Source organism: Carassius gibelio, chromosome A5 (genome assembly GCF_023724105.1).
Source record: "Carassius gibelio isolate Cgi1373 ecotype wild population from Czech Republic chromosome A5, carGib1.2-hapl.c, whole genome shotgun sequence".
Taxonomy (NCBI): Eukaryota; Metazoa; Chordata; class Actinopteri; order Cypriniformes; family Cyprinidae; genus Carassius; species Carassius gibelio.
In genome coordinates, this window is record NC_068375.1 from 24690288 (window position 1) to 24834466 (window position 144179).

Consider the following 144179-nt stretch of genomic DNA (forward strand, 5'->3'; position numbering starts at 1 on the left):
TGTTCTTGTGAATACATTTTATGGAATTTGAAGTTTTTGAAATGAGGTCTGCTTTTTAATAATTTTCCAAGGCTAGGTTTTTTGTAAGGGTTTAATAAATATTTAAATAAAAGATTTATGATTGCGTTGTTTTATCAAATTATTGGTATATTTTATGTACATGTACACACAAACCAGTAAGCAAGTTCTACCTTACACTGTTCCCTCCATCAGAGAAAAAAAAAATCCCATTAGGTCTCTGGATGTGGCCTGAGCAGGGTATGTCCATATGTAGGCTAGGGTCCAAGATTTATCTTCTAGACCATATGTAAGCAGCCAAATCACAGAGCAATAGAAATTTGTGTCCGTGTAAATGCTCAGTTCAGTTGGTGACAGTTACTGCTTCAAGCCAGTCCAGCCATCTTGTTGAGCAGTATATTCTGGTCCTGAGTGTTCATGGGCTCATAGCTGGATAACTCCAGAGAAAAGGTGGCATTCCCAGAAGTCAAAGTGCGCAGAACGGTTGAGTAGCCCTTGAGGCAAAACAAAAAACATACAATTGGTAATGTGTACATAGTTCCCTTGTTATATTGGAATCATGTGGTGAGAGACTTAAATTTTGACCGTATTATACATGGAGATCATATAATTATCAATGTTACTTGACACAGTAGAATTGTGCTAGTACCTGACACCTTGTGTGTCATTGTAATATTTTTATTGAAAGACTCACCATCATCTCAGCCAAAGGTACTGTACCCAGCAAAACCTTGTTTTCCTGTCGACTTTGGATGTCGCATACAGTACCGCGTCGCTGGGCTACATCTGCTAGCACAGGACTCAGATACTCTTCCCCTACAGTCACTTCTAGAGCCATTACTGGCTCCAAAACCTGCCCCCCAGCCAGCTTCAGAGCCTGAGACAGAAAGACATGGACTCAGATGGGGTAATATACGAGAAAGTGACTGTGAGAAGAGACGCAGGATAGTGTTGGAGTACCTTGAGCATGCAGCGGGACACGCAGGCTGAAACCATGGCTGCAGAAGTGCCTGGCTCCAAACTCACACGCTGGATAACGGTCTTAACTCCCTGTACAGGAAAACCCAGAACAGGACCTGGAAAGGAAGTTGGATTACCAAGGGCATATGGCTGACAAGGACGTCAGATTTGCAGACTCAAATACTGTAGCAGGATGAAATGGATTTAGGCATAAAAGCTCTAAAGCATATGTTTCTGTCACCTTGGAGGTAGGCGCTCTGAACTCCGTTTTCCACAGCTTCTTTGAGAACAGCAGAGAGTGGAGTATTTTCTTCCTCCTCAAAAGCCACGTCACAGGAAGTGCTAGACTCCATCAGAGCATGGACAGCAAGCTCCACAGTGACCACATGCCTCTTGTCTCCCAGAGTACGATCTAACGTGTCTGAAATGATCATACATTCATACTGCTATTTCCTAATACTTGACTACTCAAAATAAATATTGTATTATTTGATATTATAATCCATTTTAGCATTCTTTGTAGAACTATAGGAATGTTGTTTTTGTACAACTTTATTTTATACAAAAATGAAAACATATACCGGTAATCCTACTAACCCCCACCTTTTGAAACTTCACTAAAACAGGGCATGTGACTGATCATATAAGTTGTTTTCATTTTCATTTTATTGTTGAAAGGACAAAGTATACAGTAACCATAAGTCACACTGGACCATAAAACAGTAAAGCAGACAATCAAAACAGATGTCGGGTCATTAAATAAAATAAATAATAATGTTTTTTTTGTAATATGATTTTAACATGAAACATGTTCATTAAACATGAGGGTAGAGTTTGCACTCGCCTCACCTGTGGCAGTCGCTGACTGGAGGATGGTTTCTCTGTAGGCCACCTGCAAGGGTCCCAGGTGAGTTTCGATGTTGTACTCTCTCTTTATACGGTCATGGATGATCTCAATGTGTAGCTCTCCCATGCCACACAGTATCGTCTATGCACATACAAGTGAACGAATACATTGTAGAGCAGGAGTATGATAAACAATTAACATTTTTTTTTCTATCTTTTTCTAATTGCTGCTATGGCACTACTAGGTTACTAGGGTGTTTTGGCCAATTGCTTACTCCCAAAAAACGCTCCCAAATCGATGATAATTTGGTTACTATACAGTAGTCAACATTTGAAGTGGATCAAAAAAGTTCATCAAAGTTGTTCTAAGACGAGCGGGTTTTGATTTTAGGTTTGGATCCACTTCAAATGGTGACTACTGTACATATTCTGGCTTGGGTGCTTAATCTCCTCAACACAATATTCAAGGTATTTGATGTGCGTAGAACAAATGGTGCAGGATGGGTTGTGTGTAACAATGTAATATTTTGTTTAAGACACTTTTTCAAAGCACTAAGCTTAAGCATAAACAAGTAAATACGTGCATGCCTTTGGAAGCACTATTAAACTGAATGTGAACTGCAACGTGTAATAGACAAACCACTCCTTATGATGAAACACTGCGTAAATGACTCCTTTACCTGTCCAGAATCAGGGTCAGTTCTGACTTTCAGACTGGGGTCTTCTCTCTGCAAGCAGTTGAGCGCATGCTCCAGATCTGTTTGACAAATCACACTGAGATTTCAATCACTTTGGAAAATTAATTGCTGAAGACCTATTTACAATGTTCTTACCTGCTAGTTTAGCCAGAGTAGGAGGTTCAATAGAGCAGAAAAACACAGGCTCAGGGACCTCTACCCCTGCAAGAGCCAGACTGCTACTCTCCCTGTGCGAGCTACTCTTGTTCTCCGCTTCGTTCTGAGCCCGCCGCACTGCAGCTGCCGCAGAGGCTTTGGAGGAGACAATGGTGTCGCCTGTCACAGTCTGACTCGAAACACACAAAATGATAGAACACACTTTTTTTCCAGGGTTTATAATGCAGATTTTCTCAGGCTATATAATGCATGAGTTCTATGAGCTGCCAAGAAAGTTGGGTTTACCTGTTTAAGTCCTACTGTGAGCGCAATGTTTCCTGCAGACAAAGAAGGGATTTCTATGTGCTGATCGGCAAAAGGCAAGAGAAGTCGACTCATTCTTTCTCTGGAGTGACAAAAACACAATAGATTGTTTTTGAACGGAACGCTTAAAATAAACTTAATCTGAAATGACATCATTTTAAAATAAATCTTGGGTCATAATGGAAATTCAAGTCAAGAAATTCAAGAATCTGTTGTCAAAACACCACAGTGATTGTCTTTCTTTCCTTTTTTATTAGGTTTTTTTTTTTTTTAAAGGAAATTTTTTCAATTTGCAATGGCATTAGGTCTTTGTAACTGATAACTGCATATAAGTTATACATCAAAAAGTGCAGATTTTCACTGAACCTACGTTCCGTTCCGGTTTATGTTGTACACTGCCGACTGAGCCTTCATGCTTCCTGAATAGATCCTAACAAACACGAGTGGACCCCTCTGTTTGTCATGGACCACTTTGAATGCCAACGCACACAGATCATCCTTATACCAGCGGCTGGACAGACAGGAACACATATACATTTAATCATAACCTGATGATTCTCCTTTAGCAAAATGAGTTGATGAGAGGGCTGAGGCATGGTGTACTCACACCAGGTCATGGTTCCTCTCATTGGGGGCAGGAAGGTAAGCAGTGATGGCGTCCAGCAGAGGTTGAACCCCTTTATTTTTCAGAGAGCTTCCACACAACACAGGCACCCCCTTACGAGCTAATGTCACTCTTCTCACTGCCTCCTGCAACTGGATATTAGATTTCAATTCTGTTTATTCAATAGCCAAATGTATTTGAATCAACAGAGAAAGAAACCTGGAGCACTTACTTTCCCTGCAGGTACTGCATCAAAGTTTTCACTGTACTGTCCCAGCAGCAGCTCCGCAAAATCATCATCTAGATCTGCTACCTGTCCAATTCATACAAAAAAAGATCATATATATATATATATATATATATATATGTTTTCCATACAATTAAAGCCAGTGGAGTCCACACATTTTTCAGAATATCTTTTGTGTTTCACAGAGAAAGTAAATCATACATAAAAGAGAGAAATGATGAATGAAGAGCCTACTGCACTTGAGATGTGGCAAATAACAATCAATGCATTAGTATTTATTCTATGGTTAAAAAATAAAAGAAAAAGAAAAACATCACCTGTTCTATCAAAGTGGCCCTGGCCTCACTGACAGCCTGGAGCACATCTGGCTCATCTGCGGGCTGAAGGGCGCTGGTCTCAAAAGTACAACCATCATGTGTAATTGAGCTCCCCTGCCACGTCATTTTCTGTCTAGTGATCAAGTCCACCAGTCCGGTAAAGCTCTTCCCTGAGCCAATTGGGATCTAAAAATGAAACCAAGTATTCAGAATGGATCTTTTCATTGATAACAGTAGTTGGTTACTATGTTTAAAAGGTTACCTGAAGGAGAACAGGGTTGGCCTTTAGTTTAGTCTTTATGCTGTCTATAGAGTAACTCAGGCTAGAAATGAGAGTGAGATGAAACCTTCATTCAGATCAATAACACATGCACATTTTTGTGTTAATGGATTCTCTAGAGATTCTGAGAAATGAGCTTCAAATGTTTGTGTGTATAACCTGGCTGCAGGCTTGTCCATCTTGTTTAAGAAACACACACATGGGATTTGATGTTTCTGTGCCTGCCGCCACACAGTCATGGTTTGAGCCTGAAATTCACGTCAAAAACACAATAAAAAACTCTATAAAACATACATTATATATATATATATATATATATATATATATATATATATATATATATATATATATTCTTTACAAAAATATTGTGGCTTTACATTACACAAATATTGTGGTATTCTCATTCAAATAAATTAATAATTTGTATACATTAATATAATTCATAATTTACTTATGATTTATCATGTTCACAAATAATCAGTCAAACCTCTACTCCAGCAGAAGCATCAAACACAGCAACTGCTCCATCCAACACTCGTAAAGCTCTCTCAACCTCCAGAGTAAAATCAACATGTCCTGAGAAATGAAAGATAGTTAATTATCATTGTATATAAATAAATAGAAGTTTGAAAGTAAGTAACTGTCTTTATTCTTTTATTTTATTGGTGAGCATTCAAAATTTCTTTACAATTTTTTTTTTCACTGTGTTGTCCCTTGCCCTGCATTGAATACAACACTGTAGGGACACATTTGTACCTGGTGTGTCTATGAGGTTAATCCTGTGATCCTTCCAGTCAAAGGTAACAGCAGCTGACTGAATGGTGATTCCTCTCTCCCTCTCCTGAGCCATGTAATCAGTTACAGTGTCACCATCATCCACATCTAAACAAGACCAATCACACAGACACTTATACCACAGAAAACAAATAGAGCGAGAGAGAGACACACACATACATTTCTCTTTATTTAAGTTTTATAAGTTTTTCATCTTATATTTAATATTAGATAGTTACTTTATGATATTATAGTATAATTTAATATAATACTACTATTTAATACTTATATTATTAATATATCATAATTATATATTATTATTTCAGCTTCATTTTTGATCTACTTATTTTCTAAATGTCCCCTCACCTCCGAGAGCACGTGTGTAGCCAGAGTAGTACAGCATTCTCTCAGTCGTAGTGGTCTTCCCTGCATCTATATGTGCCATGATGCCTATGTTACGAATTCTGGCCAAGAACAAAATATAAACATTCTGCGTTAACAGACCATTAATCTTATATGCTCAAGAGGAAATTGTAAAAATGCACTCAAAAATACCATAGTTTAACTGATCTAGCCACGGTTACAAATCACCCATGGCTTTCTTGCAATTAATTTCTTGCAAGTGTCTTACCAGGAACACCACACCTAAACTGTGGCATGTAGCATGCAAAAACAATACTAGTTTTAAATGGGCCGTCATATCTTACTTTGAGACGTCAGGACTGATCATTGCTTTAAGTGATTTCACCTCATCTAAAAAAAAAAAAAAAGTTGTGAACAGTAAGACACAAATGTAAAACTACACACTATATAACCTTGCAACTATCCACTACTGTCCTTTACCTCGATAAATGCTGTAATTTCTATTTCCCATCAGTCTGCATCTGCATGTCTGTGAACATCTGCTCATCAGGTGTCTGATGCTCTGAAAGGAATGATGCCATGCTGAGTGAGTTCCGTTCTATCATTTACATTACATTTAGTCATTTAGCAGAAGCTTTTAGCCAAAGCGACTTACAACTGAAGTTATACAGTTCTATCATATACAGCTAATTCTGTAAAACACTAACACACGTGTATGAGATGTCTTTAAAATGGTTTCAGAAAACAGTAGTGGCTTTAAACAAGGCTTTAATAAAGTAACCATGGCAATTTGGTGGAAATTACTGTTATCACGGTAAATTGCAGTCAATGACAAATGCCTGTACAACTGATGCATTTAAGATAGACAGTCCACAGCACAAACTTACCCCTCCTAGGATGGGGAACGTTATATTTAAATGCATTTTTGAGTTTGATTACAGAGTTAACGCTTCAGCTGTACAGCACGACACATGACTGCTATGCTTGATCCATGTCACGTTGAGATCAGACTTGACATTTATTTCCTCGTAACGCTTGGACGAAGGGGTCGAATCTCAATGACGACATGATCAAGTAAAAGACATCTAAAGCAAACACGTATAGTTTTCTGTTCCCACTGACAGCATGTTAAACACGGTTAGTAGGTAGTTGTCAAAAGCTGTTCAGAATCATGCCAGTGACATTGTTGTGCACCTGTAAATAGGTCCGCTAGAAACATGAATGAGCGGTAAGGTGTTCCGGGGCGAACTCGCCGAAAAAAAAAATAAATAACAGATTTGATGATGATGATGATGAGGATGATGATGATGATGATGATGATGATGATAATAATAATAATAATAATAATAATAATAATAATAATAATAATAATAATAATAATAGCATATGGTCACTACAGCACTGTATGATATTTTAAATAAATAAATAAATAACTTGTCACTTGTCGACGACATAAAGGCCTGGACGGCTCTGAACTTTTTACATTTTAATGATAAAAAAACAGAAGTGATGGTTTTTGGAGGCACCACTGGGACCCCGCCTGTAGGCCTGGGTTCCTTAGCGCCCTATATTAAACCTAGTATCACAAACCTAGGAGTTAAAGTGGACCCTGAGCTTAAATTTGACAGTCAGATCAAAGCTGTTGTCAAATCAAACGTCTTTCATTTAAGGCAGCTGGCCAAAATAAAGCCAATTCTGTCAAGACAACATTTTGAAACTGTAATCCACACCTTTGTAACTACATGGCTGGACTACTGTAATTCACTATATGTGGGGGTTAGTGGGTCCTCCATCATCTGTCTCCAGATGATACAAAATGCAGCCGCATGTCTTTTAACGGGCACACGTAAACATGAGCACATTTCACCTATTTTAGCTTCATTACACTGGCTGCCTTTTCAATTTAGGATCCATGTGAAAATTCTGTTATTTGCTTTTAAATCACTAAATGGTCTTGCTCCGCCATTCCTCTCTGAGCTTCTACACTCTTGTAAACCCATCCGCTCTCTCAGATCAGATGATCAGCTGCTCCTGACTGTGCCTAAAACTAAGCATAAGCTCAGAGGGGACCGTGCCTTTGCTGTGTCTGCCCCTAAACTATGGAATGAACGGCCTTTGCATGTTAAGCAGGCCTCTTCTTTAACTGTTTTTAAAACCCATCTTTTCTCTTTGGCTTTTGACACCTAGTAAGATGTCAACTTTATTTACTTGATTCAATTAGTTACTTTGAATGCTTTTATTGTGTGGTTATAAATGGTACATATGTTTATTTAATTTAATTTAATTTAATCTTTTTTTTTCTGTACAGCACTTTGGTCAACTTTGGTTGTTGCTTAATAAATAAAGTTGGTATGGTATGGTATAGTATGGTATGGTATATGACAAATGGAGCTCCACTGATTGATTGAGAAAGTAGAGGGATTTGTTCGAGAAATGACATGCTGTGCTATATCTTTTCTCTCCAGTAGGGGGAAACACAGTCCATCATGAGACACTCACACACATTTTTGCAACTGAGTAATCTAATTTAGCTTTATTTGTTATTTATTTCTGAAAAAAAGGTAGATTGCAAAGGTCAGTGTAACAAGAAAGGTACATTTTCTTTGAGTGTCATGTTAATACATGTCCCTCAGGCAGAACGGGGAAGAGAGACAGACTAAAAGAGCAGCAGATTACAGTCGACAGACACAGGGCGACATATAAACCTATTGTTTAACTGTGTGGAGGAGGTAACAATTACCTTTTTTAAACATTGTTTCACATTTATAGATACGCTGTATAAAGAACTGAATTGTGTGTGAAAACAAGGCCACTTTTATCTGTAATGGAGAAGTCTAATGAGGAAGTGAACTGTGCCACTGTGTTTACGCTTGTGAAAAGGTCCTCTGTACTATCATTATCCTGGAAAAAAAACCAGAATAACTTCTGTTTTTCAGAAATGTTAACAAAGACAGTTAAGTGAAGTGGTTTACAAAGCCTTTTTTTAAGCAAAAAGGTGAATATATGTTTTTGCATATATTTTGTTATCTATAATTGAAGAGGTTTTCATTCCTGTCTTGCGAGCTTACACTGAAAAACCCCACACAGCATAAAACAGGGTGGCACAAACTAACCCTAGAGGTGATATCTTTTTGTGACCACTATCATAACCCACAATCAAAGCATGTTTTTGAACAAATGGTTGACTTCACACATGCTAGTTTCACAGAATATGATCATGAGTTATTTATGTCCAAGTGTGGGTTATCATGGCTTCCGTCATTTCATACATCTATGTGGTTTCCATTATGACTGCTTGTACATTATTGGCTACACATCAAGAAGGCTCCTTACATACTCAAGAGACAACTGAAACTATATTGTGTTTACAGAATCATTTTTTGAGCTGGATTAGATTATTACTATGATGTTTCACATAGGAAATCCAAGTAAACACACATTTACTTAGCTTAGTTTACTTCTAGACTTCTAAAGGTTTTATTTATTAATAGACTACACTACCATAAACAAAATTTGAGATTAGTAAGAATTTATTTAAATGTATTTGTACAGTGATGTACTAAAAGATTATTACAAATTTCAATAGTTTTATATTTTAATATATTTTAAAATGCAAATTTTTCCTGTTATGCAAAGCTGGATTGTCAGCATCATTATTCCTGTCTTGAGTGTCAAATGATCTTTCACAAATCATTCTAATAATATGCTGATTTGGCGTTCAAGAACCATTTCTTATCAATGTTGAAAACAGATGTGCTGCTTAATATTTTTGTGAAAACCATCATATATTCCTTTCATGATTATGTTATGAATAGAGTTCAAAATAACAGTATTTACTGAAATAGAAATCATTTAACATCATAAATGTCTGTCACTTTTGATTAATGTGTCCTTGCCAAATGGAAGTAATTTTTTTTCGTTAAAATACATAAATCTCACTGACCCCACACTTCCTAACACACACAAACCCTTACCTCAAATGAAAACTCACTTTTTTAGTATCATTAAAGTTTGTAAGAGTAAACCCACTTTAAAGGTCTCACACAAATTCAGACATACCTGTATGTCCCTAAACTAAGGTTTTGTCACACATTTCTGGGGGACAATTATATCCAAGTACACACACACAAGAAAAAAGATCCACTAATAGTTCAGGTGTAACAGTAGGGTATTTACTTTCTTTGGTGTTTGCCAAAAAAAAAAAAAAAAAAAGATATTACAAAAGGTTTACAAATGCCTCTGCTAATTAATATACGGAAAAAAAGTAACTAAAAAAAATAGCTCATTAAAAATATGTTTCTAATAAATAGCAATACAGTGCAGACCTCAATTCACACTTTGCTGATTTGAAAAAGAAAATAAAAGCAGGTCTATGAAGATAAACTTGAAGAGAGGCACAGAAATAAAACCCACAAAAACATGACATATGACAGAAACAAATAGAAGTTGCTTTATTTGAAGTTGAAGTCGGGAAGCCACACCTGCTACTGCTGACATGGCAAAATGTAGTTTTCCTTACATAGCACATCTTATAGAGAGGAAACCTGATGAAGCCAGTGGAAAATTAAATAGGAGGACAAAAGCACTACTGGAATACTGGAATATTTGCATCAGAGCTGCACAACGCGGAAGTCTGCTTGGGTTAACACTGACAACATTTCCAAGGACTCCATCACACAACGACATTCTTGGAATGTCTCAAAATGCTACTCAACAGAATATAAATTCCAAGCACACATACAAAAATCAGTTTCAAAGATGCTTCACCCAATCTTCACTCAACCTCTGTTACATCAAACTGCGTGAGGCACTTGGAAAGAGGGGGTTCAAACTAATATGCTGAGGTTTATTTAGTAGTGACTAAATAAATCCTGCTGTGGATCTAAAAATCTTACCTACAACATCATACCCGATTTAAGCAGGAGAATTTATAAAAGCATATCTGCACAATGTGCACTTAACAGTGTGCTTATACAGTACAGTAATGTTACAGATTATTACAGTCACGTGGACACATAGAAACTGGTTAAAAAAAGAGACTGAAGACTGTGGAAAGTAAAGAGGGATAGACAGAATGAGCAAAAAGTTTAAGGAATGAACGGTAGTCCCTTTTTGCCTTCTCCCTCACTCAAATCGCAGTTTTCTCAACTCCCTACGCCTTCCTGTACAGAAATGTTAGAAAGGAAATCCTGCATTTAAAAGCAGAACAAGCTAAATGAAAAGCTTTTTCATGGCTGAGCACTGAATGAATCCTAAAAGAGGCTCACGCACATCTACAATGTCACACTTTAGGACACGCTGTTAGCAAAAGCTAACAAAAGCTAAAAGAAGAACGCATCAAGCGAATATGACTTAACTGGCAAACATGAACATCTTAAAATAAAATAAAAAATTGAATCACACATTATGGGGAAGACGAAAAATCTTGATTCTCAATCTGAATTCTTAAAATCTGCCTTGCTAGACTACACACTAAACTTCACCTACAAGATTTGTGCTTGTAAACACTATTCAAAAACACCTTTTTCATATAAATATATACATTTGTTTACTTATAAAAAGCCACTTTGCACTTCGCCTTCTTCACAGCAAATATATATAGACATCGCTCACTTTTTTCCTCTCTTATTTTGTCTATGAACTAAGATTTTCCCTGGACCTTGGCAAAAAGATTCTAGGTAAGGCTATAGAAACCTAGCCCCTAATGTTAAATGGGCAGGATTTGCGATGAAGGGATGGCAATCAAATCCATCTCCACTGGTCTATGGCAGGCTGGTGATGTCACGCTTGGGTGGGGGTCCATCGGGTTTACAGCTGGTCTCGTTAGCTTTGTCTTCAAACATCATAACCCTGTATGACAGAAGAGAGAAAACTCATTAAGTCATTATCTAAAATAGCAAATCTAAAATATCTGGGGTCAGATATATGTATTATACGCACACTTTTCATAATGAATTTAAAAGAGAAACTTAACTCCTCTTGCCACTTAAAATGTATTCATTTTTTTAATCATTTTAAATTTTATTATAAAGCACTTTGAGTTACAGTGGTGTACAAATGTGCTGCATAAATGTGACTCAAATTGACACCTAAGACTGGTTTGGTGGTCCAGAAAGTTGAAAAATAAGCTTTCCATTGATGTATGATAGGACAAAAATCACCTTTAAAAGTTGTCCAAATTCATTTTTCATATATTTACAATAGGAAATTTACAAAATATCTTAATGGAACATGATCTTTACTTCTTATTCTAATGACTTTTGACATAAAAACAAAAATAATCCTCCAATTTTGAATTCTGAAAAAACAAACAAAACAAAAAAACACATGAAAATACTAGAAACATGAACTAGAACAAATACTAAACTTTAAATCATGTTAGCTTTGCAAATATTTTTTATAAATGAGCTTAATCTCCCTACTACTACAAGGGAATTTATTCAAATTAATTGTAATTTAGATAAAATATTTATATTGTAATTATGTTATATATAATATAATATGATCAAAGGTCAACATTTTATTATGCACATTAGACACATTAGTCCTATGCATCAAAGGATAAGGCTTCTATGTCCAAATAAAAGATATTTAAGAAATTGAACAGAGTTAAAAACGCTGGCTACAAGCAATCCTAGCTTCCCACCGAGTACACTGGTACAGAGAGCTAGAGAGAAGTGCACTGTAAAAGACGAGTAAAAAAGAGATTGGAAGTTTGGGAGTTATGAGAAAAAACTGAAAAAAAAAACTAACTAAATAACTGTATTTGATCAAGAATTTATGAATTAAACATTAGCAAGCTTGACAGATATGTGGATCACTCATCAGAAAGAAGCTGAAGGTTATCAAGACAGCGATGGACGAGTGCAGAATGTTTTTCAAACATGTTTGTTTGTAGCATGTGGATACTCCGTACTGATTGGATGAATTCACATTTTTTAACCATTTACTGTACAGGTAGTAAAGCTCAGGATGGCAGAAAGTTGTCAACACTGTCCTGTCCTGTGATAATTCAACTTAAAAACGGAAGTTACAGCATATTCTTTCTGTTTCTGAAGGAAGTACAATCCTCAGCTTCGCCACAGTAGAGAGACGCTGCACAGACAAGTCAGTCATTTAATATAGACTTGGGTTAATTGGAGTGTTCCAATAAACTACGATAAAACTATTCTTCTAGTATTGTGCATTTATTTTTCATTTAATATCGATTCTGAACAGAACTTTGTGACATTTCAAAACAATAAATACTTTAGCCACAAATTTCATCATGAAGCAAAGGCGGAGCGTAGTTTCTGATCAGTTGAGCGAAGAGCGGGAAATACTCTTGAAACGTGGTTATGACTAGTTTGGTTTACCAAGGCAAAGAAGCAGACAACTTTAGCATGTAACTCAAACGCTAGTTATGCACAAGAATCATACCACAAATTGTGCAATTACTTTTCAAAATGGCCAGACAAACCAAAACCTCCATGACTCCTCCAATGGCTGTTCAACTTCTGTAGTGTCAAACCTGAGCACTCGGTGTGTAAGAGACTTCAGAAACTCAAAAGCCTTGTGAAAAATAGCTCAAGGGAGTTTCAACGAATCATGAAACTTGTGTTTGTCACAAACAACCCAATTCTCTTTTCCAAACTACAGCCATGTTTGTCACTAAAAAGGAAAAGAAAACAGGAAGTTGAAGATTTTGTGTATCACTTCCATCAAGAGTAGGGAGGTGTTTAGCGGTCACCATTCCTACTTGGATGTCCTCCATCCTTTTTTTTTTTTTCATCGACAGCCACAATTAGGGGAAAGCTGTATCTCCTTCCCCACCCAAGAAAATGTGTGGAGTTATGTCATTGTATATACAAGTGTGTATATACAAAACGGTCATTAAAAATCTTAATATGGCACAGTTTGCTTATTTTAAAAGTTTTAAAAGCTTTATTCAACAGTGAAAAGCCGGGTTTTTTAAATTAAATTACAAAGAAATAATGTACAATAAATAAAGTTTTAGGTAGTATAATTTTTTTGTAAAATATTACTTTGTCAATTTTTTCCCCCCGATTTCATTTGATAATTGCAATATTAACAATTGACAGCCCCAGATTCATATTATCAGTCACTCAAGGCTGTTTATTTAATGACTTGGCTATCGATTTAGTATTGATACTGAGGTACCAGAGGCTTGTACTGTACTAAAGCCAAATTTCTGGTATTGATCCAACCCCTTTTGTGTCTCATGGTGATGACATCACCGGTCACAGTGGATCCCTCTCCCACTGAGAGATAATGGCACAGATATGCTGATCCTGCACTGGATGTGCTGACAAGATTAAACACACGCCAACATATCTAAAAATAGCCCGACTGTGTCAAAGCACTCGCCAGCAGGAAACAGCCAGACAATTCTGCATAATACCATTTGCCAATATTAAAACACGGTAGAGAGAGAGAGAGAGAGAGAGAGCACATGCATGACATCACAGAAACATGTCTATTGACGTTTTATTTTTCTCTATATTGTATTACTATATTATTTATTATTTGTCGATTCTCTTTATTATTTGTTTTTTTATAACCATAATGATATGTCTGCACTATGTTGGTACTTTCTGTTCTGGAAGCTCCTGACACCAAGACGAATTCATAGCTAATAAATCTCTTTCTGATTCTGAAACACATACATAAACACACGCACACACACACACACTTACAGTTTAAGAACAGCTGAACGCTTGCCAAGCATCATTTTCACAAAGTCCCTGTAGTTGATGGTGTCGCTGACACCTCCTGTGACCTCGGAAATCATCTTCTTCATCTCCAGGTGAGTCTTTGGCACACCCAACTTCTCCATCATTCGCTTCAAGCCCATCATGTCTGAAAAAGAAACGCACACATACAGCCGTCACACAAACAAAAAACACTGAACTACTGCAAACAGACTCTTACAACTTGACCAGCAGATCCCTAATACAGACGGGATGGCTAACTAGCTGTTTACCAATGAACTAGTCAATTGATAAAGGTCAGTGTGTAGCCTGTATATTTGTTGAATATCTGGCATTAACCTTGTTGAAGGGCTGCATAGTACAAACACAGTCTGATGTCACCGGATGTAGGTTTGTGTTTTTAAGTAGTAAAAAAAAAAAATTCTAAATAACGCTTACTTTTTGTGTGAGAGTCCATGAGTACATGACACCCCACCCCCCACCACCCCGTCATAATGCTCACAGAAATGCATTTAAACTTGCATTGTGCTAACATCCTGAAGATAACACCCGTGCATGTTGTCAGGGCTGATATAACACCAAGCATACCACCATAGATAGAGTAGAGTTACACAAAGCTGTCAGTGTTCATCTCCCCACATCATTTGCATTGGTGGAATGATTTTTTCCTTACGGTGTATTATATTTTTGAGTCCCACTTTATTACAGCACACCTCTCTTTCATAAAATATGCTTGCTATCACAAACTACACATTTGTACAAGCATCCCATGAATCGCTCTCTAAAGTGCCCTTATTTCGGTGGCACACACTCCAGCTGTTTGGATACAAATCAAGAATAAGGGCCTATGCCACTTTCCTTTCATATTATGTGTGCAGCCCTTCCATTTGCATAAAAAGACATATTATACATTTCTGAATTAACTAAAATTTGAAGACAAGTACAGCTTGTCTAATTTGAACTCTTGAGTTGATTCACCCTGAGATTGGAAACTGTAAGTTTTCAGTTTACAGTTGTTTTAATGAACTAAGAGACATGAACCAAGAGAAAACATTACCGTCTACAGCTGCGAGAGGGCGCTCTATGCTGCTCAGTTCTCCTGTAGTCTACACTGAAAACATAGAGCGCCATCTCGCGGCTGAAGATGGTAATGTTTTCTCTTGGTTCTAAATACATGCGACTTATAGTCCAGTGCAACTTATATATTTTTTTTTCCTCGTCATGACGTATTTTTGGACTGATGCGACTTATACTCAGGTGCGACTTATAGTCCGAAAAATACGGTATATCTCACACTACCCTTCCATCCAACATCCTTCCATTCAACAGGCTACAGTGATCAGCTTTATTTTTCAAGGTGCGATGCCAAGAATGTGCGTGTAATCAATGCATCCAACCACACTGGAAATACTTGTTATGTTATCAAGTGAACGCCATTTAAAAATGGTACCATTCTAATAAATATGGCAAAATAAATAAATCAGAAATGCATCATGATGCAATCATTTTTTTTATATTTGTATTTGAAATAAGGCAAAAATATCAGCAATAAAAGCAATTTTTGCAGCTTAAGTGAATGAATGAGGTATTTAAACATTGCTTATGCTTTAAAAAGGGGGAGGAGACCGAACGAAACTGTGGGTTTATCGAAGAAAACCTGCTCCCGACCAGGTTAGGTTCACATTACTATGATAACTTACCAAGAGGTTTAGTTTGTCTTTTATTGGAACTGAAAACACTGAGTTTCCCTTTTCTGGGGTTAACAATCTCTGAGTTTAAAACAAAATCTATTTTCTGGAATACACTCCCATTCTACAATGCCAGCTTTATTATAGTTTTCTTTCCCCACAGCAATTTGAATATTTTAGGGCAACAAACTTAAAGATATGAACCCCTCAAAAAAAAAAAAAAAAAAAAAGTAAAAATGTATTTTTCTTTTTATTTACAATTGTTTTAATCTCTGGCTCTGGTCATGAGTCACTCCTACTCTTTCTACAGCACATGATGGTGACCTTTAAGTTGGTTACAGTCGAGTTCTTATGTTTCCCATCTGTCATGTGTGCTATCACCTACACAGTGAGCATGACAAAAGAGCCCTTCCACACGAACACTCACAAAGTCTTAAATACACATGCAAACATACACACTTACCGATATCCCCCTGATCGTTCAGGTCAAACTCAGCATATTTATCTGTGGATTGTAAAAACAGGTGATATTTAATATTCAGACAAGAACAATTCAAACACACACACAACATCAGTTGCAGCATCTAGAGGTCAGGCATGTGACAGCTGCGGTTCAGAAGGAAACAACAGAGAGAAAAACCCAGCATTTCCGAAATGAAGCTTATTTCACAAAGGATGGCTGGCTCATTCTGTAAATGATGACCTCTAGTCCCAGATATGAATCCTTGTCCTATTTGATTTTGCTGAATTATTCTACTACTTCCTCTCTCTCAATTTGTCTTGTTTCATTCTCACAATGAGGCTTCTGTCAGAGCGGACACACTGACAGTGTAACGGAGTCACCGTGAGAGGAGGCTGATGGGAAGGAGAGGGTTACAATGGCCCCTATGAACACAAACGCAGCCTGTTCACCCCTGAGCTCAATGAGTGCGTGTGAAACAGAGCTGGCAAGAGAGGTCATCTGTTGAAATGCACTGACACTTGCCTAAATGTAACTCAGAAATTTCACTGACTGAATCACTCTCTCTCTCAAAATGACTGTTTTGGATGGTGATCCCTCTTATTCCTAACACCATTCTTTTTCTCCTAACTCCCTCATTTCATTTCTGTTTTTAGGGCAGCGGTGTACACACAATAACATTAGTGGGCCAAACCCTGCAGCAAGTGCTCCGACTGTATGTGTGTGTGAGCATGAGCCTTCATTTCAACCATGTCAAGAGAAATCTCAAAGGTTTGGTGTTCCTCCTGTCCCCTGTTGTGAGGATGGGTTTGGGACGAACTCAGATGCAGACAGGATGTACTGAACACAAGATTTATTATACAAAAAGGGGAAAAACAAAACCCACGAGGGGGAAAACAAGGGCTAGGGTGAACACTAAAAGAATTCTACAAAACACAATAAACAAGGTAAACAAAGACTCTGAACACTAAATACTAACAAACACTCACTGCAAGACAAAGACTTCTTCGAGGGGTTTCTAGGACAAGGTATCTCAGGAGAATGACATGTAGGAACACATAAGTAGAACAATGAACCGACCAAAGACAGAGCACACTAGGAGATCTAAATAGGGGAACAATTAAGACACGACAGGTGGCACAGATACGGCAATCACAACAAGACTAGGATAACAAGGGGGGCGGGGCAAGGGAATGAGACAACACAAGCACATGGCCCAAAGACAAGGCCATGTGCTTGTACACAAAACACGGGTCTGTCATGATCCTGCCTCAAGACTAGAGAAAAGTCGGGACATGAAGGCAGAATCATGACAGAACCCCTCCCTTAAGGAGCGGCTTCCAGACGCTCCCCAAGGGAACATCAAACGCGGGACAAGACTGACTGGGACAGAGACAAAAACCAACAAGACATGACAAATAATAACAAAGGCAAACATGAATAGACAATGACGGGGTTAGGGTGACAAATCAAAAAAAACAAACAGGGAAGGGGAGGGGGCGGGACCACAAAGTTCATGGGGGACAGAAAAAGACTTTACAGCTATTACAATGGGCATCTCCTTGCGAGATGAGACCGATTGTAGTAAAGCCTTGGCTGCAGAGTCGGCCGCGGCTCTCTCCTCCGCCCTCGTGACTGCTGACTTAGTGACAGTTCTCATCCTTGCCGGCCCGGGCACGCCAGCGCTCACCGCTGCTGGCTCGGGCACAGTCACCGCTGCTGGCTCGGGCACGCTCTCCGCTGCTGGCTCGGGCACGCTCTCCGCTGCTGGCTCGGGCACGCTCTCCGCTGCTGGCTCGGGCACGCTCTCCGCTGCTGGCTCGGGCACGCCAGCGCTCACCGCTGCTGGCACGGGCACGCAAGCGCTCACCGCTGCTGGCTCGGGCACGCTCACCGCTGCTGGCTCGGGCACGCTCACCGCTGCTGGCTCGGGCACGCCAGCTCTCTCCGCTGCTGGCTCGGGCACGCCAGCTCTCTCCGCTGCTGGCTCGGGCACGCCAGCTCTCTCCGCTGCTGGCTCGGGCACGCCAGCTCTCTCCGCTGCTGGCTCGGGCACGCCAGCTCTCTCCGCTGCTGGCTCGGGCACGCCAGCTCTCTCCGCTGCTGGCTCGGGCACGCCAGCTCTCTCCGCTGCTGGCTCGGGCACGCCAGCTCTCTCCGCTGCTGGCACGGGAGGAGACAGGGTCACAGGACCGGCAGGCCCCTTCTTCCTCCTCTTCCTCCTCGGGCGCGGTGCAGAGGCTACAGCTGGGTCAGAGGCGGGTTGGGGGAGTTTGGTCTCGGGCAGGGCAGCCTCGGACGCCGAAGACTCTGAAGCTGACTCCCATGAAAGACGTCTCCCTCGCTTGTTGGGGAGACTTAAGGTAGTGGGAGGTACCTCAGGATCTTGGGAGGGACGTAACTGATCCCCCAGGGTTGCCACGGCCAGGACACGACCCTCCGGGATCGCCGGCAGCTGGGTAGGTGGGGACCTCTGGGGGGTACCCTGCGGCGCCTCCTGGGAGAACTTCTCCCACAGCCGGGCATAATTGTAGAGAACCCACTCGTTCTCAGGCGAGTATGGCAGGGCAACCCTTTTCTTCTCGGCGGAGGACGACATCCAACACTGTTGGCGGAACTCCAATTGGGATTGAGGAGTGGGGGACATCCTGTCTGCTGAGTTCCTATCTGGTCGGTTCATTCTGTTGTGAGGATGGGTTTGGGACGAACTCAGATGCAGACAGGATGTACTGAACACAAGATTTATTATACAAAAAGGGGAAAAACAAAACCCACGAGGGGGAAAACAAGGGCTAGGGTGAACACTAAAAGAATTCTACAAAACACAATAAACAAGGTAAACAAAGACTCTGAACACTAAATACTAACAAACACTCACTGCAAGACAAAGACTTCTTCGAGGGGTTTCTAGGACAAGGTATCTCAGGAGAATGACATGTAGGAACACATAAGTAGAACAATGAACCGACCAAAGACAGAGCACACTAGGAGATCTAAATAGGGGAACAATTAAGACACGACAGGTGGCACAGATACGGCAATCACAACAAGACTAGGATAACAAGGGGGGCGGGGCAAGGGAATGAGACAACACAAGCACATGGCCCAAAGACAAGGCCATGTGCTTGTACACAAAACACGGGTCTGTCATGATCCTGCCTCAAGACTAGAGAAAAGTCGGGACATGAAGGCAGAATCATGACATCCCCTTGTCCTTTTGACTTCTATCCTTTCCATCTTTCCATTTTCTCACTCTGTTTAACAAGAAACCACTGAAACATTCAGAGACACTTAACCCCTTTAACCTGATCACTGCCTCTTGATACTGACTCACAAACCCAAACATGCACACTTGAAGACGGCTGGTAGTAAATAATTCAGAGTTCAAGGAGGCCCTTGGGTCTAAATGTCAACATAAAACAAGTCTTGCAATCCATAAAAAAATAAAATAAAAATCATATATAAAAATATCTGACATATTTCTGACTGAAACAGGATATTCAAAGATGGAAAAAAGTAGAGCTGACTAGATTTGATTGTGATAATTGGGATTTACATGTCGAAAACGAGACAGAGATACTGCTGAGATGTTAAGAGATGTTATGGCCGATAACCGATAAAATAGCTTATAATAAAACTTCACACTATTTTGTCTAAGTGCATTAACCCATTCAAACCTAAGATCAGTTATTTTAAAATGCTACAAGTGAATGTAGGCATAACAACATAATAAACATAAGAAAATTTATATTAATTTTGAGATTTGTTAAGATTGCATGTAACTGTTTTTAAAGAAAATAATGAGCATCAGTCCAAATGTAAAAAAACTAAAATTATAGAGATTTTCACTGACATCGTCAATATATATGTTATACATTTTGATAAAAAGACTACAAAGAAAAACATTTTAACTTGAAACAACACCAATCAATTGTGCACAGTAAAACCAAGAATGTGTTAAAGTAACGGAACATTCACACAGGGCGTGTGAATTTCTCGATTTTAAGTGCCAATGGAGGTGTCAGCCAATCAGATCGCCTTATGCAAATACACTAGCTCAGGCACTAGCCAATTGCGGTCCAGTGTAATTGGCTGTTGTCACTATGACAATCCAAGCTTCAGACACGCCCTCCGTCCAGCATAGAGCGTAAATATTGACTTTAAACTCCATGGCTCATCTTTTGAGAAACATTAACATTGGAAAGAGAGGGAAGATGACTTCCAGATTCAGGTGGTTGAAGTTTGCATGTGGGCTTTCAGAGAGAAAAGCAAAAAACCACACTTAAGCTTTGACCAAAAGGCTCAGAGGACTGTTTGTTTACATTCCAGTTGTCCTTTCCCACACACACACACACAAACCGTTATTTCCCTCTCCCACAAGAAGCACATGTCCAAAACCATAACAACGAGGGGGCAAGACCAGCACATTCCTGCATGACCATATGGAGAAAGCAAGTCCATCGCACATGCACAAACACCCACTCAAGCTCTCTTAGCATTCATGCCACAAACATGTGCACATATATTTCAACTATCCTTTGGCTTGCAACTCTTACTTTTAAAAGAATCCAGCTTCTCTTGCAAATCCTCTTCATCCCGGTACTTCTGATCTTCCATAAACTCCTGCAAACAAAAGAGAGAAACAGAGAGTTAGCATGATCTCTGGAACAGACTGGGTGGATGAATGATTATCCTCTCTGTTCGGCTGTGCATGGCAGACGCCCAGAAGAGGGTGAGCAAGCATGTGTCAAATATCAATTCTCCACCATGAAGTTTAATTCTCTAGAACAGTTTTGATGCCAAGGACACCCAAATATCCACTTTCTTAAACACAAAGACTATATATTGTCATGCACATTAAGAGTCATGTTTTTGAAAATTTCCCCACTTTTTTTAAATTTGGTAACATGAATGTTGAACTGACCAACAGAAATCTTCTTGGCTTGAAAGTGATTTATGTGTGAGCAGTGTACTCTATTGGCAACAGATGTTTTTTGCCCAATACATTTTGCTAATGTGACCGCACCTTTAGTGCCAGTCAGAGGATAAGCATGCTTCATAGATGCAGGCTGCTCTCTAGTCTAGCCAGCAATAACAAAAAATTAACAAATAAAAAAACAAAGTCCTCCTGTTATCAAAAAAAAAAAAAAAAAAAACCCTGAAAAAAAAACACGACAAAAAAAAAAACACGACAAACAACACAGGCCGGTTAACTCTAACATCCTGGTTGATGATCTGACAAGATTCTTCAGAAGACCCATAAAGCTAAGATTCACATGTGTGATAGACTTCACTATCAGCGATACCATCGAGTGTGTGTGCGTATCAGGGAGATCACACATTGTGTGGGTGTGTTTGGAAGTGGATTTTAATTACGGTTGGTGAGAGATACTGCGGACTAAGTGAAGGAATATGCTGCAAAAGCAAACAGCATGTGTGTGTGTGTGTGTGTGTGTATCTATAGGTGCCCAAGAAGCATAAAGAAACCTTGAACAGTTAATTATGACTCATGACGTCTTCTTGTCTCTGCCTCTTTCGCACTAACCCAAACATACTAGAGGGAGTAAAAATAAGCTAGATTAGCAAGATGTGGTCAAGTCATGATACGGTTTTATAATTAGAATATGAAAACTGCACTGTGAGGATCAGCCCTCTTGAGTCATGCTGAGAGATGAAGAGCACGAGTACCGCCTCCTACCTCAGGCAAGTCATGACTACACATCAACATTCCTTCACACCAGAACTCGAAACTGGGAGTCAAAATCATTACTCTGAATATATTTTACCATGTTATGTAAAATGTGTTATGCTCTTGAACATTTTATTGACCCTTTTCCTGAGAATCACCTCTACACTGTGCATATAAGTGCTGCAGATGACACTACTGGGCCGGTGTTCATGTGACCACATCAAGCTGTCCCTCCTACCAGCCACGGTCTACATGAGAGGGGGAACAGCAGCTCAAATGCCACTGCTGCCACACTTCAATCTCCGTCCCACATAATGGGTCCATTCATGTTGGATCACAGACACCTGTTTCCCGTCTGAGGGCACAGAGACAGCCGGCCGCGGGGGGGGACACACTGCCTCTTATCACATCAAAGAGGGCTGATCTTAAATATTAGCTTTAAAATAACACTGCTCATGAAAATAAACCTCTTGGGATTTTCATAAAAGGTCCGGGTTTGTTTAAAACGCCCAAGATGAGGTCACCTCGCTTACTTAAATATTAAGCATGTCATTTTTTAAAATACTTTGTTTAATATGATTATTGTATCCAGTATGCTGAACGCCTTAATCCTGTAAACATGCTGTTGCAGTACCGAAATGATTGTTTGAGAATCTTGGCCCCGCGAAACACACACTGGACAGTTAGTTTCAATAAACTGATAAAAAAAATATATATATATATTTTTTTTTACAATTATTTCACGCCATAATGTAATGACTTCGTTAGCGATGATGTAATGATATCTAGTCTATGGTTCCGGGCAGAGATGAAAATAAACATTAAAATTTAATCAAAGTCAGTAATCATAACTTCAGTCAGTTAAAACATCATTAGGGCTGTCACTTTTTATTCGATATTCGAATATACATTCAAACATGACGTGAAATATCCGTAATCAAACTATAAGGAAAAATATCAGTTTTTTAAAATACCACGTGTAGCACATTTTTTACCATCTATGATTAGACCGTTTGTTTTTATTTTATTCTTTGCCATCTTATCCAGTAGAGGGCACTCTAGACGTATTGTAGCGTAGGCCCATGACCAAATCAAGCGAATAATAGCTAGTATCCAGGCACGTCTGTGCGCTCCGAACATGTGTTCTCCACCGCGGGGAACAATGTACATAAAAAGAGAGCCGCACTTAATCCAGATCAAGTTGATAGACTGGTGTTTCTTGCAAACAATATTAAGAAATGAATTAGGCTTGGCTATATGCCTTACTCCTCCTGCTGTTTAAGTTGTCACGTTATTGTTTGTGCCTGTTCTGAATCGTTTTTTTTTTTTTTTTTTTTTTTGCTTTTTTTCATTTAGCCTAATGTTGCGGGATATGCATATGCACCCAAAAACAGTACCAGGCAGTATTGTGCATACGAGGATTTAAGTCTTGAAGATATAAGTAAATAAGTAAGACATCCACGCAGAAACCATAATTCACTTACTATACATAACCCATTGCGATTTATTTGTTATTATATAAACATTCATTTCGCAAGATCGCCCCTCATTCAAGTCCTCGGTTTACCTGCGCTCATATCATTAGCCCAGAATTTGTATAAAAATAATAATAAAACCAACCGGGTCGGTTCAGTCATGCGATGTCAGTCATAGCATTCATGTACTGTTTGGTGTCTTCATGCTGAATCACGCATGCGCAGTATCATCAGATAATCGGTTCTCATATCGGACTTGTCTGAAAGAAACAGCTCTCGGTTCAGTGTACTGGTGATCCGAAAACCGATGAAACCGGTTCTTGACTCGAGAACTGCTCTAACAGGTGTAGTGTAATCTAGCCCGCTTTCACCCTGCCAGATTACGCACCCCCTGGTATTGGTAGGTTTAGGAGTAGGTGTGGGGGAGGGGTTAGGATTAGGGTTGGGGTTGAAATTAGGCAACCAGGTATCGACTTCAATGAAGGGGTGCATAATAAAAGAATTCGACCCAACCCTGGTATGCTGCATGCACGGTCAGTATATCATCAGATAATACTTGTGTGCATCACTTCTATTTCCTACAAACTAAATATGCGAGTGTGTCATCGTTAGTTAGAATTACAGAACAGACAATTCATGAATCATTCCTCATTCCTATTAATCCAACATCCCTGACAAACCCATTTAGCCTATAACCTAACAGAATCTTCAACTGAACAAAGTACACCGATTATATACATTCATCTTAGTTTAGGAGATAAAATATTTATCACACTTTCTGACGTTTAACAAAGTACTCGGATAACATGCTTTTCGTCTTCTTTTAAGAAAAAAAAAAAAAAAAAAAACACGCACGCGCAATATCATCAGCTCATCGGTTCTCAAATCGGACGTGTCCGAAAGAAACGGTTCTCGGTTGAGTGTATGGGTGTTCCGAAAACCGATGTGGGCGTGTAACGTCCGGCTCGCTGCACACATGCTGCTCTGCTCCCGTTCATCTTCAGTTCTCTCTTCACAGCAGTTCAGTCCGTGTACTGTTCGAGTAAAATAATTACTCCGGGATATTGGTTTATTTCGACTCATGTGACAAATTAATCAGTGATTAATTTAAATCATTTGTGGATTAGTGTTTACTGGTGATGCGAACCGTTTCAAACGATTCAGTCCGATTTGATGAACTGGTTCAACCGGTTCACTAAGAAGAACCGGTTAAATCGAACCGAGCATCACTAATTTTTAGTTTCGTGCAGCATTAAATTAAAATGAGGAGAAAATCCCGCCGGCCTTGGCAGCTCAGTAGGTTTTGAGACACAGCCCTGCTCTGGATTGTGAAATGATCCGCGGCTTAATGTGGTCGAACTGTCTAACTAAATTAGGTCATGCTGCTGTAAAGTCGAGCTTAACAATTCCGCAGCTGCCCAAAATAACATTTAACAGCCAAGAGACCACAGAGAACAAGAGAAGTAAATGAAAACCTTACATGTCGAGACAAAGCGCTTGGGAACATCCTAAGGGTGAAATGGAGGCGGTTCAATGCCAACGAAATAATCTCGCCTCCCTAATGAGACAATAATAATCCGTCAGCGTGAGTTTATTTACCTTATTGATTTCATCCAACTTCTCCCTCTGCTGTTCTTTGAGTAACCCGAAGGCTTTCCCGCCTGAAAAATGAGACATAGGGACCTTAACGTTACACACCCGTCTGGATGTTTTATAAGCCTGTTTGGTTCACTTGTAGGCATGAGATAAGGACAAGCACATAGAACAAAAACAGGCTTTGTGCGTAACGTTATAACGAATAACAAAGCATCCAATCGATTCACTCAAAATAGACCGGCGGCAAATGATTTAAATTACCTTGTAAATTTTGGTTGGAAGGCATGCTGGGACGGTCGAGGGGTGTCGATGAAGGTAAAGAACGAAAGACACTGGTGTTGTGTTGGCGCTCGCTTGCGTTTTAATGTGGGGGAGAGAATCACACGCTTCTTATAGGCGCAGGTCTCCCTGTGATGCGCTCTCTGCTCGCCAGATATGCAGCGCCACCGAGCGGTGAAGAGAGGCAATGCAGGCTCAAATGACAGCGGGGAAGCTCCGTTGTTCTGCGAACCAGTGTTCTTTCATTGTGCATATAAAAAACATATAAACCTATTTGTAAATGTATTACCCATATATACACACACATAAAACGCCTTCCGCGTTCCAGCCGTGCTCAGCTCCACTATGTATAGTAACTGTTATAGCACTTTTCATTTAGTCAGTTTTGCACGTTGTATTGCAGAGCTGGGTTTTTTTTTACTTTCACTCCTGTCTTATCGTTCTCATCGTTTCATTTGTAACTTAGAAACCTAACTTCCTGTAATTACTACTGAATGCCTCATTCAGTTCTGCATATTTCATATTGTCTTTCACAGTGCAATTGTGCAGCTGTGACTGTACTTTTTAAACCTTTCCACTCTTACTAGAATACATATTTATATACATTTTTCTACTTTTCTTTTATCTCGTCGTTCAACACATTTCGTTTTCATGTCTCAGCTTATATCTGATTTTATGTCTACTTTGGATCTGCAAGTTAGAAAATAAAAATTTCTTGCAAATACTGTTGCATATTGTTGTGCAGATGATAAAGTCTTACTTGATGTGTGTGGGTTTCATTAGAGAGACAGAGGTTTTAATATTGTTGCTTCCAATGATTTGCCTTTGATTCTACAGGATAGTTGTTTTAATAGCGGTTCTCAACAGCCTTTTATATTTTGTGTTAAAAACTTTTTATATTCTTTATAGTGTCAATGATCTATCAACATTACACATAGGCTATAGCTTTTTAATTATTTTATTTTAATTTTTTAAAACTATTAGTGACTATAATTTATACAGATATGACAATTTATGAATGCAGTTTTGTGTATGTGATGCAATATGGATGTGTGTTATAGAAGTGTTCAATTTGATTGTCTGTTGACAATTGGTTTGAAATTAAAGTTACGGAAGGTGTCTCTAGTCTTGGGTTCAATGGGGTTACTATACTAGCTCAGTCAGTGGCTCAGATAACAGATCAAAAGCTCAGTTTTCACATGAAGCAGCTAATACAATAAGCCACGATACATCAAAAATGAAAGCAAGCAAACAATGGGCCATGCAGACATGTTGATAATATATTCAAAATAATGGAAAATTGCAACTATTCATAGCCAATTCCTTTTGTGAGTATAATTTTTGAACAGATGGATAATAAGCACAAAATAAATATTTAATATGCCATGTTAAATAAACAATATGTTGCATGTCAACAGGCTTACACTGATGATCATAATGCATGATCATACTCTTGAAAACAGTATGACACACGGTATATTTGGTTTTGATTTACTGACTTTTAAACATTTTCAGTTTTCAAACATTGGGTACAACAAACCAGATTAATTTGAGTACATGGCACCCCCAAGTGGCAAAAATAGACCATATCTTGTAAGGAACTCCAGTTACACAAGGTTAATGGATGGTAAAATTGCATTATTACATTGCAAGTGAACTTCATAATGCCAGTCTGATTACAATTACATCAACCTGATGATTTAAATTCAAAGTGCTACAGTTTATAAATGCCACCACCTTTTTTTTAATAGAGAACCGACATTTTAATGTGTCATTTATGCTTATAGGGTTGGGAACCGAGAACCGGTTCTTATTCAGTGTATTCAGAAGCTGCTAATACAATAAGACATGATACATCAGAACCGGTTCCGTTTCTGTTTTTTTTTTTTTTTTTTTTTTAAAGAACCGTAACTGTGAGCAATTTCTAAGTATCGGTTCCGAAAACTGTTCTGGAGCGACACGTGACCCAACGCTGTGGGCAGCCTCGCGCCGGTGTTCTGATGATCCAGCGTTTCCCGTAGAGGATGTCACAAACCACTCATTGCATCACACCGTCTCCTGACTGCATTATCATTTGTAAAATAGGGGCTTTATCGAGTGTGTGTATACATGGGTATAAGTATAACAGTTTATATTTTATTCATTTAGGGAAATATACAAGTGTCTCCCTCAAGGGACTATTTGGCCAAGCAGCTTATTCCTTCTTGAAAAGCAAAATGTTACTGATAGTGTAAAAAACTTAAACTTTGAAACACATTATGATTGATGGACTAGTATTACTCAACATTACTCACTACCTTCCAGCAACACTACATTCAATAAAGGTAAAATAGTAAAAAACATAATAATAGTTCATTTAAATGGAGATGGAATTGTAACCTGAACATTTGTATACTGTAATATATGTTGAATTTTGACATTGCCAACCTTTAAATTAAGTTGACAGTAAGTGATAAACAGCATTGAGCAGATGTGTATTGTGCATTTTTTAATATTTGTTTAATGATTTTAATGGAACTGGAATCAGAACTGGAACCATTAGGCAGAACCGGAACCGGAAAATGTCTAACGATTCTCAAACATTTATAAGAATTGCTTTTGTAACAAGCAGGTGAAAGAGGAATTGAGAGGGAGAGGGAGAGGGGGATTTCAGAGCTTTGTTCCTTCCATTGTTTCAGATTCAGTTTCAGAGGTGGTTCACTTCTTTGAGCTACCTCAATGTCTCTCCAAAAGACTTGACGACTGATAAACTTTTTCCTCCCACCGGCTCAGTGCCCTTTTTATGGGCATGTTTTAGGGAAGTTCTGGGCGATGTCTTTCAGACTGTCTCTTTCTTCTCGTATCTCCTGCAGGCTCTGTTCAAGATTTTGCAGCTGTTTCTCTTGATCATGAGCCTCTGAATGTTTCTGGTGAAAGATGGACTCTCCACAGCAGTATGATTTTGAGATTATTGTTTAAAGGAATACTTTTGTCCTATCTTTTAAAACACACACACACACACACACAAAAAAAATATATATATATATAAAAAAAAAAGCAAAAAAAAAAGCAAAAAAAAAAAAACATCTATTCTTCAAACTGCTCTTCCTATGTAGGGTAAGTAAAGTAAACCACATTGAAAACTAAATAATACAAAGCAATAAAAAAATAAATAAAATAAAATAAAATCATGAATTTACCCAGTTGTTTAAGCAGCAGAGATAGCATGTAAATGACTCCAGCTGACTCTTGGCAGTCTCCATGCTGTCTATCACACTCTTTGAGGAAACCTGTTTGTCCTGAGGGGAAATCAAGCAAATCAGCATAATGGCTCAAACCCCCTTAACAGAACGACAGTACTGAGTGTCCTCTGCAGAAGTTTTGTGTTTTTATCATAATAATGACACTGAGGTCCTTTCCAACTGGCCAAACATTGCCAATCCCACTATCCATTTAATGCCAAATTGTTTACCTCCTCTGCCTCCATGGTTTCCTGTTTCTGTGCAGCTTGGGTTTCCAGCTCAGTCAAGTGCTTCAGGGTGGTGTCCACAGCTGAACACAACTGTCCAGATGCATGTTTTGTCCGTTTCCCTTGCGTGAGGGACACTTTGGCATCCTTTCATGAATAAGAGCATAACAGGTATTTCAGTTCCCCTCAGTTCTTGCTCCTGTCCAGGCTCCTCGAGGCAATGCAGTGTTTATACACATCTTGGGGTTTTGGGATTTGATTGGAGAAAATTGCCTTTCAAAGTTCTGTTATACACAACATCTGTGGTTATGATAACCACAAACATGTTACAGAAAAATATTTTGATTCAATGACTGTGAGAAAAGTACTTCTTGTTTGAATCATTCGGACAGAGAAGCTTCAGCTAAAAAGGACTGAAGAATAGAAGAGCGTAGGCTTACTTTAGCCGCTGCATCTGCAGACTCCTCGGCTTGTTCAGCTGTGCTGCTCGCAGCCGTAGCATTCTCCACTGCAGGCTTGATCATTCTCTCTGTCTGCTTAATTATTATTATTATTTTTTTTACATCCACTGGGGTCTTTTCTTTCAGCATCTTCTCTCTCTTCCAATATTCTTTGCTGTATGTGGGTAGTTTAGGCCAGTCCTGCTCCATGTCTACAGCAGAGAACATCTTTACAGTGTAGAGTACATTATCACAACATTTTCACATTTTATGTCCTACCATTCAAAAGTTTGATTAAATTTTTTTACAGATGGTTTTGATCAAATTTTTTATAGGTGCTTTCTGTTTAAATATATTTTAAAAATGTATTTTTTTACCTGTGATGGCAAAGTTGAACTTTTTTTTTATTATTATTTTTTTTTATAAATGCTTAATTTTAACCTCATTTATCTTAATTGGCAGTATGGTCTTTAACATTATACAGCTTAAAAAATAAAGTTTTACTGCTCAGCTATGTCATCATTTGAAAAGTGATTCTATGTACAATGAAAATGTAAAAGAAGTGTAAAGTAGAAAGGGTTACCTTCCAGATCCTTCTGCAGAGACAGGATCTCCGCCTCAACCTCTTTCCCTGTCACCACAGAGGAGACGGCTGACATCTTAAATCCCTCAGCCACAGCCGTCAACTTCAGATAAAAAGACAAAAGATGCATCTCATTACACTGTCTTTTGGCAGGAAATCGTCCCATTTGAATTGGCTTTGAGTTGAGAACACATCCCTGTTGTTTTTTCTCTCATGCTGTAACATTTCCCACCAGAGCGACTGGCAGGAGGTGCTAAAATTCACAGGATGAAAGAAATGCCAGACCTCTAATTAGTAGGACTTTTTAATATATATATTTCTATATGCATTTGTGTCTGACAGTGGTCAGGCTTTACCTGCTTGAGCTCTTGAACAGTTTTCAGGTGTTTTTCAGCACTGTCCTCGTAGGGCTGTATGTCCTCTATGGTCTTATTAATCAAATGAATGATGGACTGGACAGAAATGTCCAATGTCCTCGCTCTGATATAGAGAATGTAGTTCAGAATATATTCTTTCAATGACCTCCAGACTCAGAGCATGCTATTTATTTATTTATTTATGTAAAAAAAAATGGTCTTGCATATTCAGGGCAGAGGATAAAGTGTCAACAAGCTCTTGACACTCATTTTCACCCTTTTCCTAGTCTGAATCTTCTCTGCTGACTGTTAAGTTGCAGTTCAATGCTGTTGCAATCCTACGCAGCTGTAGCTGTAAAGTCTGGGCAGAAGTTTCCAGCTGTGAGAACTGCTTAATGAAGGCTTCACGAGCCTCTGCATCTAAGGAGGAACATTAGGATTGCATCAGTAGTGAGTTTCCAACAAAATGACTGTCACTGGCAAAAGCAACGAAGCTGAAAGGAGGCACAATTTGTTTTACATTTTCTTAGCATACAATACCCTTCAAAGGTTTCTAGAAATAAGACTTTCTTGCTCACCAAGGCCAGAGAAATGCTGTGAAATATCACTACAAAGCTGAATTTTTTTGCAATTCTGTCACATGATACTTCAGAAATCATTCTAATATGCTGGTAGGAAATCGGTTTCAATAAAATGTTTGATTTTAAAATGTCGGACGTGTATTTTTCCTAGAACACTTTCAAGTGAAAACTGGAGATTTGGAGTAACTTTTTTAAAATCAGTTTCCATACCGCACACACTGCATGTTAACATAACAACAATATGCAAACAACATAATTTTATCTTATAAAACTGCCTTGCATGTATTAGACATAGTAAACGTACTTTACTTCTTGCATATATCAGATTACATGTGCCAGTATACTGAATATTTAATATTATATACTAAAGCATTATTTATTGTACTTTTAAATATATTGTAAAAATGTATATGATTGCATAATATTAGATAGTCATCCCTGTGAAAAATCACAGCACTCAATTACAGCAGTAGACGTAGATTTGATTATTAAAATTATCCATCACCTTCTTAGCGTGAATCCCACTGAGCTGGAATACACTACACAATTCTTGCCCCGATTTTCTGTCGATTTACAGTCTGGAGAAGTTGACGCAAGTCTTCATTTGTCAAGCATATCCTAGCAACAATGTACATGTTTATGGGTGAATTTGTTGTGATCAGAACAACTTTGAAGTCTGCTAGTGTATGATTCTCAGTTGTTTAGTGTATGATAAGATGATAAGATCTGTTTTTAAAAGTTGTGTAGTCTATTCCAGCCCTTAGTGAGTGGGTGAGATAACAGTTAATTATGAACCTTTTAATTTGCTGAGCAATCAGTACATCAAAAGTTACATTTTCATGCCTCGTCATTCTCTCTCTCTCTCTCTCTCTCTCACTCATGCACTGAGGAAGGCCCACCTGGTCTCTGATGAGACTGTAGCATACAGGACACTCCTCACACTGGTGGGTCAGGCGGTTCTGGTAATTCAGTTCACACTTGCCACACTTATATCCAACAATCCCATGGTGGCAAGAACATGTCCCATTGTCATGGCACTGCATCAAGGCCAAGCCCATGGGGACACAATTACATGCTATAGGTGGGAGATTGACAAAGAGTAACAATGACCCTCCAACATTTGAAAGACACAGTGGTCAAAATTCTGTATGAAATGTTCAAATATGTATTAAAATGTATACATAAAATCAAAAAACATTATAGTTGTTGAAGGTTTTTTTAGCTGAATTCACAGTAAAATACATTGTTTAGCAGAGTAACATTGACAGCTGACTACTTATTAAATAGTAAATTCAATTTTTTTAAATTTTTAAATTAAAGTTAGTTTTAAATTAGTTAATAATTAGTTAACAATAATTATAATAAAAAGTTGAATAAGATAAATAAATCTAAAATAAGTCAAATTTAGACAATAAACAATTTAAAATGATGTACATCAATTGGAGTTTCAGGGAAAATCTGACTTCTGTTCAGTGTCTGATTCTGATGATTGATCTCTGCAGCCATTAGAGGAGAAACCAAAAGAACCCCATTCGACAAGTGTCACATGACAGGCCCTCTACACCTGTTTGACACATGCTCTGTCCTGTGATTAACTGACATGCTGAAGAAGAGGAGGCAATGGGATTGCAGTTGCATAGAATAGAAGAAGAGAGTACATAATTCATGCAGTTTAGTTTATAGGCTGATAGACTGACAGACATATTGACAGATAGATTGCAAAAATTACATCTCACAGCCCAAGCCTGGCTGCAGGTTGCAGTAACCAGTTTCACACTGTCCACAATCTCTCTCTGTTACACGACTCAAAAACACATTTTCTTGTATTCGGGAGGCAGTCATTCAGTGGCCCTGATGTCTCAGCCACGTTACAGGCACAAGCTGAGAAACAGAAATCATTAACTTCACAATCTAAATACACCCAGAATGTTAGGCCAACATTTTTTTTTTTTTTTTAGTTTCCTGACTAACAAAGAATTTCACACACACACACGCACGCACACACACACACACACACACACACGCACGCACACACACACACACACACACACACACACACACACACACACACACACACACACACAAACAAACTTCTCACCCACATGAAGATAAATGATGTATAGCTCATGCTATACTATATAATGTTTTTTTTGATGTCTTCATTCTAATGAGGCATGCAACAAAGCAAGATCTTGAACACGGATAAAGTGTTACTGAGCATCTCAAAAACAATTTAATCTAAGTTTTGAAGTCTCAAAACACCAATGACTTTCCATTGACTTCTATTGTTTTTCTCTTCTGAGCTAATGATATTATCTGTCACTTACTCATTTGCATTTCCATTTTTATACTGCAGCATTTTTAATAAGCCATTTTCTTTTGGCTGGTTTCCACAGTGTAGGTGATTTACAACTTTACTGCCCTTATGGGGATAAAGTAGGCGAAAGGGGAATACACACCATTTCCCCTCTGAAATCAACAATCAGATGTGTTCGTTTTGAGTCACATTCATGTTTTAAATGATACTCACGTTTGCACTTTCGCTCTGGGTTGAGTTCATTGGCCAAAGCGTTGCCGTAGTAACCTGATCTGCATTTTTCACAGTGGTCCCCAGTCATATGTCCCAGGCATTTCAGACAGCGGCCAGTCATGTGATCGCAAACACCCACTGCATTTGGGTGCACGTTCCCATTACACTCGCACCTCACACACGGTTGCACTTTGCCTCCCCAGCCCAGAGAGTTGCCATAGTAACCGTCTTCACATAATTCACACCGTATACCTGGGAGTCCATTAAAATCGATTAACACAATGTACTTTCTATTTATCAACACTATTTGTGTTTGTGCTTTGGATACAGGCATCTACTAAATGTACAATTATTTACAGTGAGCACATAATGTATTTTAACTAATAATGTATTTGCATATTACTGCTGAACTGATCATTTGTGTGTCACAATATGTAAATTGCACATAAACTGACTGCGACTAACCCCTGTGACCTGCCGGACAGTTGGTACAAACCACGTCCCCCGTGTCAAGCACCTGTGCACAGGTGGTGCGATCTGGACAAGGACAAGGTATGCCAGTCAGTGCATTGCCATAGTAACCATCTTCACAAAGGTCACAGTAACGGCCTGTAGTGACGTCTCTGCAGTCACACACACACACACACACACACAGCAAATTAAACTTGCCCATGAACAAAAATATTACCCTTTTTTATTTAAAGTGCATATATAGTGACAAGATGTGATTCTAAGACAATCACCAGACTCATTGAGCCTTACACACAAAGACAATGAACCTCGGTATTACAGCACCATGAATACAATAGAGTTTCTAGAAAGAAAAAATAGAGTTTCTAAAAAAGCAAACAAACTCTAATGGCTTCCTGGTTCAGTGCAGAAACACCAGGGTGTGAGCCATCACACATCAACTCATCAGTTCAGACAAGCAGCTCAATGCTGCAAGCATCAGCACAAAAACACACGCTACAATATGCCATCGGGCAAAAGGCTGGGCTCTGTTTGGATTCTGCCCACATGCCCTGACAGTTTCTTTTTACAGAATTTAAAAACAAGTAGAGATATACTTCAAAATACATAACGAGGAAGAATGCACATTTCATAAATAACAAAATAAATCAACAAAAATGCTTATACATACTGATAGACTATAATATCATATATATATATATATATATATATATATATATATATATATATATATATATATATATATATATATATATATATATATATATATATATATATAATATTGTAGTCTATACAGAATACAACATATGCACACAATATATATATATATATATATATATATATATATATATATATATATATAGACAGGCGCAGCCCTCACCTGTGATTAAAGTGAAAAAGTGCACTACCCATTTGAAACAGCAGATGGCAATAAACTATTATATTTAACGTGTCAGTGAGATAGAGAGAGAGAGAGAGAGAGAGAGAGAGAGAGAGAGAGAGAGAGAGAGAGAGAGAGAATGTGATGTGAGAGGTGTGTAACAAGGCAGCTTGACTGTAATTGCTCTAAAACCCTTGCCTCTAAAAAGCTATCAGACTGTTCAAACACATCTGTCTTCAAAAGGTCATCAGTTATTTCTGAGTTATTTCATGAGTTATTTCTGTGGTAAAAACTGAATTCAATGGTCATTTAATCTCTTTACGGATAAGAAGTTCTCTTTACCGATAATAAGTTGCCTTGTACCTTACATGTGCAATGACAATAAAGTTTAATCTAATCTAATCTAATCTAATCTAATCTAATCTAATCTAAAAAGAACATACACACTCCAGATATATGCCTTTCTGTCTCTCAGATAAAGCTTCTATAAGGGGGCAAAACATTCTCGGAATAAATTATTGGAATAAATTCCTGATGTTTGACTTATATAAAATGTAAGTAAATTAATGGTTAAAAGAACCTGATTCTTAAACTGTGTGAAATTTGTAGAGCGCATAAGATAAATAGTAAAGCAGCCTCACGAAGAACAAGTACTCAGAAATATCAAAGAAAATAATACCATAAATAACACACGCTCTACTAACCTCTAAATTACATTTCAGTAAAACCCCTAAAACTACTGAATTATATATTAGTCTTAGTGCTGAAGTTCCCCATTGAGAGTTCAGAGACAAATCACCAGCGTGACAACAACAGAAAGAAATCAATAATAAAGCTGGAGTGTTAAAGAAATTCTGTTCTTAAAAATTTCTTATGTTCTTATGGAAAAGATGCCTTCAGAAACTAAAACTAATAAACCGACTCCAGAGGGTTTGGAAAAAAAGCAAACAAGACACTATGTAGTACAACTTGTGTGGAAATCTTAGAGCTCTGTGTGATGGCTAATTCACACCTATCAATCAAATCACGTCCTTAAATGGATAGTTGAAAATTAACCCATGATTTACTCACCCTCAGGCCATTGACATTCCTCTTTCAGTCGAACACAATCACAGTTATATTTTAAATAGTCCTGGCTCTTCCAGTCTGTATAATGGCAGTGAATGGTGCCCCTGTTTGTGAAGCCTAAAAAACTGCATCTATCCATTATAAAACTACTAGACATGGCTCTGGGGTGTTCATAAAGGCCTTCTGAAGTGAAACAATGTGGTAGTGTAAGAAAAATATAGATTTTTAAAAATGTATAAACTGATATCTCCACCTTCCGGTCATTCAAGTGAGCGTGTTCACGACAAGGCGATTGAGCGCATGACGCAGGACTAGAGAAGAAAGCAAAACAAAACTGTCATGATCTAGTACAAAACAAAGATGCCCAGACAAAGATTGCCCAGCTAACTGGAGTATACCGACCAGGAACTGTGACAGTGCCGTAGTTGTAGTACTACTGATGTACTTCATGTGGTTTCCCTGTGATGTAAACAAAACTTGGTCCTCGCAACACTACACTCTTCTCCCTGGAGCTTATGTTGCACCTTCCACTAACACCTATGTCATACGCTCGAACGCCTTGTCATGAATGTGCCCGCTCCGAGTGAACAGAGCCATCTGAAGCAGTTTTATGATGGATAGATGCAGTTTTTAGGCCTCAACCATTCAGTACCACAATTCACTGGACAATTTTAAATATAATTGTCATAGTGTTCGTCTGAAAGAGGAATGACATGTACACCTAGGATGGCCTGAGGGTGAGTAAAGTACTAAAGGGTGAGTACTGGGCTAATTTTCATTTTTGGGTGAACTACCCCTTTTACAGCAGGAGACTTCAGACTCCTGCTGTCCCTCAAATGCACTAAATGCTACTGAGAGAATTTGCAAGGTTAACACTAATAGATTTAATAAGGCTTTACTGAGAGAGATAGTTGAGTGCCTCAGAGAAGAGAGAGAGAGAACGTATTGGATAGGGGTAGGAATCCGCTGATATGGGGATTATATAGGGAGGATAAAGATTACAGCTAATTATTTATATTATTTTAGTTCTGAAACGATTCATTGTATATATTAATTGTATTGTACAGTGTGTATTGTATTGTGTATTGTATTGTGTCATAACAGATGATAAGGTAAATGGAAAGCATACTTTCACAAATATAACAGAATAATTTTAATGTGTTCAATTTCTGAATAAAGCATATAAATATGGTATATATTCAGTCCTCACATCTATCCAGGAAGACATGCTGTCAAATAAGTACTATCTCTAGCTCCGAAGGCTCGGAAGATTTCAAAGATTTTGACCGCCATTAATAGATCCAAATCAGAGACAGAGAATTAGAGAGAAAGAAAGCAAGAGACCAAGACGAACAGACAGATGGACAGAGAGAGATCAATAACAGGGAACGAGTGTGATAACTTCAAATGAAAAGCACCTTAGTTCATAAAGAAGTCTGGAGTCTTCAGAGAAAAGACTGCAGGGGTGTCTGGGTTTTTGTGTTTTATTGTCTGATTTTATAAGCAGTTGGATTCGACCGTGTTCCTCTTCCTCTGTTTATTTGTTCTGCTGAATTAGTTTTAGGAGGCATTTTATTTTCAGTCTTTGGGAGGTCTGGGAACACAAGTGTGTACGCGCAGACATATGCGCCTGTGTGTTGGTCTGACCTGGAGGAAACAAAATTAACTTGAAAAGTCTTACTAAAGGAACCACCGCCCCATATATCACTTCACCAAGACAAACCTGAACTCTCACAAAGATCAATACCACTATCTTACACAACAAAACAGAGGACTCACAGCAACACAACATAATGCACAGCAAAAAGGTTTTACTCTGCTATACCTTAAACTTCAAACTATTTAGTTCTTTTCATGGCGATGGAAGACTTTGAATAGTGTACAGACCCTTATGAAACAAAAATATATTGCAGTATTTTGAAAAATATCATGTAATATATTAGGCATATATTCTTATATATATTTATTTTTTCCAATATATTGCAATATATTGAAAGCAGCAATCATTTGTATATTTTGCAATATATAATATCATATATGTATCATCAATATATTATTCAATGTATTCAAATATATAATATATTTGAAAATAAAAAGGGAAAATAATATATTACAATATATCACAATATATTTTAAGAAATATATTGGTAAATATATTTTCTTTTTGTAAAGGGAAGCCACATGGACCACAATTATGATTTTTTTTGGTGCTTTTTTGCAATTTGAAAGCTTTAATCTCCATTTATTGTAACTGCATGAAACATATTTATCGTTTTATGGAAGAAAGCACATAAGGTTGAGAAATGACAGTCTTCATTTTTGAGAGAACAAAATGTAAGGTTTTCAAACACTAAAGTCAAGATCATCTAGTGAGACTGTGAAGATTACAAGATTAGTTTTTTTTTTTTTCATAACCCATTTCATTTCACTTCACTGCCCCAGTAATGTTGCAATCCAAAGGCAACAGGTGACATGGAAAATCTGGACCAGATTCATTTAAATAATAACTGGGGGGTTGAAGATTATGGGTGACATTTCTGTCAGGATTGCAACAGGTGATGAGATGTGTGCAATACAGCTGAAATGATTAATCACAGGACGTTGGCATCAAGGTATAAAGAGACAGGCAGAATGGGAAGGTGAGAGAGGTTACATTTAATTCTGTTTGAGTGTAAAAGAAATGCTGGCTACCATCTGTCTGTCTGCCTCTGCGGATGTTAAAGTTGCCCTTATGATAATTTGGGACAGATGTGGCCGTTATTGACTGCCAGATGCCACACATACACACAAACAAGCACTTGCCTGTGTTCAGATCAAAAGCCGCTGGCGTGGAAGTTGCGTTCATTTGCATTCTGAAACAAAAGCCTCCTTTTCCCCTCAAACTGCTTCATGGCTTACAGTGACATCAGATCAACATTCTCTCACAGAGTCTGTTTAAAGACTAATCAATCAAGAATAATCAAGTTTATTTTACATGCTGTCCTACTAATGTTCACAAAAGAGGCTGTGTTAATTTTATATTTAAATCAGAATCCTAAATATTCACAGAATCATCTGTGCTATGCAAAACAGGATGATATCCACGGTCAGAGGCCTGCTGGGATTATCATATCAATGTCTTTATTTGAAATCTCGCATCTCTTCAGGCGAGTTTATTCCCAGTGCCTGACATTTGTACCTTTCCTCTTTCTGAATTATTCACTGCTTTGGAGCGGCTAAATGTCAGCACCTCCACACGGGCCCTTCCTGACTCTTTGAGAGGGGTGAAAGAATGAGAGTGAAATAAAGACGTCCCTCTCTTTCCAAAAACAGAGGCATGAAAAGGACCCATCCCTGCAGCTGTCCTTTGGGAAAAGGGCGCTCTTGACCCCCGGTATCTGCCAGACTACATCCGTCATAAGGTGTTTGAACTCGTTCGAATATTCATTACAGTTTGGTCTACATTTAAAGAGCTAATTAGACTGTAGCATTTTCGTTTATGAGGCTCCAGATGGTTAGCTGAATACTTTTTAATGTTGCAGTGGAATCAGATAGAACAAATCTTTGGAATCAATTACAGCACATTTATTTAAGTCTGTATGCATGTTTATTTTTGATTTGTTTTACTGTCTGCTGTTACGTCTAGCACAGCATTTCTGAGTATAGACAATTGCTCAATAGTCTGGGGTCAAACTTTAGAATTTCTTCATCAAATATTTAATTATTAATTATTATTATTATTGTTTTAATCAGCTAATTTAACCTCTAATTATATTCAAAAATTACAGTTTTAAAAAGGAATAAATAGCAGTCTAGAAGTAAAATACATTTTTTTTTCACTCACTGATGCCCTGATACTCACTTGGAAACATTTCTAAAAGAGAAACTAAGGGGATTGAAAACTATGAGTCTTTTCATTCAATCTTTGACCTAAAGATATGTGCTCACGACTTTGAAAAATAGACTGCCGATCTTCTATGACAAATACAGTTTTCTCTCCTCCTTTCATTATCTTTTTTCACCTCCTTTATAAGGTCGGCTTCTCTGTAGGAACAATGATCACAGTAGGAACAGAGAGAAAAATTTAGAATAGAACATACAGAAAAACAGCCTTTTAAATGTATGACTCACCCTTATAAAACCCATTTGAACAGAGGACCTCATGCAACCTGAGGATCTGAGAAGTCTGATCTGACCATTCAGTTCTCTTTTGGCAAGCTTGTGCTTTTTTCTTCATTATTTGCTGGCTTTAAATATCCAAATATTCTGGCAAACATACTAAGCATATAAATGTTATTTTTATGTGCTGTTATGTAATATAAAGTAATTCAAGTTCAAGTTCAAGTTGAGCTTTATTGTCATTCCGCTTCATGTATGGACACATGTTGTGCCTCATAGGACCACGGTCCTACAGTATAGATATACAGACATACAACAATGAAGTAAAACGGTATAAACCTATACACAACTAACCTACTGACAGATTTTGACTATAATTATACTATATATAAATGTTTACCTCTACATAGGCTAAAAAAATAAAGACTATACGAATGCTTCACATAATACTATACCTATAAACATTTAACCTACTGACAGATTTTGACTATAAATATAGAATATAGAAATGTTTACCTATACATAAACTAAAAGATACAAACTATACAAATGTTACACACAAACACAGTGCATATACACATGTAACCTACTGACAGATTTTGAATATGAATATACTATATATAAATGTTTACCTATACGTAGACTGAAAAAGAAAAAGATATAGACTATATACGAATGCTTCACACAGTACTGTACATGTGCAAAGAGAAACACTGTAAGTCAAGCAGCTGGCTGGGGAAAAGGGTAAGATGATTTGTAGTGCATGGGCATGTAAACACACATTACTTTTGTGGGATTATGTACATACAACAATGTGTATGAAAAGTGTATATTGCACATAGAGGAGAACTGCACACACACACACACAAAATGTTTCAGGCAGTTTTTCTGTGATGTGGAAAGGTTGGGGGGTGGAGGTGAGATGGTCCATGTTTCAGGAGGTAGGGGGTTTGTGTGGGGTTTCACAGCCTGGGGGAATAAGCTGTTGAGCAGTCTGGAGGAGCAGGAGGGTTATTGGAGTTTCTCCCGAAGTCCATCACAACCTCCTTTGTCTTCTCCAAATTGAGGGAGAGGATGTTAGTGCCACACCATTCAGCCAGTTGTGCCACTTCCTCTCTGTAGTGCGTCAGATTTCTGTTGCTGTTGAAACCTACCACCATTGTGTCATCCTTAAACTTGATGATGTGGTTGGAGCCGAACTTGGCAGTGCAGTCATGGGTCAGCAGCGTGAAGAGCACCGGGCTGAGCACACAACCTTGTGGGGCAACTGCCTGGCTCAGAGAGATGTTGAAGATATCTGTTAGGACATCTGTCAGCTGTTCAGCACAGTTCTCAGCACACATCCAGGTATTTCATCAGGACCCATAGCCTTACATGGGTTAATCCTAGATAGGGTCTTCCTTACAACGGCTAGAGAGAAACAAAGCACCTGGTCGTTTGGAGGTATGGGCAGTTTCTGTTCAGATGTGTCATTCTGCATGTAAAACCATGAATAAAAGTGGTTGAGTGCATCCGGGAGGTATGTGTCGTCAACACAGGCCTGTGGCAGGGGCTTGTAGTCAGTGATGGTCTGAATGATTTGCCACAGGCCTGTGTGTCTCTGCTGTCTGTGAAGTGATTGTTGATTTTCTGAGCATATGACCGTTTTGCATTTCTGATGCCACAGGACAGCTTGGCTCTTGCTGTTTTGAGGGCTGCTTTATCTCTTGATCTGAATGTTTTTCTCCAGCTCACGAACCTCTGTTGTCATCCACGGCTTTTGGTTTGCACATGTGGTAATGGTCTTGTTGACTTTCACATCATCAACGCACATTTTGATATAAACACTCACAGTTTCAGTGTAATCCTGCAAACCTGTGAGGTTGTTGTAGGTGGCTGCCTCTTTAAACATATTCCAGTCTGTGCACTGAAAGCTGTCCTGTAATGTTGAGGTAGCATCATCTGGCCAAAGTGATCCGAGATGTGATCCGAGTACCCGAGGTGGCGGTGGGGTAAGTACACTCAAAAAAATGTACTTTCACCTTTGCTAATTTTACTTAATCCATTCATGTTATGATTACTTAAAAAAATTATTTAACAATGTGAACTTGATTTAATCTAGTTCATTCAACAAAAAAGTGTGTATTGTCAGCTTTACTTAAAAATTATTTGTTCAGCCAACATAACATTTTTGCGTAAAGGTAACATATTAGTGAAACCAACACAGACTTGCATCTCATTGGCTGAGTATTTCTGCAGTGTATTATGGGTAATTGTTATTCTGTCACCCTCTTGGAGAAGTGTAGCACCATTAGATAGGTAGATGAGTAATACAATTTATAGTAATTAAGTTGTTGTAATAAGTTTTAGAACAAAACAAACAAAGAAACATAAGGTTTGAAATGTTGCTTTGTAGTTTAAATATATTTGTGATATGCTTGATAAGCTGTAATTATAGAAAGGTCAGAATGAAGAGTAATCAGCTGCTCATGATCCTAATGCAAGGGGGTGGCATTCCCAAAATGGCATTATTCAAATTTTATGTCATCATTATTTAACATTTTCAGGTACAATTAACTCATTTGTTGTTTGTTGACTCTATTAAGGTTTGTTAAGTTTACTTAAACTTATTTTGTAAAATGAACTTAATTATTAAAAACATTGTCCAAAACATTGCAAATTAGTTGGGCTGACACTATTAAATTAAGCTTTGCCCAACCATAGTAAATAAGTTGAATCAACCTTAATAAATTTAGTTGACCCAACGTAGGTACATTAAATTGGAGTAACAGAGTTGCATAATGCTGAAATAAAGCAAATTAATCATGTGGAAATCCTTTCCATGATTTTTTTATGTTCATTCAAAGAGTTATTTTTTTGAGCGTATAGCCTGTAAGTTTTTTGTTGTTGTGTAGACAAAATCCAGTGTGTTAGCCCTTAGCCTAGCTTGTGTGCCTTCACACTTGCCGTGTTTCTGTCCCCTCTCACACCGCTGGTGTCGCCGTTTTGTGCAGGTAGCGTCAGTAGACGAGGCCACGATCTTGGGGTTCTTCTTCAGTAGCAGACAGAAGACTCTTAGCTTAATTCATTGCTTTTGCTATATTTACTGATCCAAATCGAATGGACATTTGCTTTGCAAAGGGTGCGGAGAGAAAGAAAGTGAGATGAAGTGAAAATGAAAAAAAAAAAAAACCCACAATGGACCAGGGTGAGATATGAATGCTCTCACACTCTCTGTGGCTGTTGCAGTTAATGTAAATACATTTATATGAAAACCTCCATTGTTAGCAGTCCACTATGTCTGCTGCTCTCTTATTTTTTCCCCATTCTTCCAAGACAAATACAAGCCCTCTCAGCCTAATTTTATGAATGGGATCCCTTAAATTCACACTCAGGAAAAGTACTCAAGAAAGAGACCATGGAAAACACACACACACACACAAAATATATGTGCATCCGAAGGACATATGCTTGACTTCATTAGCCCTCCAGCACAACACTGTGCCACCGTCCCATTTTTTCGCTGCAAATATTAACATTTCCAATCTGTTGAATTGCTCGCGGGAAAATAGAGATGACACAAAAGGGCAGACTTGAAATAAATCACAATTACGAAGCACCACTGGATCCAGCCCGGAGAGGCGGTCTCATCTCTGCCCAAACAAACAACGCCTGTGCTGAGTGACAAGACTAATAACCAATTAACAACCAATTACAACCGTATTACGTTACTGTGAGGTACACCCTCTCGTTTGAAAAACAATAAATCAAAGGGGCGTGGCCTGTCAATGCAGAAATTCTCCTGAAGCAGAAATGAGACTGAATTAATGCTCAAAGGACTAACAAAACATTATTAGGCTTACGAATATGAAACAAGATTAAAACACACTTTGGTTTTTGGTGCAGAGAAAAATGAAGAGTGACGTTATGCATATGGTAATGATAAGTGTGCTGGTTTTCAGCAGGGATCTTGCGGGCCTAGTTCTATTAACGAACCTGGAAAATGTTTAAGCAGCTAAATGGCAATGAACAGTGCCCAAAATATGCTTTGAAGTTAAACAGGTTCATAAATAAATAAAAGGAACGGACTCTTCCTTTTCTCCTGGGAGGAGTGGAGATTTCCTGTGCATTCATTCGTTCGATCTTTCGCCCCCCCTTAAGCTCCTTTTGCTTTGATTCCCTCTTTCCTCATTCCTTCCATTCCCTCCCTTTTTCTCACATACATGTGAATCTCTTGCTCTCGTCTGTCCTTTGGCCCATCCCGAGTGGTAGATAAAGTCATGTCTGACATTCATTTGTAATGTTAAAGACTTGTACCAAACTAATCACACATTGCACTCATAATAAGAATGGCGGAGGTTTAATTTGACGCATATTAAAAGAGTGAAATTACTCATCAGTGTAAAAGAGAGAGAGTCAAAGCAGGTGAGAAAGAGAAAGATGGCAGCTCAAATCCATGCCAGGAGTCATCGCTGAAAGGAGACGCACACAAACAAACTCTCTTTGTTGTGCAATCGACATTACAATTAATTAGCTGGTGGCTGCATGGCTCGCAGGTCTAATAGATGAGAGAGGTTTGTGAGTGAACTCTATCTAGCCTGTACAGAAAGACAGCCTGGCATTCTAGCTGCTAATGGGGTCACGGAAAGAACAAGAGGAGAAATGAGAAAGTGAGAGAGGAACAAGGGGAGCAGTACAGAAAATGACAGGAACAAGAAGAGGGTTGTGAGAGGAACATTTGAGTGAGCTGGAGTATTCGAAAGCCTACAGTCAGAGATTGTAAAGGCAGACCACTTGCAGATAAATGGAGAAATTGCAGCAGCCAGTATGGTGGCTGTAGGAATAGAAGTTCTGGGCTTTTTGATCTAGAAGAAATAGGAACTTTACTTGTAGGAAGTACTACTACACCACTGTTTAAAAGTTTGGAAACAATAAAGACATTGGTTGAAGGAAATTCATCATTCTGTTCACCAATGTAGCACTTAATGAGTTCAAATTCATTCAATAACCTTCTACAGTTTAAAATGAATGTAATTTATTGATTGATTTATTCATTATTTCTATGATTGTATTTGCTAGTTTTAGGTATCTAAAATAAAATATTAATTAATTAAATCAGTTTTTTGTATTGTTTCAATGATGCATTAAATCGATCAAAAGTGAATAGAAATACATTTATATTTCAATTAAATGCTGATGTATATAAACTATGATTGCAATGCCCAATTTTCAGCAGCCATTACTCCAGTCTACTAAAAAAAAAACAAAAAAAAAACCTTGTGCTATTATCCTTAAGAAATGAATCTAATGTGCTGATTTGTATTCAAGAGACTTTTCTCATTATTAGCACAGTTGAAAATGCTTGTGTTGCTTAATGAACTGTGGAAATGAACTGTGCAGTACGAAGTCTTCTTTCAGTTGTCGAAGTAGTGAATATACTTGAATTTCATACAAGTCACTGTACAATGTTACTTTTGACATTTTGATTTCATAAATGGAAAACACAAACACAGTTTTCTAGCCATTTGATTGTTCTTTTGAGAGATGAAGGCTATTCTGAACACAAGAACAAAAGAACAAAGCAAACAGGATCTAACCAGCACAGGGGAGAGAAGTGCACAGTCCAGATTCACAACAAAACGAGGAGTACATAAGAGTGCGTAGTCTGAGAAAGAGACCCCTCACTGATGCTTAGCTGGAAGCTCCATCGAACAGCACACGCTAAACACCAGCTTTGTCTGCAGCAGTCAAGGGATGATGCTGAGATGCTGCTGGCCTTTAGAAAGAGCTCAAAGAAAAAGCCACATCTGACACTTGCATGATAAATTATAAAAAAAAATCCACAGATGAATAGAATCACAAGTGAATAAGTGTCATTTTCTCTAAAAAATATCTACAATATATTAGTGTTTCCAGACTTTTGAAGATTAGTGTATCTATACGTAAAATATCAGGTTAAAGGTGAAAACATGAAACATGACTATGGTGGGGAAACATTATATGTTGTATCATTGGATGACACCCTGCATGAATGTTGTGTACAGGCAAACACACTCCCAACCTGTCTCAGCATGGCAGGTCCCATGTTAATTGCAGTTGCAAGGTACACAAGGGGAGAAGGGTCCACCATTAGGGGTTTCCCTGGTGAATCCAGGAGCACAGCGTTCACAGAATTGCCCAGTGAATCATGTGGGACAAATACACTCCTCCAACCATCAAGCATGTGGGGCCATATTGTAGTTTTCCTGGACTGCAGATTCAAGGCTTACCCTGGAGACTTTAGAGGTGTCTGTAAAAAAAAAAAAAAAAAAAAAAAATTAGACATTAGATATTAGAATAATTTGAGTTAGAATGTTAGAATAATTTCTGAAGGATCATGCGACACTGAAGACTGGAGTAATGACTGCTGAAAATAAATTAAATTTTCACATATATTACAAGAGGAATCAGTTATTTTGAACTGTAATACTAGTCTAGTTTACGATATTATATATTTTTTTGGTATTGTTGAGTCCTTTTTTTTAAGGCAAAGAGGGATTCTTTGTAAAGAGCATTCCACCATGAATCTACACTGAGTGTGAAATCACTGTGTCCCGTCCACTTGTAATTGCCCTCACGGTGTAGCTTAGCTAGCCTGCCTGCTCTCTCTCCCCTTTGCTTACACACAGACAGACACCAGGACCACTGGGTGCAAGCAGATAGAATCTTTGATCACCATATTAATAAATGAACAAGGAATGAATTGATCAATGAGGGCTGAGTGGTGAGAGGTGGAACATGGTGAAGGTGAGTGGGTCTTTGTTTCTCTCAGGGCTCCACACCGCCTCATAAATAGTGATAGAGGGAGACTGTACACAAATCATATTTCCCTCTCACCTCATCTCTCTCTTTCTCCAGGGTCTATATGTCCTATCTTCTCAGCTTCCCAACTTTCACACCAGGACATGGCCAGGAGATTCATGTTTATGTGTGCTTTTGAAACATTTGTGTGTGTGTGTGTCATATACAGACAAGCTGATTATCATGTGTACATGGTAGCAGAAGGAGAGAGCACTTCAAACACATGCACGGATTGCAGCACAGCAGCTTCCAAGAATCAACAAGAGGACCTGTCAATGCAGGATATGCTAGAGAAATGACTATGTCCCTTAGTAAGGTGTAATTTACTTCCTTTGATGAATAAAGCGGACAAGAGTGAGTGTGTGAGAGAGAAGATAATTATATTCACAGTAATGCTCCCCCTGTAGAATCACACTGTTTGTCTCAAACTCTTTGCTGCATGTATGTGTAAGTGCTCCTCGGCAGGGATGTACAGAGTTTAGTCTCATAGTCATTTTTTTTTTCTTTTCTACAGCTCCTTACTATCTCGAATTAAGATATACAACAAATGCAAATGTAAAAAGCATCCATGAAAAGAAAAATCTTCAGGTTAGCAGAAAACTCTAAGAAAAATTGGCATATGCTGACAAGACGTACATAATGTTGCAGATGTCAGGACGGAAACCAAATGGTTTTCTCACGTTGTTCACACATTTATAATTATACAAACAATATTTGATAATAAGTCACGCGATCTCACTGGGCAAGTGTTTCAGTCATCCATGGAAACTGGAACACCTTCTAATGAAAACACAAAAGAAAACTTATTTTAAGAAACTCACACAAACTTTTCCCTATAACATAACCCTGTTTCCACTTGACGTTAAGATGCCTTTTTTTTTTTTTTATGGTCAGGGCTAAAAACATGAAAATAGTGTCGTAATAAATAGTACATACCCTGCAGTTGTACTTTTGGTATACTAAACTGGTATACTTAAAGTCTAAATTGGGACAACTAAGTTTTCTCACATATAATGCAGTTTAATTGTGAGGAAGTAGTGCTGAAGTCCAACTAAAGATTCACTTAAGTACATCTGATTGTGCTAAACTTACAAGTACACTTTAGGTACGCTTTAAATATATTGCATTTAAATACCAATATCATACAATCCTCATCAACAGAGACATTAACACACATTTAAGGCTTAATCAAGAAATGTGAAATACATTTAAATTTTATAATTTTTTTTTTTTTTTTTTACTGGTAGCTACATAATGTTCACTCATTTTCCAAAATTAAAAGCAAAAGTAAGATTACTGTTTTTAATGTTAAAAAAGAGAATCTGTTAAAGGGAAAAATATGGTGATATATGTTTAAAAAAATAAATAAAAATACTACTAACTGATGGCTGACTACAGTACAGTACATACAGCCAAGTTTGAGATGCATGTCCTTTTGCCATATTAAATCAGTTTCTATAGTCTTTAATAATGCATATCTGTGTCATTTCAGTCTTTTCCTTACACAATTGCAGAACACACATAGATATATAAACAATGACTTACAGTTCTGGCCGCCTTAATTGCTGATATGTAGTGCAGTTGGACTGTAAAGCATTCGGAGAAACTCAAATGGGGCAATAGATGGATTTAAGCTCTTCTATGTTAACCTGGAAACCAGAAAGCAGAGATAATAGTTAGAAACATGTGACTGTGTCTGCTATAATAAATGCTGTAGTGTTTTTCTAAAAAAAAACAGCACTCCTCAGAGTTCATTAAGGCACACTAGGTTTAGACATTTCCAGTCGACGGAATAAGGAAAAACTTTCAGTATGCATGAGTCACGAAATATATTAATTTTCTTGTCACTCTGGTAGGAAAGTGCCTGTCAAAACAACAAATGCAAATGTAAGAAGTTTCTATAAACAGACAAGCTTCAGGTTAGCAGAAACACTGCCAGTTTATTTGTTTATTTATTTGTTTATTTATTTGGGTCCCCATTAGCTTCCACAATGTGGTTGCTAGTCTTCCTGGGGCCCATAATGTGCTGAAACGTATGTACAATTAAAAATACACAAATATAATATACATATAACTTACATATAACATAACCACATGTATACATTTATCCACATATACACATTCACACACATACAACATTTGAAAATGTCAGTACCTATATAAGTCACAAATTAACTGGTGTAATGCTATTAATAATAATCTGTTTTAGAGTCTTCTTAAAATTACATATGTTGGATATATACCTTGTTCCAGTGACCACAAGCTGAAGGATAACATCATATTGCATACACATAGATCATGAGTGAAACCACAGTTGTTTTCTGATGTTTATTAATGTCATTCACACATTCATAATCACAAAAAATAAATACTTGATAGTTGAAAATAAGCCACATGATCTCAGTGGGCAAATGTTTCAGTCTGCCATAGAAACCGAAATACCTTCCAATGAAAACACACACACAAAAAAATAGATTTTAAGCAAATCACAACATTTTCCCCTATAACATAGCTTTTTTTCCAATTGGTATTAAAGGTAGAAATCACCCCAAAATTTAAATTCTGTCATCACTTACTCACCCTCATATCGTTCCAAATCCATAAGACATTCGTTCATCTTTGGAACACAAATTAAGATATTTTTGATGAAATCCGAGAGCTTTCTGAACCTGCATACACTGTTAGAAAAAGAGGTACAATACAGGTCCATTTTTGTTCCCTAAGGTACAAACTTTGCATATGTACCCTTAAAAGTACAAAAATGTATCTTTAAGGTACAATTGTGCACCTTTAAGGTACAATTATGCACCATCCATTGTACATTGTGAGCTTTTCGAGGTGTAAGGTACATATTTGTCCCTTACATATTTGTACCTTAATGTTTAAATATAAAATGGCAGGAATTAGTGGATGCTTAAAATGTCATCACTCAATATAGAAACACAAGTTAACCTATACTATCAAACTCAATAATTGTCAAACTAAATTAACTGTAAAGTTTTGAGATATGGGCAAAACAAATCAGAATGTTTTTTTTTTTTGTGAAGTGTCCCTTTGAATCATTTTTAATCATGTTAATGAGGATTATGTAATCATTTATATTCAAAAACAGTATTGAAGAATTTGATTTTCAAACCCTCTACCCTATTTATATTAGAATAAAACAGACAAATAATTGTTAACGATTTAAGTTGTGTTCTATTGAAAGGATCTAGCTGGATCTCTGGCTAACCAGAGTTTGACTCGGCGGAAGCATAAATATTGCAGCGCGGAAGGATACATGAGTGAATCGACAGTGATCCATCCAACCGTCAGTCTCTGTCAGTGTCGATCAGAGGTGGGAGGATGGCGCTTCGACATTTATCCACGGAGGATTTAATCACGGAGCTATTTAATTTTGGGATAGAGGTCACTGAAGAGGAGAGAAATAAATTCAAAGGTAAAGTATTTGAATTTTTAATCAGTGTTTGTGGTGTTAATTCAAAGTTGGAAGTTAACTTTTACTGTTAATGTTAGCGCTAGCCAAGTTCATACTCTGTCAACATTAGCTAGCTAGACTCACATTGACGATTTCCATTATTAACGTTAACTAGTTAACGTTAGTTAAAACATCATTATTATAAGTAGCAGTACTATCTTGGCTACAGTTTACCATCGAGCTAACGTTAACTTTTCGGCGGCAAAAACGATTCTCATCCAACTCTGCCGCCGAAAAGTAAACGGTAATGTGAAATATTAATGAAATATTAAAATATTTCAGAACAAAAGACTAATGGACGACAAATACTTTTTTTTTTTTTTTCCCATCATTATAGCTTAGCTATAAAACTACTGCGTCAGAGTTGGATGAGAAGCGTTTTTGCCGCCGAAAAGTCTTGTTCTGACTTATGTGAGCTAACGTTAGCTGGACTGCGTCAGAGGAGAACGATAAAAAAAAATATAAACTTTTTGCCGCCCAACAGTTTCTGGAATATTTTAATGCTAAAGCAAAGCCATTTGGACAGAATGTGACTATCGATAGCCAGTGAGGGTTGTGAAAGTATGATTTAGTCGTTATTTTGTTGTCAAACGGTCTTAGAACATCTTCGTAAAACCATGTAACGTTAACGTTACGTTAACGCTAACTGTGCGTTCACACCGCCGGCGTCGAGAGCGTCAAAAATCGCTCTTGCCGCTCTGTTCACGACGCTGCAGAGAAATTTGTGAGCGTTCAGACGCTCTGACGTAGATAGAATGCTTATTTTGTATTTAAAGCGGCCGCAAAGCAAACAAGCTTGTTGATCTCGTTCAGACTAACCACAAGGAGAGTAACGTTATAAGTTAACATCATTAACTATTGTTGTGGACGAAATATTAGGATCCTTTACTTAAAATGAACAATCTCAGACACCTTGGTCTACGTATCATTTTTAATTTATTTATTTTTTGTCCCTGTACGCAAACAGGGACACATAATAGATTAATACAAACGCGAAACAGCAATAATCAACCTGTCCTTTATTCTGCTTGGGAACTAATGTGGTCGGAGCTGCGTTCTCTGGAATCCTCTCAAGCGGTGGACTTCTACGTTCCGATTGGTTGCTGCCCAACCGCGTCATAGCTCATTACCATGAAGTTGCCTTGATTTCAACTCTCCTCGCCGCTGCTCGACGCCGGCTTATGTTGTGTTCACACCAAACGCGAATAGAGCGTCAAATTCGCGTCTACCGCGTCTAGTTTGCCGCTTGACCATTTTGAGATCATTCGCGCGTGGAATTAACTTCACAACAGACGCGAATTCGCGTCATGGGGGGGCTTCTGCCAGCTGAGTTCACGCAGCATTTTCAACCGCCATTTTTAGTCGGATAATTTTCAAAATATTACTGTTACTGTGTCATGAAATGTAGTTTTAAAAGTATTTCAGGCGAGAATGTAGTTGTTTTAAACTCAAATATGCAGTTTATTTATAATGACAGCGTCTATTTAAAAAAATGTGTTTCGCCGATCTCGGAGATGAGCTCCATGCGACCAGCGGGAGCTGCGTCATCATGAATCCGCCGAGAGCAACGCGCGTAAACGCGCCTTTGCATTGACTTAACATTGAAATCATTCGCGCCAGACGCTCTATTCGCGTTTGGTGTGAACACAGCATTACATTGAAAATGAATGACTTCCGGCCGCTTTGACGCTCTCGACGCCGGCGGTGTGAACGCACAGTAACTGTCCTCCATTCTTTCAATACATTCCCCGCTGTCCTAAAAAAAAAAATAAGATAGGCCTAACTTTACATTATATTAATATTCAGGGCTGTGTGTGTGTGTGTGTGTGTGTGTGTGTGAGTGTGAGAGAGAGAGAGAGAGAGAGAGTGAGAGAGACGTATTTCTAGCGTCTCTAATGAGGTAGCCATGCCTAAATACTTTCAATGTGTTTTATATGGATATTACAGCTTCTCAAAGTCTGAACCAAACGGCAAGCCCATAAGTTACCTCTGTATATGAGAAAAAAACTGGATCAAAACTATTTTTTCCCCATTGACTTACACTAACGTTACAGTCTGACATAATGTGGCTTTTTAAATTTTTGTATGTTGTTACCACAGTGGTGGTTAACATTGCTGTTTTTCTTTTCTCTATTGTCTAGATAATGAAGTTGACGGAGAAGCAGTGGACTATGGATTGACAGAGAGGATGATTTCATGCCTCTTTGAAGGATCGTTTAAGAAGCAAGCCAAATTCAACCGATTTGTTCAGCAGTGGAAAGAAACCGTGACACTAACCCTCGAGCCTGTCCCGGTACATTCAGAGAAGGCTACAGCGGAATCAAGGTACTGGTAACAGTAATGTTATGTCATCATTATATAGTTAGGCCTGAGTACCGTATTTTTCGGACTATAAGTCGCACCGGTAGAACCATGGAAAATAACTCTATAATCTCATAGCAATATAATATAGCTGGTTACCACTGAAGAAGTTTTTTATCTGGATCTGAATTCACCTGGCTCTGGTAGTTTATCTAGTGTAACATTATGCATAATGTTACACTGTCTGTGTAGTCTGAATGCAGGGGTAGAAAGTAACTAAGTACATTTACTGCAGTACTGTACCTCAGACTAAATGTTGAGGTACTTTACTTGAGTCTTTTCTTTTCATGCCACTTTCTACTTTTACTCCACTACATTCATCTGTTCCAGCTTTAGTTACTAGTTGCTTTAGTTACTCCACTACTTTATTACTAGTTACTCCGCTACATTCATCTGTTACAGCTTTAGTTACTAGTTACATGTAGTTTATAAAATCTGATGTTTGATTCTAAAGTAAACTAGCCGACAATACAAGGGCTACAAGTCCAACTGGGATGATGAGATCATTAAACACAACACAACTGGTTGGATCCTTTATTCTTTCTTCAATGGTTTAATACTTTAACTACATTTTCCTGATGATACTTGCACACTTTTACTGAAGTAACATCTACTCTGTAATAGGTAACAGGACTTTAACTTGTATTGTTACAGTGTGGTTCATTTGCCAAAATTTTAAGACTATTGTTTTATTTTATCATAGTCATGCCATCCCATCATCAGCCTTCCCAGCAGTTTTCATCATTCCAAAATTTCCCAGAGATGTTCAGACAAAGTTGGACCAAAAACCGCCATGTAAAATTGAGAGATCCGATCACAACAAAATCATAAGAACATTGTATGAAACCATGGCCCTGATCAAAATGTAAGTTTTGCAACCCAACTGGATCACGGCATTTGAGTTATTAATACTATGTCTGATGTTACATTCCTCACCTTCTTTTGCATCGCTGTTACAGGTTTCCGACCAATGATGACTATGTGAAAGTGTGTAAGGCCCTGATTTTGAAATACCCTTTCTTAAAAGACAAAGAAGGCAATGGTTATGTGAGTTGACAGAATATTAATTGCCAACCTTTATTTATTATACCTAGAGTACTAATCCAGTCAAGATATTAACTATATCTCTGCATTTTGATGCGCACATTGTTTTCCACCATGTATTTTCATGCTTGTGCTTTCAGTTTTCTGCAAGTGGTTTGTATGCTTATTTAATTGTTCTATTTTATATTCTTTTACATAGCATACCTGGCACATGTCTCTCAAACGTAAGTTCAAATATGAGCGGGTGCCACTGGTAGATGATGAAGAGGTGAGAAGAATGAAACAGAAATTTGGTCATCACACAAAGCCTTTACAACTGGAAGAAAACACAAGCAAACGAGCCAAGGCATCAAAGGTCAGAGCATCTTCTTTGGTTTGCTGTGTATCTATGTGTACATGTTTTACACACAAGCAGTGTGGCCCAATGGTTAGCCCCTTAACCCAGAAGGGAATAGAATAGTCCCCCCGTAAAGTGCTTTAAGTAGCTATGTTAAAGTGCTATATAAAATGTAATAAATTATTATTAAGGGCTCATTTTTCATAAACCTTAAAAAGGGGAAAAGCAACTGTCAAATAAGCAAATGTTTGTCATCCCTCTCTGTCGTAGAAGGTGGATATTATTGGGGAGGATGATACCTCAGTAGCGAGCCATGTGAAAGTCCTGCAGGACCAGTACCGGAAGACACAGCCAGATGCCCGAATTGTGGAGGAACGGATGATGAGGACATTTGCTTGGAGAAGGCGAGAGATTGCCAATGGGATGACTGTCAAAGAAGCCATTAACAAATATCCATTCCTTAAGAGTCCATGCGGGGTTTGTCTACATTTATTTCCTTACATTTGTGTTGGGAGTTCATAGTAAATTACTAAAGGCTGTCTTTTTTAAATTTTAAAATCCTATGACAATGTTGTGACATGTTTCCATGTTGCAGCTATTTCAGGAAATGGGCCGGCTTCATGATGAAATGAATATCTGCCGAAGGTTCGAAGATGGCTTTAAGGTTCTAGTACCCAAAGTGCTTAGTTTGACTCAAAGGAAATCTCCCCTTGCAGATCTGGCTTTGGAGGAAAGAGAGGCTGCCCTCACCGAAGATGTCCCTGGTAAGTGACTGACTGATCAGCCATGGTCACCCCTAGTGTTGTGGAGCCATTTAAGCTTAATATCTTTTCTATTTGTCTTCAGACAAGATAAGGTTTAACTAACCAAAATACAATGTACATTCACGTAATACACTTTTTTTTTTTCTTTTTTTTTTTCTTTTTTACTTAATTTTCAGGGATTGATTTCAGAGCTGCAATCCTGCTGTTGCCGATCCTGTTCAGGGAGAAAAATGACATTCTCTTCATACTTGGGGAGGTGTGTAATTTATATATATATATATATATTTTTTTTTTTTTTTACATCCCACAGAGACTGGGAGAATTATATGCATCCCTTGGATGTCTTACAAAGTTTCTAGCTATCAATGCTGGGCCTTGGTGTGGACATAGGGGGCCACATAGTTCAAACCTCACTGCAGCAGTGTGAGAGAGCTGTGCACTACAACAAAAATATGGTGTTTTTTGAAAATTCAACCATGTAAACCTATTCTGGTACAAATATAAACACAAACATAACCTTAAAATGCAGTTATGAATCTGAAAAGGAGCATAATATGGGAGCTTTAAGGTCTTTACTTACCGTAGATGTTTTTTTTAGTGTATGCATATATATATATATATATATATATATATATATATATATATATATACACACACACACACACACACATACATACATACAACTGTTCATATATATATATATATATATATATATATATATATATATATGAACTGTTGTTGTGTGTTTTCTTTTTTTTTTTTTTTTTTTTTTTTATTAATGTTTGTGGTAGATTTAAGGTAACTACTTTATGATTATACCTTAATAATGATAAGGTAACTACTTTATGATCTTGCAGGATCAGCCACCATCGCCATATCCTACTGTACAACTCGAAGCTGTCACTGACTGGAGGAGTGTGCTGACTCAAAAGGTCCCTGCAGTGGTCAAACTGGATGGGCAGTCAGTCTGCAGGGCGCTTGGTTTGGAGGAAGGTGTTATTGCTGCTTTTTGTGCTTACTTCATCTACAACGTGGTATATCCATCTCACCTGAAGAACACCCTGATTTTCATTCAGCGATATGTTCTAAAAATGTCTGAGGTTGATGATAAGCCTCTACCTGTTAGTGTGACCAGGGTAATCAACATTTTAGCTTGATCAACAACCACAATGCCTACACCATTCAGCTGTCCTAAATGCTCTCGAAGAGCCTTCACATTGATGAAGTTAATCCAGCATATCGGACTTGTTCATGCACATGAGCCACATTTTACCATAACGTGTGGCCTTAACAACTGTCAATCAACATTTTCTAAATATGAGTCCTTCCGACGACATATTTACAGGAAGCATAAAGACATTTATTTAAGACATTCCAGACGAGCCACTGCTCATGATATCCAGGAAACAGTAGTGGGCGAGGAGGAGCAGGGGCCCAGTGATTCTGTCAATCCTCCTGAACCTCCTGAGATGAATGAACTGTTAGTGCAGTTTAGAGAGAATCTTTTTGGCTTTATTCTGAAATCGAGGGAAAAAAACCACCTTCCTCAGACTGTTCAACAAGAAATACTGGATGACGTAAATTTTTTGTTTGACTTCTTTAAAGCAAACTATGATGCATTTCTAAAATATCATCTTGAAAAAAATGGCTTCAATGTGGAATCTTGTCCTGAACTTTATGAAGTTCTACAGTCTTCTGACTTTTTTTCAGAGGCATCAAAACTTGTTAGGTCTCCGCATATGTTGAAAAACTACTGCAAATCCAACCTTGAAATGACTGAACCTGTAGACTATGCACTGAGAGACCCAAGTGGTCGTAAAGTTGGAAGCTACTCTTATGTACCCATTTGTGATGTACTTCAGAAATACTGCTCTCATGAAGATGTTTGGGATTCTATGCAGAGAGAGCGAAACTGTGAAAGAGATGAACATGTTCTAACTGATTATAGAGATGGATTTTATTTCAGGAATCACAAGGTATTTGCAGATAATCCAGATGCTCTAAGGTTACACCTATATGAGGATGAATTCGAGGTGTGTAATCCGCTGGGTTCTAAACGCAACAAGCACAAACTTTGTGCATTCTACTACACTGTTGGAAACGTAGGTTCAAAGAACTGCTCACAGTTAAAACATATCCATCTTGCTTTGCTTGTCCGTTACGTTCATGTAAAAAAGTTTGGTTTAGATGTAATTTTGAAGCCATTACTTGATGACCTTAAGAAACTGTCATCAGAGGGACTTAATATCAGTGTTAATGGCATGGAGAAGCATGTTTTTGGAGCTGTAGCTGCAATATTGGGAGACAATCTGTCATCTCACATGATAGGTGGATTTGCCATGTCTTTTGGTGCTGGTCGAATCTGCAGATACTGCATGGCTACTCACTCTGAGATGAAAAAGAACTTCAGTGAATCTGATTTTGTTTTAAGAAATGTTGATGTACACAGATACCATTTAGAATGTGTAAAACAAAATCCAGAAAACAAAGGAATGTATGGAGTTCGTGGTGGATGTATATTTGACCAGTTAGATTACTTTGACGTCACAACATCTCTTCCTCCCGATGTCATGCATGATTTCTTGGAGGGTGTAGCACCGTTGGTATTGAGGCTTGTTGTATGTAAAGCTCATCAAGAAAAACATATAACCATACAAGAACTAAATGATGAACTAAGAAAGATGTCCATTGGACAAAATGATAAGACAAATAAGCCTGTGGCTTTCTCAGAAAATATTTTACATGGATCCAGTGTTGTTGGATCTGCTTCACAGAAGTGGTGTTTATTCCGCCTACTTCCTTTCTTGATGGCACACAGGGTACCTGAAGGCTGCAGTTACTGGCAGATCTATTTATTGTGTCGTGAAATTGCCGACATTGTAATGGCACCAGTTGTAAAAAAAGAGTCCCTTCTTCTTCTTGACCAATTAGTTTCTGAGTTTTTGTGTGGCATGGAAAAAGAGTTTGGAAATGTGATAACTCCAAAATGTCATTACTTGATCCATTATTCTCGTCTAATGTTGTCCTACGGTCCTTTACGGTCTTTGTGGTGCATGAGATTTGAAGGGAAACATCAGTATTTCAAAAAGGTAGCTAGTTCCTCAAGGAACTTTATCAATGTTACATCAACTTTAAGCAGCCGCCATCAGTTTAGACAGTGTTGGGAATTTTCCTCAACTAATATGTTTGGGGAGTATGAGAGGGTTATGGGACGCAGTGTTAACACACTGTTACAGTCTCTTCCTTCAGCTCTTAGGCATTCCATAACTGTTAGTGAGCATTACAAACATGTCAATTTTCAGGACATTACACTCAACCGAGTAACAGAGGTTGTGATTAACAGTGTTAAATACTGTGTGGGAGATGTCTTTGTTGTGGGTCATTTGCACTGTGAAAAAATACCTTTGTTTTTTCAAGTCAAATATGTTCTAAACATACACACAGATTGGGCGTTATGTGGAAAACTATTAATTCCTCTTTCTTTCTGTCATCACTATTACGCCTACTTGGTGAAATATGAACAGGACTGGACTGTCCTTGACCCTTTTGAGGTGATGGATTTTCATGCTTTGGATACATACTGTGTCGATGATAAACTGTTTGTTAGAATGCGGCATTTATGTTAAGCTGTGTTGGGAGGGTTGTAGAGCGTTGTGGATGAGCTCAACGCTTGTGTTTTTTAAATCCAGAACACATCAAGTGTCGTGTAGTTTATCCGTTAAGTGACTTTACTTTGGTGTGGTGTGCTAAAGTGTTTTGCTTGGTCTTTTATAATATTGCTGTTCTTATTAGTGATGTTCATGAAATTGAAAGAAGCAAAATATAAATGGGTCCATTGTATTTATTCCCTGCTACGCATCTATTCACTGATATTGCTGTTCATTTTGTTTTTGAAGTGGCAGTAAGTTTTCAGTTGGTCAGTGAAATGCTTCTTAAAAAATGTAATTCATTATTTTTAATGTTTTTTATATCAGACATGACATCCTAAACGTTGTGGCATTTTATTTTGGGATGTTACATTGTATGGTTGTGAGATGAATTATTATTGAATCTGTGAATTAAACTGTTTTCCATTTTAAGGACTAAAATAAATGTCTAAAATTCAGTTAGTTGTTGTTTGCCTTTATTTTCTTTCACTCCTTAAGGAATAAAAAGGAACTTTTTTGCCACCTAAAGGTACAAAATGGCTTTGTCACTGGGGTGGTACCTTAATGGGACAAAATTGTACCTTTTTCCAGAGGTACTTTATTGTACCTTTGTCTAAGGTACATTATCGATCCTCAAAGGTACAGTTTTGGCCCTTAGAAGGTACAAACAAGTAAGGTACAAATTTGCTCCTCTGACTCGAGGTACAATAATGTACCTTTGAGGGTACCACCCCAGTGACAAGCTTTTGTTCCTTAAAGGTACCGTTTTGTACTTTTTTTTCTGAGAGTGTAGACAGCAATGGACTGTCATTCAAAGCCCAGAAATGACATTGTTAAAATAGTGCATGTGACATCAGTGGTTCAACCGTAACATTATGAAGCTAAGAGAATGTAGAACGTCCATCTCTCTCAGTACATCGTCTCAATGTTCTGGTTCAAATAAATAAAGCTGGCAAAAAAAAGTCATTCTCTCTATTGAAATATTCAGGCATGTTTACGAAGACTGTACAGCATGCATCTTCTGCTTGCAAACAAGGTGCTGCACATCTGGGTTCTTTGTCAGAACACAGACTCCTGCATTGGCGGCACCACACACGTCGTGGTACTCCCCAGAACTGACTGACATGGAAAAAAAAAAATTGTTGAATTCATTGATATTTTTGGTTTCTTTGTGCACAAAAAGTATTCTCATAGCTTCATACAATTACAGTTTGAACCACGGATGACACATGGACTATTTAACAATGTCCTTACTAACTTTCTGGGCCATAAAATGTTTCAGTTACATTGCTGTATATGCAGGGTCAGAAAAGCTCCTGGATTTCATCAAAAAAATCTTAATTTGTGTTCTGAAGATGAACGAAGGTCTTAGAACAACATGAGGGAGATTTATTAATGACATAGTTTTCATTTTTAGGTGGACTATCTCTTTAAGATGCTTTTTTAAAGTTGTCAGTGCTAAAGACAGTTGAAAATGGTATAGTAATTGCTGCAATAACCAGCTTTTAGCAATACTGCAAGAGGAAATGATAACTCTAGCACTTCTATGAGAACAGCTACAATATATTTTTAAACAGAAAGTTCAATCCTTTGATAAATCTGGCATCTCTTCACCCATCAGAGGTTGTGCATTCATGTTGAAATCCAATGAACATCCTCATTAGTAACATGAACAACAGTATTCTTTTTAACATGATGTGAACCTGTCTGCAAATGTTCCTAAAGAGCCATATGTTCTGATTTACCACCAGATCTTAGAATCAGTGTTTTCTGGCAAGCCATTGTATGTTTTGGTTGTCCTCTGATTTGTGTAAAAGTGTTAAATGCATTTTGATTTGTACAATTACATTTACATGTATTTAAATGTATTTAATTTAAATTTACAAATATTAATTTATTACAAATAAGGAATACAACAAAGTCATTCATCCTAAAGAGCCAGTAAAATAAGAAATGTCAATACAAACTTTTGCTTGTTCAGAGTACCAACTAGAACAAGGATGAAAGTAAGAAATAGTATAGAGAAGAATTGCTGTAGAGAAGTAAAATTTTTCTTTTTTTTTGCCGTTTTATTTTTGCTCAGAAAGATTTTCAAAAGGACTAAGATTTGTGTTTTGTGACAAAACTGATGAGGGGAAGTACCCACATCTACTCTTGGATAAAGGATTCCAGACAGCCATGAAAACATAAAATCACAAAACAAACTTATGTGGGAAGATTGTTTGGCTTAATTATTCACACACAAAGTGATAAGATCATTGTTAACAGCACACAATGAGGCATAATTAGAGGCAAATCAAATAAGCACAGTGTCTTTTCCCTTTCCATTACATTGCTTTAAAACGCCTACTTAAAATATTGGCTAAATTTGATGTAGTACACTACTGTTTCTATATCTGCAACATCTTTATATGGAGTATAGATGAGGCAAAAATGACATATCTCACTTTTATCATACAATCAGTTTAGTTCATGAGCAAAGGCATAGTAGTGATCTCATTAAATTGTTTCTGCCCATTTGCATAAGCACTGTGCAATTTAAAATAAATACATATTAGAAAAATCTAGCCAGACTACCAAGTAGTTTTAGTTTAAAATGTTCAATCCAAATCTGAATTTTGAACTCCTTTTAACCCATGAGTCCTGTTTGATAACACTTAAAAAAAAAATAAAAAAAATAAAAAAAAAAAAATAAATATCCGATTCTCACTACTAACTGGTTGCATATTGGCATATATATTACTAGCATATTGGCTGTCTATTAGTACTTGTTAATCACATATTAATATCTTATTTTGCACGCCCATGTTCTAGATCCTTTAACCCAAGCCCAAACCTAGACTTAACAACTAAGTTACAAACTATTAATAAGCAGCAAATTTGTGGTTGATTGAGAGAAAACTCTTAGTTAATAGTGAATATGTTACACACCTTAGATACACACACACCTTAGAGTAAAAGTGTTGATGGGCAACTTCTCTAAAGAGGAATAAGTCTTCTGCATTAACCAATATTCCAGAACTCTTCAGGCAAGAGCTTCTCCAGTTCAGCCGTAAATGACATGCTAATGGTCCGTCCGTAACTTAGCGACCTTGTCCCCAGATATCTATCTGCAATATAAAGATAAAACATTTCACAATTACCATACATATTCCAATTTGCATGACCATGGTGTGATTAAGCAAACGTGTGTAATATCTATCTGACAGCAACAGCTGGGCTGTGAACTGAGTTAAGTGGATTTCTCAAGGGCAGCGCAGAATTTTCTGGAACACAAACTCACAACCTGCAGATTACCAGCACATTGCACCAGCCACTGAGCCGCAACGACCTGATTACCAAAGATAAACACCGGTACAATGAAGAGTATGTGACCGTGAAAGATAACAACAGTAAAAATATAATAGAAAACCAAAATGTTCAGTTCAAATATGTTCAATGTTTAGAAACTCTCTGATCTAATTGTGTTTGTACATCCCTATATACAGGAGTATGGTGGCTGAGAAAACTCAACACACTGCAAATGAAAAAAAAAAAAAAAAAGAAATATGCATGCCAATAGAAAAAAACACCTACAAATTAAGAAAATATCTTCATCAATTTGACACCACGAGCAGGAAATGCTCACAACACAAACAAATAAAGAAATGCGCTGCAAATACTCACAATAAAAACAAATAAAGAAACACACTTCAAAAACATAAACGGGCTGCAAATACTCACAATACAAACAAATACAGTTGCGTGTATTTGCAGCGTGTTTTTGTATTTGGTTGTGTTGCCAGCATTTGCAGCGTGTTTTTGTATTTGGTTGTGTTGCCAGCATTTGCAGCGTGTTTTTGTATTTGGTTGTGTTGCCAGCATTTGCAGCGTGTTTTTGTATTTGGTTGTGTTGCGAGTATTTGCGGCGTGTTTTTGTATTTGGTTGTGTTGCGAGTATTTGCAGCACATGTGGTTTCAAACTGATGATGATGTTTTCTTAATTTGCTGATGCTTTTTCTATTTGCATGTGTTTGGTGAGTTGAGCTCTCTCGGCAACCGTACAAGAGTGTAAGAGGACGACCATAATATCTACTGTATATCTGTATCTATCTATATGTGTGTGTGTGCGTGTGTGTGTATGCGTGTGAGAGAGAGAGAGAGGGAGAGAGAGAGAGAGAGAGAGAGAGAGAGAGAGAATTTTTATTAACCAAATGTTAGACATAAATTACTAAACTTTTGTGACTCATAAAGTCATCTCCATTGAATAAATCTGTAATACAGAAAGGCCAGAGTGGATGCTAAGTAGCTGACACATTTTAAATATCATCAGCAGTCAAGCCTGCCATTAGTTTTACTATAAATTTTTGTAACAGTAGTATTTACGATACCAGAAGAGAATGCAGTACCATGTGGTATTGAATCTCATTTCTAAATTCAAAAGCACAGGTCTGGTGTTCTTGTAGTCTATTTATGTATAGATACTGTGCAGTGCCTTTATCTATTTTCTGAGGCTACTTTTTATGTTTGTGCAAACAGTGGCTTTATGAAGAAAATGCAAATGCCTCTTTTAATGCATTCCACATTAATTTGCATGATGCAATAATTCCTTAATTTGTTTTTGAGTATTGCAAAAGTTATCCTGTTCTATTATGCATGAACAGTTGCACTGAAATGGGTCACTCAAGTATGGATTATTGTCTCCAGTTGAGATGCCTACAGTGACCTGACACTGAAAACAAGGCACATCAAATGTAAAAGTGATACAGCAAACAGCACTTGAATGTGTGTCACTATTGTTAAAATAAAGAAATAAAAGGTGTACAGCAATTCAAAACAAAGCTATTGAGTCCAACACATAATAACTGATATATAATATTTAAATAAGTTAAAATAAAACTGCAATTATGAGACGGAATTCTGAGATATAAAGTCAAAATTATGATATAGGAAAAATTCCCTATAGAATGAAAATCGATTATTAAAACCTACCACAACAATCTTGTTTTATCTTATTTGAACTCTTTAAGTTCTCGTACTGCACACCCTTTAAAATAATGCTTACACCCATCCCAAGGTGTGTGTGAGTTAGTTTAATTATTTGTTTTTGATGGGGCGTCTCCAAACAGCTGGTGCCCCGGGTTCTCGCAGGACCATAATTCCTCCTTGGGACCACTGCATATGTAGGCGGTTGGTCTTTACTCCTCACAGAAGTTAATACTTGCTTCAGATGAAGAATATTTTCCAGAGATGAGTTACACATCTCAGGACATAAAGCGAAATAATAGATGTGAAAAATGTGATAGAATAGTATGGAGAGGGTGAGCTAAGGGAAAAACAGACTGTAAAACTTTTGCCCAGACACTAGAATAGCCAGTGGTTACAGTAAAATAGCTTTATTGTATTGGGACTTTGAGAAAATGCCTATACTGCTGGTGGTGATTAGACACTCTTCTTAGAAATAGTGGTTGTGCTGTGATGGAGGTTCAGTGATGTCAGCACTTCCCTGGGGTCTCTGGATACTGCATCTCACATTCATTAGTTACCCATCTATGTGTAAAGTAACAGAATATAATAAAAGGTTCCAATGTTTCAATCAGTACACACATTCAAACCATTTACTTGTCTAATTGTGATTTTGTAGTTTACTGTCGCAAGTCAACACACAAATCGGCAACATTATTGTCCTTCCTGTTATCTGAAGCATTGGCCACTCTGCGGGATCAAATCTCTCATTGGACCATTATGTGGCACCCCCTAGGTGTATCCCGTTCCCATCATCTCTTCACCATCGAACTGAACCTGAAATACATGCACGGCGCCGCATGCTTCACCTGAAACAAAGAGCTGCAAAACATTCTAAGCCCCGACAACCTGAAAGCTTGTTAGATACTTAGCGGGAGTGTTTTTTCTCCTCCGCCCCCCTGCTGTTCCACATGCAGAGACAAGAATGAGTCAACTTCAACAAAAGGAGGCTAAAATCTTCTGTACCTGTTGGATTCTTGTTGTTTTTAGATCTGAAAACACGCTGAAACCTTCCCCTTGAGAGCAAATTCACAAACTCCGGCACCCGTAGAGATGCTGAGGCAAATTTTTACTTGGGAAAAGAAAAATATCCAAAGAGGGTGTTTTTCTTCCAAAACACAAGACAGATTCTTTGGAGACCTTTAACAATCTGTATTTGGTGGAACAACTGAAGCTATAAATGATAAAATACAGTCAGTGGTTTAAAACCATACAGTATCCCTCGTAGCTTTCAGTGCTACCTGTTTAACTCCCATCTTTTAAAGATCAGATTTGATTAAATGGAGGTGTTAACTCTCTCTCAGACAAACAAATTAATCATCAACACAACGACAAAGCCTGTTGACATTTAGTGAGCCGCCATCAAACTTAACAATCAATCCGACTTTAACTTTCCCCTGACTCAATTAAACCCACTGAGCCTCAATTAAATTTCCTCAGCTTCTCACAAAAAGTCGGATTGAGCATTGATGGATTGAGCATCTGGTTCGTTTTTATAGGGAGAGGCCTGCTGAAATGCATTTTCTTTATCTTGCTGGGGTTTGGGGTTTGTACTTTTAAGCCGGGGATACAACAAGCCGGCGATTGGAGGTTGGCCATTGTCGGGCCGACGGCAAGCGAAGGTTGGGCTAGTTTGTTTGGTGTGTTCCACTCGTTGGCTCTGGTCGGGCTCACATCGGCGGTATGTTGAAAACAAGCATGTGAATGAAGGCGGTACAGACAGAAGGCTGTTTAAATGTTACGTGATCTTTCCCAATCATTCTAATACGTGAATGTTTTCATAGCAACACGAGCGGCTTAAAATGATTAAGTTGAAGTTATCAACATTACTGATATTCATAATGGTAAGCAAGTGCTGCTTTGTTTACATTTCTTATCTCCGCTTTCGTTGCCGCTAGTTCTTTGAAGTCGGCTTGGTGTGTCCGGGCCTTTAAGGGCAGACTGTGAAATCAATTCTAAAGCAATGGAAACTAAACATGTTTTGTTTAGCATTCAGTGTTCAAACAATTGCAATTAAACTCAAGGTAGACAGCATAGTCAATTTTAGGTAAAAGAAAGCAAGGCTGTGAGTTTAGTAAATTAAACACTGACTTATGGATAGAAAATATAATAAAAGATATAAACATGAAAATTGTATCTTCATTTACTCACCCTCATTTGGTTTCAGAATTAATGTATGCCATTGTTTTTCTTCCATGGAACACAAAGGAAATATTTTGAAAAATGTTGGTAGCCAGTTGGTAAGTTTTGACTTGCATAAAACTTTTTTTTAGTGGACTATCTCTTTAAGAACATAGGTCAAATCTAATTATTTAAACTTAATGCTACAAAAATTATGCTACAAAATAAACAATTTTAATTAAATATTTATTAATTAATATATATTTATACTGTATAATTAAACAAATAATCAAAATATATGCAACACAAAAAGGGAGAAATTCTATGTCAAACTATTCGCATTATTAATTATATTAATATTTATACATTTTATATCTTTAATCCACAACATGCTGGAAAGACATATTTTCAATGCCTTATTACCTGCACGATTGACACCAATCAGCATCACAGCAAATACAGTTTGCACTACAACAAATACACAGCAAACTGCACTTCTATCTCTCACAGCCTCATTTTTTGTTTGAATCACATTACATATGGAATTTACCCTGATTTAGCGATTGTGATTTAGAGGAAAATTCTGTCCTCTTAATCACAGTAAAAAAAAAATTCAGAAAATGGAATTCAATGGTCACCAAAACTGTTAATAACATTCTTTAAAATATCTTCATTTTTTTGCAGAAGAAAGTACTGTAAGTCACACAGGTTTTGAACAACATAAGAGTGAATAAATGCTGACACAATTTTTATTTTTAAGTGGTCTATCACTATGGATGAAACACACTGAAGATCCTCCAGCTGTTTCACAGAAGAGAGTCAGATCAGACAGTTAGGGTGGACATGATTATAAAGCAGGTGTTTATTCAGTATTTACCTCATTGCAACCACAGTGAGGTGTGCTTGCACCTTTTCCTGGTGTCATCCCATGCCACCCTCTGTACGAAAAGACCAACATTTTTTATGTTCACGCACAGATGAACATTTTTTTTTTGCTGCAGTTATATTTCTATTGATATTTATGTGTTTTACAATCAGCACAGCTGTACATACAAGAGGAGAAGTTGGGTTGGATATTACAATTAAACCTGGCTTTAAATATCAATCTCAGTGATTAAAGGATTGAGCAAAATTGGTGTCTCAGTTGATCACATTTGATACGTCTCACCAGTGAGTCCTGATTGCCGGAGAGGTTTATTCCAGGCATATGGTTGGCTGTCAGGGTGCACTGGCCAAGTTGTTCACAGACACAATGTGGTACCTGGATGCATCTCTCTGAGGATGGCAGACATTTAGATCTCTCTCCAACACCCATCCCTGTCTAACTCTAATCTCACAGCGACCTCCGTTTCTCTCCATCTGTGTTTGTGACTCTGAGACAGCTTGCGACCAGCTTTTGGGAGGTGTGTATGTCTGTTTAAGTAAGCTTGTGTGTGTGTGTGACATGTTGTTTTCTTCTCAAAGCTATGATAAAGGTTCCACTGTGTCTCCTCTCACCATGGAGCAGATGTACCTCTGGAGAGATCACACGACACACACACACACACACACACACACACACACAGTCTGGCTCAGTCACCCAGCTAAACTCTTGGCTTGGCTGCTTGGCTTTGGTATCTTGTCTCAACCCTCTGTTGACATGGCAGCCTCAGCAGTGTCAAAAGCCCAAAGCTGTGCCCAACTAGATGAGCTATTCAAGTGAAGAAACATTGGTCACACTTTATTTTAAGGTCCAATTCTCGCTATCAACAAACCATTAACTATAAAATCCTAATTTGCTGCTTCTTAATAGTTAGTAAGGTAGTTGTTTAGTTAGTAGTAGGGATGTTGACTATGTTCATGTAGAATAAATGCTTTATAAGTACTAATAAACAGACAATATGTTAATAATAGGCATGCTAATAAGCAACTAGTTAATAGTGAGAATCGGTCGCTATACTAAAGTGTTAGTGAAACATTTGCACACAGATAAACACAGTATCTATTAAACTCCTTCCAATACTCAAGACAGACTTAATCAGGAAAACAATCTTCCTTCACATAGAAATCTCCTCTCTGCTGAGACCAGTGGTGTGTAAAAAGCATTAAAGATCCAAATAAAGGGCACGCTGCAAATAAGAGAGTGACGTTCATTAAAAGGATAATCTAAAAAGTCCTTGGGTGTTAAGCGAATGCACATGAATGAGGAGATGCGAGCGGGTGGGAAAACCGAGGGAGGGTAGGAGAGCAAATGAGATCTTGGTGCATTTTAGCCGAGTGGCCAGAACGGCACAAACAAGCTCTGCACTGCAGCGATAAGAGAAACGGCACCAACAGCTGCAAAGAGCTGCAAAGAGCTGCAAAAGGGCAATGCTACATCTCTGTGGCCAGTCAATGGTGGGAAAACAAAGATAAATGAGACTAAACACACGCATTAGGACCTTGTGGATACATCAGAAATCTTACTACGCAATTTATGCAGCATAAAAAAGCCACATTCTTGTATTTTAAGAGTATTCGGTCTAGTAACATTGTGTTGGTGTGTATTTGTCTACGTGTCACACATAATTCATCAAAAAACAATGTGAGACATGAAGACAAGACAAGATTTCTCCCAGAGTGAGCAGCCAAGTTGGTCAGGCTAAGTGTCTCCCCGTGGCAGTAAATCACTGTGTAGACAAGAGTAAATCCCCTCAGCCTGTCCACTGCACTCAGGGGACCTGGGCTAAAACTAGCCTCTGGACTAGCCTGTACAGCTGGTTTATCTTCAAAGACTGCTCTGTAAAATACTATTTATGGCCAAGCATGCTAATTCCAGCCTATTGTTTGTTTGCATTAAAAAAGAAAGCTTTGAATAAATTGCACTACCACACACAGTCAAACTGTAAGACAGGGTGGGTTCAGCTTAGTAGAGTTGCTCAGAAAAGAACAGACTTATTGTAAATCAATTGTACAGGTTAAACTTGTAGATATTTTCCTTGTTGTAAGTTATATGTAAGTGCCAGCATATAATGACTAAACAATCATGACAGAGACTGTAAATCTGGCAACCAGTCTAGAAGAGTTTCAAAGCTGGCCAACTCCTACAGTACCAACACATGTTCTGAGAGGAAGTGCATGTTTTTTGTCCTACCAGGTGCTTTGTAGAAGCCATTCTCCTCTCTGTAGGGCAACAGATAGACTTCTCCTTCCTTCCAGATGAGGGACTGCTCGTGCCCTCCCGAGGCATCTGGATCTGAAAAGAGTACACACAACAAAGGCCGAGGTCACTGGTGAAAGTGCTTCCACTGAGAAGCCTTTTACTATTTAATACAAAAATGTTCTTCACAAATTGAATGATCAGCATAACAAATTTCAGAATGTGTTTGTATTTGGTTTCATTTGGTTAGTATTGTGCTTCAATGGAAGCAAGAACTGACCATCCATGCAAAGAGTCACATGATCAGTGTCACAAATCCGATCATTCAGTTAGAAAGATCTGAAAAATGTGCAAAATCTGAAATAATTGTCATTAATTTGGCACCACACATTTTTCTCTTATTTAAAATGGTCAAAATCCCAAAACTTAAAATTAGATTTATGTATTTTATTTTTTATGTGTTCTCAGTTCTTTTGCACCCCACTGTATATCTCATCTATTACTGGATTCAGGAATTGTGAACATTGATATTCAAAATGTAAAACATTCCAAAGCAGTATAAATGTTTGATAAATGACCTTCTAGGAAGTCTGAAGTAATATTACTTGCCAAGTACTGATTGGAGGACGAACAGGCGAGGGAGTGTGCAAAGCAAAAGCATTTTTTACAACCATCTGGATTTTCCAGCAGGAGGTTGAAAGATCCTGGTCTACACCTATAATACAAATAAAGACATATTGTACACTGGTAAAGTGCCCAGGTTTCCTCACATTTATCAAAAGACTTTATATAAAGATCTGACTCAAACGATAAAAAAATACAGATTTCTGCATTATTTGCACTTATTGGATTGACTGATTTGTGTCACAGATCTGCTCTGAGCTAAATACAATGATACAAATGTCTCTTGTTCTTATTGTGCACATGCCAATGAAATGCATCCCAAAGTTTGCAAATGAGAAAAACAAGAGGTGAGATGTGAATTAAAGACACTCAGAGATGGTATGTGAGGGTGAGAAGCAGGAGTTCACCTGTTGCAGGACTGACCCTCCACATTAGTCTTGCAATGGCAGCGTCCGTCTTAAGAACACACTCCTACACTGCCCCTGGCGTCACACTCACACACCCTGTTTAAACACACACATGCACAGATGAGAGAGCCATAACTGATGTGCCTGTAGTGTGCAGTTTTTTTTTTTCTCACTATGATCTGCTACATGGCCTGAAACCACGGTTTTACCTAACCTGCCAATACCCATAATTCTCTGACAAGTAACCTCCCTCGACTCTCTCTCTTTTCAAATGACTCCTCAAACTATAAGCTGGAAGCCTGGAGATCGGATCTTAAGGAGGATATTCTGATGCAGGACTGGGTGGAAGCATGCAAGGAAGCTCAATCCCACACAATGAACACACATCTGAAACTGCTACAATACAAGTGGGAGGGATGTAATGATTCACTCAACTCACAATGCGACATGATTTACGATACTGATTTCACAATACACTTTTCTCAGTTTTTTTTTAAGGCAGATTTAAGACAATTTATAAATGAAAATAAAAAAGTCCTGCTATTATTGCTTGGACAAAATGCAGAAAATCTATTTTCTAAAGACAGTCAGTGCCCCTCAGAGACATTCATATACTGTAAACTTGCGATTCACTCAATTGTCATATATTTGTAATGATTTTCAACCAGCTCATTACATCCCTTATAAGTGGTTGATACGGATTTTTATAACTCAATTTGTATTGCATACATACAATGAAAATGCCCCTAAAATTTAGATTAGATTAGATTCAACTTTTTATTGTCATTATGCAGAGTACAAGTACAGAGCATGTACAGAATATAAATAGGAATGCAATGTAGGATTATATGTACATTATGAACAGCAGCAACGTAAGAACAGTGGTAATAAATACAGTTGGTGCAACGTATTCTATGCAAAATAACAGTAGTGCAATGATTTTTTATAGAAATAGTTTACTGTGCTTTGTACAGTGACAACTTTAGACAGTTTAGAGTGTAATAGCTTGAACAATGTGCAGTCTTTGCAAAATATGAGTACTGCAAATAGAGTAGTGGTTAAATTGAATTAGTTTCACAGTATGTTACAAAGATAAGTGTGAAATATATTGGCCTTATTCTGCTCTGCATGAATTAAAGTTGTCCAATATACAAGTATTGGGATACTCTGGCTTTCATTACCTGCATCTGTCAGGGCTGAGAGAATGGAAACCGGACTTGCAAATGTTACACCTCACGCCAGACACACCTGACCAGCACATACACACTCCCTCTGCATCACACTGCAAACTCATAGAGCCTGGAGCGAGAAAGAGAGTGACAGACAGGTTTTGACAGATTTTCATAGCCTTTGGGTTTTATTAACAAGTACATAGATTCAGGTGCATTAAAGAATCATTTCCTCATCTAAAAATTCAGCCAATAAAGGTTAATAAATACTAAGTTTAGCATATCTTATACACACATTTTGCCACCCGAAGCAAAATCAGATATTTCAGATACAAGACAAACATGATTAGTGTGTAATTAAACAGCAACAAATCATTTTAAAAGTTCATGACTTTTCCCCTAATGTTTTGGAAATTTAAATCCATTAATGTTACAATATCCAAATGCAAATTCATTTTTAACATTACACCAATAGGCAGCATGAATAAACTTTTTTGTTTATTTATCACCCGGTGTCTTACGCTTTGTTAATATTAGCTATAAGAAAAAGAAAATCCTGTCTGAATTTATGTGCATGAGACTTTTCTTCTCTGTAGTTACTTCAGAGCTGCATATCTGTGTGAATATATGTCCATTTGCATGAACGTATGAGATTCAAGACAGAATTCAAGACAGTTTGTGTGTGTGTGTGTGTGTGAATGTGTTTTTGTGACATATCAGGACACAACTCTGTATAATGACATGGGTATGACACAGGTATTACAAGGAGAGGGTGACTTATGAGGACATAACCCATGTCCCCGTTTTTCAAAATGTTTATAAATCATACAGAATGAGTTTTTTTTTTTTTTTTTTTGAGAAAATAAAAATGCACAATGTTTCCTGTGAGGGTTAGGGTTAGGTTTAGGGTGATAGACTATACCGTTTGTACAGTATAAAAACCATTACGCCTATGGGATGTCCCCATTTTTCACAAAAACAAACATGTGTGTGTGTGTAACTCACCCATTGCATTACAGCTGCAGTTTTGGCAGGGCTGCTCTGGTAATGATCTAAAGAAGTTCTCTCTGCATCTCTCACAGTGAGGGGCCAGCTGTGTTTTCCCTGCAGCCAACACAGCGCCCCCCACTTCATGTGCTGCGGTACTGCTCTGCATCAAACACACATTCATCAACAAGACCACTGCAGTTACACCCTGAGAAACAAGAGAAAGAATTGGAGGAATGTACATGGTTGAAAAAACAAAACAAAAACAAAAAAACCAAGAAGAACAACAGATTGAACTGATTAGAAATAGCAGTGGAGATTCATTTAAAGCTTTCGGTCAAATGCACACCAGCATGTTCAGTTTCAAAAGGTTTTAGATCACACACACTACCTAATAAGCTCCCCTGCCACAGGCTCCTTCTTCTCAACATATCATCTAACCAGAACACACAAAGTCAGCCTTTTATTCACCTGATACCTAGGGGGACATTATTCGTTTGATTACAGCTCCATCAGTCTATTGACTCTGCAATAACCATCACATTATCACTCTCTAATGGGATATCGTTTCTTGAGCTGCCATTGAAGAAAGTAATGCATACTATTAAAATAAAGGAAACGTGCTAAAGACAGTGAAAAATGCTTATTTAAATTCATTTAAATACATTCATAATGAGGATAGACAACTATAAGCAGCTTTTACAATGATTTTTCTAAACCATAAACTATTCCACAATATCTTAATTCAGCAAGGATGCACTAAATTAATCAAAAGTGACAGTAAAGACTGTTACATTGTAATGACAAATTTCTTGTTCAAATAAAAAAAAAAAAATCCTTAAAAAAATGTATAATGGGTTCCTCAAAAAGTGTTAAATAAGCAGCACAACTGTTTTCAACTGTGATAATATGTATTTCTTGCGGAGCAAATAAGCATATTAAAATGATCATGTGACACTGAAGACTGGAGTAATGGCTGCTCAAAATTCAGCTTTGCCATCAGATGAGATACATTACATTTTAAAACATTAAAATATAAAATAGTTGTTTTATAACCATTTTTACATAAAAAGACTGCACTAACTGCAAAAATTTGAACGAATGTAGATAACGTGATTGAAGCTTGGCATCATTCAGCAAATAAAGGCTAGGCCTACATGTTAATCAGATTACAATGGCCTTGGCGTTGAGCACATGCTTCAAAAGACAGTGATGACGTAATAAAAATGTCAAACTGTACATGGACAGACAGGCAAAGACTAACTCAACCACACAAAAGCCTGCTGGAACTTTATTATAACTATGGATGTAAAAGTACTTATTAATTCAACCAGTGGTATGAATGTGGGGTAACGTTCAGGAAATTCGTAAAAAAAAAAAAAAAAAAAAAACCTGAAATCATTATTTTTGCAATGCTGTTCGGTGCTACTTGTGACAGAGAGAAGAAAAAAAAACAACAACAATGTATTATTGTAAAACTGTTGTGTTTAAAGTGATTAAAGCAGACTGGGAACAAACCTCGAAACAATTGTCTGGTTTCTCATAGTTGCAACATGTTTTAGTAAATATGCACATTTAAGAGGTGTTTGGGTGTAATGAATAAAAATTTCGAGGTCGCCTTAACCATTCTTCTAAATTTTAGTCATGCAAAGAAGAGTACTGCAATTTAATAAAACATTTCCATTTTTATATATAAAGAAAGCTGTGGCAACAAACTGTATGAGAACATTCTTGAGAAGGAAAACAAACATTTGAAAGCCATATTTTCATCTTTTCTCTCACACTTTCAGATTGGAGGTTAAAAAAGTCAGATATTAAATCTGTTTGAAGTATTTACAAGAGAGGCATATGATGGAAGCTTTCAAAGTCTGCCATGCAATGATAAACTTGACAGAGTCTGGGACGAAAAACTTTGTGAAGCAACCATGCAAAGAATGCATCGGTGGTGGTTTCCACCTCCTCACCAACAGATACCAGAAACTTGTTTATTCATTAAATCCACTTTGATGAGAAGGGACAACAATTACCAACAGAAACCCATCTGTTGACCACTGAAACAGAGTTAATTAAAGGAACGTAGAGCTTAGTGGAATACAGAATGAAAATAATTAACATGGCTTTTTTCGCCTTATGGGTTTGTCAGAATAGCCAATTACAGCATCCCCCTAAAGTATAAACCAGAGACGCATGACAGCACACACGCACACACGCACACACGTACACAACACATTACACGAGTGAAACTTTCTTAGTTATTGTGCTGAAAGGCTAAATGATGTGTTGTTTAACTGAATTAATGACTGCTGTGAGCATCTTTATGTAAGATTGTGCTGTAAATACAGTGCAACTAAGCTAATCTTTTCAAGATATTGCCATTATATTTACAGCAAATGCTGATGATACCATTAAAATACAATGCAAACTTTTTTGATCTCACAAACTTCTTTGGTTGCACAAAATTGATCTACAGTACATTTTAGATAGAGAACTTACCACATTTTAATTATGTGTGTTCATTAAATCAGTTCAGTTACACTGAGTAAACGAAGAAATTTCAATCACAGCCAATGCACAAGAGGCAACAAATGAACTATTTAAACAACGTCAATTCAAAGTTAATCTGAGAAAGGAAAACTGCAGTTTCCAACAAAATGTCATGTTTAATCAAGTTTAAAGCATTAAATATATAAAATGCAGAAATGAAGAATCCAATAGAAGCTCAATTCACTGTTCAGTTCATTTCCATTCCTCAGATACTTCAAAAACAATGCACAGATGAGCCCTCAGCGAAAGCTTCAGTTTCCTCTGATTTGAATTAACATATGTTACTTCAAAACAAAGAAAATATTTTTAACTAGTAAAATGAAAAAAAAAAAAAAAAAACATTGTTAAACTGATCATATAATGTAACATTTACTTGGGGCCTAATTAATTTCTTTCCATCTGTTTTTATTGATTATAGATTATAATCTCAATGGGTTGTGGCGTTAATAAATGAATGATCAAGATGTATATTTTCCTTTTAAAATGATTAATGAAGAGCATTTTACATCTTACACACACACACACACACACACACACACACATACACACACACACAGCACACACACACATATGTATATACATATATACATACAGTCCAGACAAGTTTGGACATACCTTCTCATTCAAAGAGTTTTCTTTATTTTCATGACTATGAAAATTGTAGAGTCATTCTGAAGGCATCAAAACTATGAAGACAAAATAAATGTTTTGCTATGCATATACTTTTATTCTCCTATAGTATTATTTCGGATTATTGTTGTTTATTTATTGCCATTGCCTTCATCAAATCTGAGATTTTCAGGTTCAGGGTAAATCTACTTAGACAACAAAGCAGGCCATACTCGCTCACACACTGGTTGGCTGAATCCGTGGTGGCCCGTGCCCATGGCCGGTCCTGGTAGAAGGTGGCACAGTTTTGACAGTTGACCCCTGCAGTGTTGTGTTCACAAGTACAGACCAAGCGTCCCTCCTAATTGGTGATGCAGTCACTGGCATGGCCATTACACTTGCACCTGAAAAACAGTTGAGAGAATGTTAGCATATTTTTAAGGCTCATTGTTTTCTGTGGACACTCATAAAAATGTTGTTTGGCATTTGTCATTTGGCTAAAAAAATAAAAATAAAAATAGAATATATATACACACACAAAGCAAATTCTGATATGCTATAGGGACCTTAAAAGAAAATATGATTTTCAGTGTTGATCAACACTGCCAGATGTAATAAGTAGAAACGCATTCTGACCACAGTGTAGATTTTCATTTATTACTGCTGTATATTTGGCAAGAAATTAGCTTAGCAAGTGTTGTGTATTTTCACCAACTTACCCTGATAACTATTAACATAGTTACAATAACGGTTTATTATAAGACCAAATAATCAGAGAAAACGTAAAAGAATGCACTTTGCCATTGAAGAAAAAAAAAAAACATAAATCAGACATGCACAATCTCAAAAACAGACATAAACGATATGCAGATTATGACAAACACTGTCTTTTCCACATCCTGTTTTGACCATAAATACACTGATGATGTAGAATGTAGATCACATGGCTTGCAAAGCTCTCTCTCTCTCCTTCTCTCTCCCTCTCTCTCTCTTTCTAAAGTCTAGTTTCCCTCAATATTTAGAGCTCTTTCTCTTTCTAAATGTCCTATCTTTTGCAATTTTACGTCATTTGCTCCCTTTCCCATATCTCTTTGTCAGTTTACATCTGTCAAAAAAAATTGGTAACAGATGAAACCTGATACCTGCCCCCAACAGAAAAATCAGATATGGCATAAAAATATGAATGAAGTACTTTGGGATATTTGAAGAACTCATCTTCCAAAATTGTTCAGTCTGTCCATTTTTTTTTTTACAAATGCAGATTGCAATTTTGTATAATGATATCTGATAAATTGTGAAACCAACTGTTATAATGTAGATATATAATGGTCTATGAAATTTTCGATGCATGCTTGTGGTGTTCGGCCAGTCACAATGCACTGGGTTGACTGGCCAATCAGAGCAGACTGTGCTTGTTGGAAGGAGGGAAACGACAAGAAAACGACTTGTTTGAGAGAGGCGGGGCATAGAGAAACTACAATAATGTACAGTATTTGAAAAATAATGTGTTTTTTAAACATTAAAGCATGTCCACTTATTCTGATACATAAAATAATGATTTTTAAAATAACATCATGACCCCTTTAAGTGATGCAGAGTAAATAAAAAAAATCAGCTCTCCTGTGATGTGTCCTTTTTAGGGAATGTTTGAAAATTTTAATTTTTAAATGAAAAAACAAAAAGCAAAAACAAAGCCAAAACATATAATGCATTATTTAATTATTATATCATTAATAACTTAATTTGCAGTTAACTAGTTAAGTATTTAAATAATTTACTACACTAAGCTTTTGATGTCTGGGCTTATTTATTTATCCCTTTTTTTTTTTTTGACAAAAGACTTTGTGACTTCCTGCACTAGCAATACTTCATAGTCATTAAATCCAAAAGCAAGACCTAAAAAAAAAAAACAAAAAAAAAAAAAAAACAAGGAGGTTGAAATGGCAACTGGGCTAATTGGTGATCCTCTGCTGCCATCTACTGGATATAATGGTAACTTCATGTCATTTTCATTCTAAGTCTTAGGGCCCTATATTGACGATCTAAAGGCAATGTGTAAAGCGCACAGTGCATGTGCACTCGGGCGTGTCACTTTTGCTATTTTAATGACAGAAAAACAGTCCGTGTGCTGGGGGTGCATTTTGGGAATGGGTTGTCCCTATTCTCTTAATAAGCAATGGGCTTAATGTTCAAGAAACCATTCAGAGTGTCATCTCACATTCCTTTTAAGAGCGAGATGTGCTCTCGCCATGTCGGATCACTATTTAGATGTCAAGCCAAGTCAAGTCACCTTTATTTATATAGCGCTTTAAACAATATATACTGCGTCAAGGCAACTGAACAACATTAATTAGGAAAACAGTGTGTCAATAATGAAAAATGACAGTTAAAGGTAGTTCATCATTGAATTCAGTGATGTCATCTCAGTTCAGTTTAAATAGTGTCTGTGCAATCATTTGCAATCAAGTCAACGATATCGCTGTAAATGGCGGAAATTGCTGGCGGAAAAGCTGAACGTTTTTGAAAAACCCCGTAGGCCTAGGAAACGGTCATGTCTCATATCAGGAGGAGTCTGAGGACATATGATTTTCGACTGTCAGAAGTCTCACTGTGTATGTCCAGCCTAATGAAACAGAAGTAATTGTGCTGCGATTATGAAAGATGTTTGAGTATCTTCTCAGTGAACTATGGTATTGTTTAGTAAATGCTTTTCCATCTGAAAGCCTGTGAAAATACCACATTTATTAACATGTTTTTACTCCAAACGCACTTCATAACGTCAGTCAAGTGTTTGAAGTGATGATGTGGTTTCTTACACAGAGTAAGGCTTTCCCTATTTTTACCATGTAGCTGTGCAACAGCGTGTCTGGTCAAGTGTGTTTTGGTTTGATTATGCATCTGTGTGTTAGTGTGAAAGCAATAGAGTTTGGTCCACCTTATCAGTGGCTGGCCTGTTGACCCTTGTTCTGTCCGTGTTAATGGGTTTTGAGCCCAGTGTGACGGCCTGGCGCATGGAGGTGAGAGCACATATCTTTCATTCTGGGGGACCTAGATAAAAGAAGGAGCAGCGCTGGCCAGAACGTCCCAGGAAGCACATCCAAGCCTCCTCTTGGAGGGATGTTAAGTCCATTCCTATTCAGAGTAGCTGAGTAAACAAAAGATAAAAACAACCCCCCACCCTCTGCCCCATCCGCATCTCTGTCTTTTCTCTGCCCCATACACAGCTCTACACAGTTTTTTATTCCTAGTTTCCCTTTTCAACTCTCTCTCTCTCTCTTTCTTTTCTGCCTCTCTTGTTTTTGTTTTCACAATACTTGTGCATCAAAAAAAATATGCAATTTGGGGGAAAAACAAATGTGTCATGAATGACAAACAATAACAGTTCCAGTACTACAGAATGAGAGGGAACTAGAGAGAAAGATACAAGCTGTGTTCTACAACCTAAAGAGCTGCCTCTGTAGACAGTATTTTAAGGCATTGTAGTCACACTGCCGATATGAAATCTGTGCCAAAAAATAGGCAATGCAGTTACGCTGCCTTCTAATATATCTTCATTTAGCTGAATTATTGAAGGCACTGCATTTATCCATCACAGTGGTAGGATATACTTAATGCACAACAACAAAATCCAAGATGGTATACAAGTTTAAGTGAGTGAAGTGAGTGATATAAAACTATAATAATAAATAACAATAAATTAATTTTTAAATATATATATTGTCACTTATAAATACATATATTTATAATGTATACATTTTCATCAAAAACATGATTAAAATTAAAGTATTAAAATAATAGAGAACTGACTATTTACAGTATATATACCAAATTGTGTGTACTATGTATATGTCTGCTTATTAAAATATTGCATCATTCCTGTCACATTGCCTGTAGCTACTGAAATCAACTATATACCATGTCATATATATATATATGTTTGTGTGTGTGTGTGTGTGTGTGTGTTAGTGTTATCAACTTTTGCATAAGTACTAGATGTGTTGGGGAAGTAACACGTAACATTTTAATTATATTTTGCTAAAATGAACTAAATTACTCGAAATTACTAACAAGACTCAAAAGTCTGAGTCGGTAAAATGATCTGAACTTCCCATCACTAGTAGAAACAACACACAAACCATAGAGATGCATAGCTTGCTTTACCACTTTATTTGCCTCAGTCAGGATTGTGTTAGCAACTGTTCTGTCATCTCACCACATTTGTGCCATGATTAATTATATTGCCACTGCACAGCTCAGCTGTTTTGCATTAAAAGAGCTCAGAAAGGGTTAGGCTACTACTCTGATACAAATAATCCAGTACTCTATCGTAGTGACATTCAAAGTGAATGCAGATCTTATTGAAACAAAAACAGACAAACAAACAACAAAAAAAATTGGCTGCCATTTTTTTTTCTTGATTGTGAACAGTTGAACTATGCCTAATTGTCTTGATCAAGTTGCTCTTTGTGATATTATTTACATGGCAGGATGGAAGTAATCTTTAAAAGGCTAATTATTAGAACGTTAATTCGTGCAAATGGAAGCAAGAACTTAATTAGTCGTCTTTTGCTTCTACCGGTTTGGCTAATGAGTTCATCAAAACTACTGACTAAGTACAAAATGTTTAAGTGAAAACTGAAAAAAATGCCCCTTGGTTCTCAATCTTCTGTCTGTTTTAATTTCTTTGAGGAGTTTAGAGTAATCACACTTTCTACTTTTTGTACAGCTTTTCTGTGAATTATTCACCCCCCCCCCCAAGCCATTTGCCCCTCAATTGCATTTCCTGTTTTCGCATCATTAGTTTTTCATCCTTCTGCCATCTTCCTTTCCTCCCCTCTTACATGGGTCACAGCCAGGAGGACATTTATGATTAGAATGCATCAGGAAGAGGCTTGTCCCTCATTTTAAACTGAATAACTTTTTTATGTGGATTGCTGAAGTTAACTTTGTGTTTCTCGCTTTATCTTTCATTCTCATTCAAACCTAGTGTTCCAAATTAACACCCAGATCTCCAGCCTTAACCAAGTGAGACAGAGACAGAAACAGAGAGAGAGAGAGAGAGAGAGAGAGTGAACACCAATTTAATGGATGACTGAATTCATAGGAAACTTTTCATCTTAAACATGGATTTTGTTGGTGGGGGAAACCTATACATACATATATATATATATATATAGGGGCTCCTTTTGCTTTAATTTCTGCCTCAATTTTGGTGGGTTTTTGTTAAATGTGAGCCAAAATCATCACGATTAAAAGAACCTAAGACTGCAACTTTTTCCATGGCATTCTAATTTATTGAGATGCACCCCAGAATTAACTAATTACTTTACAGGAAATCATCAAGTATCAGGTTAAAATGTGAGTGTTTTTATTCCAGACAATTTGTTTAGTAATGATGAAAGCATAAAGCATTAGAATGCATACACTGTTTTAACGGATCAACATCTGGCTCCTCCCCCATAGAGACGTAATTCCACTTTAGTACAAAAATAAACAATTGAATTAGTGACTAGAGCAATGAACTAAACAGAGCTGTGAAAGTAATCCAATACAGATAAAATAATTAGATGCTAATCTGATAATTAGGTGGCCAAAGCTAATTAAAGCCCACCATGGAGCAGGGCTTGATTTCTTTTAAAGATGTTAGATAATGAATATTCGTTCATACAATTAATATTTTATCAAAAACAGTTTTAAAATAAATAAATATTTTAGTAAAAACTTTGACGCATATATATATATATATATATATATATATATATATATATATGTGTGTGTGTGTGTGTGTGTGTGTGTGTGTGTGTGTGTGTGTGCGTGTGTGTGTGTGTGTGTGTGTTAAGGAATATTTGCTAAAAAAAGGGCCATTTATCAGATTATCCAAAATTTAAAAAATTAAAAAACAATAATGTTGGCTTTTGGGTGTTTGTTTAAAGTTAAGGCTGTCATGTCCTTTCTTTGTATTTTCATATCTGGCTTCCTGCTGTCAAGTGTTTCCCTGACCCTGTCATGTGTTCTTGCCATGTGCACCCTTAGTCAGATATTGTCTTACTATTGGGAGATGAGAGGGTCTGCATTACTTACTATTGCATTACTTACTATTGGAGAAAGTGTAACAGTAAACTTGTGCCTTAATAACCAATCACATTATAGCCTTGATGTCATTTAATTTTAGACAGAATTGTGCAACACTCAATAGCAGTTTATGGATACAATAGAAATGAATGAGAAGTGGCGTAAACTGAAAAAAAAATAATAAAATAAAATAAATAAATTGTCACTGGCTTCTCTTACAATAGAACATTCTTTTTATTTATTTTTGGTGTAAACTAATAGTTAAATCCAAAAAAGTATTGCTTAGTGTAAAACATGTCGATTAATTAAATGATAAGCTGTTTCTTCTAAAAAGCTGTTTATTCAGCATAGTGAAGCCTGTCTTACTCTCCGTTACTTAAAAATAAAAATAAATACACCTCTGGTCTCCTTTCCCATACTGGTAAACCAGAAGCATTAGCATTACCCATTAAGCTATTCTGTTAACGACTGCAGTTTGCCTTCTAGCTTTGCCTTATTCAATGTGTCATGTTTTGATTGTTTTTTTGTTTTGTTTTGGTCATGTGTCTTGTATCTTATTTGTTGGATTGTGTCATGTGACCCGTTTTGTTTGACATATAGCTCTCCTGTTGCCATTGTCTCTAGTCTAGTTCGTGTAACCCTCTGTTGGTGAGTTCATGTCAAGTCGAGTCAAGTCGAGTCGAGCCGAGCAAAGTCAAGCTATGTCTTTGTTTATAGTGTATCTGCTCATTCTTGGATTTTAATAAACTGCACTTGGTTTCTCACTTGCCTCCAGTGTAAAATTATGTTTGAACTGAACACTGTTTTAAACTTAAAGATTTTCTACAACCTTCATAAAAAGTTTTTTTTTTTTTTTTTGTAGACAAAATTGTATTGAGCAAATGGCAGTTGATTTGAGTGCTATTCTTTTCCTCTTTGTGCTTTTTCCTTTCCTTTTCACTCTCTCAAAATCTCAGAATGGAAATACAACCCAGGGAGCCTCTCATCTCTGTCATCTGATTTGAAGTTCAAGCTTCCTTCTTTTTCTCCCCTTTTTCTTTTAAGAGGTGTCTGTTAAATTCTTTCTGCAGAATGCACTTTAGGAGACACACTGGGATTAAATGCTAATATTAAAGGCAGGATGCTTTCTGCTGGCGTTAAAGCTAATGTAATATGGATGGTTTTGCAGAGAAGACAGGCAGGGTTAACCACGTGTCAGACTTTGCTTCATTTTGGAGTGAGTGAGTAAGTTTAGTGCTTTACTCATGAAAATAACTTAAGAACATTTAGATTTGCATCCTGTGCTGTCAAACAATTCAACAATTTAGACATCATCTCAGTCACACAGACAGAGCCAATTCGGAGAGAAATAACACTCACAGGAATTATTTAAACAAAACTGCAATTCACAACCACTTATTGAACCGTGGATGCCAATGGTTCTATATTAAAATGAGAATTGTGGCATCCCTTTTTTGGCCTATATACATATATAGCTACTCTTGCGTTCTTCTGCACTGCTCCAGTTTACTCTTGAATCTTGGCATTGCAGTCTGTCTGTTGTCAGCTCTTGTATGATAAAATGCTTGAGATGTACATTTTAGATACACGTGTCTGCTAAATAGCTAAATGTAAATGTAAAACAGTCACTAAAGCACAACTGTATCACATCAAGAATTTATGGGATATACAAAGAAATACTGAATGTCAGTTTGTTAAAATCAAACAACAAGTTCACTGCTTAATAACTACATTGCCACAATGTAGCCATTTTCCAAATAAGTAATAATATTAACCTACAATATTATGCAAGTGATGTCTGATAAATATAGTGAATTAAGTAATTGTGATGCATAAATCAAACTACATGCATATCAGTGATTGTATATTTAAAATTAACAATGGACATTTTCCTTGGGCTGAGGAGGTGAGCTGAAGGGCCTTTAAAATGGTATCTGTCTAGTCTGGCAAGTTGCCATAATGTAGAAACATGCTCCACAAGTCACATTAACAAAGGTCATCTTCATAACATCCACATAATTCAGCTCATCTCCATGAAAATTTGGGCTGCTTCAGCTGAAGAAAAAACTAAGAGTTGTATATGGCCAGTCAAATGAATCATTTCCCCTCTTCACATTTTAATTTAATAATATGTGACCCTGTCTGTGAAATCCAGGCTAAAGTCTCAAAATCTAATTATGAGATAACAAGCATCAAAGTTTGATTTCAACCATTAATTTCACTTTGAGTTAAATCTTTGCCATGGCCTTTCTCAGTCAATATTATAGATATACAGGTTATATTTTCACAGAATGCTCTACAATTTTATAAATGATGATTTTATCTAGAAAACAGTAAATCACACAAACACACACACACGCACGCACACACACACACACACACGCACGCACACACACACACACACACACACACACACACACACACACACACACACACACAAATAATAATTTAGCTGGGTTTTCACAGGCAGGGTCACATATGTCAGTATGAGAAATAAGAGGCAGGGAGAGCTGTGTGTGTGTGTGTGTGTGGTAATGAAAGGGTTTGACTTCATTGATCTCACTTTCATTCAGATTAGAAGTGAATGTGCACTCATTTTCTCGTTAAAATAAGGAGGCATGCAATGATGGAGAAATATTAACAATGAGGGAATGAGAAAAAAGGATAAGAGTGCTCCAAGTGGATACAGACAAAAATAAAAAAAAAAATAAGTTTTTGTTCCATCATCAAGATTTGTCACTACTTCCATGTAATCTGGCTTGCGAATTGATCAGGAGTTGTTTATAATCAGCATGTTGATGAACGCCTCACTGAGCTCAAATCTATGGGCAACTGGGCCATTAAGGAAAGCTTAGCTATTAAAAAACTGACAGAGGTTTTGAAAGCTGAAAACAATCAATCATCAAAAAAGTGACGGAGAGGGGAAATGGGAAGCGTGCTGTGCAATCATTCTTGTTAACGATCACAAAAATGCAGAACTGCACTGCCGCAAAACCTTCAGACGAGTTATGAAAGCTTGGGTAGTTACAGAAAATAATAGCTAAATCTGAATCCAGAGAGATACAGCAGAAAATATTTACAATACTTCCTGCTCAGATGCTTTCCAACAAATGACAGTGTACAGATGAATTACATTTTTCACATCACCTTAATAAATCTATCTGCTAAAATGAGTTTTGATTTATCATTGTGTGTGAAGGACAGAGTAAGTATATATATATTATACATATTTGGGGGTGTGAGTTTATGTATCTCTGAGGGGAACTGATTGTCTTTAGAAAAGTTTTAATTGATATGCTGCTTTGTTTACAGTGGTAACCAAGGAAATGCTGCATGCTGTTCCAGAAGTGCCACCTGCTGTCGGAGAGTGAAATTGCCTCTCATTAAGCCCCATCTTCTGTTTCTGTTTTGTGCAGATGTTATGTAGTATGCATACACACACACACACACACACACACACACACACACGTATGCATACACACACACACACACACACATATATATATATATGTTTGATATCTATATTTAGAAACAGGAACTCCAGAAGCAAGGAATTAACAATGGCACTCAGCTGAGGAACTTTTCCTTTTCCAACCAGACTGCTAATATTTTAAAAACAGAGAAAGTGAGATCTTTCCTCAGTATAAACAACAGAAAACGTAGCAAGTTTTTGGATTTTAGCAGTACCTTTCATGTATTCATGGGGAATAATTTATTCCCCCAGATGCATTGGATCACATCAGTCAGACTGGGGCTGCTATAAATAAAACTGTACTGTACTGTAAAAGAAACCCAGTGGCAGTGGGAAGTTCAGAGGTCCAGACTTAAAAAAAGAGGGTAAAGAAAATGAAAGACACTTGGCTTACCCTGTTTCACAGAGTGGGTAAATCACTACTTCCACTCTTTAATTGCAGAGTAAAAGAATTAGTGATTGAAGTAAAGAGTGCAAAGGGAAATAAATGGAGGCAGCAGTGTGTGTGTGTGTGTGTGTGTGTGTGTGTGTGTGTGTTAGTGTAGGGCAAAACCTTGACTTAATATCTCAAATTAGATCATGCCATGATACTATGAAGTATTTGTAATTCATCAGTCATGATTTTTATGTATGAAAAGCTACAATTTATATTACAAAGAACTTAACTGCAACTCAAACCTCAACTTCAAAAAGTGTGGTCAATTCGACTCAAATTTCAACCGAAGAATTGAAAAGGGAAATGATTCTTCAAATCTGTGTTTTGCACAACCCTAGAATGCAATGTGAAAATTTTTTAAAATCAAGTTTAGAGGCCTGTTCAGACCAAAAACAAAAAACTATAACCATAAAGTTTTAAAAATAGCTCTAATAACTATAAGAGAACAGCCCACACCACAACTCTAATAGTAACAGCACAGAGCAAATATTTTACTTGTTTGTTTGTTTGTTTTTTTCAGCTGGTGAATCAAAAAAAAAAACAAACAAAAAAAAAAACTTTGTATTAGGGAAAACATATTCATTATTAAAGAGTAGATCTTGTGGTTATACCATGGCTACATGAGATAAAACTATGATGTTCTCAATGAACTATAACTACAAAAGTTATATTTAGCATGTGAACAAGTGTTATGTTGGCTATTAGTTATTATAGGAATAAATAAAATAAATCAGTTTGAAAGTCAGCACTTGATTTATATGGTCATCATTTCTACCCTTGAATCATTTGTCACTGTTTTCCAGTATTATTGACTCTATATATGTAATACATTTTATTATTTGTTATTATTATTATTATTATTATGCATATTTATTTCCTACAGTACATACTGTTTCAGTGTTGGATCTGTATTACATGTCCTATTTTAATTAAACCAGATATTTAACATTTCTCATAAGTGATTATTTTAAGCTCTCATTTATTTCCACATCAATCAAAGGAAATTTATTAAAATAACCAGGCTGGCAACAGGGTGACATTTGGGTAATTGGAGAATCTTAGTTCTTCTCCTGTCTGCAGACAATCGTTTCCACCTGCAGGGAGCCCATTATGAGGAGCAACACAGATGCATGTGTGAGAAATAGATTCTGAGCTATTAGTCATTTTAAATAGGTCGAACAAAAACAAGCCTCACAGGCTTAATGTTGCAGCTAGAATTAAATTTTAAGTTTTGACCCTGGCTTTCAGGACTGCCACTGAATCAGCACGTCCCTACCCTAATTCACTCCTAGACATATATATTCCCTCCCACCAGCTCAGGTAATGGAAGGAACAACAAGGCAAAAGTCACTCTCCAAACCTTTACCCTGCTCCTGTCTGGTAGAATGAGCAGCCAACTAAGTAATTATGCATAATTAATTTATATTATAATAGTAAGTACATGTAAAGTGTAACAAGGCACATTCAAATAAAGTGTTACCGAAGCATCTCTTCTGCAAGCACTTTACCACCCCAAATGCTTAAACCAATGTGCATATAGACACACATGCAAAATAAATAAATAAATAAATAAATAAATTATAAATAAATAAAAAACCTTCTAGCTTGCGTCATAATCGAGTTGTCTAATAAACCTGACATTGTATATTAAAAATATTACTGGCTCTTTGATTAATTGACTTGGATTAAAAAAACAAACAAAAAAAAAAAAACAAACAAACAAAAAAACGGATGGATAAAAGTGTCTGCTAATACATAAATTTAAATGGCCAGCTCCATAGGGGAAAACACACTGTGTATGTGTATACACATATGCTGATTACTAGATTGCTCTCAGCTCAGCAGCTTGACTACTTCAACTCTAGCACTCTCTTCCAGTTCCATCTCTGTTTTGTGGGGCCACTGGAATCCCCGTACACACTCCTTTTAAAAACCCAATCTATCTCCCATCTGTGTGATAGGGAGATTCTATTTCACACACCAGACCACAAGCCCCAATCACAACAAGCCAAACTGTTATCTCTGCTCTTAAATAAAATGACATCCCTTATTTTTTGTTGTCCCCTCTCTTGTCCTCCTTTAGTGGCTCTTGCTTTTCTAAACAGATGGGATAGCTGTTTTTCTTTGAAACAGTGAGAGAAAAGAGGATGATGAAAATGTTGAAAGTGAAAAAGCTTTTACTTAAAATGGGCCTGTTCAAAACTCCACAACAAACCTCAGTAGGTCCAAATATATATATATATATATATATATATATATATATATATATATATATATATATATATATATATATATATATTACACACATATACTAATATGTGATCATTATGGGACAAATGATTCAAGTGATTCAAACTTTGCTGCATCATGCCAAAATGCACAAATCACAATCAGAAATCAGAAGCAAAAAAAAAACCTTATCCTTTTCAATCATTTTCTTTCTTGCACTTTTGTAACATCTTCGTTTTTAATCTTATATTAATCATGCAATTTAATTGTTTACACAAGATATTTTTTTAGAAAGCTGCATTCTAAAAACACCTTATGGGACACATTAACTCAGTATAAAACCCTTTTGTTAGCTAGAACATTTTCTTTTCCTTCTATCAATTTTCTTGTTACAGAAATAGACATGGAGGTGGTGAGCTCCCATTTCTGAGTGCTCTTCTTGCAAATACTAATATCCTGCCAAACCTGGTTTGATTAGAATTTCTCTCTCTCTCTCGCTCTCTCTCTCTCTCTCGGACACATTAAAACTTGTAAAATCTTGTAAACATTTTAGCATTTCTTCAACATAATACATTTTTTAAATGATTGTCAAATGGCTTTTATGTACAATATCTTGACTGAGTGAAAAACAATATTTATTTTGCAGAAATGTGTATTGATATATTGTATCTAATAGTTGAAAGAGCTCTGGCAGTTGCCTGTCACCTGTAATTTTCTGAACTTCATCTGGCGGCTATGACTGCATCACTGTGTAGAAAAAGCTGCCTAGAAACCTTTGGGAAATTTTGCAGGCTGTATTTAGTAGCACGGCATGCTGTGTAAACTCATGTTTAGCCATGAGATTCTGCTATGAAAGTTAGAAAGTTAGAGTTAGTAAGCTTCACAATGAAGGATGTTTCCCTTAAAGCTTTCCTCTGGAACAACAAAGCACAGCCATCTACATATCCAAAGGCAATGGAAAGGAGCTGCTAACTAAAACAGCAAGTTACTGTCAACAAGCCATAAAGATAAATATTTTGCACACATACACACTGTAAATGCCTCGGGTTTACAGTAGAAATTGTTCATGTTTATATTTGGCAAGCTAAAAGATGTATCCAGATGGGTTGAATATAAACCATAGTATTGGATTAAAAGACAGCCAAACTCTCATAAAATGACACGATATACCTGTAACACAAGACTCTGGTCCAAGTTGTAGGTGCTGGATCACCCCTCCAATACTTACCTGGCAGAGGAGACACCATGATCAAGAAGGCGGTTTACCCAGGGCGAGGATTGTCCATTGCACTCCGATCATGCTGACCCTTGCGAATTTATGGTAGTGGGGGATTGCGTTCGAGCTCTGGGGAGGTCGTGGCCTAGTGGTTAGAGAGTTTGACTCCTAACCCTAGGGTTGTGGGTTCAAATCTCAGGCTGGCAATACCATGACTGAGGTGCCCTTGAACAATGCACCGAACCCCCAACTGTTCCCTGGGCACCGCAGCATAAATGGCTGCCCACTACTCCGGGTGTGTTCACGTTTAGTGTGTGTTCACTGCTGTGTGTGTGCACTTTGGATGGGTTAAATGCAGAGCATGAATTCTGAGTATGGATCACCATACTTGGCTGAATGTCACATCACTTTGTCACTCAATGTGGTGAAGGCCACATTTCCACCAGTTAGTGGTGAGATTTCACTAAATTAACCCATGCAGAGTGTTGTCCTTTCATTCTTAGCCCTTTTTGTCCCTCCTGTACATCTTGCAATAGGAAGTGCTGTTGGTACGGTTGCCATGGTCTATTCTCCTCGGTACGCTTGTAGATGGCGAAGCTCTCTGGTCGGCTGGTATAAAACTTCAAATGGATATATGTGATCTCAAAGGCCTTTTGCTTTGGTAAAACAAAAATAACATTAATGTTACATTACAGATTTTATGGACAGGTCCCACAAAATTCAGTACCTCTGTTATTAATGTAGTCTAATAATTAAAGTCCGGGTCATTAAGGATTTACATATACATCCCTTCATTTTTATCATATCAGTGTTGATGAGCCAAATTGAGAGTGAGCAGGTGGAAGATTAAACCAAAACAAAATTAAGGACGAATAAGAGGATAAGGCCACTATATCCAATTTGGAGCAGAAAGTAGTTTTCTTAAAGGGTTAGTTCATCCAAAAATGAAAATTATGTCATTAATAACTCACCCTTATGCTGTTCCAAACATGTAAGACCTCCTTTTATCTTCGGAACACAGTTTAAGATATTTTAGATTTAGTCCGAGAGCTCTCAGTCCCTCCATTAAAGCTGTGTGTACGGTATACTGTCCATATCCAGAAAGGTAAGAAAAACATCATCAAAGTAGTCCATGTGACATCAGAGGGTCCGTTTGAATTTTTTGAAGCATCGAAAATACATTTTGGTCCAAAAATGGCAAAAACGACGACTTTATTCAACATTGTCTTCTCTTTCGTGTCTGTTGTGAGAGAGAGTTCAAATCAAAGCAGTCTGGATATCCGGTTCGCGGACGAATCATTCAGTTCACCAAATCTAAATGAATCGTTTTAAACGATTCGCATCTCTAATACACATTAATCCACAAATGACTTAAGCTGTTCACTTTTTTAACGTGGCTGACACTCCCTTTGAGTTCAAACAAACCAATATCCGGAGTAATGCATGCACCCAAACAGTACACTGACTGAACTGTTGTGAAGAGAGAACTGAAGATGAACACCGAGCCGAGCCAGATAACGAACAATAGACTGACTCGTTCACGAGTGAAGAACCGGTTGCATTGGTTTTCGGATCACCAGTAGTTCTTTCGGACAGTTCGATTCAATAAACCGGTTGAAGAAAACGGTTCACCGGTTCTTTTGCGCTCGACGTAATGGCGTCATTTGTGATGATTGCCCTCTATTCAAGCCTTTGGTTTCCCCGCGCTCATAACACTAGCACAGAATCAGTTTAGAATCAATCACCAAAAGAATCAGTTCTGTTCAGACGCTCTGTGTGTCGGTCTGCTTCACGCTGAATCACACATGCGCAGTATCATCAGCTCCTCGGTTCACGAATCGGACGCATCTGACCCTCTGATGTCACATGGACTACTTTGATGATGTTTTTCTTACCTTTCTGGACGTGGACAGCATACCGTACACACAGCTTCAATGGAGGGACTGAGAGCTCTCTGACTAAATCTAAAATATCTTAAACTGTGTTCCGAAGATAAAAGGAGGTCTTACATGTTTGGAACAGCATAAGGGTGAGTTATTAATGACATAATTTTCATTTTTGGATGAACTAACCCTTTAAGTGTCTGTCTAGAACTCGTGGAGTTTGTGCCTTGAGAAAATGGCATACTTGGTGGTACTTTGTCAGTTTAATTGCTGCTTGGATATAATTGTCCAAATGAACTGAAGAGAGCCTGAGAAGTCTTTAACCCTGGGCTGCTCCAGAGGGAGTTCTCCAGCAACCAGTGCATGCAAAAGATATAACTGCCACAAATAAAACACATTTATTTTGTTTAAATCCATTAATATTTAGTCAACAAAAAATCTACTGTTGTTCTGATGTATTTTGCAAATTTGCTACCATTCCTTAAAAACCAATATGCTTACCACTAGTGTTGCTGCAAGAAAATCACTGGGTCGTTATCAACTAATAAAGCCCACAGCTGGAAACTGACTGCATAAGCAATAATAACACGACTACGATGTACAGACAAACAGCGAGAGTGCCTGTGTGATATTGCTTTTACACAATTGAATAAACAAAAAGTTAGTATTAACTTATTTTTCAGATACAATATTAGCAGTCACTTTGTTTAGTTTTGCCCTGCCAGCCAAAACAAACCAAAACACAGTAGTGGCATTTGAATTAGTGTTTTTGAATGAATCGGTTGAGTTAATGTTGTTTATTGAAAATGAGTCACTGAATCATTCAGTATGGCTCACTATTAAAAACAATTAAGTTTTTGCTGTCGTACGAGTTCGCATGCGATTTTTTTCAATCGTGTGGAAATCGCGTATTCTCGTATGGTCGCGGCTCGTATCATTTGCGATGAATTACGAGCCGAGCAGAGTGGCCTACGAGCACTTCCTGACCTCCCGATCATTTTTAAACATGTCTAAAAAGTTCGTGAGCTATCGGTTTGAATTCGTGCCATTTGTGCGGTTGAACGAGCCGATTTGTTGATTTATCTGAAGTTGACCAATCACGAACTAGGAAAACCACAGAAGAAGAAATACGAAGATGGCAGCTGAAGTCTGTCAGGAACAGCGAGCGCTGTATGATGTTTCTAGCAACGTATTCCAATGCCTTTTTAGTTCTCTCTCGCTCTCTCTCTCACACACGCATGTGTAGTTTACAGGGACTCTCCATAAACGTAACGGTATTCTACACTGTATATCCCAATACACTACCTCTATCCATCATGAAAAATGCATGTTTAAAATTTCTATTAAACACCGTATAGTATTTTTTAAAGCCATTTGGTTTACAAGGGCACAGTAATTGTCCTCACAAACCATGTTTACATTTTAATACCCATTTCAGATATTTATAAACCATATACAAGAACACACACACAGGGTAACCAAATGTCCCGGTTTCCTATTGCTGAAAAATAACGTGTACGTGTAGGAAATAGTCACGGCTCGTATCAATATTTTATTTGCAGTTATGAGAGAGGGAGAGCAGTTATATTAGGCGCGTTCCACTTGAAGCACTGCTGCTTCAAGTCGAACGCGTCTATCAACTTTGTGCAATTGCTTCTGGAATTCGCAGGTTGTAAAATCGTGTCGTATATCATCTCGTCCGTACGATTCTCAGATAAACTCACTCGTGCCTTTTGCGTGGACATACGATCTTCCGACCATCCGAATTTGCACCGTGTACACCTGCCTTTAGCATGACTCAATAGCCCCTGCTGGAAGATGCCTGTAACTACAACATACTGCGCGTACACACACACACACACACACGCAATTTTTTTTTACATTTATACATATTTTAATTATAGTATTTTTAGTACACTGTAAAGAAATCTTTTGAATATAGTTTTGACCCCAGATTTGTTAACCAGAAATTCTCATTTGTTTTGATTTTGTGTGTTGAGTGGAGTGGGGTGAGGCCAAGAGCCGTAGGAACGGAGCGAGGCCGGTGGAGTAATTGAAGATGAGTGACACCTGTGCCACACACCGGTCTCTAGTCCCACGGAGGAGCTCCAGAAGGATAAAGGGAGGAGTAAGGACAGTGAAGGACGAGAGAGGACCAGGCCTGGGTTTTATTTTGTGTTTTGGTTTTGTTTGTGTGCGACATTCATCCGTGAGGGGCTGTCGTGCCTGTTTTTTTGTTTATTTTATTATTAAAGTTTTATTTGAATGTTCGCCTGTTCCCGCCTCCTTCTTCCCGACTTACAAACTTTGTTACATTATGTAATGAATGATGCAACATCATCCTGCACATAAGACATTAGTGAACATGCTATGGACTGGCAGTTAATGTGCTCTAAAGTGGAAAACCTTCACAACTTTTTAAAATCACAGCCTCTTCTGCAGAACAAAAAAACTTTTAGGGTATCCTGTGACAGCCAAGAAAGTACCAGTGAGATGGGAAATGGATAACTTTCTCCAATTATTATAGATCTCATTGCACAGAACAACCAACGACAATAAAAACTGTGGAGGCACTTTTTTTTTTCACACAACAGTCAATTCATATTTACAGATGCAAATAACCTGAAGTTTCCTATGTAAACAAATATTTGAAGCAATTCCCGGCACTTGACTCCTTCCTTCAGCAAACAAACTGACAGACTTATAGTGTTTGTGTTAAATAACAATGCAACTATTAATTTCAGTCAAGTGTAATGTGAATGTGTGCACTCATTAAGTCATGGTAATCTCAAGCAACATCATAATCATTTGTTTAACGGACACAGTATGCAGTAAAGAGAATAAAATTATTGATTTTCCTTCATGGGAACCTTTTATTACTTTTCACACCACACGGAAATCGTTCATTACAGAGGAACATGAGGAATAAATGCAACACACTCATGACATTGCTTTTCATCGACAGGATTGTGATTGGACAGTAATTCAGTTTCGCTGCGGCACAATTTCCACTCTGTTTAGACTGCAATGCAAAAGACAGCATAATTCAGGAAAATGCAATGATGTGTCTCATATTTAACTTGCCAAGTGTAAAGTGTCACTCTTGCAGTGAAGCTGGAAAAGTGGATTATATTTCAAGGTGTGAATGTTTTTCATTCAAACATGAATTTCTGCATTTTGTTGATTCAGATAAAATTACCATATATTTTAATGAAGAGACAAGTGGCTGTAAAATGAATAATGACAGTTTTGTTTTTCATTGTGGCACAATATAAGGCAGGTTGAAATTTATATTCAGGTTGCAATAAATACCAATGAGATGCATTGAGTTTTACATTGTTTCTCTGTAATGATTGTTTGTCATGAATTCAGAAATTCTCTCTCATATGTTTGCATGTCTACATTTAAAGCTGTACAGGTGAACTGTCATTTAACCAGCTTTGTCTTCAAGTATGCAGGGTGCAATAGTAGTTTTATATACTGCCACCGGGCAGCTCCTCAGAGCCAGATCTGCTGTAAAAACAGCCCATCGGTATTTTATCAAGATGAATGAGCACACTTCACTCTGAGGAACAACATTCAGGGGAGAGATACGTGCAGGGGTAGGGGACCAGACATTCATTCATCATTTGTTACACAAAATCTCTCTTATTACAAAGTGTTTTTTTTTTTTTTTTTTTTTTTGTAAGTGAACCAAAACCTCTTTTTCTTTATCCTTTGTCTTTTCACCCTCCTTCATCTCTGTCTAATTAACTGATAGTTGATGAAGTCAGGGAATAGTCATTATGCAAGCTTTCATTAGGATGTTCCGCTCTTTCATTGCTTTGTGCTGGGATAACACTGCAGTTTTCACATTTTCACTCAGCTGCACCTCAGTGGCTTTAATTAGTGCATATAAAGTGCTTCAGATTTTCTGCATTTTGATTTATCAATTTCATGTATTTGTTTACTTTATTATCAGAGATACTGCATGGACTGGGTAAAGTTAGATGATTTGAGTGTGTTCTGTACTGATGTGTCAATATTAAAATCAATCAATCAATCAATCAAATCAATCAATCAATCAATCAAATCAAATAAAGTGCTGTATGAAATTTTCTAATAAATGAATAAATTGTAGTATAAAACAAAATTCCAACACAAATACAAACAATTAAAAAAAGGTTTTGTATAAGTGGGTCGAGAAAGCTTCCCTCGTTGTACAACTGTGCATATATATTTTTTTTCTATTTAAAATGGATTAGAAAACATCCTAACCACCCCTTCCTTTCTAAATTCATAATTAATGTATAAAGCTCCTAAAATATGCTTTATTTGCATAAACACACAATGCATGCAGGCCCACATGCAAAGTTGCCTATAAATATAAAATACAACCCCTATAGTTGAAAAAGGACATGCAACGATCTACAGTAGGACAAGTGACAATGACAAGACTAATATTTTTCAAAAATGTATTGATATTATTAAGAGGAAATGAGCCATGAGCACATCAACATGGTGCTCAGTCAGTCACCAGCACAGACACAATGAGAACAAGTACCAACGTTTGTGATTTATGGATGATTTTTGTCAGCCAATTTAAGAATTACAAAGGGGGAAACAGAAAAGGAGCTAATCTAGATGAAATACAGGCAGAGAGACAGAGGGAATATGTGTGCTCATGTGTGAAACTGCAGTAGGTGGCTTTAATTGCACAATGGATTGTCACACTATACAAGGATAGGCTCAAACAAGGCCAAGGAAGTTTCTGGAAAATGAGATTGAAAAGAGCGCAAAGAGACATTTGACATGAGAGAAGAAGAGATGATGAGAGTAAGACAGAAGAAGACAATTAGATGATGGAAGAGGGAAAAGTGGGTGGATGCATAGAAGGTAGGCTAATGTTACATAAAACATGACAGTGATGGAGGAATGGGGGTGGTGGAGAGAACCAGATACAGAAAAGATGAATCCACTCCATCAAGCTGTGCATCTAGACTTAGATGAAAAGATTCCATACAGAACCCTAATGAATCTTGATTGTGCGGTGACTGAAAACACATTGAGAATATGAATATAGAGCACTTGCAATACACCGCTTGGAGCATCCTGCTTCACTCCATTAAAATCCATTCTGCACCTCTATTTAAAATCAAAGATGGTTTCATTCTCACCTGTGTTTTGATTACAGTTTGAGCACATTTCATAGATTAAATGTACTGTGGCCTTCGGTCAGAGAACAAACTCAAATGATGACCGGCTCACAAATGGATGCATTTACACACAGAATAGCCCATATATTGCATTTGTGATAATTATCTATACATTTAGCAAATGATAGATGAATACTAAAACTCAACAGGGAAGTGACAAGGAGAGTACAACATATATAGAAATACAGATAGATTATACAGCTGTCAAGATAAGATATCTGAAAAGATAAAAGAGAGAGAAAGAAAGAAACAGAAATAGGAGCACAGAAAGAGTAAGAGAGAAAGAGAAATGGAGTAAGAGAAACAAAGGCAGCAAAAAAACTTGTGGAAAGACAGAGGGAGCAGAACAGATTGCCGTCAGTGATAAGCATCTGCAAAGGTCAAATTGAGAATGCTATGGGAAATAAATGACATGGCTGCTTCACCATTAGACCCAGAATAAAGAGTAGTGGCACCAATAAAACAGTAGCGGCTTTTTACTTCACCTGACTCTCTTATCTTTAGACTGCCCCAGAAAGGGCTGTTTTGGATTTGTAGGTCTTCTGTTTCTCTACAGAAGACCAATGATTTCATTATTTTAAAATGCATGGATACTATGGAGTCATTCAAATGAAAAAACATAAGAGTGACTTGCTAATTTGTTTTCAAAACTATCTATTCATTCCAGGGAGGAAACATATTTTGTGCCGCATGCAAAACAAATTCCAGTACCTTGAATATGCCATTGTACTTTATTGCAGGTCATCTGTATATACTTAGTATTGAGCTGACCTATCACTTAATACAGATCTCCAGAGGTCTGAGAATTCCCTTTTGATGAATCGTAGTAAGCTGATGATTAGGGAGTTTTAGTGAAACCATTTTTATCACTGATTTTGATTTTGCCACTTGTGATATGCACAGGTTCAAATCCAGTGCTTCACCTTGCATTTTGTATAGTCTATGTTGTAAACCGAAACAGAACTTTTCACATAAGTAAATGTCAAATACACTTCATATAATGAGTGAATATTTGGCTGAATATGTTTTATGCAGAGGTTCATGGTTTCCCTAGTAACATCAAAGTCCTTTACTTCTCGCTGCCCTCCCAGACCAATTAAAAATTGAGGCGTTTTAACTGACTTTTGCCTCGAGACTCCAGTCACCATAAATCATCTAAAAGATTATTCATTTAGTAAATTAATGAACTTGTCCTGAAGTACCCATATACACAATGAATCGTTAAGATAGATGTTCACACACATGCACACAATTAACAATCTCACTAATTTCTGTTTTTCCAAAGAGGTAGGATCTCACAGCTGGGTTTTCAGTTCACAGTGTTTTAAAAAAAAAGGAACGCTGACTCAGAGCTCAGTGTCTGCTCTCAATAGGAAGATGTTCATGTCTCTTTCAAAGACAAACACTGAAAAAGAAATGGCATATATGCGTACATTAATCTGTCTATCTCATCCCTTTCCCAAGGTCGCTATAGTCAGCTGGATCAGATGGTGGACTTAAACTCATGAATGACCACAACACACAATGAATCCTTGTAACAGACCCTCAGCAAAGTCAGCAGTGACTAGATCACATTAAATGTATCATGTCCAAACCACCTAGAACCAGTTTTTAACAAGAAGGACAACCATTACCAACCACAACCATGTACTTATAGCCATTGATAAACCAGTCGTCATCCAGGTCTATAATGATATATAATATAGGCTAATATTAAATATCTTGGTAACACTTTAGAATAAGGTTCCATTAGTTAATGTATTTATTAACATGAACAAACAATGAATAATACATTTATTACTGTATTTATTCATCTTCGTTAATGTTAGTTAATGAAAATACAGTTATTCTTTGTTAGTTCATGGTAATTCACAGTGCATTAACTAATGTTAACAAGCACAACTTTTGATTTAAATAATGCATTAGTAAATGTTGAAATTAACATGAACTAAGACTTATAAATGCTGTAGAAGGATTGATCTTGCTTAGTTCATGTTAACGAAAGTAGTTAACTAACATTAACTAATGGAACCTTATTCTAAAGTGTTACCAATATATTATATACATTATATCAAAACAAGTAAGTAAAATGCAATACTAATAAAATAGTATTGCATTCAGGCTGTGTGTGTGTGTGTGTGTGTGTGTGAGAGTGTGTGCGTGTGTGTGTGTGTGTGTGTGTGTGTGTGTGTGTGTGTGTGTGTGTGTAACCTTTACAAGATCCAAAAGCTCATTATTGGTCATCTTGACCAGACTGTCTCTGTGGGGTGCAAACCAAACGAAGTGGAGTGAGAGGTGGAGACCAAAATCCCCCTTATTTCTCTCTTTTCTTGTCATCTGTCTTCTCTAAAGGCCTGTTTTTTCAAACAAAGTAAAAGAACCAGCAGGAAGCCACAGCATCATCCCTGTACCCCACAGATGAAAGAGAGAGAAAACGTAAAAAATAGAGCGAGGTAGAAATGGGGAGAATGATGGACACTATATATACACAGTGAATGAACATTGTGAGAGGTTAAAAGACACCTGAATTTGACTGATCTGACTTTTGTAAATTACAAACATGCACATCTCCCGTGGAATTCAGTCTAGCTGTCATCCTTAATTTTGAAACTGATTTTTCACATGCCTCAAGAGATCTCGAAGATGCACAGTACATGCTAATGACTATTTTAAATATTCAAATCGCCATGGCAACATGCATTTTTATGCTTTGGTGGTCTTGTCTGTCACCTCCCCTCAGAGTAAGTCCAATACTCGACTAATTGTATGAGGATGCCAGAAAAAAAAGTAAATTTTTGCAGCATGCATTATAAACAACATTTATTCTCCAAGTCTAAACTAATTTATTGAAAGTGAAACTAATTATGTGTGGGAAATGTCTTAAGAAATAAACATGCTCTCTCTCTCTCATGTGGCACAAATCAAAATATGTGTTTTGCGATTTTGAGGTGGCTTTACTGATTCCTGGATGCAACAATGAACAAGCTGTAAGCTGTGATGTCCATTTCACAATGATGTTATGAATTTTTTTTTAATTTTTTTGATGCATGTCAATTTGTGGTTTGAATCAGACTCACTCAGTAAGTCAGTCAGTTAGATCTTATGCAACTGACTTCCTCACTGAAGTGCAGATCATTTCTTGGTTATATCGAATTCTGATAAGGCTGACATTTTGGAACAATAACATTCTGGAACACAATATTTTACTTTTTTATTATTATTTATATATTTGTTTGTTATTCTGAGAGTGACATTTAGGCTATGTGTCACAAATAATAAGAAACTATATAATGGCAGCTTGAAACAGGAGGCGTTTCTCAATGTCAAGGATATTTCCTTGGCAGGACTGATCCTTCCAAGTTACTTCCTTCAGAGGCTAGGCGAGACTCCTCTTTAGCATTCGGAGAACAGGCTAGCAAGTGCATGTAATTGCGTCATTAAATCAGTGAAAAGGTACGTTTGAATAACGCTGTGAATGGTATCGTTAAATTCCTTTGGACAACTTAACTAGTTCTTTATAAAAGAAATGCAGATGACGCAACCAAATTAACAATTGTAAAATGACAGGTCTGGTTCAGTTAACCATTTGTATTTGTATAATTTACAATATCAATATGGTAGTAATTTGTACTGGCATTTAAACGTTAAACTTTACTTATATTTACTACATTTATAACAAATGTTTGGTAACGTAAACAAAAACCGTTTGCGCTCCGACTCCGCTCACGTTCGACATTTTTAAATTTTTTAACAAGGATACACATATGCATCCTTTCCTGTGTGTGGCATATTTTTTGAACGAAGGACTTGGTTGAAATTCCGAGGATCCTCGACATTGGAACAGTCCTTCGACGGATGTCGATGACGTAGCTTCCTCGAAATACTGGCTTCCAAGGATCCTTCCTTGACATTGAGAAACACACCTAGGAACTAAATTGCTTCTAGGCCTTTATATATTAGAAGCCAATGGTCCCTAGTAATATTCACCTAGTCTTGAGTACTGCCCTTCTTATCTTCTGGATTTGTTAATTTCCTCTTTTGTGTTATTAGGCACTTTATTATAAGTTTCTTTGGTAAGTAAGTGTCTGCTTTGAGCATAAATGTAAATTAGGTCTGCTGCAATAATTACTCATTTTACTAACGTCATACCTCCGTCTTGACTTATATAACGGTCATACAATTAAAAAACAACAATTTCTGAGTGAATATTACATACCCTGCTGCTAAAAACAGCTTTTATCTGGCTCTCTGTGCTACTGCCATGTTCTTCCTGGTAAATTAATAACAGTGCTGTAATGACTGTACCATATCCACAGCGATGGGAATTCCATAGAAATAGGGACAGCTTGCTGCCACACATTACTGCATTGCAATTAAATGAATAATTAATAGCACTGCATTGTGTTAACCCCAGAATTAATTTGTAGATGTTCAAGCAGTAAAAAAATCAATGTCATCAGCACAAAGTGATGAGTTAGAGAAAGCATAAGTGACTTTGAAAAGTGGTGTGGTAAGGTGGATTACTAAATTATTCTTGTTCATGTGGTGCCTTTTGAGCTCTTCAAATAACAGTGCTATGTTTTTCATTTTTTCTACAAAGGGGTGAACCAGACTTTCAAAATAAGTTCTGTTACTTGAAGGCCAGGTGATAAACACTCTGGCAACATAACATGATTGAAATAAAGAATTAAAGTCAGCAGTACATATCTGAGCAAGTAAAGTTTACAAGGCTGTCAATTAAGAGTTAATTTGATTGAATGATCGATTTTATGTATGTTTTGATATTCGTGTTTTACAAATTTTAGTAGATCTGCATTTCCAATTTCACATTTAGGAAACTGTGCTTGTCAATTAAAACAATATTTTACAATATTTTAAAAGCAATATTTTAATAAAAAAGGTTACTGTACATTAATATAAACCTATAACATTTAAAAATATTGTAATAAATAAAAAAGAGATAAATGCACATAGCAAAAATGGCAACAATAATATAACTATATCTTCACTTAATCACTCACACCGTGATAAAAGAAAATTAATTAATAGGATTTAAATATTTAAAAACTTGTAGTTTAATATTTTATTCCAAACTGCCACACTATGTCTTTCTTAAAATACAAAAAAAAAAAAAAAAAAAAAAAAAGAAAAAAAAAAAATAATAATCATGGCTTTTTGTCATTCTGGTGTTCAACTTCTGTCTTTGTTCACCACTGCTTTTAAGTTTCAATATTTCAGTTGTTATTTTAAAAATGTTTTGGAACACTATTATTTATTCTCAGTCGGTCTCGTTTTCTTCCTTTTTCTCTTTTTGTTTGCAACTATGTGTGTGTTCTTTCAAAAAGAAAAAAAGTGGTCTTTCACAACAGACATAACTTACGCCGCCTCCTTGTTTTACCCCAGGACAATCATTGTGTTATTTGTTTGCTCACAGTGTGTGTGGTTGCATTTGTATTTATCTCTCTTCAGACTTGTGTAATCCTTGTTTTAACTTGGTGTCTTCCTCTTCAGGAGCTGTCAGAATTCATTCTCCTCACTTCTCTCCATCAACACTTCTCTCGCTCTCACTTTCTCTCTCTCTGTCTCCCTGAGGCAAGAAGCCTTGGGCAATTGTGAATTTATTTATCAGTTTGCTCCTTTGTGCCCTTTATATGTATTTCTCATCCACACACACAAACACATGCACACACAGGTGTCCTGCTGTCAGCGATTGAGATTAGTCAGTCAGTCAGAGAGAGCACATTCTCTGGGATAAGAGACAGAATGAAGGAGCTGTTCTTCACACGTTGGTCCATATGTCTCTCCTGACTGTCTTTATCCCCTTCGCAGGTTAACATTTGCATCTCTTCAACTCTCTAACACAGTAACACATTCACTGACACACATCCTTCTCAAAGCCTCACAAATGCACATGCTCACTGCATGCTATACTTTCTCACTGTTTCTCTTACTCAGTTCTTATCTTTCATTAGTAAATGACCTGCACCTACCATTACTGTTCTCTTAACATATTTTTCTCATCCCTCTCAATTTCCAATTTGCACTGAACTGACATCATAATATCATAATGTTTGGCTGAGCAGCTTGGCTGTCTGCAAAGAGTTGTGCAAAAAAATAATAATAATAATAATAATAATAATATTAATAACAAATAATATTAATAAAGTGAAATAACTATAGCACAATAAAGTGATATTAAAGTGATATTAATAAAAAGATAAAACTAATTATGTGGCAAATAAATGACTAAATGAATGAAGGAATGAACGAATGAATAAATAAATAACTAACTAAATAAATAACTAACTAAATAAATAAAGTATTAGTCTTTATATAAAATTGACTGCCGGAAACTGTAGCACATTTCTCTGTCTGAGACAAGTGGTATCAGTACTGTTTTTATTGTTAACTAAAATTAAACAGTTAAAAACTTTAATAAATGTTTTTTTTTTTTTTTTTTTTTTTTGAAAGAAGAAAACATTGAGCAAAGAAAGAAAGAAAGAAAGAAAGAAGTGGTGCCTTAGAAACTAACTGCATTAAATAAGCTAAATACAAATGTAAACAAAACAAAACAAAAGTGCACAACAAAAATACTATTATTATGAACGCACAAAAATAAAAGCTAATTCAAATATATATATATATATATATATATATATATATATATATATATATAGTACAGAACAAAAGTTTGGACACACCTTCTCATTCAAAGAGTTTTCTTTATTTCCATGACTATGAAAATTGTAGAGTCACACCGAATTTGACCAAGGACCTGAACCCAATCGAGATGGTTTAGGGGTGAGTTGGACCGCTGACAGAAGGCAAAAGGGCCAAAAAGTGCTAAGCATCTCTCGGGGAACTCCTTCAAGACTGTTGGAAGACCATTTCAGGTGACTACCTCTTGAAGCTCATCAAGAGAAAGCCAAGAGTGTGCAAAGCAGTAATCAAAGCAGAAGGTGGCTACTTTGAAGAACCTAGAATATTTGTTAATTCATAGTTTTGATGCCTTCAGTGTGACTCTGCAATTTTCATAGTCATGAAAATAAAGAAAACTCTTTGAATGAAAAAGTGTGTCCAAACTTTTGGTCTGTACTGTATATATATAAAATATACTTACACACAGCAAAACAGTGCCTCATCATGCAGTCCTAGCCCTTATGCAAATAAGCTAGTCCTCAATCCAATCACTGTTATCAAACATGCTCAATTGACAGAGAGGTTTTTAATGCCATAATATGATTTATGGGGAGTGTGCTGCGATTAGACGACTTGTGCAGGAAGCATGCAGTGTGTCAATAAGGAATGAAAAAGCAAAGTTGTCACTGTCATCAGCTCTCCCTAAGCACTGAACATTGTTTACCATCACTCATGTGGAGTTATGGTTTTTGTGTAGTAATGAGATTTCCGGCTTATTCCCCCCTGAGGAGTTTTAATTGTAGAATAATAAGTTGAATATCAATACTAGGCTCCTGAGGTTGTGTGGTGCTTGTTAGGCCACATTGTGCTTCTACTATTGTTTTTCTACCCTATCCGTGTCTGTTTTTAGTATCTGCATGTGTTAGACCGTGAATATTATTATTATTATTATTATTTTGAGTACAGTAGACTGTCTTGGTGTAACGAAGCAGATGTATTTGCATTCTCTGCCTTTATCTCAGTCTTCTCGGGATGTAGCCATACATTAATTAAGTGCATTCATGTCTGACGTTCCTTTGCAGAGGCAACGTCTGCACACTGAGAGAGACCAGGCAGGAAGATTACAGCCTGAGGGCAGTCAAGACTCATTTCCCTCCCTTCATACTTTTTTTTTTTTTTCACTTCATGCACTCGCAAAATCTCCAGTATGGGTTTGAGAGGTTGTGTGTGATGTGGCCTATCACCACTGACTGAGAGCCAAGACTAATACACTCTCTGCTTCCTAAATGACATGTAGATCAAATTAAATTTGAAATGATTAAATAGAAAACAGTTATTTATTTATTATTTTTTTTATATAATATTACAGTGGGTATAACGAATTACACCTATTTAAAATACTGCCTTAATAAACAAGATCCCTACCACTGTCAATGCCGCACTGCCTCACAGAACAGCTTTTTCTTCTCACATGGAGGAGTATGCAGTGATGGAGAGAAATCTAATATTTTTTATTAAAACAAGTATTTGACAAGAAAGACTGCCTTTAATTTTTGTAAAAACATGAATTTTCAGGAAATCGTTTTTTGAGTTCGACTATAATTGTCAGGAGATAGATTGTTGATGTTACTGTTAAAAATATACTTCCAATAAAGTGAGTGTTGGCAAAACTGGTTGTCATTTTTATGTTGTTGGCAGCTGCTGAATGTAACTAATAAAGTAACTTGTAAAGTAACTTAGTTACTTTTAAAAATCAAGTAATCTGTAAAGTAACTAAGTTACTTTTTAAATCAAGTAATCTGTAAAGTAACTAAATTACTTTTTAAATCAAGTAATCTGTAAAGTAACTAAGTGTGGCAACACTGGTCGTGACTGCATGTGGTCTTATTTGAGGAGTGGCTTTTTTCTCGCAACCCTCCTATACAAGCAACATTTTTTGTAGAATTTGTCTTATTGTTGCACATGCACACAATGACCACTCTTTGTCATAAATTCCTGCTACTGATTCAGAGTTGCAGAAGGCCTCCTGGTCGCCTCTCTTATCAGTTTCCTCCTGGCTCCTTCATCCAGTTTGGAGCAACATACTGATCCAGCGAGGGTGATCCTTTTTCCAGCTCAGTGATTCTAGTTTATTTATTTGTTTATTTTTTATTTTTTTTCTGACATGTTGGTGTTATATCTTTCACTTGGATGTTATAAGTTGCACAGAGTAAATGCAACTTTAGGATTCACACTGTGAGATCAACGTTCCACTGACAGGGAAAGTAAACAAACTACTCTCTAACTCCCTGTCTATACGACTGAAGAGTAAATAATTTATTAATCATCAAATCGTTCTACCTAGACAACAGACCCCTGACTGAGAAGAAATGTAGACGATAATAAGAACCACCATGTGGTTTTGAGAAAGTACACAGGCTTAGCGTGTGTACAGAAAAAGGTTACCTGGCAACCACTGTATGTGGGAGCTCACCTTCAGAGAGACCTGTGAAGCCTACTATCTGATAACCACAATATGTGGGAGTTCACCTACAGAGAGGCCTAGAGAGGCCTACTACCTGTTACCTGATAACCACCTCAGTGGAAGTTAATATGGAACTCGACTCCAGGGAGGCCTGGTGAGGCCTACTACCTGACAACCACAAACCGTGGGAGCTTGTTTTTTTTTTTTTTTTAGTGGAAACGCACAGCATGTGGGAGCTAAATCTCCAGGGAGGCCTGGTGAGGCCTACTACCTGACAACCACAGTATGTGGGAGCTCACCATCAGAGAGGCCTGGTGAAGCCTACTATCTGAAAAGACCACAATATGCGGGAGTCCACACAGCCCCTCATGTTGAGGGAAGCGATGCTTGGGGTGTATAACAAATACACACTGGTTGAATGAAGCCCAAGAAACCTCGGGGCTAATCATCTTAAGAAAGGGAACGAAGCGGGGCGCGTAACCCTTACCGTACAGGATTTTAGAAAGTGCGCAGAGCCTTGCGTGCACACTTACCACTTACGTGGATTTGAGACAGTGCGCAAAGTGTTCACGTGCACACTGACCACCATGTGGTTTTGAGACAGTACACAGGCTTAGCGTGTGTACGATAATAAGAACGTTTCACAAATTAATTAATTTATATTTATACTTTATCTGTTTCTTCTTCTTCTATGTTTTGTTTTGTTTCTACTAGCAGTGTTAGTGTCAGTATATCAGTACATGTATAGGTAACATAGATCTTGGCAATGATTTTGTCTATCTTGATTAGTTCACTTGTTTAAAATGTAAGCTAAAAGCAAGTGAAACAATATGTACATATTTTAAGACTTAAGTCTTAATTGGTAAGAAAACGTCTCAGGTTACGAATGTAACCATGGTTCCCTGAGAGGGAACGAGACACTGCGTCCTCTGAAGGGACACTATGGGGAACACCTCGTCGTGACCCGTGTCTGAAGCATACTTTGAAAAACGCCAATGTGTTGGCCGGCGACAGCCTCTGACGTCGCTACCAGCGTGACTATAAATACGCGCCCGTAGGACCCGTCACTTATCTTCTTCGTGAAGCTTGCGTCCGAAGCATGGCAGGGAGCTAGAGGACGCAGTGTCTCGTTCCCTCTCAGGGAACCATGGTTACATTCGTAACCTGAGACGTTCCCTGTCAAGGGAACTTCGAACTGCATCCTCTGAAGGGACACTATGGGGAACAGTATACCCACGCCGCCATGCTGAGGGGAGTGCAGGCCAGAATCATGGCAAACACTAAGTACCAACTCTACCATTTCACCGGGAGTCGCCCCTGGGACGGTTCGACGGCTGTCCATGACATTATCCCTTATGGCCAAAGGCCTAAGCTACATACCCAACTTACCTGAAGGGCCTCGGCCCGGGGTAGAGCTGAAGGCTTGGAATCACGAAAGATTCCTTTAAAGGGATACGGCTAAGAACTTAGCACTGTTTATTACCAAGTCTTGCCTGTCACAAAGGAGGGGCTCTCGTGGCACTCTGATAGAGCAGCTCGTAGATGGAATGGCCCGGGAGCAGAGCAATTGGAGGACGGAACATACAGATGAAGCCTCGGCCACGCCTGTACCATGGCGTCCAGCCCCAATGGAGCTGGATGAGTCAGAGGAAGCCAGAGGGGATAGTGCGACGCTCTCTTGAGCCGCAAAACCGATCCACCCAGGTCTGGCCAACCTCTCTAACTCTACTTCAACACCTTGGTGCGAAGGCGCCATTCCCCGAGCCTCAGCAGGATGTCTGCTCTCACAGTGCGTCTCAAAACAGTATGTAGTACTGGAGCGCTCTGATGAAAAAACCGAGAATTCAGTCTCCCATGAGAGGAGGACTCCGAGCTCCGAGCAGCATGCTCATAGGCGACCCTTTTAGAAAAGGGGAGCGCTGCTAAACTACCGCGAGAATTGCCCACACAGCCCCCCATGTTAAGGGGCGGTGCTTGAGGTGTATTACAAATACACACTGGTTGGATGAAGCCCAAGGAACCCCGGGGCTAATCATCTTAAGAAAGGGAACGAAGCGGAGCGCGTAACCCTTACCGTACAGGATTTTAGAAAGTGCGCAGAGCCTTGCGTGCACACTTACCACTTACGTGGATTTGAGACAGTGCGCAAAGTGTTCACGTGCACACTGACCACCATGTGGTTTTGAGAAAGTACACAGGCTTAGCGTGTGTACAGAAAAAGGTTACCTGGCAACCACTGTATGTGGGAGCTCACCTTCAGAGAGACCTGTGAAGCCTACTATCTGATAACCACAATATGTGGGAGTTCACCTACAGAGAGGCCTAGAGAGGCCTACTACCTGTTACCTGATAACCACCTCAGTGGAAGTTAATATGGAACTCGACTCCAGGGAGGCCTGGTGAGGCCTACTACCTGACAACCACAAACCGTGGGAGCTTGTTTTTTTTTTTTTTTTAGTGGAAACGCACAGCATGTGGGAGCTAAATCTCCAGGGAGGCCTGGTGAGGCCTACTACCTGACAACCACAGTATGTGGGAGCTCACCATCAGAGAGGCCTGGTGAAGCCTACTATCTGAAAAGACCACAATATGCGGGAGTCCACACAGCCCCTCATGTTGAGGGAAGCGATGCTTGGGGTGTATAACAAATACACACTGGTTGAATGAAGCCCAAGAAACCTCGGGGCTAATCATCTTAAGAAAGGGAACGAAGCGGGGCGCGTAACCCTTACCGTACAGGATTTTAGAAAGTGCGCAGAGCCTTGCGTGCACACTTACCACTTACGTGGATTTGAGACAGTGCGCAAAGTGTTCACGTGCACACTGACCACCATGTGGTTTTGAGACAGTACACAGGCTTAGCGTGTGTACAGAAAGGTTCCTAAGCATCGCAGAGGCGCTGGATCGCACGGGAGAGGCGAGCTCCAACCCTCAAGCGAGGGGAGCATCACCTGAGGCAGTACATACAGAAGGACTCCGTAACTACCACCTCCCCGGATGCGCCAAGCGGCCAGGCGGCCCCTCAGGGTGACCTGGCCGGATATCCATGAAATTCCCTGCAGTGCTATGCCAGTTCTGACGATCAGCCAGGCTCCTCGGGAGGGGTGTGGGACGAGCAACCGCAGAGCGCTTGCTTCCCGCACTTGGAACTCGCTCCGCGGTGGGTGTCGCGCCCTGGGGGGGGCGAACCCACGCGGCACGGCCGCCTGCCGAAAGCGTGTGATCGTGGCCAGAGCACAAGGCTGGAACTGAGCACTGTAAAAGGAAACTCACAGAGTCTGTTAGAAGACATAACCACCAGCAACATAACACCCATAAGCAGAAAGGGTTACATACTCACCCACCCTCCTGTACTGGAGTCCCGCTTTACGGGGCGTCCCCTTTTGGTCCGGACCGTCAGTAAGGAGGTCACTATGAAAATAGGACCAACCAAAAACATAACAGGTCCAGGATAGGAGACTGTTATGTGAGAAACTTTCCACCTAACCACGATCAGGTGGAGCGCTGGTGGCTACAGGGGAATTAGGCAGGGGAGAAATGAAACAGAATTTAAAAACATCCAAAAGGAAGTGACAAACTCCTAGGTATCGCTCTGATCCAGACGAGAACGCTGCCCCGTCTGAATCACATCCTTCAGACCCTGCTTACCTCTTCGTGACCCGCGATTCCTCTTGCCCCTGCCCTCAGGCGGGGGAGGAGCACGAGCCGCGACACTAGCCTTCTGCGCCCGTCTTCGATCCTCAGATCGAGATGGGCCAGGACCCCTTTGTTGTTCGGGCTCTGCTACTGCGTATGATTTACCATTTAAGCGGGATGTATCCTGGAAGGGCTTAGATGGCAAAGAGGGAGATTTTAGAGAGGATGTTCCCCCACTGAGAGATAGCAAGCCAGCATCTCTTCTACAGGGGGCATCCTCTCATAGCCGTCCTCGTGCATGCCATCGATATCAGCATAACTTGTATGCTGAAACCGATGGATGCAAGAGAAAACGGCCTCTTCCATTCCTTTTCAACTTCTGCATGTAAGTCAGGCAAGAATGGAAGGCTCACCTGGGCTGCGGGCTATGGTCAGAAAAATAACACTCATCGAGTCTACCTCGTGACGTTACCTTTCTGGCACACTTCCATGGCAAGTTTATTTATTTTTATTTTTATTTTATTTAAAAACAATTTTTTATTTTTTTTTTGGCCGCGGCGCGATCCATAACCTCTAACAGCTCCCCATACGCAGAGCAGGAGAAATGAGCGGCTCAGCCTCAGCTTCTTCACCACTCTCAAATATCTCCTGCTCTTTCTGGTTAGAACCCAGCAGAGCACTAACTTCAGTGTCAGAAAGGGTTAATGACAACGCATCTTCCTCTCGAAGTTCGCTCTCGTTTGCCGCCGGAGAGTGTGAGAGGAAAGTCCCTCTCTAAACTCCTCAGCGAGATCCACCTGCGATCCCCACGAGCTCATTCTCCTCCGTGCCTCGGCAACGGCGGGTCCTGAGCCGCGAGATCCAGATGACAAACGAGAGCGGAGCTTTTCCACAGAAAAACGCTCGCAGTGCGCGCAGATTGCCCCCTCAAGGACATTGCGCGCGTGCTCTTTGCCCAAACAAGAGACGCAAAGACTGTGTGTGTCATCAGGTGTCAAATAACGCTGACATGGATGCACACACTGTTTAAACGCCTTGCTAGTGGATGCCATGATAACCATAATAGATCGCTCTTACCATTCTGGTCGTTTCTCAGATGCACGCTTCAAACAAAACAGTCAATGAAGACGAAGAAGATAAGTGACGGGTCCTACGGGCGCGTATTTATAGTCGCGCCGGTAGCGACGTCAGAGGCTGTCGCCGGCCAACACATTGGCATTTTTCAAAGTATGCTTCAGACACGGGTCACGACGAGGTGTTCCCCATAGTGTCCCTTCAGAGGACGCAGTTCGAAGTTCCCTTGACAGGGAACTGGTAGAAAGGAATCTTGCACAACACCAGAAATGAGAAACTCTCATTGAATACTAACACTGTAAGGTCACTTTGGAACTGTAAATGTCAATGTGAATGGCCCTTACTAGCAACATTTCTCTGTTGCTCATTATCCTCCCCTCTCAGACAATTTTTATAAATGACAATTTCTTATCAGATGAACAAATGAAACACCATAAAATTCTTTATCATAGATGTACTCTGCAACTAATCTGGGTTCAGTGCTACTGGTCAAATCCTGATCAATATTCACTTGCAGTTTTTCTCCTATAGCATTGCTGAAGACTCTGCAGCTTTTTCCAGCAGCCTCTGATTCACACTTCTTTCTCTTCCCAGCCACCCCCCGATACACATCATCTTCTATGCGGCTGTGCATCCAGCTCACATTTGTGCTGAAACTGTTTGTAACAAGCTTTTTCCACACTTTTGAAAGGACTGTTCATGGGTATTAAAATACCTAATTTTATTTAACATGCATACTCATTTTACTCACTTGGTGGAGGGTTCATGTTACACTCTTAGAGAAAAAAAAATGGTTCAGTATAGTTTCCTAACGAACCTGTTTTTCTATGAGTGCAGGCTGCCATGTCTTTGAGATTCCTTTAAAGCCATTTTATTGTACACCCTTGGATCTGACTCAATATTCATGTTTCAGTGACTGCAATGTAATGGAATTATTTTTTTCAAGTGGCACATAGGAGTTGCTATAACGCTAATATATCAGCTAGAATTGGTTTGATGTTATTGTATTCGAGCCATGCGGCGTGCTCAGCACTGGAAATGAAGCATGACAAGAATCGTGAATGGAGAATAAAGAGATTTAGGAAGAGATTTAGACTTAGATAAATGAATATAAAGAGGTATAAGAAGAAATGATGAAACAACATGTGAATAAATGCTTAGCACTTGGAAACCATCATTCGACCAAGAACTAATATAAAGGAGTTTAAAAAAAGAAAGTTTCGCTATACAATAGAAATCAGTGTGCACCAACCAACCATCAGAGAATCAGAGTCAGACACTGTGAAGGAAGTGCAAGAACCTTTAAAGAGAGTATGGTAAAAACTGTAGTCAGATTTAAACTAAAAAGAGAAACTACATGCCTTAGGTTGACACAGAAAGTGTCAGGGGAAGTATTTCCCTTGGTTTCCAAGAAATGTTGACATCATCACAGCGACTGGCACCAAAAACTGTATAAAAAAATAAAATAACAGAAAGTATTTGAATGAATGATGGACACCAATCACAACCTTCTATATTCAGCATAGAGACGGCTTGGACCTGAAAAGATTCTTGTTATTTAGGTTTTCTATGGTCAGTGTGTGAGGCTCAAAGCTTTTGAGGATTTATTTTTTTCTTTTCAAAAAGCCTTCCATGAGTACTAAACTATATTATATACGTTTCACCTACATGTTTGTACTAGATCATTCTAACTGAACAATTTTGGAAAAAGCTTTTCTCATGCTACTGATAAATAACTTGTGCTGTCGTATTGTTTTGTAAATCACTTTAGATAAAAACATTTACTTAATGAATAAATGTAAATGTGGATGGATCAAGCTCCCCTTGGTGAAGCCAGGTCCTTTGCGCCCTCTAGAGGAAATTCTTCAAGCTTAACATCAATGTAAACTTAATGAGCATCTCCTTCACATATATGAAACAGACAAAAATGTACACATGCACTCACCGGTTTCCATATTTTAAGGGGATTCTCCATAAAAGTAATGGTTTTAAAGATATGCAACCTGTATTTTCTACCCCCTGACACTAACCATCACACCAAATCTTGTCTAGTAAGAATGAACCAGATCTCTGTTTGCCTCTTGGGGACCCATTGGCATTACTTTCCTTTTGGGTACATTTTGTCCCCATAACATACTAACCAGGTACACACATAGGGAAAGTAAATAACTCTAATAATGACAATAATCCACTTCCTATAATTAGTTTGATATCAGTGACCTCAAGTATAATTAGCTAAAGAAACCAAGGAGGTAGTTGTAAACAATGAAGATAAAAATGAATAGAGCGATCAAGATAAATCAGCAGGTGACAGGAAAAGCTAAGCCACAGTGCTTCAAAGCTCCAGTCTAGTTTATTCCTCCATGGAGTTCATTATAACATATTACCGTGTGAGGCAGACCAGAGTTTAGGGGATGGAGAGAAGACTTTGATAGATTAACTCCAATTAAACCATTCAATAGTCAGCACTGCTCAAGCTTTATCACGGTCACAATTACGGTGAAAGGTACTTTCCATTAACTGTTCCACTATGTGGAGTGTCAGGCATATTAGCATGTCGCTATGGTTGGCTAGTTTTGACACAGTAAAACAGTGGTGTCCAATCCTGCTCCAGAAGGACCATCGTTCTGTAGAGCTGCAATCTGTATCAAAACACCTGCGTGGATGTTTAGTAACCCTAAATACCTTGATTACTTGTTTGAGTGTTTTTAATTAGGGTCAAATTCAGACTTTTCATGACACTGACCCAAGACTGGACACCCCTGTAGCAAAACATAGGATGGCCCTGAATTGCTCAACAAAATAATTCTGAACAAATGTGTTATTGTGTTTGTGGAATTGATTTGTTTTTGGATTATTAGGGAATTCTCATAAATTCAGTCTTTATTTTGTTTTTATTTGTTTTGTTAGTATAGTTGCAAATAGCTAGGGTGTTATTGGTGAGCTTGCTTTGCATAAATTGTCAAATAAAATGCAAAATATAAATTGGATGCATAATGTATTGGAATAGGTAAACAAACCAAGCGTGTTAAATGGCAATGGTGTTAAATGATAAAATTCCCAAAACCGGCAAAAGTGTTTCCCTCATAATCACAGTCGGAAAAAATAATCAGTATGTTGTGTTCTAATGAATGCTGAACTGACAGTTTCTTTTATAGGGTGATGATGTTCGCATTTATCTTCATAAATAACCAGCAAACAACGGCTAAATGCAAGTGCTTCACATCTTTTAAATGCAAAAATGTTGAAAAATAAAGGCATATCTATACCAGAAACCAGTTATTTTCGTTTTTATGAGAAGAGAAATTAAGAATATTGCTTTTGATCAAGCAGTGACTTGCATGCATGCACACACATACGAGTCTGTAAACGCTTTAACCTATAAATAGTGTTACTTTCATCTGAGGGGGCCGTCCAGCACCAAATGCCTCTCTGACCTGTACACAGTTCGGACTGACATATCTTTCATGTGGGGCGATATCGAAACCAATTTTTCCTCTGTGAATTAAAAGAGAAACTGCTAGGCTTTTATCTGAGACAGGGTTCAGTATTTAAACCCCTCTCACCTTCAGACCTGCTCTTACATGCTACTTTGATCTCTAATGAAGTTCCTCATGTACAGTACATCCAGTTTCACTGGAGGCCATTTCAAGAAGTGGACCTTTCATTGATTCAAATGTTTGTGCTTCACAAATTATGTGCTTTACCACTTAATTCCCTTAGCTCACTGAAACTGTTGTAAAAGACCAAACAAAATAGTGAACCAGCCTGGAAACAATACTAGATGTGTGTCGCTTCAGGAGGGAATCATCAAACCTCTTGTGCTCATCCACACCAAATTGCATCCAGGTTTATCCAAATGTGAATCTGACAAAGTTTTATTATTTTGATTGTTGAATCAATATAAAACATCAGAAAAACCATACACCTGGAGTTGGTTTTGTGTACAAACACGAAACTGTAGGTAAACAAATGAAAGGTGAAAGTGTTTTGAAGTCTTAACATAATATTGTGCAAGGAACTATGAGAAAATATGTCTTTATTAATCAGTTATTTTCTGTGTAACCATCATTTGAGTGAAAATAATTCACTGCAGTATTTTTTGTAAGCACAGGCAATTTTTTTTCCCAATAAGCCTATGTTTCAAGGTCAGTATTTACTGTTGTTTAAGAAAAAAAAAAAAAAAAAAAAAACTTTATTGAATTCAAAATCCTCATTGTGTCTCACTGCCAACAGAATTATAAACTCCCAAACTGATTAAAATGAGGACTGGGGGCTAAATAAATTGGATATAGACATTAGATGGATGTTAGCAACTTCAACAGATGCACAAAGAAACTGATATGTTTTTTACAGCTTTTTCAGGTTAATGAAAAATGCTAAATATGTGTTAACATTCATATAAATGTTGACAGATTGTCTCGTGCTAAGCCTGATTCATTATTTCAGCTGCTACATGTGTACACAAATAAAATAAAATCTTTTGCTTCTTGTCTCAAAGGGCCAGGACACACTTCACATGTCGCACATAAATCTCAAGCTGGAATGAAGCCCAGAATTTCCACTCCCAGAGAGAGTGAGTTTTTAATGATTTCTTAATGATTTTTCTCATACCCAAAGCTGGTATCAGTACAACAATACAGTGCAAAGCAACACTGCAGAAATCTGAGCCATGCCAGTGTTTATGCTGCTTTACATGCTGTACTTGGGCATGAACCGACACACACAGCCACACAAACTATCACTTACATCTACATATCTTGCTCTTTCTCTCTCACACACACACACACACACACACACGCACACACACACGCGCGCGCACACACACACGCAGGAACACTGAAACAACTGTGTAATCACATACTTTTGAATTCCTGAATTAAAATTTTTGATCTCTCTTGATCTCTAACAGCAGGGGTCTTCAACAGTGGTTCTAAGGCGAAACCACAGGGGGCAATTACTGTTTGATCTAATTTTTGTGGAGAAAAATAAATAAATATGAATTAAACTAAAATATAATAAGCTAAAGTTCAGTCATGACTAACTGTCCCACATTTAAATAAGATAGGCTACAATTATAAAATGTACCCGTAATATTAAAATCCTGAACATTCTAAATGATGCAATGTTTTAATTCTGTTGAAAATCATTTATTTTTGTTTCCAGTTTGACCTACACAATAACTTATACAACAAATATGACTTTCGTGACTTTTTCTTTTTACTGCAACAGATGACGTTTAAAAGGAAGTTGATATAAAACCAGTTATTCACTCTTACAATTTAAAATTCCCTCATATATATATATATAAAAATCGGGTGTGCTCAAAAAGTCATACTATCACATTTATCAATGAATACACAATTAATTATCCCACTGTTTTGTTCTTTGTTTTATTTGTTGAGAGCTATTAACATTGTTGTTGCTTTGTTCAAATTAATTTATATGAATACAATGGTAAAAGCTTAAATACAAACACACACACACACACACACATGCACACACGCACGTACGCTAACACACACACACAAATAAAATAAATAAAAATAAAAATAAATTCATAGGTCATAAGATAAAAATGAATATCAGCTCACTGACATCATTCATATATATATATATATATATATATATATATATATATATTTTAAATATCATTGTATCTCTATATGGATATTGTCCACCAGCAAGTCATTTTCTTGAAAAAGACCCTGACAGACACATAAATTAAATTCGACTCTTCCCATCTTCTTCAGATAGTCCATTCATATTGTGTTCATAACACACTCCTTTTCTATTTTATCACTATTTCCCTTTTAATAATTTTGAAGGTCACGTGATATATATGATAGATGTTGGACTGAATGAAAGACCCAGAAGAACAAAGGATTTACTCTCACTCACACACATACAGTAGACTGTAAATGGGGAATTCAGGTTCTAAGGGAAAGTCTCCAGTGAGAGCACAATGTGCAGTTGAAGTGAAGTGAATAGAGGATGTGTGCTGTACTTACGGATGTGTAGAGTGACAAACACTTGCCGCACGCATTAGAGAAGTCCATGTTAATATTCAGATGTATGCAAGTCATTTTCAGTTTTCTGAGAAAGATAATTTGAAGCTGACAAACTTCATACTACAGGACATGAATTGAATTGTGGGAAAAGCTGTCTTAGAACTGTGCCCGATTTAATTTGACAGAAAATATGCCAACAGTATAAATAGGTGTCATTAGGCCGACAGACTGGTTAGGTTTCTTTCAGGGTTTTTGTGCCTGTTTGCAAGTGTATGTAAATATGTGAAACAAGTGTACACAAACTAGAGTTATTACTGTATACGTAAGCAGATTATTTTTTGTAAATCTTGAATTCTGTCAGTATATTTGTAAACAGACATTAAAAAATAAATAAATACATTGTTTATATATATATATATATATTTCTGAAGGATCAAATGACATAAAAAATCAGCTATATGTATATATTTCAAATAAATGCAGACTTGGCCAGCATAAGAGACTACACTGGTGGTGGTGTAGCTACTGCATTTCAAGGCAAATATCTGATCACATTTTACAGTACCATATCAGGTAAACAATTTTCTGACAACCCTATTGTGTATTCCATGCACAACATACACATTTTCTGTATGTATAGAATGCCTAGATAAAATCAGACTAAAACATGGCAAAAAAAATAAAAATAAATCAGAAATCAAAATGCTTATCAAAAATAAACTGAAATTTAATACTTGATTTATATAAAAAATACAAACATGCAAACGTTTAATCTTGACACAAACGTGATTTGGAAGTGGATCTTGAGTCTCCTTTTGAAGCTGTAAACAGGACTCCCCAGACTTGTGTGCCACCCCTTTTCGCTCTTTCAGATTTTGCCATCTCTCTCAACAGAAAACCAATGTCAGTTTGATACTGTGCACACACTCGTAGAGCCACAGCTGCATAAAGAAGCTCTTCTCAGTCGTACCTGCCTGCCCACATATGTCATTCTACATCTCCCTCTTTTTTATACATTTCCTCTCGCTTTCCTATACACCTCTTGAGCGTAGGGCATGATGATGAGGCGTTTCTTGTCACAGAACCTATAATATATGTCTGCTAACATATCATTTTCTGTCTGAGAAGCAAACACAACTCAGCCTTCCTTAAACTTACGTGTCAAGAGGATTCAGCTCACATCTGTACTAAAACACCTTCTTCCTTTTTTCCAGGTACTTGTCTGTCTGTCAAGACAGCGACTGCCGGTATGCTTCATTCTGCCCTTCCTCTTATTAACACTCGTATAATTGCCTCAGAGCTATAATGTTGCCTGTCTTTTTTCAGCTGAACAGCCTTTGCAGGGGCTGCAATGTCTCGATGCTGAAAATGGCATAATATACTTGTCACTTTCTGAGTGGAAAGGAAATATAGAGATTTGAAGTGAATGTGTGAGTGTGTGTCTGCCCTTTCTGAGAAACTTATTCATCCATGCTCTTTGAAGAAACCCATTACTGCCATACCCACACACAAGAGTGTTTTACTATAGTTCTCATGGGTATACTATTGAAAAACAAAAGAAGAGATGAACGGGGAAATAAAGCAAGAATCCTTGTAATAAAAAAACGTTAGAAACCAGAGAAAGTCATAAGAGGGTTGTATGCTTTGTGAATTTATTATAGGACAAATTAGGAAAATACTGTGAAATAAAGAACACATACGTTTCCACACACATATGATATAATAATAAGATAAATATACATGGGATGTATATATATATATATATATATAGAGAGAGAGAGAGAGAGAGAGAGAGAGAGAGAGAGAGAGAGAGAGAGAGAGAGAGAGAGAGAGAGAAGTATAATATATATATTGTTTTTTACCCTGTACCCTTTTATGAGTTGACCAAGCATGTGATATACTGGTAAAAATGTGATTGTACACTTTTACGAGTGAACCAAACAATGTGATAAAATGTGAATCTTACCCAGTGGGGGTAAATAAGACCTAACAGGAGGAATTATGAAAGGGTTAGGATGGAGTTAAAGGTCAGAGTAAAAAGGAAAGTGAAAAGGGGAGACTCTGAATATAAAGAAATGCAGAGACAGAGTGAGATGTGTTTATGAAAGGCTGGATGGATCTGGATCAAAGCTGGATTCCTGAATCACAGCCAGAACAGATCACTAGCTGGTGATCAACATATACTGATGCAAATTTAACACATGCCTTGTTACTGTTCTGTCATTTCTGTCACAGTGCAAAATAAAACATCAATATCAGGCTGTTATTACATCAACCTTTAGTCACTATGGCCCCAAGCTTCGAATCTCTCCCCCAGACAACCTACGAGCTGTCACATGCTTTTAAAAAGGATCTGTCATCATCACCCCCAGACCAAGAGAAGGACTTAATATTATTCTTAAATGAGTAATAAGAGTTTATACCAAAATGAATTTTTAAATAATCCTCTGTAATTCACAAAATATATTCCCCCCCTGCTTTTTTGGCAAGCTCCACTAAAGAAATATAAGCAGACTATTTTAGCAGTTAGATTCTCCTTGAACTCTGTATTGCCCACAATGGGAACTAAATCTGAGCACAGCTAATGTGTTTTGCAGTTCCTGACCTCAACATAGTACTGCTGGGATTCAGAGTATCATGAGAGGTTGCACAAAATCAGTGTTTCACGAGTGTTTTTATCTTAGCCTTTTTGCCTTAATTTCTGTTTCTTTCTTTTTCTAAATGATAATCATCTTTTTATATATATACATTTAAAAAAATGTTGACATTTTTCTTTAATGTTCATTGAGCACCATCAACACTGTAAAATAAATTAATAAAAAATAAAATAAAAAAAAAACCTACAAATGATTGAGGTTAGACAATTCACTCCCAGATAAATCTCATGACCTTTTGTCCTGCTTTCTCTTTGCCTATCCCCCTGTGTCTGCTAAAAAACAATAAAAACGTGTTTGTCACTCACAACTGTGACTTTGTCTTGTAATATTATGTCTTGTAACTTTATTTCCTGCAATTGCGACTTCATTTATCATGTGACTTCACATTGCTGCTTAAAATACATTTTCGACTGAAATACTTTTTTTTTTTTTCAGTTAGGACACACATAATAGACTCTAATGAGTGTAACTGGGTTGTGTGTTAACAGAGAGGTACGCTATGGAAATGTTGTATAAACAGCATTCAACATCCCTGAAGCTCGCCTGAGGCCTCAGTAATACTCACGTGCTGCAAGTCAGAGCTGCTGGTGCTATTCGGAGCATTTAATTATCTTAAATTTGGACTGAGGCATGTCACCAAGGGCAAAAGGACTCTGACTAACTACCGAGAAATGAAGTCAGAGAACAGTAAGCTATGTCAGCAAGACATAGACATAGAGACACATAAACACACACACACACACACACACACACACACACACACACACACACACACACACATCAGTGGGACTTTAATGCTAAATTCAACTCCTTTAGGGATCTGTCAACCATGTAAGAGTTTTTGGCAAACATTCAAATGCCATGTTCTTACCTTCTATCAGTCTTTCTGTCATTCTTTCTCGTAGTCCTCATCTTTCTTCTCTGTCACTTGTCATTACTGTCTGTAAATGCCAGCAGATAAAGCGGCCATAAATCCACTCCTGCCCTGCGCACCTTTCAAATTCATCTTCTTTTGTCTCACACACAAAGAATAGATAACGTCTTGAGCAATGCATAAAAAAGATTAATTTTAAATATGTATTCATACCTAACACCCCTACCTTGTTCCAAACCTGTATGATGACTTCTGCAGAATGCAATATATATATATATATATATATATATATATATATATATATATATATATATATATATATATATATACTGTATATATAATACACATTCTCTCTGCATTTTTTTGTCCATACAGTGAAAGTCAGTGTATTGTAATGTTGACTTTCATTGCATGGACAAATTTAAATACAGCTGGAGGGGAAAAAACAACAACAACCTTGATATACTTCATACAGCTTAGGAACGAAGGTGAATAAAATGATTCAGCATTTTCATTTTTGGGTGAACTATCCCTTTAATCCTTTAGATTAATGCATGTCTGTGAGAGAGCTACAATAATGCAAGAGCTTGCTCGAATAATCCAAAGTGTTTAAGCAAGATTTCAGTCTCGTCTGTCTAGAGAGCTCTGAAAAGTCACATTATTCCTCTTATCTCTTAACTGTGGTTCTGTTTTCCTAGGGCAGAATGTATGTGTTGTAAATATGCAAATATCAAATATAAACCAAACATATGCTCACCAGCCAGGTTTTCATGTACACATTGATTACTTTCTTTATAATAGACAGTTGACTAAAAGTGCAAAAGCTATCAGAGGTAAGCCTCTTTGCATATTAAAATAAGCAGTCTGTCATATTCTCTGCTTCTCTTGTGAGTTTATACAATGTGCTGCCGCTCTGATGAAGTTAACAGACTAATTAAGACTAAAGAAAACTTGTTTCCCAAGGGCAGCCTCTCCAATCCCTGCTAATTAAATCTAGGAAGTGTGAGTGATACACAGCCAGATCGGATGTGATGGCACATTCCTGGATGAGGCGGAGACAGTCTAAGGAATGAGAAGTGAGATAGAGGCTTGATACCCATCGTGATGTAATGGACAAGTCATTGCAGAACTCACTGAGAAATAAATGAACTAAAGAAAGAAAAAAGCAATGTTCTGACAAAAAAGAAAAAGAAAAAAAAGCAGGGATAATGTAATAGAGCACTTAAGATGTGTATACATTGTGTGATTCATTTTATTTAGTTATTTTTTTTATATATATCCTGTATGATTGATTGTTAGTGTACACAATATGACCCAGTTGGATTTTGGTTAAGAAGCAAGACAGACTGTACGATATGAACATTCTTTTATGTCAGACATTATATAAGATTTTGGTCATGACTTACAGCATTGACTGGGTGTTTTACATCATCAGTCGTGCTCTGACATCATCATTGAAAAATGGTTCAGTTAACCATCCATTACCTCAGTACCAAAGTATAACAATGCCATTAAAAGGTTTTTAAAATGAATTTTTTTTTAAAGAAATCTCTTATGCTCACCATGGCTACATTTATTTGATCAAAAGCACAGTAAAAACTACTATGAAATATTTATTACAATTTAAATAACTCTTTTCAGTTTTAATATATTTTAGAATGTAATTTATTCCTATGATGGCAAAGCTGAATTTTCAGCAGCCATAACACCAGTCTTCAGTGTTGCATGATCCTGCAGAAACCATTTTAATTAATATACTATTTTTGCCACGCATGAAACATTTCTTATAAATGAATGAATACGAATACAAAGTTGACAAGAACACCATTTATTTCAATTTCGCATAAAAAATTAAAATAAATAAATGACACAAATCACTTTCAGGAAATCGCATCAGTATACACCTCTTTCCAGCTGTTCAGTTGTAATGTCCATTTGTAGGCCAACCTGGAAGGCTAATTCTGCATGTGTTCCCTCTTGAATATTTTAGAATAGCAGTGAGTAAAACAGCAGTGAGTAAAAAAAGCCCGTGGTTAAGAATACTTTATAAAACTTCTCTAAAAATTACACTTCAAGCGTACCTCGTGAATTTCGAAGCTGCTATGTTTTTTTTTTAAATGTATTTCTTCATTGCTTCCACAGGCCTACAACTCTACTGCTACTGCTACAACACTACTGCTCATGTTCTGTGTGCTTGGCGAATGATGAGGAATTAATTGGACAACTACTGTGGACCATGCATACTTTATGTTATAGAACAAAACATAAAAAATCTTTTCAAGTAACATTAACCACAGATCTTAATTTAGTCATAAAAACGGATATACCAAAAGCCCATAGGAAATTGCAGAGGGAAACCATGCATCAAAATGCTAATTTTGCTCCTGGTTTTAGGACTACAGACTGAACAAGTATATTGTAGACTGGCAAATTAATATCACATCTTGTGTGCAAACATGTCCTTGGGTAGATTCAGTTGTGTTGTTTTGAGTACACAAAAACAATAAGAGGGTTTTAACATTGTACAATTCTATCTTAGATGACATTTAAGTGAGTGCAGAGAGAACGCCTAATCTCCTGAGATGTCACCGCAAGGCTAATTGTAACTATCATATTCTATATGCTCCATTTTTTTTTTGTCTTTTTTTTTTGCCTTTTATTATATCTCATTACATAAGTTCATAAAACGAATTCTGGAGCACAAAAGGTAGAACACATAGAAGACAAAAATATCATTATTTCTGACCAGCAGACCACCCGAGATCATTCGTAATTTACGTAGCCACATACATGCTAGTGGTCAAACCAGGAATAGCAAAATCCACCTAGGAAAACCAAAGCAGGAATTGATGGAAAATATGTAGATGTGAAATCAAGCAGAAAGTGTGATGACAAATGAAGGTTAAACGGAAAAGAATGAGCTGATAACTTCAGAACATAACTATGATATGGACATGAATAGATTTGTGTCTTCTTCATGTTCCCCTTCCAAAACCCACTCGAGGATCAATAAGAATATCCATAACATAAAATACTAATGTTTAAACCAATATCCTGATCTACTATATTTTCCCCTTATCTGGGAACAAATGTATAATACATCTCAAAATATAATGTAGCACCATGGGTTCCAAATCATGCATTGGTAAAATAACCCTAATTGTCTGGTCAGGTGACTTATGTTACTCACCTGAAGATAACTTGTCTGGTAGTTGGCACTTGCTGTGGAAAAGTCACTCCAGCTGGAAACTGTTGGTATAACATATTGGCTGCATGTTTAATTGCAGCTGTAAGGGTTTGTGTGCACACAACCAATGCAATTTAGTGCTGTGCAGCTGTTCAGGTAAGAAAAATAGATTGTTGGTGGAAAACAAGATTTATTCACTCACAAGGAAAGGCCCATTTTCAGCTAGTAACCCTTCCATGTCAGAGTCGTAGACCTCCTTTCAGTCATAGTACCAGAGTGCCAAGAGAAGGTCATTTTAGCCAAATGCCACAATAATTATAGGCCAGGTATTGTGCCCTTGGGCATGGCACTTAACCCCAGGCTCTTCCGGTGTGTTTGTCCAGCTAACAGATCATTTGTAATACAAGTTGCTTTGGATGAAAACATCTGTTAAATAACTAAATGCTCTCAGTCGATTTCTACATCTGCAGATCCTTCAGGATAACAGATAAGAGTTACTGACAGAACAACCACATAGATCTCTGGGTGCACTAAAAACCTAATATGAGTGTTCAAAACACTCACTTTATCAAAAATTCTTGATTTATCAGCCCTGCTATTGGTGATGTTTACTTCCACAAAATATTTGATTCAGAATGAACATAGAGTAGGTAAAATCACATGGGAGGTTGCATTTCTAAAATATTGGCAGTCTGTCAGGCTATACTAACAGATGACCAGAGACAAACCTTTACATACAGTACATTCACATTCTGTCTGTTAAAAGAATAGTTCCAAAAATGAAAACTTCCTGATTATTTACCCATGATCTGATCGTTTCACTAGAGAAGAACCTTATTGTTCCTTAAAATCCCTTATGAATTTTGGACAGTCAAATATGGACTATGTTGAGCCCTGTTCACTTGCATTAGATGGAGAAAAATCATGGAATATTTAAAAATCATGGAAAGTCTACCTAAAGTAACCAATGGTTGGACTAAAATTGCAAATAAACCCATATATTTAAATACAGAGAAATGCAGAATCAGGTTTTGTCCTTGCTTCCTGAGTAGAGTCAAATTTAATTGCTAACAATGCATAATAAATCAATTTCATTTCCACACTTTTCCTTGACCTTTGATGCTATTTTCACATACTTGTAATTTCTACCAATGCAGTTCCTCTCTTAATTCTTTCTTATTCTTAAGTCTGTATTAGGTGGTGAGCTTGGAATACCGGCGTTTAAAAGAACGGCGTTAGGTAACGACGTTATTTTTTCAGTAACGGGGTAATCTAACTAATTACTTTTCCCGCCGTTACAACGCCGTTAACATTACTGGACGTAAAATACGGTCCGTTACTATGCATTGATTTAATAAACTATGTAATCCGAACGCACCCCTGACTCACACAGCGAGTGAGCAGGTGGGTTAATAACGAGATAATTATGATTGTCTACACAAATCTACACAAAACACACACACACACGCACTGTCTATGGCACGAACGCAACCGCTAAAGAGAGATTCGCAGCAGCAGCAGAGATGGTGAGTCAGGAGCAATCCGATGAAAAGTTTTTCCATTTTCAAGGCGGAGATATAAGCAATGCTTCAAATTCATTGCGGTCAAAGGCAAGAACATGCATGTAATGTGTACATGTAATGCGATACACACACATCTACAAAGCTAGTGGCCAAAAACACTTTTCTTACAAAGATAATATTTGAAGTGCAGAATAAAACTCTTGATGTCTGTTGACGTGCAATAAATATCGAACACCTGTTTGTTCTACTCATTTAAACTGACTGAAAACTGCTAAAAAAACAAAACAAAACAAAACAAAAAAAATAGAATGAAAAATAAAAATCCTTGACATATAGCAATTTTTTTTTTTTTTTTTTATAGCAAAATGGTTACTTTCCCTGGTAACGAGTTACTTTTATTATAGAGTAATTCAGTTACTAACTCAGTTACTTTTTTGGACCAAGTAGTGAGTAACTATGACTAATTACTTTTTTAAAGTAACGTTCCCAACAGTGGTGGTGAGGAAGTCCTTTATTTTTTTGCCTCTCGATAGAATTTGTGGTCATTTCTACCGAACACATTTTTAAATGCAGGGAAGTGGAATAAAAAAAAAAAAACTTTTACCTTCGGCACCACATTTTCATAGAATGGTGTGTCACGCGTGCAACACAGCAAAAGACATGAGCGCGGCTGTTAAAAATGTCCGTCTAGCACATGTTAACACAGAAAAACAATGGAAAAGCAGCATAGTAAAATGCAAATCACATTCTGTGTGAACAGATTATACAGGGTAGGCCTGTTTCACACCAAGAGCTCAAACAACAGCATAACTAAAGAGGGGCGACAACATAAATACACCCTGTTTTTGGCTTTTGCATGCCATGTGAAACATGTGATATTTTTGTGCTAAATGTCAAGATTTATGTCTATGCCTGGGCTCTAGTATATATATACTGCTCTGCTGTGTTGTAAGCTGTCTGATCACATCCGACTTGTTAATGTTTTTTTTTTTTTTTTTGTGAATTGAATAATTCTATTAAGAAAAGCATGCCCTGGGGTCTAGAAGGCAAGTCCAAACTTGTTCTATCTTCTTTTTTTATATCCCTTCGAAGAGGGACAGTCTTTTATCAAGCACTGCAAATTGACTAAGTAAATCAGTGGAGGCTCAAAAGCATCATAGAGGAATAGCAATGAGAATCAGACAGAGATCAAGTCTTTTGAGGGTGAATGTGTCTGTGTATGTCTGTGTATGAGTAAAAGGAGTGAGAGAGAGTTGAATTAGTGCCTATGAATACCAAATGGTCAAGTTAGACAAAAAAGCGTTTGTTGAAGCCTATGGATGGTGTGACTGTCTCACTCTCTCCTTCTGTTATGCACCTGCTCTTAATGACACCACCCAAAACAAAAGCAGTGTCTCAGAGTATCATGCTGTTCAACTGCTGCTTCTTTTCACCAAACGAAAAGCTACTTCTGAAACAGGATCAACACACATGAAATGACAGGAAGGATATAAAAGAGATGCTTGCTTATTTATATAATGGTAAGAGATTTGCATTTGTGTGCTAGTGAGAGCTACAGATAGAGAGTAAGAGAGCGAGATTGTCTAGTCAGCTCTCTCGTATAGTACAGGAAGACTCTTTGGCATACTCAAAGATGTTTTAAGAGATCTCATTTAACTCCCTTTAGTGATACCCTCTTTGCTCTTAAGACTCTATTACCTCTTCTCTCCATGGAACACTCTAGAACTCAATTCTGCACTAAAGGCACAAGAGCTGGCCCAGATCCAAAACATCTACTCGGCAAAGCTGCCCCAAATCTGAGCAAGATATACGAGCCATTCCCCCGAAATTATCAGAAATAGCAAGTCAGTTTTCACCACATTGCACCAACTACAGTAGGCACTTCAGTTGTTTTGGAAAATCTCCTAAAATTACTAATATATTGGCATGCTGTGTCTCACAGGCAAAGAGGGGGGAGAATATATATGTATATTTTTTGTACTATGTAGAACGATTTAGTGACATTATTATTAAGAAATGTGTGTGTGTATGTTTGAGGACAGTATAGGTCCCTGAGTTGTCTTTGGATAAGAATTACAAACCTATAGCAAATAAATGTGCTACACTGTAAATGTTGTATGAAAAACAATTTTACACCACAGTAATTATTGTCCACGAATTATTATCTAATATTGTTGTCTAATTATTCCATTTAAGAAATGTCTAAAAAACATATTTTTTCTTTGTTGTGTGAAATGTCATCAAAGCCTAATTCATGTTAACTGATTTATTATCGCAGTTCATAAAAACTGACATTATTTACTTATTTCCATGTTGTTCTCATCCCTTGTTATGTCCTGATTTTCTGTTAAAGGAAAGTGCATGGTTAAAATCCATTTTCCAAAAGTAATATGGTCTTGTGAGGAACAGACCGAAATGAATGTGTTATTAATAAAAATTTGTGAACACAATAAGTAATTTAACCAGCTGTGTTTCCATCACCCTTCAAATTGTGCAAATTGAAATTGTGAATTGAAAATATGCACAATGGAAACACAACAATTTAGCAAAAACTCCCATATATCACAAACAAGATTTTACACTTGCATGAGGTTGTTTTTCAGGCAATTTGAAAAACACCTCATACATGGCTGCTCTCAGATATAAGGTTTTTTTTCTTGCAATTAATGTTTGAATAACCCCGTATTACAGTGCACACGCCTGCAGGGTCCGAAACGGCCACTCTATTCAGTGCTTGTGTTTATCCATCCATGGCACATTTCAGAAGCAGCCCAGAAGCGGCTCTCCGTACTGATTCTCTAAAGATACATGCCTACGTCTCCTTCAATTAAAAGTAATAGCTTGTGGGATGGCTCCGATATATTTAAACCTACCAACATCTGTCACCATGACTTATCGTGAGAGGAAAAAGTTTATAACATCTGTTAATGGAAACACCGTAATTTCACAAAAAGTTTTGTTTTTAATCAACATTTATACAATAACAAAAAAAGTTTTTTGCAAATCTGTAATGGAATTGCAGCTAGTCACTTACTATTTTTCTCTGTCAGGTAAGTATAGTACATTGGAGAAGTGCCTTGCACGCCAACTCCTGGCATGCATGCCAGTTTAGCATAACAAGTAGAATATATGTCAAAGCCACGAGCCCCCGTAAAAAAAAAAAAAAAAAAAGTACAGATAAGTAATTTTATAAACTAAGGAGATGTATACGCTGCCCTAAGAAACACATCCTCTGACACTATTTCAGCATATTTCAAGCAATATTTTTGTTGACTGTTTAGTATAAGAACTAGCAATGCCTGGTTCATGAATGATTCACTCTTGAAATTTGATATTTTTAATAAATCGTTAAATTGGTATGAAACTTTCATTCACACGCTAAATTGTTTTGAGCTGGATCTCGCTTTGGAAAATATTAACCGTAAACATTAAACAATGAGAACCCTAGATTAACTTTTTAAAATAGAAAAGTATTTACATATATTTTCATTCTCGTTGCCTCTACAATCTTCAAACAAACTATTATTTTTATCATAGTACTTTTGCTTTTAATTGTCCTATTTTAGCTTCATCTTTTTTTCTTTTTTTTTTTACAAAGAACCTATTGGACACAAAAGAAAACACAATGTGGACAGGACTTGCCAACCCTTGTTGTTTGGTGAAATGTCTGTTTTTAGTTCATGTAATTTTTTTTTAAATTATTATTATTTTTGCATAATAGAAACAATGATGGGTGCAAGCAATACGTGGAACTTATTTTTCTTTCACAAGCGTTTTGAGATGAAAAAAAAAACTGAAAACAAAGCTCTTTATGCTATTACTTCACAAGCCTGTTTGGACTAATTTAATCTATTTAAATCTATCTGCACAGAGTTTGACTTAAACGGACTGCTCTGCCTTTTTTTTTTATTTGACTGAATAATTTTGACAAGTGAAGCAGAAACAGAATGGTCTGACTTTAATTTTGCCACAGAAGTCTGTCCGAAGTCAGTTTCATGAGCTGCCTTTGTGCAAAAAAGCTGCCTGCAAAGTCATTGCCTCATACGCAGCCAAAGTCATTTAATATACTGATTGGCAAAGGAAGTATACTTTACAAGATTGCATTCACGTGCAAACTGCATTATAATATCCTGACAGAGAGATGCATGGAATTTGCTCACATATAATACATACAGTACACATTACAAATGTGTTTTGCATTGTATTATATGGTGCTTTATAACTTATGTCAACTATGAGGGAATGTATACAATTGTATTTTATTCATTCACATGACCTTCCATGTACTTGTGCTTCCATGACTGGAAAATGCAACCACATGGGAAAACATGGTATAATCCTTAAAAATAATGAGCAGAATCAACAATGAACTATTTCCCACCATCAGGCTGATTTAACAGATTAAACATGGCATTTCTGTGACTGCCTCATCATTCAGGCAGCTTATTATTTCAACATGCCTTCACTGTGAAACCTGGGCATAACGCACACATAAACAAAATAAAGCAACGTACAATGACCGAATCTCTTTCTGCGTGACAGGTGATTACAGGATTTGCTGTGAAACAGCAGGGTTCCTATAATGTGCTGGTTAGAAGATTATGCACTGTGATCTATGTCATTTTACATAATGTTGTTATTATGTAAAATAGCCTGTATAGGTGCGTATCCTTTGGCATGGAGCAGAGGGGGTTTTCAACTAATTCCTATGGGAATTGAGCTTCACTCTTGTGCTGTGAATTGCAGAATCAACAGCAGACTGGAGAAAGCATTGAGAGTGGCCAAGAGTATCAAACATTTGGGGAAATACTTGACTTTATGCAAATATCATACAAAAACCGTGAACAGCAGCCAAGTGTTATAAGGTTTAGTCAGTGATGTCTGTTTGAGCATTTAAAATTTGCAGATTATTTCAGATGGATTAAGTGCTTAAATCAAATAGTTTACACATTGGATGCATTTAAGTTGTTATATATGTTAAATATATGTTTGGATGCTTTTGTTGTGATTATACTGCCTGGTGTACTAAAGGTTTGCTTTTATTGTGCAAAATATGTATTCAGAGTCATTTGAGTTGAGAGTTGAGTTCAGTAGAAGCACTTCAACTGAAACCAAGTGATGTACAACTGATGCAACTGAGATGTGACTGGGTGATTTCTGCTATAGTATTACCTACAATAATTGTGCTGCTGATTAACAAAGACAAATTGTTTTGAAAGCAGTATTTTAAATCCTCTTATGAGGAAGCACATTTGTATGAGCATGACGGTTCTACTCTGTCACTCTCTGTCTGTCTCTGTCTGAAGGTGTTTACAAGGTATGGATTTCATGCTTCCCTGATCCTATTTGTGGTATACTGGCTGTGGAGATCAGTATCTTCACTCACAATTGTGTTTGAGCTGGTGTGAAGAGAGCAACTACATTTATTGTGTGTGTGAAGGAGAGAATGTCTTAAAACAAATTTAACTACTGCCTTCTCACGGTCTTCCTCACACACACACACACACATACACACACACGCACATGCACCACTGGCTTAAATATATGGCACTTATCACTTTCACTTTACTCAGCCTTTCACTTTGTAAGAGGAAAGAACACCACATTCCTTCTTCAATAGAAGCTTTTTGTCATCTTCACTAGACATTAACTCAAAGTGACTCGCAGTGCCAATAGAAAACCCAAGTAATTTTCCTGCCAAGTAAATAGATCATAATATCTGATGGCAAAAAAGAGGGGAAGTGGGGTTAAATGTACCATTCTGCAAATGGCACAATAAGTTCATTTTTAGATCTTATTAACACAACTAAAAAGGGCACTCTCTCCAATTAAATACATTTTAATTAATCAAGAAATAACAATAATGAAACACAGACCACATCTGGAGCAACCAATTCATTTAAAACCAATTTTTTTTCTATGTGTATTTATGGTTTGATTTAAATGAAGACAGTGCATCCTTGTGGCGTGGCTGACGCAGAAGAGCGTAGGCAGTTTGAGTGATGTGTAGAGAGACAGAAGAGACTGGTGGCAAAGGGAATTGATGAATAAAAAAAGTCATTCTTTTTGCTTTATTCGCATACAAACAGTATTACCGTTGCTTCATATCATTACGGTTGAAACAATGATGGCAGATGGACTATTTTGACAATACTTTTCTGGACCTTAACAATGTAACGTACTTGGCAGTGTATGGGACAGTCTCATGCATCCCTTTTTTCACAAAATGTCTTAAATTGTATTCCGAAGATGAACAAAGCTTTTACGGGCTTTGATGAAAATGATCATTTTCATTTTGGGGTGGAGTATGCTTTTAATAGTATTTTGTTTAGAAAGAAAGAAAGAAAGAAAGAAAGAAAGAAAGAAAGAAAGAAAGAAAGAAAAATAACCTAGAAAATTCTGTTGACTAAAAATAAGTAGTCATGGCTACAGAAACTGAAAGCATGACAAGACAAGTAAACATATACTGAAGAGTAAATAGACCTGCAGGCTGATTAGCTTGTGTGCTCTCTCTTACACTGTCAGTGCACTGAATGTCAAGTGGCTGAACAGAAACAGTGTTCATTAAAGAGAGGCCCTGTCAAAGCAAAGACAGCCTGGAAGCACAAAAGAGGTTATCGATATAAAAACCTTTAATGCTGTGATTGCTTACATTTGCAAAAAGACCTGTTTGCGATTGATGATACATGAACAAGTAGACACATGATCAGCCTTTATCATACTGTATCATTTTGTGAGTTTACAACAAATATTGTTAAACTTTTATCCACATAGATTCACTTTGAATTTCAAAAAAACCTGTCAAGCACAGGTCATGGTCATATTTCACACTCACATACAGGTGCATCTCAATAAATTAGAATGTTGAGGAAAAGTTAATTTATTTCAGTAATTCAACTCAAATTGAAATTCGTGTATTAAATAAATTCAGTGCACACAGACTGAGGTAGTTTAAGTCTTTGGCTCTTTTAATTGTGATGTTTTTGTCTCACATTTAACAAAACCCATCAATTCACTCTCAACAAATTAGAATATGGTGACATGCCAATCAGCTAATCGACTCAAAACTGCTGCAAAGGTTTCCTGAGCTTTCAAGACGGTCTCTCAGTTTGGTTCACTTGGCTACATAATCATGGGGAGGACTGTTGATCAGAAAGTTGTCCAAAAGACAATCATTGACATTGCAAAAAAGCTGGCTGCTCACAGAGTGCTGTATCCAGGCATGTTAACAGAAAGTTGAGTGAAAGTAAAAAGTGTGGAAGAAAAAGATGCACAGCCAACCGAGAGAACCATGGGCAATATCAGAGGCATCTTACCTGGGCTAAGGAGAAGAAGAAATGGACTATTGCCCAGTGGTTCAAAGTCCTCTTTCAGATGAGAGAAAGTCTTGTATTTCATTTGGAAACCAAGGTCCTAGAGTCTGGAGGAAGGGTGAAGCTCATAGCCCAAGTTGCTTGAAGTCCAGTGTTAAGTTTCCACATTCTGTAATGATTTGAGGTGCAATGTCATCTGCTAGTGTTGGTCCATTGTGTTTTTTGAAAACCAAAGTCACTGCACCCATTTACCAATACATTTTGGAGCACTTCATGCTTCCTGCGGCTTACAAGCTTTTTGAAGATGCTGATTTCATTTTCTAGCAGGATTTGGCACCTGCCAGCACTGCCAAAATAACCAAAAAGTTGGTTAAATGACCATGGTGTTGGTGTCCTTGACTGACCAGCAAACTCTCCAGACCTGAACCCGATAGAGAATATATGGGCTATATATGAGGTAAATGAGACACAAGAGACCAAAAAATGCATATGAGCTGAAGGCCACTGTCAAATAAAACTTGGCTTCCATACCGCCTCATCAGTGCCACAAACTGACCACCTCCATGCCACGCCGAATTGAGGCAGTTATTAAAGAAAAAGGAGCCCCTACCAAGTATTGTGCACATGAACAGTAAATTAACATACTTTCCAGAAGTATTCAAATTCAAAAATAAATAAATAAAATAAAATAAATAATAATTAATTAATTAATTAATTAATTAATTAATTGAATAAAAAAAAATGTATTGGTCTTATGAAGTATTCTAATTTGTTGAGATAGTGAATTGGTTGGTTTTTGTTAGATGCAAAATCATCATAATTAAAAGAACCAAAGACTACTTCAGTCTGTATGCATTGAATTTATTTAATACACAAGATTTACAATTTGAATTGAATTACTGAAATTCTAATTTATTGAGATGCATCTGTACACACACACACACAAGACAAAAATTATTAGTTGATTAGCTTAATTATTATAATACTGATTTCTCGCTATAGAAATAACATCAAAAGTGCAAAAAGAAACATACGTTTACACACAAACTGACCACCAAACATAACTTTTAGATGCCTTCTTTATTTTTTCATCCCAGCCATCACGGAATGGAATGCACAGATTGTGGGATATCCAAGGCAGTGGAGGATACATCTATGTTGCCTTCAAAATTCGATCAGAAGAAGGTACCTCTGGAGACAGGAAGTGAAGCAGAATTTGAATTTCAGACGTGCATTGATGCCTTGAAATGCTGCCTGATATACATATGCATGAATTTAGCATTGGTTTTTAGACTTTTTTTTTGTTATTATTGGTTTGTAGACTTTGATATATGGTACTTTAAAATAGGGAAAAACTAAACCCCTGTTAATATGTTGATTTAAAGAATTTAGAAATCCTTAAAAAAAAAAAAAAGGTTTCAGGTTGTGTTAGCAAATCCTTTCTTAATTTGAAATGTTGTAATAATAGTTTACAGTAAAGGGTCAAAATATAGGTGATTTTTAATAAGACGACAGAGCAGCAGCAAGGACTGAGACTGTCACAGCAACCAGATACATTGGAACATAATGTTAGACATAACATTAAACATTTGTCAAGACAGTTTTTAAAGTTTTTTTTTTTTTTTTTTTTAATAAAGCAGTCAATTTAATGTGACAGAGATCCCCTGCATGAGGGTCATATAGATAACAGGCTTTCCACTACGCAGTTCTGTTTTGGATGTTATATTGGTACAGTAGTTTGAGTTGTCTGACCTATGTTGCAGCCTGGAATTAAACCAAACCAGGCTGGTTTCGCCTGGCCAGAAGAGAATTGGCCCTCTGACTGAGCCTGGTTTCTCCCAAGGTATTTTTAATCCATTTCTGTTACTGATGAAGTTTTGTTTCCTTGCCACTGTCACCTTTGGCTTGCTTGGTTGGGGACACAATTTCTGGCAACATTGTTGACTCGAATGCACAGACACCACTGGAAGAAAACAGAACTGAGCTGGATAATGTTGCTAATGTCTGAATCAACAATGAACTGACTTTTACTGATAAACTGACTGTTTTCTATTGTCTTCTTGCATTATCAGTAAATTTATTTTTTCCTGGTTAACACTGTAAAGCTGCTTTATAGGTGATAAATAAAGGTGACAACTTGATATGTAATCTAAGGCACATAAGAGAAGAAACTGGAGTGGACAGCCCTGTGAATGCTAATGTTTAAGGCTTTTGATTTTCAATAAACAATGTTTTTTTTTTTTTTTTTTTCAGCCATCAGGATTTATTGAGCTCTTGATTTAACAACAGGGGGTAACGTCTTGGTTTTCACACTCACACACATATGCACACTCACACACATATATTGTTAGCTATTTAGCACCTGCTCAGAATACAAACACTCCAGGAGCTCACGTATCCTGGCAACAAACTGCACAGTTTCAGAAAGTTCTGGAGGCTGAGTATCCATGCTGAAATCCATCAGGAATATAGTGTGTCTGATGACTGCAGCCTTCCTACCCATTTTAGTTCTGACATGGAACTCAATGAGTGGAATAAATATATAAGGAAAAATTATGAATTGACCAATAGTGGTTGTTTTTTAAGCAAGCTACACACATGCAATATGCAGCAGCCAGATTAATTAAAATCGGATGAGATATGAAAGGCACACTTAACTATGAATTAAAATGAAGATGTTTTAAATAGGTTATTTTAACTCAAACTGGTGAGTCACACTAAAGATGGTTGAGTTATATTATTCATACAGTTCGAACAGAGAAACCTCTAGGTTTTTAAAGTGTACTTTCACCAATATTCCCCTTCTCTCTTTCTCTCTCTCTCTCTCTCTCTCTCTCTCTCTCTCTCAGGGAATTATCAGTTATATCCATTGCTTCTACATTCTAAGTCTCGCATTCGATGATGACACACACAAACCAGGATGAAGACGAGGAAGCCAACTCTGAAAGAAAAGCAAGCGTTTTGGATGCTATAAGAAAAGAGGAAGTCAATTAGAACTATAGGAAAAACAAAGGGCATGGAGAAATCAAAAGTTTGTAAACTACCTGCGACATCAGCAAGCAACGATGACATGATCAGCTGAGAAAAACAACAGTAGCTGATTACAATCATAAAATCTATGAAAATGAACCCTAAAATACATGTCTGTAAAATCACCAACAACTTCCAGAAAGCTGGGGTGATGCTCTGTCAATCTACAGTCCACAGGTGAATTTGACACAGAAATACATAGAAGCTACACAGCAAGATGCAAACCTCTTATCATCGCCAAAAAATAGAAAGGCAAGATTCTTCACAAATGTGAGCCAGTAGAGTTTTGGAACCGAGTTGATGGACCAATGATACATAGATTAACCTTTATCTAAGTGATTGGAAAGCAAAAGTGTGGAGGAAAAATGTGAACCGCAAATGATCCTAAGCATACAAACTCATCTGTAAAGCTTGGTGGAGGTGGTATCATGGCATGGCTGTCTCTATGTAACCCCTCTCACCCGGGTCTCCGGCATGGGAGGCAGATGCACTAACAAGGAGGCTAAATGGCTACAGCCACTAGCGTCTGTCGCTAGTGCGTCTCTTGAGATCGGGGAGTGAGGTTTACCTGCACAGCACTACTCGCTGGCCTCCGTTACATCTAGAACAGGAACTCATAATTTTAATGATGACTTAATAAATGATGGAAAAAGCAGAATGAATAAGGAAGGGTACAAAATTATCTTGGATACATATATTCACGAAAATGCCACCAAACTCATTTCAAAGCACTTTATATTGGATCAGGACAATGACCCAAGATATCCTGCCAGAGAAAAGCATTTCAAAGCATAAGACCGAGAGTTGGTGATGTCTATGGTTGCAGACTCACTGCTCTGATTGTATGCAAGGGATCTGTAACTAAATATTAGCTTTTAATCTTTTATGCCTAAATTCAACTGTTCCAATGCTTATGCTCACATCAAATAGTGGGATGAACTCTAAAAGTGCTGTCCTTTTTATTTGGTAAAACATGTATTTGTCGATACTACATTCTGTAGTTTTGTTGCATATTTATCTTTTAATCATATTTGCAAATGTCTTGACTCCACAGCAGAGAAAGCGATTTTGTCTTTGCTGTTCCAATACTTATGGAGGGCACTGTATATAAAACGCTTTGTATAAATTGTATTACTTCTTCCTTCTACAAGCTGTATGTTGTGGAAAGAGTAAATTTCACCCTGCCATTTTCAGAGTCAACTTTCTTTTTTTTAGATTTAGATATTTTATGGTTAAAGTGTGTGGTATTTTGAAACATTATCTCCATTAACAACTAGCGTTGACCTTACTCGTCTATCTCTACAGTATATTCTTATTTATGTACTTAGTACATCTTATTATATTATAATACAATAGGCCTACCCAAACCAAAGAGAGTATGTCAAGCATATACATGTATTTCCTTTTATTAAGATAGAAAAGCTCCAGCCATCATGTCATGCTGTCTTTTCTAAACTGACACTATGTAATTGGCTGTGGCCTAAATGAAACCTGTTTGGCTCATCCATTGGAGGTCTTTCTGGGAATAACTCTAATGAGGGGAGGCCCTTCGAAATGGGGCACCAACCAAAACCATTCAATAGAAGGAGATCTAATAACAGGGTCGGTTAATGTATACCCAGGCGAGTCCATCCATTCTCTCGCAGAGTGCAATAGGCCTTGGCTGCTTAACTACATGTCTAGAGAATGGATTGATGGAGGGAGAGAAAGAGGGAGAAGAATGGATGGAGACAGACCAATGGAGGGAATGAATGAGTGAGGGAGACCCAGAAGTGGAGGCAGAGAAAGAGGAGAATGAAAGTAATAGAGTGTATATGAAGAGGAGAGAGGTGAATGAAGAGAAATTGAAAAGGAGAGTAAAGGGATGTATGAGACAGAGAAGTGGGGGATTGGATAATTATAGTTCTTCTGAAATCATTGGGTCCCACATTATATGAAGTGTCCCCAATACCTGTGTACTTACTGTACATAGTAACTAGATGTGTATGTAGTAAAAACCACAGTGTAAATACACATTGGTACACAGTATCTACAAAGCCTACCCTCCAAATAAAAACCACCATATAGGTCTTTTGTGCAAGCACCTTATTACGACCTGTATTTACGTTTGAAAGTTAAGCGCCCTCTAGCGAGTGTAAAAATAATGACAGTATTGTGCATCTGTTGTCATGAAATGACATATAACATCATTACCAATCAAAATGCAATTTATTTAAATGGAAAGTGTGGAGTTTTTACACTGATCGCACAGCAATTTGTACATATTTTACTAGGTGGCTTTTTCGCCCGTGTGATCACACCTAACCCCACCCCTGAACCTACCCCTCACAGGAATCATGCAAACTTATTATTTATAGAGCATATACATTTTAGGAGCACATGGGAGTTCTTTGGGACCGAACCCATGATCGCATGATTACATATCGTCATATAACACAATACTCTACCAAATGAGCTACACGAAACCCGAACATATATTATAGAGCAAACAAAAGAGTACAAAACATTAATATGAAAACTTCCTGTTGCCGATGGGGCACAATTGTAGAATACGCTCTGATTGGTCGTATTTCAGGGATTTGGACAACCGACCTATACGAGCGTATTGGTTGGAGGACAGGTTGTATCTACAGCTCTAATGTTTGTGTAACAACACATATGTAACAACCCACTGAATGGCATGTGTAAGTACAAATGTGAAACAGGATATTGGTAACAACAGTTTTTTGGTAATGAATGTACAAATGTGTAACAGGACTAACTTCACTTATTGGTAAAGAAAGCGTTACACTTTTTATTAGATTGATCATGTAATTTCTTTGATGTTACACAGCAGAAGCCAGTCAGTTAGGCTTAACGTATAATTTGTGATTGATGTCCAGAATCTTACACTTTATATTCCTGAGGAGTTACCATAAAAGTACACTGGTATTGCAGTGGTGCACCAACTCCAACTCGAGATCCAGCTCCTGCCACTTTACATATCCCTAAACTTAACCATCTCCACCCCCTGGATCCCATTTCCACCCCTAAATCTACCCATCTCCACCCCTGGATCCCATTTCCACCCCTAAATCTACCCATCTCCACCCCTGGATCCCATTTCCACTATATACCAATGTGTACTTACACTGTGGTTAAATTCATGTACACATGTAGTTACTATGTAAGTACACAGGTATTAAAGACACAATATAAAGTGGGACCCTAAACTTAACCATGAAACATATATGATATGAAAAAAAAAAAAAAACCTTTTCAATCATAAACATAAATATTCACAGACATTTTTACTTGTACGTTTTTGTATGATGGGCTATGTCATGGATGTAAATACTTGTATGTGCTGTCAATAGATGTGAGCAGCATTAGCGGTCATTTAAAAATAAATATATATTTTTGTTACAATGTATTATGCAGATAATTATATGTAGCAGGTAATACGGAAATTCATAAAATAAAATTAAATATTATTTCAGATTTCAAAATAACTGTGCTTGAGGGTTTATGATACATTTTTAATTATGAAAAAAATAATAATACAGACTCGTTCATAAATATTTTGAAACTCATGCTCACCATCACTTCAGACCTTATGCTTGAAAATTGTATTTGTTGATGCACTTTTTTTCTCTTTTAATCTCTCTGTTAATTCTATAAATTCAATATGCTTTTAAGAAATGATTTGTAAACAAAGTTGGTCATATACAGTACATATTACGTAAAAATACTTACTAAATAACTACAATAACTGATGAGAACACCTTGCATAATCTGTAAGGTAAGTTGTTTTAGATGAAAAGCCTCTGCTAAACTCTTAGTAATTATGAATAATGTCAAACTATCCATCACACACAAAAGAGCGGTGATAAGAATGGAAAAAGAGAGTGATGAGGATGAGTGAGAGTGAGAGGCTGAAAAGACTGAGATCGAGGAAGGGAAGAAGATGGAGGTAAAGATAAATAGCTGTTTTACTGAGAGCATCTGCTCTTACAGTCTCATCAGCTGACATCTGTCCTCAGCAGCTATCAGCCAGCTGCTCATGTTCTCCAACCAGCCCATGCCCCTTTCTTTTTCACTCACTTGCTGTCTTTAACATTGCCTCTAACTATATTTCCAGTTTCACTGCTGTTATACCGGCCTTTCTACTTCTGTCCTCTATTCTCATTCAATTTACATACTGTTCCAAAGCAGCTTTACAGAGAACAGTGCCTTACAAACTCCCCAGTGAGCAAGCCAAATGTCATAGTAGCAAAGACAAACTCCATAAGATGTTTAAGATGAGAAAGAAAGTGAGACGAAACAAAGATTGAACTATGGAAGACCATCTCCTTCCACATATTTATTAATATGAACAGATATAATCTAGCCACACTTTATGGATAATTGACCCTTCGCAATGACTCACCCCCCTTAGTTACTGTTGCTATGTCCGACAAGCCATGCTGCTCTAACTCCACACATGTTCTCATGCATGAACAAGAAAATTAAACTTAGTCTTACTGCACATATATTTTTCAGATAACATAAAAGTAATCGGTCATGTCTTAAGGGAAGATAAACAGCTGGTGGAGAATCATATGTTTGTCAGTATATTGAATCCATGCATTATGTCTTAAAGTGACAGCAGCCTAATGTATCTGCTTATTTAAAGTTTAATCAATTTCCATTTTTGGAAACTGTGTTTTTTTTAGAATAGAAAGTTCTAAAGAACAGCATTTATTTGAAATAGAAAACTTTATTTAAAAAAAAAAAAGAAGAGAGACCTCTTAAAAAATTGTTTTACTAACACCAAACATTTGAATGGTGGTGTATCACAGTTTCCACAAAAAATATTCGAGCAGCATAAACTGTTTTCAGCATTTTAATAATGTTTCTTGATCACCAAATCAGAATATTAGAATTTCAGAAGGATCATGTGACACTGAAGACTAGAGTAATGACTGCTGAAAATTCAGCCTTACCATCACAGGAATAATTTCCACTCTAAAATCATTAAAATGGAAAACTCTTATTTTAAAGCGTGATTCTATTTTCTAATGTTACTTTTTATGGTTCATCAAATAAATGTAGCCTTTTTTTAATCGAAAAGTTTCAACACTTTTGAACAGTGCATAACACATAATAAGATTTTGGTATTTTCACCCACCTCTAGCAGTGTTCAAAGAGACTGCATGAGGCACATGTGTGGGATTGATGTGCAGGACATGAGCTAGTGAATTTGAGGATGGGGTTCCTGAAGGTTGGGTTAGGCAAAGGAATAGAAAATAGGGAAATTTCATTTTATAAGGAATAGTGGGAAAACAATCTCTCCCATTCAATATACAGAATGAACCACTTAGTGAATACCAAGACATCTGACCCAAGTATTGTACAGAAAATGGAGTTGGACCAAGTGTTTTTTTTTTTATAAGTAGGAGAAGCAGTGCAGTTTGTTTAAAATGTGTCTCTGTCTCTCTTTTTTCTGAGAATTTGTGTTGAGTTCGGTGTTATTAGATGTGAGGACTTGCCAGTACCATACAATGGCACACACTGATGAGTTCTGTCTGTAATTTCCTGCCTCCTGCCTCCTAAATGGCATGTTTGGCAGCTGTGTGTGTGTGGCTGCATAGGCTGAAGAGAAATTACCCTCTTCTCTCTAATGAGGGACTCAAAATGATGAAACAATGAACTTGGACTGAAGAACAGTAATTACAGAGACCAATCAACAGGTGTGAGTGAACAGCTGAGTTGTTAGTACGTTTACAGGTATATCTGGTGCTGATTGCAGTTATGCTGTGTGTGTTCTGATGAATACAACTGTGTGTTTGTACACATCCTCAAATACTTAATCATAATTAAAGAGCATATATAAACAGACAGAAATAGGAACATTAAAATGGCTTCTTTTTTAGAAACATGATAGAACCTGAACTAAAATGATCACAATGTGGATTAAGTTAGACAAAAAATAATATTTTGTTCAGCATTCAATAAAATTAATGCATTTGTGGTGTGAAGTTTACATAGCAGAATCTGAAAAAAAGATTTTTATTTATTTAGTACTGCCTTGAATAACCCCAATCACCTCTCTTGTGCCCATCTGTGTATCCGCAGACCCCACTTTGAAAAACCATTGACTCTCAATACGATGAAGGACTTTCAAAGAAAGAAAGAAAGAAAGAAAGAAAGAAAGAAAGAAAGAAAGAAAGAAAGATCACTTGAAAATTTATTAATTTTTAACATAATCCTTTTGCACTCTTTGGCTGAATTGAATTATCATCAAATCTGTAATGTATGTTACAGTGTAACATCAGTTAACATGTGGATCATGCATTTACTGATTTACATTTATATGTGTGTTTCCTGGCCTGACATAAAGCTAAATGAACCATAAAATGCAAAATTCACCAAATGCAATGAATAGACCAACGTTAAATATAAAGCACTTAGACATATCTTATAATTTTATCTATAATAAATACAACCACCACCTGTTCAGTATTCAGTGAACATCAAATGTAATTTGTAAACATTGTATATCTCTAAAGTCACTGAAATCTAAAGAAGCTTACTTTTTTGTTTTTGTCAGTACCTTCATATTGCTGGCTAACAGGTTAAAGGCAGAGTAGGTATGTGTGTGTATTAAAACCATACATACACGAACCAATACCTGCAAATACTAATGAGAACGTCCGCTAAAACATGAATTTTTATAATCTTTTCTTTGAGAATCTACTTGTCCAGGCCAGACAGCCACATGTGGCTCAAATGAGTGGCTGATAGAAGTGATTATAATTTGGTAGCTGAGGTGATTATAATTATCCTTCATCACGCCTCATCTCTCTCGTTGTCAGACGTCAGGTCACCTGTAATGTTGTACAAAAGTGTTTGATGCACGATTTGCTTCCTCTTCATCAAACCTCCACACCACCGGCCCACCAACCAGGTCAATCAGATGACAGGGCAGACACCCTGTCATGCATGTGCTTTTATCCCATTTTGTGATGAAAGCATGATAGTGGACTTCTATCTATTTTTTATTGTGTATCACTTGTGTATCACTCATTATAAGATATCTGTCTGTCTCACTTGCACTTTCATCCCAGTCCATTTTCTTCTCAAAAGTGATCATAGATTGACCAATTTGACATCTTCACATTCAGAATAAGCCTTCAAGTGTTTGAAATGCTCAGTAGAGGTCTTACCATAATCATTGTATCATTGTGTGTGTTTCATTTCTTTCCTGTCCTTGTTTTCTCTGTGGGATTATATGGCATGGAATAATTGCTATGCAATTGTGTTTAGTGTGGGAAATATTAAGCACAATATATCAGTGTTACTTATTTGACTGAGATATATATATATATATATATATATGTACACTGTCAGGGTTCAGGTAGAGGGATGAGGCAAGGACTCTATGATGCAGAGAGAAGGGCTCTTTAACAATAATAAAATAAACAAAAAAAAACTAACCCATAGGGGAACCAGACAAGACTGGCAAGGCATGAGGAGGACAGACAAATATATGACAATGCACTAGCAACAAGACTGCAAAAACAAGGAGAATAAATAGGAAGCTAATGAGGAGGGTAACGAGGTAACACGTGGGACAAATTACATAAATGATCAGGTAACAAGATGGGTGGGGTCAAGGCAATTGATATGAGAGCACATGGCACACAGGAACTAAGACAAAACCCATTTGCTCACACAAAACAAAAACACAAGCACATGGCCAGCAAACCAATCACAAGCCATGTGCTTGAACTAGACACAAACACACAGCTTAGGAGCAAACTCATAAACTCAGTGTTCACACAAAATAGCATGCAGCCAGCGAAAACCAAACCGCGTGCTACACAAAACACAAAACACTTGGACAAAAGAGCACACAGAGGAGCGAACTCAAGACTGCAAGATCCCACAACAAGACAGAACTTGGAACGTGAGTGTCAAGTCCCCGACACGAAGCCGAAACTCAGCAAGACATGAGTGCCGGGATCCAAACACCACGCTCCAACACGAAACAGGACATGCAGACGAGAGCACACAGCTCGAGCAGTCTCGAAGCCGCGCGCTCAATTGAAAACAATGACATGACGGGACAGTCAGGGCTCTGTCACAAAACCATGAATAACACTGGACTAAGTGACAGAACCCTGACACATAACAATACATACAATAATTTTCCAAACCACATAAATCAATCAATCAATCATGGAATTTGTTCATGCCAGAATTTGTATATTGGTGCATACCTCACACACAGGCTACATTCATTCAGTCAGTGTTTGACATCAATATTTTATGCTTCCTTTTGGTGCTTCCTTTATATCTCGTTCTTTCTTGATAGGGTGAATGATTTAGATGTAACTAATACAAGTCTGGAGACTAATGCCATAGACCTTTTTTCTTTCCTGTTTTATTTAGTTATTAATATTCTCGCTAAAATAGACTGATATGGGATTTCACATTAAATAAGTCTCCATGATTCAAATTGGGCTGCCTGCAGAGATCTAACTCAGAAATTTTGAGATTCCTAAAAAAGAGCTGGCAGATCTTTTAGTACTTCTCAGAAGGACAATCTAATTTCAGACTTTAATAACCATGTAATCATAGGTCTAGAATATCCAGTGATGTTTTAAATAATCCACTTTCTTTTTTAACAATCTGTTTCATGAGCCGAATGATCAGTTTTGTTCTTTTGAGCTTACATTATATGCTGTCTTTCTTTGTGACAAGATGATGCTAGAAACTTCACCAAATTGTCAGCTAGAGTTTATTCTTTTACAGACAGATTGATTTCTTGTTTGAAGATTTTTCATCATTCAACCTGGGGAAGACTTTCAAACACTGAAAAAGAAGTGATGTAATTTGTGATGTCAAAGTACTTGCATTCTGCAATGACTTTAATGAATGATCACAGCCGTCATCTTTTAAACCTGTAGCCACTTAAGCTTGTTACATCATGTGCCAATATAGTGGTTAGGCATGAAAAATCGCTAATGTGAACACTGTCACCGGACAATGGGGTACCGAACCCGAGACTACCTGTAGAAGGTGGTCTGAGTTCGGTTGCTCCCGAACTGTGGCGCGGTTCGCGTGAATGTACAAGCAACATGAGGCATTTCTCAATGTCAATGATGCTTCCTTGGTAGGACTGATCCTTCCAAGTCACTTCCTTCAGAGGCTAGGTGAGACTCCTCTTTAGCAAACGGAGAACACGTAAATGGAACAGGCTAGCAAGTGAACGTAATTGCGTCATTACGTCAGTGAAAAGGTCAATTTGAATAACGCTACTTGGACAACTATTTATAAAAGAAATGCCGTTGACGCAACCAATTGTTAAATGACAGGTCCAGTTCAGTTAACCATTTGTATTTGTATAATTTACAATATCAATACGGTAGTAATTTATACTGGCATTTAAACGTCAAACTTAACTTATATTTACTACAGTTATAACAAATGTTTGGTAACGTAAATAAAAACCGTTAACGCTCCGACTACGTTAATGTTCAACATTTTTGAATTTTTAGAACTAACGTTAGATAGCAAAGCTGCCCGCATAGGATTGTGGGTGATTTAAGAGCGCGAAGGATACACATATGCATCCTTTCCTGTTTATGGGATATTTTTCAAACGAAGGACTCAGTCCTTGGTTGAAATTCCGAGGATCCTCGACATTGGAACAGTCCTTCGATGGATGTCGATGACGTAGCATCCTCGAAATACCTGCTTCCGATGATCCTTCCTTGACATTGAGAAACACCTATGGACTCAGGTGCGCACATATTCAGGAAGTAAAGTATACCGTGCATGCGTAACACTGATGATATCATTGTTTCCTCTACACACGAGAGAGCTGGGGGTTGATTCCACACACTCCTAAAGGTCAAAATTTAATTTAGAAAAATAAATAAATAAATAAAATGAATTATTATGCTGTGCATAATAGTACCAAAAAAAAAATTAAACTATGCTCAGTTGCGCTGTGTTCTCCAGGCATTTTCCGTGTGCGTTTGCGATGACATAAGGTGACTGTAAACGCACATGGGTTTAATACAACTATTGAGTATGAAAGCAGACCAACGCTGCGGGTGGTGCCGGGAACAATCGCGCTCGGGCTTGGACCGCAACGCGTAAAACCCCTCTTGTAGAAACGCTAGTTTTAAGAGTCAAACTCTTAAATACATATTCAGTGGGGTCCAGAAAACAAATGGTTCTATTTGCATTTTATAATTAAATACATGTTTTTTGAATTGCCGATTTCTGTATATTATCACAGAGTAATTTGAGTGTAAAACTGAATTAAAATATGAAAATGATTT

General features: G+C 37.4%; 3 protein-coding genes, 1 long non-coding RNA gene and 1 pseudogene across 4 annotated transcripts; 1 reads left to right on the forward strand and 4 right to left on the reverse strand.

Annotated features, from left to right (window-relative positions):
• Positions 1 to 114: 114 nt before the first annotated feature.
• LOC128005907 (ribosome-releasing factor 2, mitochondrial) lies at positions 115 to 6778 on the reverse strand. The gene is made up of 20 exons (XM_052592704.1): positions 6454 to 6778; positions 6047 to 6128; positions 5911 to 5956; positions 5570 to 5667; positions 5186 to 5311; positions 4917 to 5005; positions 4589 to 4677; positions 4412 to 4472; positions 4150 to 4335; positions 3818 to 3898; positions 3589 to 3737; positions 3352 to 3492; positions 2964 to 3063; positions 2658 to 2847; positions 2505 to 2581; positions 1828 to 1966; positions 1220 to 1399; positions 979 to 1094; positions 713 to 895; positions 115 to 512 (listed from the first exon to the last, which is right to left on the reverse strand). The coding sequence occupies exons 1-20, from the start codon at positions 6487 to 6489 to the stop codon at positions 384 to 386; spliced, it is 2298 nt and encodes a 765-aa protein (XP_052448664.1). The 5' UTR covers positions 6490 to 6778; the 3' UTR covers positions 115 to 383.
• A 3213-nt stretch (positions 6779 to 9991) lies between these two features.
• On the reverse strand, positions 9992 to 25610 carry LOC128005987 (allograft inflammatory factor 1-like). Its single transcript, XM_052592709.1, has 6 exons — positions 25447 to 25610; positions 25189 to 25250; positions 20982 to 21048; positions 16429 to 16470; positions 14263 to 14425; positions 9992 to 11416 (listed from the first exon to the last, which is right to left on the reverse strand). The coding sequence occupies exons 1-6, from the start codon at positions 25469 to 25471 to the stop codon at positions 11329 to 11331; spliced, it is 447 nt and encodes a 148-aa protein (XP_052448669.1). The 5' UTR covers positions 25472 to 25610; the 3' UTR covers positions 9992 to 11328.
• On the reverse strand, positions 17264 to 19631 carry LOC128006025 (uncharacterized). The gene is made up of 2 exons (XR_008178665.1): positions 19231 to 19631; positions 17264 to 17340 (listed from the first exon to the last, which is right to left on the reverse strand). It is a non-coding gene; the product is annotated as an uncharacterized LOC128006025 (long non-coding RNA).
• A 2622-nt stretch (positions 25611 to 28232) lies between the features above and the next one.
• Positions 28233 to 76193, reverse strand: LOC128014972 (laminin subunit gamma-3-like; annotated as a pseudogene).
• On the forward strand, positions 49417 to 59154 carry LOC128005955 (sterile alpha motif domain-containing protein 3). Its single transcript, XM_052592707.1, has 9 exons — positions 49417 to 50177; positions 52358 to 52541; positions 53281 to 53442; positions 53537 to 53624; positions 53821 to 53976; positions 54229 to 54435; positions 54554 to 54722; positions 54899 to 54978; positions 55580 to 59154. The coding sequence occupies exons 1-9, from the start codon at positions 50084 to 50086 to the stop codon at positions 55877 to 55879; spliced, it is 1440 nt and encodes a 479-aa protein (XP_052448667.1). The 5' UTR covers positions 49417 to 50083; the 3' UTR covers positions 55880 to 59154.
• Positions 76194 to 144179: the final 67986 nt, after the last annotated feature.

Coding starts and splice junctions, on each gene's coding strand:
- LOC128005955 (XM_052592707.1), top strand. CDS start 50,084: ATGGCGCTTCGACATTTATCCACGGAGGATTTAATCACGGAGCTATTT. Junction 52,542..53,280: donor AAGGCTACAGCGGAATCAAG/GTACTGGTAACA, acceptor ATTTTATCATAG/TCATGCCATCCCATCATCAG. Junction 53,443..53,536: donor ACCATGGCCCTGATCAAAAT/GTAAGTTTTGCA, acceptor TCGCTGTTACAG/GTTTCCGACCAATGATGACT.
- LOC128005987 (XM_052592709.1), bottom strand. CDS start 25,471: ATGCCTTCCAACCAAAATTTACAAG. Junction 16,471..20,981: donor GAAGCTGGATTCTTTTAAAA/GTAAGAGTTGCA, acceptor TACAATCCACAG/ATAAATATGCTGAGTTTGAC. Junction 11,417..14,262: donor CGTTCAGCTGTTCTTAAACT/GTAAGTGTGTGT, acceptor TCTGTCATACAG/GGTTATGATGTTTGAAGACA.
- LOC128005907 (XM_052592704.1), bottom strand. CDS start 6,489: ATGCATTTAAATATAACGTTCCCCATCCTAGGAGGG. Junction 3,064..3,351: donor AACATAAACCGGAACGGAAC/GTAGGTTCAGTG, acceptor TTGTCACTCCAG/AGAAAGAATGAGTCGACTTC. Junction 513..712: donor TACCTTTGGCTGAGATGATG/GTGAGTCTTTCA, acceptor TTTTGCCTCAAG/GGCTACTCAACCGTTCTGCG.